Source organism: Urtica dioica, chromosome 4 (assembly GCF_054948205.1).
Source record: "Urtica dioica subsp. dioica isolate 48M chromosome 4, U.dioica_male_clone48M_v1_H2, whole genome shotgun sequence".
NCBI lineage: Eukaryota > Viridiplantae > Streptophyta > Magnoliopsida > Rosales > Urticaceae > Urtica > Urtica dioica.
In genome coordinates this window covers 20,530,919-20,654,701 of record NC_142759.1, presented here as the reverse complement: position 1 = coordinate 20,654,701, position 123,783 = coordinate 20,530,919, and the positions used below count along the sequence as shown (strand labels likewise).

The window sequence follows — 123,783 nt, the reverse complement described above, 5'->3', positions numbered from 1 at the left end:
ACTGAATCGTGGGTTTACTTCTTGACAAAGTTAAATGAATCAATCAGAGAGAGGGAACATCATGTCATTATGTCTGACAGGAAAGCGAGAATCATTAATAATGTGAAAAATATTTTCACGGCGTCAGACCATGCATGGTTATTGCATGTTTCATCTTTTGAAGAACGCAAAGAACCATAACAAAGGTCTACCAAAAGAGGTGGATTAGATGTTCCATGCTGCAGCAAAGGCGTATACGTATGCAGAGTTTGAAGAGTATATGATTATGATTGATGAGGAGGATCCATGAGTCCGATCGTATCTTCAGAACGACATAGGCCACAAAAAGTGGGTTCGTTGTTTCTACACAGAGAAGAGGTACTCAATAATGACATCAAACAATGCTGAGTCGCTGAATGCTGTGAATGTCAAACCGAGAGAGTTCCTAATCGCCAAGCTATTTGATTTTCTCCGGGAGAGAATGACAAAATGGTTTTACGAACGTAGATAAAAAGTGTTGGGAACGTTGACAATCCTTGGCGTTGATGCGAATAAAAAACTTGACGAATACCATTCTAAATCTACTGGAATGGGGGTACGTGATAAGCATTCAATTTTAATTTTTTTTACAATATGTTGTTTTATATATCAAGGTATTCGTGACAATGTTGTATGTACTTCACATGATTTCTTGACTACCTCTTTGGTCACGAAAACTTGTTTCTAAACTATTTTCCGATGTTATTATAATCCGTACACAAAATGGTATTGGGTGTGGAACAGGTGCATTCATCATCAGTGTAGAGTTTGAATTCGTTGATAGAGAGGGGCAAAAGTGGACTGTAAATTTGAGAGAGAAGACATGTAGTTGCTGTGTCTTTCAAACTGATAACTTTATCTGTCCCCATGGCATTGCGGCTTGCGGTTTTTGAAACTTCGTTGTTGAGAAATACATATCAAATTAATATACTACTAAATATTGGAGAAGTTGTTATGCAGGTGTAATTCATCCAATTAGCATCGAGGAATCATGGAATTTTCCAGAGTAAGTCACGAAAAGAATAGTAAATCCACCTCATGACTCCAGGAAGTGCAAACTCGACTGCGACATACTACTTGACTCCTTCATCGTCCAATCCCAGGAAATTTAACAAGCGACATGACCTCAACGACGTTGAATTCAATGAGTATGTGGACATTCATTCATAGGAGGATCGAAATACTCCGATTTTGATAGCTAACTCCATGCTTCCCGAAATATTCTGCGAGAATTCGGAGGAAGTTTTGAAGACAAAGGGAGCTATTGTGGAGTCCCGAAATCTTTGACGGTTGGCCAAAGGGGAGTGGACGGAAAGCCATAAAATGTATTTTTCAAGTTTGATATGAGGTACTCAATATTTACAACGTTTTTAAAGCTAAATTGCAATGTTTAAATGTTTAGAAAATATCACATTCTATAATTTTGAAATGATGAAATGAGACAATAAAAACTATTTCAACAAACAAAAGTTTTTTGTGGCTATAAGTAGTCTTGTTTCGTGACACAGAAGTCACGAAAGCCCCAATATTTGTGACACAAAAGTCCCAATTTTCGTGACACAAAAGTCACGAAAGCTCCAATTTTCGTGACACAGAAGTCACGAAAACGAACCCAATTTCGTGAAACATGCTTTCATTCGCTCTTTTGATTTAATTTGTTTCGCAAAAACTTGCTTACAGACTGTTAAATGAGTGGATTTTAGAATAAAAATCCTAAAATATGCGTTATTAATACAACGTAATATTAAAGAGAAGTTAGACGCACTTAAAAATGACGCACTTGCATCACGGGACAACGACATGGAGTAATATTAACAACGACATGAAGTTAAACCTAAATTGCAATATTTATATGTTTAGACTATTTGACATTCTCTAAATTTTTAAATGATGACGTGAGACAAATAAATGTATTTCAACAAAACTTTACAAGACATTATTTCCTCATGATCTTCTATGTATGTAGAGATTGACTTACCATGTATTTTTTCAATTTTTTTTTTAAATTTTTATAACAACCGTTAGTCCCCTACCAAGTATTTAATAGAATAAACAAGAGATTTTTCAACAAATTCCCTCAAAGTATCTCATTCCGTGACTAAGAAGTAACGAATCAGTCTTGTTTCGTGATAGTAATAGTATTATTTTGTGACATAGAAGTCAAGAAAGTCCCAATTTTTGTGACAAAGAAGTTACAAAAGCCCAAATATTTGGGACATAGAAGTCACGAAATCCCAAATTTTCGTGACACAGAAGTCACGAAAGCCCAAGTTTTCGTGACACAGAAGTCACGAAAACGAACCCAATTTCGTGAAACATGATTTCTTTCGCTCCTTTAATTTCATTTTTTCCACAAAAACTTGCTTCAAGACTGTTAAATAAGTGGCTTTTGAAATAACAACCCTAAAATATGCGTTATCAATACAACTTAATATTAAAGAGAAGTTAGACGCCCTTAAAAAGGACGCACTTGCATCGCAGGACAACGACATGGAGTAATATTTACAACGACATGAAGTTAAACCTAAATTGCAATGTTTATATGTTTATACTATTTCTGTAAATTTTGAAATGATGACGTGAGACAAATAAATGTATTTCAACAAAACTTTACAAGACATTATTTCCTCATGATCTTCTATGTATGTAGAGGTTGAGTTACCATGTATTTTTTCAATTTATTTTATTAATTTTTATAACAACCATTGGTCCCCTACCAAGTATTTAATGGAATAAACAAGAGATTTCTCGATAAATTCCCTCAAAGTTTCCCATTTCGTGATTAAGAAGTAACAAAACAGTGTTGTTTCATGACTGTAACATTATTGTTTCGTGACACAGAAATCACGAAAGCCTCAAATTTCGTGACACACAAGTCACCAAAAGCCCCAATTTTCATGACACAGAAGTCACGAAAGCCTCATTTTTCGTGACACAGAAGTCACAAAAACGAATCCAATTTCGTGAAACTTGTTTTCTTTCGCTCCTGTGATTTCATTTGTTCCGTAAAAACTTGCTTTCAGACTGTTAAATGAGTGGATTTTGGAATAACAACCCTAAAATATACGTTATGAATACAACGTAACATTAAAGAAATGTTAGACGCACTTAAAAATGACGCACTTGCATCACGGGACTACGACATGGAGTAATATTTACAACGACATGAAGGTAAACCTCAATTGCAATGTTTATATATTTATACTATTTCTGTAAATTTTGAAATGATGACGTGAGTAAAATAAATGTATTTCAACAAAACTTTACTAGACATTATTTCCTCATGATCTTCTATGTATGTAGAGGTTGACTTACCATGCATTTTTTCAATTTTTTTTAATTTTTATAATAACCATTGGTCCCATACCAAGTATTCAATGGAATAAACAAGAGACTTCTCAATAAATTCCCTCAAAGTATCCCATTTTGTTTCTAAAAAGTAAAAAAAAAAAAAACAGTCTTGTTTATGACTGTAACTGTATTATTTCGTGACACACGTGACACATAAATCACGAAAGCCCCAAATTTTGCGACACATAAGTCACGAAAGTATCAATTTTCGTGACATAGAAATCACGTAAGCCCCAATTTTCGTGACATAAAAGTCACGAAAGCGAACCCTATTTTGTGACACAAAAGTCACAAAAGTCTCAGTTTTCGTGACACAAAAAAAGTCACGAAAACCCCAATTTTTGTGACACAGAAGTCATGAAAACCATTAAGTCACCTTGTCACGAAAAAATCCATTAAGTCAAGAATCAGTTGAGCCTTGTTACGAAATCCTTTGAATTGTATTCAACATACTCATATCCAAAAGAGTACTGTTTTACATACTTAATTTACTGTTTTACATTCAATTACCTAATACTTATAGCACATATAACATGATTTCATGACAACTTTGTCACACAAATTGCATAAAAGAAAATTTAGAGGCACACTGCAATCACAAAGACATTCCAAAAAATACACTATTTGACCGATTGGGATCACTAACCAATTCTCCCATTTTTAATTTTCATTGTCCGAGTGTACATGGTTTGCAATCTTTAATGCCCCATGCTTATACAACTCGATTGCCATATTCTTTCTATACATTGACATATTTTGTTAGTGCAAAGTAGAAAGCGGAATCCCATGGATCATAAATTCGGCGGCCTTTAAGCAGAACATGCCACAATATCTAATGTTGCAATGATGCATAGTAGTATTCAATATGTACATCATAAAACATGATCATCAAATAAAACAAGAGATCTTACCTATTGATTTGTTGTGGCATGTTCGCAATTACTATTTTAAATTGCTCCGAGTTGCCACTTTCAAGACCTACGGCGCACAACACTATCGGGAGAAAATCAGCCATCATCCTAATTCTATCACGAACATTGCGTGCATACTTGTATTCCATAGAGTAGTATATTGTTAGCGATCTATGAGTAAGTGAAATTACCACTAGTAACCAGTGTGTCGGCACATGGACATGGACATAGATAGTGTTAACGTCCGCCCATAGAGTGTTTGCAAAACCTGTTTATTTTTCAGCCGTTATGTAGTCAAGCACCACTAAATGGCATCAGGTAAGCATCGGTATAAAGTACGAGTTGGTTGTCGTATACGGCTTTCGTAGATTCTCATACTTCCTCTTCTTTCTCAACTAGTAGAAAATGACGTCCATATGCTGCAAAAAAAAAAAAAAAAAAAAAAAAAAAAAAAAAAAAAAAAAAACTTGTTACGGTATCACTCTACCGATCATGGGTATCGAAGCGTACTCTGAGGCATACATCGAATCCAGATACTCATAGGTATCACTCTATCGAAGATTTGATGAAACATTATCCGATACAACCTATTATCCATGAAGTTCTCGCATCACTGTCACGAAACACATTGAGTTTGTGACAATATCATCACAAAACCCATTGAATTTGAGACATTAGTGTCACTAACTTCATTGAGTTTGCGACAATATCGTCACAAAACCCATTTAGTTCGTGACATTCTTGTCTCAAAACCCATTGACTTCGTGGCAGTTTTGTCTCGAAATCACTTGAAACCTGAGCAATGTATGTCACGAAATAACAACCTACATCTTCAAACAATGCACAAAACTAAGGAAACCTAATATGAGCAAGCCTAACAAATCAAATTTTCACAAAATACACAAAATCCACAGAATCCACAATCAAACTCAAACTAACAGTTTCATCAAACACAAAATCAACAATAACATCAAAAGTTTTCATTTTTTGTCACAATTTCAAGAACCATTGTCACAAAAAGCATCTATACATCAAATGATCTTTAAGTAAATATCAAATCTTAATCAGACAACTTTTATTCACTAAAATTCCACATTATCCACAGTAAAAATCAAACTAACAGTTTCATCAAACACAAAATAAATAATAACACTAAAAGTTTTCATTTTTGTCACGAAATCACGAATCTGTCACAAAAAAATCAAGCTAACCAAAATTTAAACAACAAAAATACAGAATATTATTTTAAACTTTAAATACAAATGCAGAGTAAAAATACTTACCTTATGAGGTCTCTCAGATTTTCACGGCGCCAGGGTGAATTTATTGATGTCGAAAACGGACGAGTCAGACGCATCAGGTTCCTTCGTTTTCTGGTGTTTTCCAGAAACTTTCTTTAGCATGCGGAAACCTTCCACTTCTTCATCTCCACAGATTTGAGGTTCTTTGTTGGTCGCCTAACATTCTCGACCAAGAAGGAGGCGTCAGAACCCACGTTGGACTCCGACCCGAGGATGCATGCGTCACAGGCGGAGTTTTTTTTGGATGTTTGAGGATGAGTCCTCTTTCTAGGGTTAGGGTTAGGATTAGGATTTTTGAGGACGTTTGGACCATGGACTAGACTAAGTCATTATCTCCAATCGGCGAAGAAATGAGAGTGAAGAAATGAAACAGAAGATTGGTCGGCTACAGAAAATGGATCGGCGAGAGGAAGGGAAAGAAGAAAATAGACAATTTTTAGTCTGGTTTCTCTCTCTCTCTCTCTCTCTCTCTCTCTCTCTCTCTCTCTCTCTCTCTTTCTTCTATCGAGTGAAATGTGACGACGGTTTTTGAGGAAATGAAAGAGGAAGAAAAAACTGACTCAATGGATCGGCGATATATGAAGGGCAGTTGGACAGTTTTTTAGTTGGTTTCTCTCTCTCTCTCTCTCTCTCTCTCTCTCTCTCTCTCTCTCTCTCTCTCTCTCTCTTCTATTGAGTGAAATGTGACGACGAAAATAATTTCTATATATCTTGCTTACAACTTAAAAAAAATTATTTTCGCGATAAAAACCAACAAAAAGAATATATTTCTATATATTTATTTATATTTATTTTATGTCAACATAGACTAGTGAGTTTTTTTTTATAGATACGAAAGTCACAAAAAAAATGCGATCAACCCCAAATCAAAGACTTGAGCCCATGAAATAGCTCAAGGCCCAAACTCAAAGACTTAATCAAGTCAATCTATTATAAGCTGGAAAAATCGGGACAAACCAGTTCATCACAGTTAATTATTATTGAAATTGAAACTCGCAACTAAAATATATAGACTCTCTCTCTCTCTCTCTCCCCTCAGAATTCTTTGCATTTAAAAAAACCTAGAGACTCATCTAATTCTTGCGCCGCTCCCCTCCTGGGTTGACTCTAAGTTTGCCTTCCGGCGAGCTCGTCGACCAGGGAAGGGGTTTACATTATAGGTTCAAAGGAGTCAAGGTTAAAAGTTTTTCCACTCTGCCTTCGTCGTTGGTAATGACCATAAACTTTTATTATGCCATTCCTTTTGGATCCCTTCTCGATGTGGGCCTCCAACGGCTTCTGTTCTCATTTTGGTATGAAAATCCTTGTCACATCTCTCTATATGTCAAGAGAGCTCATATTCACAGCCTCCCCAAAAGAATCACAGCCATCATTTAATTTGCGGCTACGTGCGGTGCTTTGCGGCTTTGCACTTTTCCATGAAATCACTCATTTGGTTAAAAGGAACAAAGAGCAAAAAATGAATTTTCTATAATCCAGTCATCTTGCAAAATTTGAATCTGAAAATCCAATCACCTCAATGTGATTGAATCCCCTATAAGTGAGCATATGATCTTTCGTTTCTTGCAGATACCTCATTACTTTCTTTGCAGCTTTCCAATGATCTATTCCTAGATTAACTTTCCCAAAATTATGATAGCAAAACTAATGTCTGGCCTGGTACAAGTCTGTGCATACATCAAACTTCCAACAATAGATGCATAAGGAATTTGTTCCACTTCTTTACGTTCCAATTCATTATTTTGGAACGACACTTGAAAAACATTTATCCATCTTAAATCTCTCTAGAACTTTATTAATATATGCTTTCTGAGACAATCTCAACCATCCTGGTGATCTATCACGAGATATCTCTATTCTGATCACATAGGATGCATCACCCATATCTTTCATTTCAAGTTCTTAGAGAGAAACTCATTGGTTTGATGTAATAAACCAAGATCATTAGTAGCAAGCAAGATATTTTCAACATGCAAAACCAAGATAATAAACTTACTCCCACTGATCTTTAGATATATACATCGATCAACGATGTTTTCATTAAATCCAAAAGATGTGATGGTATTGTTAAACTTGAGATACCATTATTGGGAAGCTTGTTTAAGTTTGTATATTGACTTCTTCAATTTACACATCGTGTTCATTTTCATCAGCCACAAAATCTTTAGGTTGATCCGTGAACACTTCTTCATTTGAATTCTCATTCAGGAATGCGGTTTTCACATCCATTTGATGGAGCTGAAAATCATAATGAGCTACTATAGCCATAACAATCCTCAGAAAGTCATTTTTAGAGACAGGTGAAAAGGTCTCCTTGTAGTCAACCATCTTTCTGAGTAAAATCTTAGACGACAAGTCTGGCCTTGTGTCTTTCGATATTGCCATTTGAGTCAAGCTTGATCTTGAAGGTCCACCTGCACCCGACTCTTTTACAACCTTCAGGCAATTCAACAAGGTTCTAAACTTTGTTGTGATCTATTGATTTTAGCTATTCTTTCATGGCGTTTAACCACTTAGTAGAACTCTCACTTTTCATAGCTTGTGAAAACAAAACTATATCATTATCGATTCGTAAGTCGTATTCCGACTCTTGTAAATAAACCATACAATCATCAGAAATAGCAGATCTACGTTCTCTTATAGATATTCTTAATGTGATTTCTTGTGGTTCGTTTATGATAGGTTCATTTGGTACAATATCATTCAATGGTGTTTTATCGTTAATTTGTTGTTTTTGCAAAAGATTATCATGGTCAACCTGAACAAGAACAACAACTTGAGAATAAGGAAGAGGCAAAGGTACTTGCACTTTAACTTCTTGAATTTCCACATTACGTGGTCCCATACTCTTACTAACTTTACCATTTTCAATGAACATAGCATTTCCAATTTCGACAATTCTCGTACTATAGTCAAGACAATAAAATCGATACATTTTAGATTTTTTTGGACAACCAATGAAGAAACCACTTATTGTTCTTGTGTTCAATTTATTTTTCATGTGGATTATAAACTCTTAATTTCGCTGGGCAACCCCAAGCACGAAGGTGCCTTAAACTGGGTTTTCTTTCCGTCCACAGCTCAAAAGGTGAAACGACTTACTAAGAACCCCGTTTAACAAATATACAACGGTTTAAAGCATGCATCCACAATGATTTTGGTAAAGACGAATTTCTTAACATACTCTTAACCATATCCATTAAGATATGATTATGCGTTTCTGCAACATAATTTTGTTACGGTGCTCCCGGTATAGTGTATTTATCACAAATACCACGATTTTCTATTTATCACAAATACCACGATTTTCTATGAGTTTAGTAAAGGAACCATGGCACTGTCCACTTTCATCATATCTTCCATAATATTCACTCTCTATCAAATCGGATTATTTTTACATTTACGTTAATAACATTTCAACTTCATTGATAAACACCACTAGCGTATCTACTGATTGAGATTTTTCATGCAACGATTAGATGTAACCATAACGTGAAAATCATCAATTAAAGTGATGAAATACTTTTCTCCACCAAGTGATGGAACGTCAAAAGGCCCACAAATATCGGTGTGTATAATTTCAAGGTGCTGTGAGCTTCTTGTTGTTATTTTCTTAAGTGTGTGTCTTGTGTGTTTTCTCTTACTACATTCAACACAAACTCCAAAATCGGTAAAACCCAAATCAAATATGATATCATTCTTTACCAATATTTCGATTCTTTCTTTGGATATATGACCCAAGCATTTATGCCACAAGTAAGGCGATGATTCATTAGATAAACCACGTTTAGTACCACCATTATGATGCAAGGTTAAAACAGTCTCAGCGAAAAAGATATCAAGCTTAAGTTTGTACAAACCATCGCAAAGAATACCAGAACCCATGAAAAAAATTTGGTTGAACAAACTGAAACACACTTTCACAGATTTAAAAGAATACCAAGTTGTATCAAGTTTAGACAAGGAAATTAAATTGCGAGAAACGTAAGGACATAAGATATTTGAAAAAAGGTCCAAGTGATGCCTAGTATCTAAAATTAAACGATAAGTTCCAATTACTTCAACTGGAACTTTGACTATGTTTACCATGAAGATGAATTTCTCATTTTGACTTAAGGTTTTGATTGTAAAGAATCTCTACATCGTATTTGAAACATGAGTGGTACAACCAGAATCAATCCACCAAGTAATATAAGAAACTTCAACCAAATTTGATTCGAAACACACTAAAGCACTAGGTTTACTCTTTCTTTCAAACCATGCCTTATATATCAGGCAATCATTCTGATAATGTCCAATCTTTCTACAAAAATGGCACATATCTTTGGTTTGTTTCTTCTTGTGGATTTGGACAGATGATGATTGATTAATCTTTGATAATCCTTGCTTGCCCTTTTCATTATTCTTCTATGGTTTATTTCCAGCTTCTTTATGATCAATGAGATTGGCTAAATTTTTTTTAGGTTTCTTATGTCATGCTTCCTCTTGAATGAGCATACTTTGTGAAGTAGATGAGAGATAGGACAAAGAGAAAACGCAATAAAGCTTACAAGCAAAGCTAATCAATTTAAACCAAATCTGCATAAAACTACTAAAACGTAAAATTTAACATCATATCTCACATAGAGAGCAACAACTACCGAATTAACAACAATATACTATTTGAAGAGGTGGAAATAATTAATAAGAGCTATTTTAATGTAAAATCTTTTAATAAGTTGCATGTGAATAAAAGTAATGATTTGATTAATTTTATAATATTTTATTAAATTTTTTTAATTTTTCCACTTTCACGTTGTGTCAAAGTATTTTTTTTTTTTTTTTTATAAAGGGTGTGCCGTTTTATAAATTAGTCAACCAAATCGGTTGCTATGACATGTTCGATACAAGGCGGACACTCAGAAAGCCAACAAACAGCGTTGGAGTAAGATAGGGAAGAGCTAGCAAGAAGAAAAGCCGGCTTATTACAATCACTATGAATAAAAGTAGGTAAGCTGGCGTTGACCTCGGCAAGGAGAACACGGATATCTGCGACAATAGGTTCTATGCCGAGAGGGGGATCTCTTGCGGTGAGAGCTCGAATCAGGGGTCTGCTGGCGCACTCAGCCACATCGATAGTGAGATTCTGGGATTTGGCGAAGAGAAGGCCTTCTCTCAAAGAGAGTGCGTCCGCAGCGAGAGGGTCAAAGCTTCCCTGTTGATGGCTGCAGAAAGCACCTGAGACGCTGCCCCGATGGTCACGAATGATGCCGCCAAAGCCTGTGACGGAGACACCAACGGTGGTTGCACTGACGTTCAATTTTAGTTTACCGGCTTGCGGCGGCGACCACTTGGGCTTTGGGCGGGGCTGCACCTTTTGAGGACGAGTGGAGCTCGCACGCGCCGTCTGGAACTCGTGGAGCCACGAACTGGCCGCCTCCGGGAGCTTCAAGATCGGTGGAGCACTGCCGTCATGGACCAGGGAATTCCGGGCGTGCCAGATTTTATAGCAGATGACAGCGAATTGATCGCGATCGCTGCTGGATAACTGAGGCCAGATATCCTTCATCAATTCTCCCATGTTCTCCACCGGGTGAGAGAGAACGTAGCCTCCCAGAGTGGTGCTCGACCACATTTTCCGAATGGGTGGGCAGCGAGCGAAGACGTGGGTTGTGTTCTCAAAGGCGCCGCACCGAGCACAGGATCGAGAACCAGGGACTTGTCTTCGGGCTAGCGCGGCTAGAGTAGGAAGAGAGTCAGTCGCAATGCGCCACATGAGTATCTTGACCTTCGGTTGAACTTTCATGCGCCACAGGGTCTTCCAAAAAGAGGGGCTGGAGGAGGTTGACGTTTCCGGAGCCGGAGTGTCGGAGAGGAGACGATAACCGGATTTGACTGAGTACGTACTCGTAGCGTTGTGGCTCCAGATTAGGCGATCTGGCGCGGCTTGAAGACTCAGGGGGATGGAGAGAATGGCGGCTACGTCCGGCGTCCAAAGGAAACGATGCAATTTTTCCACATTCCATGAGCGGGACTCGGCGTTGATGAACTCGGAGACAGGAAGAGGGGCCGCCGGCGACGGGGCACTCGTGATAGGTTTGAAGCTTGTGTTTTGTGGGAGCCACCGGTCGGCGAAGGTGTCAACGCGGCAACCGTCACGGACCTGCCAGTGGAGTCCTTTCTTGAGCACGTCTCTACTCCAAAGGATAGAGCGCCAGAGGTAAGAAGGAGACCTGCCCATCTTAGCAGAAAGGAACTCATCAGTAAGATAATATTTGGCTCGGAGTACCTTGGAGGCGAGCGTGTCGGGTCTGGAGATGAGGCGCCATCCTTGTTTGGCTAGGAGAGCTTTGTTGAAGCGGCTAAGATCTCGAAAGTTAAGCCCCCCCCCTCCGCCTTGGGACGGCACAGCGCATCCCAGGATCTCCAATGGATCTTACTGTTTTCTGGATCACCGCCCCACCAGAACCTAGCCATAGAGGCTTTAATCTCGTCGCAAATGGAGATGGGGAGCTTGAAGACGCTCATAGTATATGTGGGTAGGGCGAGAGCCACGGCCTTGATGAGGGTTTCCCTCCCCGCTTGAGAGAACATCTTGCCTCGCCATTGGGTGAGTCTAGCTCGGACTTTATCGCAGATCCCGCGAAACATGGCTTGTTTCTGTCGACCCACCAGATGAGGGAGGCCAAGGTAAGTGTCCAAGGTCGCCGAGGGAGAGACACCAAGAATCGAGGTGAGTTCGGTTCTGAGCGAAGACGCGACGTTGGGGCTGAATTTCGTTGCCGACTTCTGATAGTTGATGAGCTGCCCGGAGGCCGCCGCATAAGCATCCAAGGCATTTCGTAATGAAGACACATCTCGTTGTCTAGCTCTGCAAAAAAGTAAGGCGTCATCGGCGAAAAAAAGATGGTCAACCCGGGGACCGCTCGTGCCGTACGCGAAGCCTGTGAGTGCACCGGTGATGGAGCTCTTCCGGATCAGAGATGAAAGTCCCTCGGCACAAATCAAAAAGAGGTACGGCGACAAAGGGTAGCCTTGTCTAATTCCCCGAGAAGGGACGACATTTCCGACGACGCTGCCATTAATGTTAAAAGCGTACGTCGGGAAGGAGATGCAGTGATTTACGATACGGCGCCATTTGTCGCTAAAACCCATACGTTGAAGAATCAGGTCGATGAAGCTCCATTCGACTCTATCAAAAGCTTTGCTCATATCAAGTTTAACTCCGATCCATCCCCGTTTTCCTTTCTTCCGCTTGGAAATGGAGTGAAGTAGCTCGAAGGCAACGATAAAGTTGTCGGTGATTAGGCGCCCCGGGACGAAAGCACTTTGGGCCGGCGAGATGAGTGGGTCGAGGAAGTGTTTGAGCCGGTTAGCCAAGGTCTTCGTGACCATCTTGTAGGCAACGCTGCAGAGGCTGATCGGACGGTAATCACTTAATTTCCAAGGATTTTTTATTTTCGGGATTAAAGTAACTACCGTGCGATTAAACATGTCGATCGGTGCATTGTCGTTGAGGATTGAGAGGCAGACCATGGTGATCTCGGGTCCCACTACCTTCCACATACGCTGGAAGAACACGGCTTGCTTGACCTCCTCGGCGGTGAAGGGGGAGTCTAAAGCGGTGAGCTCAGTGGGGCGAAGCTGGGAGATCGGGGTGTCTTCGAAAAGGTGAAGTGATTCTGGTGACAGCGACGAAGACTGGAAGATATCGGAGAAGTAGGTCTCAGTGAGGCGCACAATGTCGGAAGGGTCTTCGGTCCACGTCCCGTCGTACTCTTCTAAGCCGCAGATTGTATTCTTTTTCTTTCGACTCCTAGCCTTGGAGTGGAAGAATTTGGAGTTCGCATCGCCCTCGCGAAGCCAATCGATTCGAGAACGCTGCTTCCAGAAATGCTCCTCGAGACTTTGGAGCCGAGAGATCTCTTTCTCGGAGGCGCGAATCTGCTCAACAACGGAGTGGGGTCTGTCGCCATTTTGGAGAAGGAGTAGCTTAGCCTCTGCTTCTCGGATTTTCTTCGGGAGGTGGCCAAATTTGGCGACGCTCCATTGCCGGAGGGTCTCAGCACAGCGTGAGAGGCATTCTAACAAGGAGTCACCGGTACCCCGGTGAGGCCAGGAATTCCAGTGGAGAGTGATTAGTTCAGCTGCCTCATCGTCCTTAAACCACCATGGCTCGAAGCAGAAAGGACGAGAATGGGAGTGTCTTGGGACAGACTTGGGGTCAGAAGTACCTGAACGACTCGGTGGTCGGAGCCATGGAAGCCGAGATTAGAGATTCGGGAATCCGGGAAGAGATCAGACCATGGCTGATCGGCGACCACCCGATCGAGACGTTCCCGAATATTGGCAGCCCCTGCCTGACCGTTATCCCAAGTCATCTGATCGCCACTCGAGGGAAGGTCACGAAGCTCGCAGTCCTCGAGGCAGTCTGCGAAGTCGACCATTCCCGGTCTTGAGCGAGAAGAGCCACCCACCTTATCGCTGTACTTAAGGATCTCATTGAAGTCACCGAAACAACACCAAGGGAGGCTGGAAAGGTCTCGGAGCCGGCGGAGAAGACTCCAAGAGTGATGACGCTGGTCTCTCACGGGGTGACCGTAGAAGCCGGTCAAGCGCCAAAGGCGGCCAGCGGGGTCAGTGACCGTAGAGTCGATATGGGAGGGAGAAAAGCTATGAACATGAACAGACCAATCTGATTGCCAAAGAAGGAGAAGGCCGCCGCTCAGACCGCGACTGTCGACGCTGAAGCAATTAGGGAAACCCACACGGCCTCCGAAGTCACGAGCACGACGACCAAAGAGCCTGGTTTCCGAGAGGAAAACCAGACCTGGGGAGAGGCGACGGAGGACACCTCTGAGTTTAAGGAATGACTCGGGGCTCCCCAAGCCTCGAGCATTCCATGCCAGGCAACTCATTGGACCCGGCGGGGTTGCGCGGCAGCCTCCGCCGATCCTGGGGTGGAGATGATTGCATCATCCACAGTTCGCCGAACCTTGTCATCTTTGGGTGTTTCGGAAGAGCCAGTAATCTTTCGTTTGGCCACTTTTGCCGTGCGTGGCCCTCCTGGTGAGCTGGAATGCTTCTCTCTGGCTAGCTTCTTCCAGGTGCCTCTTGGGGTTTTGGATTTGACGTTGTGGGTAGAGGAACCTAGGGTGAAAGGGGATGGGGAAATGAGTTCAGGTGAGTCTAAGGTGGGGAATTGGGTAGGGAGATCTGATGGGAAAAGGCTGGAGGGTTGGGCTGGGAGGCGGTGTGGGTCCACCGAGGGGTTGGGTTGGGCTTTTGGTGAGGTGACGGGTGAGGGAGTGATGTGGGCCGAGCCGGGTATGGGGGTGATGTGGGCCGGGTCGGGTAAGGGAGGGATTAAAAGGTGAGGCTGGATTGAAGGGGACTCTGAGGTTTTTGGGGGAATAAAATCTAGCGGGATTTGAGGAGAAGTAAAGCCGAGCGAGATTTGGGGCGAGATAGAGGGGGGGTAGTTTGGCGAGATTTGGGGAGAGTGAGCCGGTTGGAGATTGAGTCGGGGATTTGGTGACGTGGATAGGGATGGTTTCGGGAAAGTCGGAGAAAGAGATGGAGGGGTATTTTGGGAATTAGGGGAGTCCGGCAGGGGGGTTGAGGCGGGGCGGTGTGAGGGAGTGCCAGCAGGGAGTTTCGCTGATTTACCGGCCAGCAGACGCAGGTTCGATCCACACAGGAAAAGACCATAAGGCAGGGGGGATGCAGTGGTGGCATCGGCGCGTCCCGTGGCGGCGTCGGAGTTCGCCGGGCAGTCTCGAAGGGAATGGGTGAGGAGACCGCAGCGGAAACAGAAGAGTGGTAGTTTCTCGTAGCGAAAATCAACCCATCGAGTCTCCCCTGTTTTGCCGAGTTTGATTCTGGTGCCTCGCCGGAGTGGGTTCCGAATGTCAAAGCGAATCCGGACACGAATGTATCGACCGAAACAAAGTCCTCGCTCATTGGTCTCAATCTCCAGGGTCGGGCCGACTTGATTCGCCAGGAAGATGCCTATGGCCCGGGTCATTGCAAAAACTGGGAGGCCGTGAATTTGAATCCAGAGGGACGTGAACCAGAAGTCGTCGGGGCTTTCTTCTGCGGAGGTTGTGTCTTTTAGGAGAAGGAGGGCTTTGTCAAAATGCCAAGGTTCGTTCGCCAACACCCTAGATCTGTCGGAGTCGATCGCGAAATTGAAGAGGAATTTGTCCGGAGCTAATTGGGAAATCTCAAGAGGACCCGACGGATTCCAGAGGGTTTGAAATAGGTCCTTGAAAAAGTTTAGTCGTACCGGCCGAGCCGTGAGAAGTTTCCCCAAGAGACTAAACCGGACTTCTTTCTTACCCTCATCGATCCAGGCATCCTCGAGTCCAATCACCTCGTCTTCGCCGGAGATGGACACACCTTGCAGTTTCCCGATCATATCGTCCATGACGGAGGCTATGGAGGCGCGACTGCGGGAGTGAGAAAACTCTCTTAAGCGTTAGGGCTTAGAGAGAAATTTTTAACTTAACTTGTACTGAGATAAGGCCCTTGTGTCAAAGTATTTCAATAGATTCTAATCAACATTTAATTTTTTTATTTTTCATTATTTAATAATGACTTCCATTTTTATCTTTAAATTTTTAAAATTTCAAACGTAAGATATGCATTTATTTAGCTAATTTCGTTGATGATTATCAATTCGAAAATCGTGAAACGTTGACTAGTGATTTATCTCTATAATTTATGTTATATAATGATACTTTCGATATTTTATGTCCGTTTATTTTAATAAATGACTAAATTAAAAAAATTATTTAACGTTAGTTAGATCTTTAAAATGAAATTTGAAATTAGTTAGCTCGCTGGATCACCCTAATTTTTTTTCCTTCTTTAATAGATACGTACAATTAATTATTATACGACGAGTCGGCATATGTAAATAATAAATTATTACGTGCCCGAATACCCCAAACGTGTCGTATAGACTTCATACGTGTCATTACTACTCTAACGTGTCACCATATCCCTCATTTAAATAAAGAAAGAAAAACAGGAAAAGGAGAAAACTTATATATGATCATAAGAGAGATAGTAGATTAGATTATATATTATCCTGATTACAAATAAAGATAGGTGATGTATAAGATTTGGTGAAAAATGGAACACTTAGCGCAGAGAGCAGTTTTGGGTGCTTTAAAGTTGCGCAATGGAAGATTTCAGTCAAGTGGTATTCGGTTATCCGGGGCTTGCTTTTTCAACACCAATCATGAACCCACGCAGACACAGGTATAGACTTGTATTCCTTATTATATATCTGTGTTTGTATATATTTTTATGCAATAGGGTTTTTATTAGTATGTTGGTTTACTATGTTAAATGAATGATTTTCTTACATATATATTCATTAGATTTTTGTACGTATCATGCCTTTTGCTTTCTTCTTATGTGGTTATCATATGTTTTGACAATATATGTAGTAATTAATGCGTATATATATAATCGAAAATATATTTGATAAATTTGTACTGTTTTTATCACAAGCACTTTAAGCTCTAAATAAGTATTTTTTTTTTTATTACAATTATATATTATTTTAATAAAATCACCAGGGTTTCGGAAGAAAATTCTAATAATAGCGATTAATTTTACTTCAATTTCGGACCATTTTGTCCTTGTAATTGATATATATTTGAGAAATTGCCCCATTTGCCACCAATTTTATAATTTTTTCCCACTTTCCACCAAAAGACTAATTTTTCACAAAATGCCACCGAGATGTTAACAATGTTGATATCTCATAGTTGAAGCGCAAAAATAGATGTCAACATTGTTGACATAGATGGTGGTATTTTTGGAAAAATTAGTCTTTTGGTGGAAAGTGGGAAAAAATTATAAAATTAGTGATAAATGAGACAATTTCTCTATATATTTTTAAATTGGCCTTAATACCTCGTTTATTACTCTCTTTTTTTTAGGCTTTTTGAAATCTCGTCTGGGACTTTATTTATCCGGGTTAATGATATTTATATACGATTGTTATAAATTGATTAAACTTACAGGGAGTTGATAAGGAGACATCCGATGGAGAAGAAGCAATGAAAGTGAAAGGAGTGTATAATGATGATGTGAAATTGGAATCCATGAGCGGTGTCGCCGGATTTGTGGCGGACACGGCGGTCGGAGTGATCACGTTGTGGGACTCGACTCAGAACGCCGCTCGGGAAATCCAAGACACCATCGTCGCGTCGGCTGACGACAACGTCATCGACACTTCAGAGTATCGCCGGAGCATTGAAAGATCTCCCGCCGATAATAATAATGATAATATCTCGGTTGATAAACCCAATAATAATAATAATGATAACATCTCGGTTGATAAACCCAATAATAATCATGGTGTCTGTCCGTGATATTTGATCGGAAACATGCATGCATGCATTGTTGAATTAGGGTTTGTTTATTTCTGTTGTAGCTGTTTGTTTCTTTATTATGTATTTTGTTTTATTACGAGGATGGACTGTATATAATGACTGTATATTATACACAATGATTTAGCCAACGTTTTGGATGATATGACAATTCAACTAAAAAAGTATTGTTTCGATTTATTATTATTATTTTAAACTATATTTTAAATCATTAATTAACATGCATTAATGCATATAACACTGGTGCTAATTATGGTCCATTAAATAAAGTCACATTTATAGTTTTAATAATGTTTTAAATAGTCAACGTTTTTTAAATATTAAGTAAATAGTCCCTTTAAAATATTTAAATATTAAATAAATAGTTACTTTAAAATATTTACAAATATAAATCGTCATTTTTTTATGATTATTCACTCAAAATTTACGAAACGTCGACTATATAGTAATTTCAAACATTGGTTATTTACATAATTTCAATTTTAAAAACTATCTAAGTTGAACCCCACGTACAATTAGTACTCAGGGTCTCCGCCCACCCAATTTTTTTTTTTCTTGCTTAGACGACTCAAAGCTCATACAGTGTCTCATGTTGCATCGCATCTCTTCGTCGCTATTCTCTTTATTTTATTATGCCGGTAATCCTTCTGCGACTTATCCCTTCGACTTCACCTTCGAATGAGATGACACTAACAGTGTTGGTCATCAATTAGATTTGCAATTTCTTTAAAACATTTGTCAAAAAATTGAGTCTTTGGAAAAAAATTTAATCGCATACCATTAATAATCAATGATAATTGTTAATTTCTAAGCTTTTTTGGTTGGGTTGTTTTTTCTTCATCTATCGCATCTATTGATGTAATAACCAATAAAAATTATTAATAAATTTAGACAGAAATAACATTTGAGTTTTTGGATATTTTTAAATGGTGTATAATAATAATTGGTAATAATGTTAAAAAAATTGTTGGTCAATATTTTTTATACTTATATTTTTAAAATTGAAACCGGTCAAATAGTAATTTTTGTTATTAGCCGTTTAATGAATAAAATGCTGTTTTTAAAAAGAAGACTATTTAGTTCCCTAGTTGTGTATACTTTGACGTTCATTATATTCGTTGATGATGCAATATGATCAATTCAATTTTGTAATTTATCTTTCTCAAACAAAAAATTGTAATTTATTTTGTGTTGGAAGAATATCATATATAGTTGGATTGGATGTGACAAATTTCGACGATCAAGCCGCGATTCCTAACTAGACGACAAGCGACAGCATATATATGTCCCCAGTCCCACTATAAGAAAATTTTCTGTTCTGATACTATTGAAATCCAATTCTAATTTGAATTTTAAGGTTAAGGTTTTTAACTTATTTAATTTGTGCGTGAATTTTCCGTCCAATATAACTGATAATAACAATTTTAAACCATATATTGCTACAAAATTACAAAGATGCACATACAAATTATTTTACATGAATTAATTTTTGAAACATTATTTTACATGAATTAATTTTTGAAACATTATTTTACATGAATTAATTTTTGAAACATTGAAAAATTAATTCACGATGAAATAAAATTTAGTAATTTATCATAAATAATCAAATTTGTAGTTTCTAACTAGACGACAATCCTATTTTTTTTCCCAATTCCTATATATCAATGCCCCCCACTATAAAAAGTTTATATATTTCTTCTTTTCCCTACCGTATAAAGTATAGTACATGGCAAAGTAAATAGATAAAGTTCAAGAGAGAAAAAAAAAAAAAAAAAGTAAATAGATAAAGAAAGAAAAAGATAAAAGGTCGATGTGGCCTATTTTGTCGTTGGACTTGAGTTTTGAATATGTGAAAAGAAAAACGCAGTGTGTTTTAGGGAATTGGATTCGAACTCTATCTTGCTCCAAAAAAAATTGACAGATGAAAGTCCGAAAAGATATATAAGAATGTGAGCAAAAAGGAAAAGCTTGAAAAGTAGCTCAAGAAAGAAAGAAAGAGCCAAAAGAGTTTATCACAGCAAGCGCAACCGAAAATGACTTTAATTTAGAGAAATGAAACATCCACAACAGTACTACAAACTGGAGGAAAAAAAAATATGAGCATAAATTTGTGGTCTCACAATCTGCATATATTTTTACATCTCTCTCTCTCTCTCTGAAAATATCCAGGGGCTTATTCTGGGTGGGACCAATTAATACGAAGACTTGAAAAGTAGTCATTCAGGGACCTCCATTTTTTTTTTTCATGCAGCTGTATCTCAATAATTTTTAAAGTATAGGAATTGTTCCCTCAACAAAATAAATAAGAATAGAAAGAGAGATAAGTACTATTGCACTTTTTTCAATTCATTTGACTTATGTCGTATTAAATTCCGAGAATCATATAGAGTTTGAAATTTTAGAAATTTGTGACTTAGTTTAAAGGCGCTGTAATTTAGCCTTTCTGAAAATATTGAAATTTTATTTTAGTCAACATTTAATTAATAAATAAATAAATTTAAATTATTGACTAACTAAAAGAGAAAAATACCCTTAGACCGATTTTACATGAAAAAAATGAATAAAATACATTAAAATTAATCAGATGGCAGTTTATTTCACTTAATTAATAGAAGTTAATTACCAATTAAACCACTTAAAACATGAAAATTTCAATCTAGCCATGATTTATAAAATTTTAAACAAATATCCTAATGACTGACGTGACATATTTTTTATACCTTTATTTAATTAGTTAATTATATTTTATTTTTTGAAATAAAAAACTCCGATTTAAATCACTAATTAATAGATATTTCTTATTTTCTCTCCAGTCTCTCACTTTCCTTTTTTAATCATGTTTTTTTCTCTCTCTCTCTCTCTCTCCTCCAATCGTCGCTGAGAGAGCGTGCTCGTCGGAGGAGATGGGATCAGCAGGAAAAGGCTGAACACGCGGAGGAACTCCCAACGTTGATCACAGTTATTATTAGTATTTGTATTTACACTTTTTATTATGTTATTCATACTGTGTTTATTTTGTCTAAACTTTTGATTAGACTTAATACTATATATTATGTTATGAATAAAACTTTTGATTTCATGTTTTTGAAAATTAAATTAAATGAAAATATGTCAATTTTAATTACAATCAGAAAATATGTTTAAATAAAAAAATAATAAACAACAACAACATCGGAAGCGACAATCAGCTTCTAATGTCGCCTCCAAATAATTCCCGTGAAATGGCGGGAAGCGTTTAAAAGCGATATTCCACTTCTAATGTCATTTTAAAACGCTTCCTGTCATTTCGCGGGAGCCATTTAATTCAGGCGCCGAATTTTTGAAATTAGAAGCGACCTTAGAGGCGACAAGTCGGTTCTAATTTTTAGAAACGACTGGCCTTTAAAAACGGGCTTTTAGAAGTGACTTTGTTGCTTCTAAAGTCGCTTATAAAAGTCAAATAGAAACAGTTTTTTTCGCTTTTAAAAGTGACTTTTATCACTTCTAAAGGTTTTTGTCGCTTTTGATTGCTTATTCAGTCCAAGATTATGATTTTTTTATAATAAAAAATATTTAATTGCGTTTGTTAAGTAACTGCTTCCTTAATTGTGGGATTATAATTAGTTTCCTTTTATTTTAATTTATGAAAATATACAATTAAGGGTACTCATGTAAAAGAATAGCCCAAGTTTGAATTAATTAAAAAGAATAGCCCAAGTGATATTTCAGTTCCAAAATTACCTTCACCCAAAACTCAGTCTCATTTCAACAGCCTCAGGCCTCGATTTCCTCTCCCACCGGAAACCTCTCCGATCTACATCGTCGACTCCATCTTCTCCAGCCCGTCGCCAATCCTCTGTCGCCCTCAGCCGCCGCGCTCGTCGACGCCCAAACCGGTCGCCGAGTCCCCTTCCCGGAGCGTCTTCTTCTTCCTCACCTCAGCAATGGTGGTCGAACAAGACGACGAGCCTTTTCTGAGATTCGTCAACTACGCGAGGTCCACGATATCTCCGGTATTCGAAGACGGAGATTCTGATCCAAGATCTCTGAGCTGGAACTAGATCACCTCTCGTGTCCTCAAATCTTGCGCCGCCTATTCCAGCGGTGTCACCGCCGCGATTCTTCTCTCTGAACTCTCTCTGGTTCGCTCTCTATCTCTCTCTCTGGTTCGCTCTCTAATTCGCAAATCAGTTAATTAATTAACTGATTAAATTCTGTTAGGTTAATTAATTGACTGACTGGTGGAATTAAGAATTAGCTTAGGTTCTGGTTTTTTTTGTGAGTAAAGTTAATTTACTAACTGACTGAATTAGGAATTAGGTTAATTAATTGAATGCTTCGAATAGGAATTGACTTAAGTTCTGATTTTTGTGAATTTTTTGTAAATTTCGAATCCAAACATTCAGTTAATTAATTAACCTAACTCAATTCAGTCTGTTAATTAATTAACTGATTCGCGAAGGGTATAATTGTCTGCTAAGAAAAAATGGGCTATTTCCTTAATTAAATGAAACTTGGGCTATTTCTCTAATAAGAAGTTTAAGATGGGTTAGTTACAGGAAATTTCACCATTTAAATTGAATATGCATATGGTTCACCATGTTCAATAGAATTAACATAGGTAAATTATTAACCTTCTTTATTTTTTTTAAACATAAAAAAGATAGGTAAATGATAAAGTAGTGTTTTTAAAATGCAACACTTTTAAAATAGTGTTATGTTTTAATTTTTTTTTAAAATTTCATTACAACTTATTATTTTTTTCTAATAAATGAAACTATATAAACGTCAAATAATAAGTTAAATAGAACGCACAATAGTAAACAAAATTTGTGAAAATTTTGTAATTATTAAAAGAAATTGATTATAACTTGAAAACTGCTATTTTTGCAATAAAAATAGGGAAGAAAAAAAAAACGCCATTTTCGCGATTAGATTAGAAGAAGAAAAAATACCATATATAATTTTCACACAAAAAAATTATCCATGCACCGTAAATCGATCGTTCATATTTTAATAATCTTACCCATTTGCTTCGGACATATATAAACAGAGAAATATATATATATATATATATATATATATATATATATATATATATATATATATATATATATATATTTCTAGGGAAAGAAACTAAAACATCGGGGACCAAATTCCAACTTATATGCACATGATGTATACTATAGTGAGAGCGATAAATCTATAGAATATGGTTGTCAGCAACAACACAACATATTTTTATGTGATTCTTGCTGAGATCGAATGTTATAATAAAAAATAAAAATAAAAATAAATGGGAATTTAATACACAAAGACGCGGAAGCTAGTGAAAGTCAAAGAAACCTTCATTAAAATTAACGGACCACATGTTATCTCAAGTCCGAAATATTCGACTCAAATTTCTTGATTTTTCTACGAAATTCATGGACCAATGATCATTTCTTATATTCGTAAATTCGGTGCTCTTTTTAATCCATGGTTCATATTAATACATCATTATACTGCAGAGTTAAAAAATAAAAATAAAAAAATAATAAAAATAAAAATAAAAATATGAAGTAATATGTTAAATTGTTAATCGCATTTTTGAATTAGCACTAACCGTCCGTGGTTCGATATAGGGCCGGACCCTATGACCGCACGTTCTTGAGTCTTTACTTCTTTGAGTTTTCAACACTTTAATCTTCCACGTTCTCCGTGTTTTTCACGTGTTCGTGTTCTTCACGTTCATCGTGTTCTTCGGATTTTCGAGTGTCCAAAGCCTTCGAATCTTCGAGTATCCGGGTCTTTGGATCTTCCATGTTCTTCGCCGGTCTTCGAATCATTGCACATTCACCTAAGCACAATAAAATGTGAATCTAGAGGGATGCAGAGGGTTTTTCCTTTGCGTGAGTTTCGATGCTCAACATTAGTCGTGTTGTATTATGTTCTTGGTGAGCGATTTGTACTCGTCTCTATGTTTTCTAGAGATAGAGAGTTGTAGTGTGACTTTTGTATAGATTTGACAAATTGAGAAAAACTTACCTTATGTTGTAAATGGATGGGGTATTTATATGAGCCAAGGGTTTGGTGAAAAGTACTTGGTTGGGAGGTGTAGACGGCCGGGTAGTCTTAGCCGAGTGAAGATGGCTGAGTGGTCTTAGCCGAGTGAAGACGACCAAGTGATCTTCGCCAAGTGAAGATGGCCGTGTGTTATTCTTTTTTGGACGACCGGGTGGTCATCTTCTTTGGTCAACCGGGTTGTCTTCATTTTCTTTGGCCTGCCAAGTGGTGATGTTTATATGGCTTTATCTTGAAGATTTTCAAGAAGTCTAACTTAAAAACATGTTTTGAAAGTCTCTTTTGAGAGCTCGTTTGAGAGACATCTTATGAGTGTTGATTCGGAGTTTGGTGCGTGAGTTTGCTTGTGGGTTTGGGCTTTGTGTATGGGCTTGATGTGTCATTTTTCTCGGGATGTTATTTATAGTTTGAGAAAATAATGACATAAAATAATATATTTGTGATCACCGATCGATCGAGATGGACACACGAGTATATAAAACTTGATAGTTAACATAAATTTTTGGCATATAATGATTTTCTCTAATATAAAGTCCATCTACTAAATAACTTGTAGAAGAAATTTCTGCTCATTAGACTCCCTGAAAACACTTTGATCAAGATTCCATACTGGTAATTATACTTTGATCAATATGGGGTTTTGTTATTGTTGTTCATACATCATTACAAATCTCTTCTCTGTTTTCTTTATTTTCTCTACCAAGTCACTTGTGGTTTTTTTTTTTTGTGAGAATTTTACTTTTTTGAGTCATCGTCGGAAGGTTTTTCTTTTTAAATACAGGTTGATTGGAATTATAAATTTATTTCATATTTAGTTTTTTTTTTTATTGTGAATTAGCATTTGGATAATGATTATAAATAAATTAAAATGAATTTATTTGATAAAATAGGCAATAGCGACTCCTTTTTTTAGTCGTTGTAACCATTTTTTTACCAAAAAAATCAAGACTTGAAAAACAGTCGTCCAAGAAATTTTTGCCACGGCGTGATGTCCGTCGGCCGCGGTGGGACAACTATTTTAGACTGAAACACAAAAAGACCGTCGTCCAAGGTTTTGACGAAATTTTTTGGTGTCATCCAAGCCGTTTTTTGCAGTAATGTCATTATAATGCGCATATTAACACGAAAAATTGAAGATAGGAAAAATGTTACATGCAGAAGAGAGAAATTTTACTATGTAAAGAGATTACACACGTTTGTAAAATGCTAATATTGTAAGTGAAAAAACTCTTATCGGAAATTCAAAAACTCGAACGATTGTATTGGCTCAATCCCTCAAACGTGTCACCAAGTCTTAAAAAATTATATTGTAACATTTTGGGCTTTTTGAGTTGGAAAAAACTCTTTCAGGTCACCAAACAGAATACCACATATATTGACATACCCAAAGTCTTTTTCTTTTTAGTAATAATCATGTACTTTAGATATAAATATTAGCATAGTATATTAGTTTTATTATTATTCTATTTATTGTAAGGTTATTTAGCTCTTTCCTTTCTTTGGTTGTATTAGGATTATATACTCAAAGTTTATATTTCCTCATTATCACGTTATTATTCAGACTCTCATTTTTCTCTTTGAATCCCTAATTCTTCGTGGTATCAGAGCCACCATCTTAACCCATGGATTTGTTGATTGATTGAAGAAGCTAATATACCAACCCATGGATTTATTGGTCAAAAGGGATATCATTGTTTTGATCCGGTTAATCAGAAATTGTATGTCTCTCGTCATGTTGTGTTTTAAAAGCATATTCCTTTCTTCTCTGTTCCCGCTAGTTCTCATCACATGACTCAGTCAGATCTTATCCATATTGATCTTTTTGATATTGAAACAGAAGAGGCTATACCCACTGATACTTTGGTTCCTGAGACACATACACATCAAACCTCCTCCACTACGACCGTTCAGCCATCTCTCGAGATTGTAGATCATCCTCATATGCGTCAATCAACTTGTTCTCGTAATTTCACTAAACTTTCCGACTTTGATTATTCTTTACAGTCTACTTCTTTTGTTTCATTTCTCGTGTCTCTTCACTCTCTGTCTGAGCGTTTATCCTATAGAGAGATTGTTGTTGACCCCGTTTAGGTGATTACTATGGCTGAGAAACTTACTGCTCTACATCATACTCACACTTGGGACTTCATACTGTTCCTATTGAGCTAGCGAGCCATTGGCTCTCGTTGGGTCTATAAGATCAAGACCAAATCTGGCGGGTCCTCGAAGACGATAAACATTCGCACTCTGGTCGACGTGGCTTTTGTTCATCGGTGGAAGATATCTCAGATGATTGTCAAGAATACTTTCTTGTATGGTGATCTTCACAACGAGTTCTACATGACACCCCCTCCGGGTGTTGCGCACCAGCCCAGACATGTGTCCAAGCTACGCAAAGCTCTTTGTCTCAAACAAACCCCCAAGTTTGGTTTGAGAGTTCTCCACCGTGATCACCTCTCTTGGCTTCCCAGTCAGCATGATTCCGCCTTGTTTATATCAAGTGTACAAGTACATGTCTCATCCTTATGTCATGTATATTGATGATATGATTATTACCAATGATGATTATGATTAGATTGAATCATTGAAGTCTGATTTGGCTCGGTGCTTTGCTATGAAAGATCTAGGTTTGTTGCGTAACTTTATGAGTATAAAGGTGGTCTTCTCCTTGAAAGGCTACTTTCTATCTCAGTCAAAGTATATATCGGATCTTTTTCAACATGCTTATCACACTAATAATAGGACGGTTGACACTCATCTTGAAACCTTGCTACTCTCCATCTGGCAGATCTCTTATGCTCAATCCTAGTCTATATTGCAGGGTGGTATGGAGTTTGGTTTATCTCAAATTACTCGTCACGACATTGTGCACGCTGTCCATGTTGTCAGTCAGGTTGTCGCTGCTCCTACCATAGTTCATTGGGCTTCCGTTTTTTGCATTCTCAGATATCTTCGTGGTACTCAGTTTCATAGTCTAATGTTTCCTTCCTTGTCTTCGTTAGAGTTATGCGCCTACTCTGATGCCGATTGGGCTGGTGATCCTACGGATCGTAAGTCCACCACGGTATTCTGTGTCTTTCTTGTGACTCTCTCATCTTGTGGAAGAGCAAGAAACACGATGTCATTTCTCGCTCTTCCACTGAAGCTAAGTATCGTGCTATGGCCTCGACTACATGTGAGATTGTTTGGTTGCACTAGTTACTTGTTGATCTGGGTTAGTCTTCGTCATCCTACTCCGCTATATTATGATAATCAGAGTGCTATTCTGATTGCTCATAACTCGGTCTTTCATGAGCGAACCAAGCATATTGAGATTGATCGCCGTGTCACCCGCCATCACTTATAATCTGGTACGATCTAATTGCCATATAGTCACTCTTCTCTCCAGATTGCCGACTTGTTCACGAAAGCTCACTCCACTTCGCGCTTCCGCTTCTTAGCTGAAAAACTCTCAATGCTTATTATTGTAGTATCGTTAATTTGAGAGGGGATATATTTGTTTATTTTAGTAATTTCGTGTATTTGATTGTATTAAAGTTATATACTCAGACTTTATATTTTCTCATTATCACACTATTATTCAAACTCTCTATTTTCTGTTTAAATCCATAATTCTTCAATATTGACAACAAATTCAGAGAAGGGTGCAAAGGCTACATACATAATATGCAAAAGTAGATAGTTTCAGAGAAGGCATGATATATAATAGGATTCACTAACTCAGTACTTATGTGGAAGAATTTGAGCATATGTTTGACTTTTTGTTATTTGCAATGATGCTGGAAAGCGACAATTTTCCTGTAACTTTTTTTTTTTTTTTTTTTTTTACTTATAATGATCATCTAGTGATTAACTGGTTAATACAGTAGCTCTGTTACGAACTAATAATCCTTATGAAAGAGAAACAAATGGAGATGAAATTATGGATATTCGTTATTAGTATGGGAAGTTTTTTTTTTTTAGAAAATAACACATTTATATCTTGTGTTTCAGTGAAATATCGAGTTTAATATTTGGTTTTCAAAAATGTACGTCGAGATCATACCCTCTCTTTAACTAAAATGACGAAATTATACCCTGAAACGGATCCGGATAACAGTGCCACAAATTTTTTTTATTGAAGAGGTAAAATGGTTAAAATCGACAGTTGATAGTCATCAAAATTACAGATTCGAACAGAGAACACATGATTCAGAGTTGCAATTTGAACACAGAATGAAGTCATCTCTTGAGATATATGAATTTTATTATTTAATTTCAATTTAAGGCTATTTTAATTTCAAAATTGGAAATTTGAAAGTTATGATACTGTTTTAGATTTGATTCTGTTTTTCTTATATAAGAGTTAATATCAATGAAATGGAGATTTGTGACATTATTATCCGTTTCAGGGTATAATTTCGTCATTTTAGTTAAACAGAAGGTATGATATCGACATTTTTTAAAACCAAAGGTTAAAGTCGACATTCCACTAAAACACAGGGTATAAATGTGCTATTTTCCTTTTTTTTTTTTTTTTTTTTTTTTTGCATGTGCATGACTTTTGTGACCATTTGCAAATCATCGTTTTCATTAAAAACGTGTAACTTATATTTAAATATCGCTGATATATCAATATCGATAAAATCTCGGTAAAATATCAATTATACTCATTATCGTTTTTTAAATATCGTTAAAATATCGAAGATATATCGAAAAAATATCGATATATTTTGGTAGTTAAAAAATCTAAAATATCGAAAAAAATCGTTCGGATTTGAATTTTTTTAATAAAAAATTAATTATTTGTTTTTTCTTTCTTTTTTTATTTTTTATTCTCTATTCTTTATTTCTTTTACTTATTTATTTTATGTAGTATTACTATTTCCTTATTTATATTTAATAATACATTTATATATGTATGACAATACCAATTTATTATATGTATATATATGTAAAATAAAGAATTAAATTTTTGAATATATATATATATATATATAATTATCATAATTTTACTTTTTTATAATTTGTTAAAATATATTATAAACTAGATCATTAAATTTATTGTATGCAAATAGAAAATCTATAATATATGAGTTTATATTAAAAATTGGTAGCATTTGCATATTATTTTATTATTTGTAGTATGTATTTTGAGTTTATTTGTTGTCTTGAATATGTAGTATTTGAGAATATTTTATCGTACCAATAAATAAATAAAAATTATTTTATCTTTTGAAATTGGAGATATATATATATATATATATTTAGTTTTTTTTAAAATTATACTTTATTATATAATTTTCGTCGATATATTTGTTAGTAGTCATAATATCATTAAATCTTTCAAGTTTCAACTTACATTATATTGATATTTCTACGTCATTATATATATATATATATATATATATATATATATATATATATATATCATGTGAGGAATTGTGTTGGGTTTCTCGATGGATTAAACGAACCTTCTGCAACCAATTTTAACTTATCCAAAAAAAAAAATGATAAAATAAAAGACAAACGAAATAAGTGTACAATTAGGTCATCATCCAGGCACAAAAGGCCCAAGCTCTTAATAATATATGACGTAATAATAATACTGCTAAATTGGGCACTATTTATTGTTCCTCACCACTCGTGAGTCGGCACGCCTTTAAGTGGTCCATATATGCAGATATAATATCCATACTTTGATGATGAGCGGAGCTATATAAATACCCTAGTGTTACATATGTAGCTTCACAAGTCTCAAGAGGCATACAAAATAACACAATATTACATTTTTATGAATATGGAGGGAAAGATGATCAAGGATCAGATGGCAGAGAGCGTGGACACGGAGGAAGAGGAGTACTTTGGCGGTGGAGAATCGAGCACTGCGGCGATGATGACGAAGAAGAAAGGCGGGAGATCATCATCATCATCGTCATCATCGGGTGCGAGAGGGCCCACGAACGGTGCGGTGGGGTGCCAGGCGGAGAGGTGCGCGGTGGACCTTAGCGAGGCGAAGAGGTACCACCGCCGCCACAAGGTCTGCGAGCTTCACTCCAAGGCCTCTGTCGTTCATGTCTCCGGCCTCCGCCAGCGCTTCTGCCAGCAATGCAGCAGGTAAACCAAAACCACTTTCTATAGCTCTCTACCTAGCTACATCCCATATTTCATTTCAATTTCTTTTTTTTTCTATTTATCTTAGTTTCGAAGAAATTTACATGTAATTTTTCTTTTTCAATACGACTTAAAACAATACTATAATATGGGACTAAAACGGGGATCTCAGTTCCGTACCTAAATGGTATCGCGGGGAAGAAGTCTCGGATTCATTTTTAGATAAACGATGATTTACTATTTTCTGAACAGTACCAATAAAACGGAAAATGGGATCATGTCATACATGATATCTTATCATAGGGTTTCACCTCAATATGATGATATTGATTTTAATCTTGTAAGTTCTTGTTAGCTCTGATCATTTTTTTCTTTTTCATGCCCCTCAAAATAATAGTTCTTTTAACAAATGGGTCATCATTTTGAATTAATTATCGTTCGAATCTTCTTAAACTCTCTGATACTTCGACGTAATTCCATTATAAGAATGATACATGACTTTGATGCTCTCTTTTGGATGTGGGACGTAAAATAATGTTTGTATGAGTTGATTAATGAAATTTACACATATATACTAAACCTCTAGCTAGTTAAATGCGTTTTCATGATAGATAACTTTTTCCCCTCTATTTTTTTTTTTTCTAGAGTCGTAGGAATAAAACCCCACATTGCCCTTTTCAGTGACATCTGATTAATTTGGAGGTTTTAATTTATATATAAATAAAAAAAATAGGTTTCATGAGCTATCGGAGTTTGATGAGACGAAAAGGAGTTGTCGGAGGCGTTTGGCGGGACACAATGAACGGCGTCGGAAGAGCATCGCCGAAGAAGGATCCGCCGCCACGATAGAACCTCTTATTATTACTCATCACGCCCACCTCAATAACTCTACTACTCCTAATACTCAATTTAAGCACTATCAAATCAGATAGAAAATTACATTGTATAACATATAAATAAGGCTCTCTCTCGATAAATAACTATATGCATGCATGCATATCTACTATATATATATATATATATATATATATATATATATATATATATATATATATATATATATATATATCTACTATATATGTGTGCGCGCGTGTTCGGGCGTTTGTGGCTTCCTCTCTTCTGTCATCGTAATGACTTCTCTCAATATATATATCTCTGCATATGAATATAATTACTAAGACTATGTGGTAATGTGGTATGGTATATACATGCCTGAGATCGGTGTTTTGTGTAATCTGAGACTTATGTCGTACGATGCTTTATAATGGAATTTATTTTAAATACGTTTCATTTATATATATATATAAAGCTCACGGGGGGTTAATTTAAAAAAAAAAAAAAAAACTTTGAGAAGACTAATTTATAAATTTTCAAAATAAAAAATATATTTTTTTATAAAAAAAAAAAGATCAAAAGTGTCAAAAAAAAACAAATTGAGAGGGAGCTTGAGTCCCCGGACCTACTGTAGCTCCATAATTGAATTTTTTTTAACCACGAAAATTACCGAATATAACTACCAAAATATCTTTTTCCAAAGGTGAATATCCAAGGAAATACAATCAGCAAGTCACGCAGGGCATTCAAACAAGCAAGAAAAGGACAAAGAAAAGGCTAGACAACCAAAGTATCTTTAATGACCAAGAAAATGCACCTAATTTTTTTTAGTCATGGACGGTTTTTCCAATTTATACAAAATATCCAATTCGATTAATGAGTCATATTTTTCAGTTTTTAGATAAAGTGGGTAAAAAATATTGTTCAGAAAGTAAACGTAGAGATGTTGCAACAGTTGTACTAACGTAGAGATGTAGCAATGACGTCGATTGGTGACTTTTACAAGAAAATGTTACAGAGCAATAAAAATACAAAACCAAACATTTAAAAAAAAAAAAAAAAAAATCTTATACTTCTTCTAAAAGTAAAGACGATATTTTTTACTTCTATGTCCACACTTGTGATTGACGACAACAATACACAAAAAGTAAACGCAACGAAAAGGCTTTTCTTTTTTTTTTTTTTTTTTTTCCTTTTCTATAGAATCTCAAAGATCATCATCATCATCATCATCATCAGCAGAGAAGCCTAACAACGACGACGGAAATATCGTCGGAGCTCTTTCTGCGGAGAGCCTCTTCGGTCAGCATTTTGGCGGCCGAGCGAGCGTCTTTCACTTGCTTTATCACATCCACTGCCTCTTGGTTTGACATTACCTGATATCATTCATCAATCGACCAAACCAATCAATCGATGGAATCAAAATCAACGGTGCATAATTATCGAGGGTATTACCTTCCAAAGCCCGTCGCTCGCTAAGATGATGAACTCGCACTCCTCGTCGATCAACTTCACCGTCACGTCCGGCTCCGAGCTCAAATGCTTCTTCAAGCTCTTGTCACCGAACGCTCTCGCCACCGCCAGCTGTCCATCCACACGTGGCACGTCCCCTGCAAGAGGAAGAATAAGAAGAAAACAGAGTCAATCACCATAGAGTTTTTCTTTTCCCAAAACCAAAATGACCCCATAAACAATTTCGGTCCGTTTTAAACGATTTGGAAAAAATTGAGACCTGGCCGATTAAATACGAAAACAAAGGTTTTACACTGTTTCAAATATCAATTAATTGAGTAACTAACCCACCAAAATTTGTAGATTTGCTATATAACCGTAAATTTTAAGTAAATACTCATTATGCTAAGTGACATTGCTTAGACGTTTTTAGGATTCCGTTTATGCCCTTGGAGTCTGATGATTATTGACAATTATTAACGAATATTTACAACTATTAATGTGTTTGACTTTGTTAATAAAATTTCATTGATTATTTACTTAAAATTTACTAAACGCTGGCTATATGCCAAAATTTGGATTTTCATGACTCTATTTAGAGAGTGTATATTTAGAGAGCCCTTTATTCTCAAAATTAATTGTGTATATTGTGTTATTGATGACCTGAAGTATTAAAAAAAAAATGAAAAAATTTATATACACACTATTGAGAATAAATACCGGGGAAGTTGGAGACAAAGCCGCCGCGATTCTCGATGTGCTCTCTCTCGACGCTGGGCTCGTGATCGACGGACAGCTGTTCAGCCTGTCCCTTGCGGGACATCACGGCCCTCGAATCACCGACGTTCGCGACGATCAGCTTCTGACTGTTTATTAGTATGGCCGTGACCGCGGTGGATCCACCTTTCCCCAAATCCATGGCCTTGTCGAGAATCGTATCGTCCGTCAACCGATACGCTCTCTTCACCGCGCTCTCCGGTTTCGTCCAGAAGTCGGGCTGCCGTGCGGAAAATCACAAAATCAAAACCCGATTCTCGAATTTGTATTATGGATATTCGGATTTTGTTACCTCTTTCAAGATGTTGTCGAAGAGATGGGCCTTCAAGTAGTCGGGGATGACGTGGCTCAGATGGCCGTCGAAGATGGCGAACAAGCCGAGCTCGTTCTCGCCCACTTGCTTGAACTGAGCCGCCACGTAGTCTTCCATGGCGTGATGGGATTTCCCTTTCACCAAGTTGAACCCGTGGGTGATGTTCTTGTGCATTTTGCTCTTCCCTTTCCCCGAATCCGGATCCGACGAAGCAAGCCCTACTTTTTCCTGTGATAGAAAAAGAATGTATACATATTATTCTATTTATATATGTTTATTCAAAGAAGAAAACACTACAAAATTCAGTACCATCAAAACCCAGAGACAATCAGGTTGGACACTCTTTCTCATAGGGGAAGTGTATCCTCTAATTACTGAATTATTTTTTTTTTTGAAAAAATTATATTATCTAGTTTTTTAGGCAATAATCATGTAGAAAATGATAAAATAAAATAAAATAAATAAATCCAAAATCTGGCAGCTAAGAAGCTGTGATGATAAACCAATATTAGAAATGCATAACAAACACAAATACACGGATGAGAATCACAATCACAGTATTGACCTAATTGATAAGACAAAGACGAATATGCATTACAATTGGTAGTTGCATTATAATTCTAAAACGCAATCCAATCCAAACAGCGAGGAAACTAAAAAAAAAATATAACACAGCCATATGCCTATCCATTACTGTTTGCTAATTTTAGTAAACAAAACGTAACAACCTGATTGATCAGTATAAAAAAAAAGGCATGAAACAGTGCTCCGATCAGATCCGTAGTTATAAAGACACAATCTTTCATCAGTTTAGCCAAATGGGCTCTTTAAGATTCCAACAGATATTTACATATTAAAAATTATGAATACATACATATGTTGTACAAGAAAGTAGGGGGGGAAAAAATTCATACCTTCATCTTGAGAAGAATTTCTTTGGCTGTCATGGTGTCTGTATTAATGGATAATTGCAAAGCTTGAAGAATAGAATGATACAAGAAAGAAAGAAAGAAAGAAAGAGTGTGGACAAAAGAGAGAGAGAGAGAGAGGTTTTTTTTGTTCCTCTGAGAGAGAGAGACAAGTGGGAAAAGAAGAGGATGACGAGGACGGTGGATTGGTTGACACGACCGCTGATTATGCCGTGTTTTTCTTCAGTGACTTTTCTCTCTCTTCTTTGTACAAAGGAGCTCTATTAAAATGTCATTTATGTATAGTTTTTCATTATTTAAATAAAAAGGAATATATAAAATAAAGTGGCGTGGTGGTTCTCTTGTAAAATAGAAGTCCGTAGTCTCTCTCTCTCTCGGTCTACCTGAATTGAAATCAATATTTTCCAATTAAAAAATAGCGACCATTTTGACTCGGTCTTATTCGTCACCTATAAGCTTTAAACAACATGTGCTCTCTCTGTCAATGGCAGCTTGAAATAAAATCCACACAAAGAAACAGTTCCATACAAAATCACTTTCATGATCACAACTGTTCTGTCCAAGCAGTTTGTTTCTGTGATAGGTTATAGTTATAATATACACCAAAAATCAACTCACTTGTGAAGGATTCAAATTTCAACCACAAAACACATTTTTCAAAGCCATCCACTCTCTCTCTCTCTCTCTCTCTCTCTCAAAGACGAGCCTTTCACGACTCCAACGTTGGCTCTGATTTAACCACAAACTTTCTAGCTTCTTCATCAGTAACTTCACTGCTCAGTAAAAAAAAAAAAAATTGACACCAGAATTTAAAAAAAAAAAAAAAAAATTTGAAGTCAGTTAAAAGGGTATATTCAAAAGTAACAAAAGCCTACAAGCAAATTCAGAAACCAGAAAATCTCACCTATCTGTAGCCTCGGTTTTGGATATCAAGGTGATTTCTTTGGACGCAAGGAACTCGCAAAAGCTCTCGAGTTTGTGGTTCTTACAGTACTTGGAGATACTGCAAAGAAAATCGTTGAATTGTTTCGGCTCCTACATAGAAACAACCGCGGTGAACCCAACGACTATTTTTTCAATACATTTTCACAACCATTGAAATACATTGAGAAAGCAGACTCGTACTTGCTCGAGGATACAGGCCTTTCGAAGGGCGTTCAAGCACTCGACCGCAGTGGGATAGTGATCGCCGTCGGATGAGTCTTCCACCAAATTGTGAATCTTCTTTTTCATCTCTGCAATGGCTTTGTCAACCCATTCCGGGCTATCTCTTCGCGAGACCATGGCCTCGAAATCCTGGACAGGTGTTTCGTCCCCGACTTTCTCACCCTTGATCGAAGATGCGGATCCGTGAGCATCGGAATCGAAGGGCCGGTTGGCTAAAAGAGCGAAAACCGCTCCCTCGTCCGAACCCGATGGTTTCTCTTGCAGCGACCGCCTCTTCAGCTGAAAGCACACACGTCGGTGATTGTTGCCGAGTAACCGAGTGAGCAATATTTGTGGCGAGTAAAGTGACTGACCTTTGGGTTTTCCTTGAGTACAAAAGAGCGGGGGTATTCATTCAGAACCGACTTGTTTTCAAGCAATTGTGGATAGGGTTCGGTGATCTTCTTAAGAGTTTCGTCTAGTGGAGGAACACTTGCGTCTTGGTCCTTCCATTTCACCTCCAAACAACGATAGAAACGCTGAACACATGATAAGTAACTATCTTTTAAAATTTCTTCTAGAGCCGGCGATGCATTATATTTTACATTTTGGATTTATAAATCACGAACCAAATGCTCGTGTGCTCCGAAGAGTTGATGTTTATCAGAGAATATGTTACGAAAAATGAAAAACTGTTACGTACGTAGTATTAGGAGGAAATACGGGTTATTATTTTATATCTTTTTATTCATTTATGTCATTTGAATTAATTAATTAGGTTTAAGGTTTGAGTAATTAGGTTTTGTAATCTTTGGTCAATTTAAGAGACCCTAAATGAATGAGAAATCAGCCAAGAAATCAATCATGAATAGTTTAGTCTCTCTCAAAAGAGAGGAGATCAAACTCTGTGAGAGAGATTGGAAAATTCCCATCAAGAGATCGAAATCCCCGGTCACAACAGAAGCAATGAGCAGTAACATGATATGGTACCTCGAGAACGGGGTTTGGTGTAAGGTCGGGAAGCAGAGATTCCTCTTTTCCAGGTGGCGCCAGATCAAACATCTCTACGAATTTATCGGCCGCCTCTTGTTGCTGCTCAGTTGGCTGCAACGAAGCCGGAAGATTGCTGAAAGAGGGGAATTGAAACTCTCTTACATCCTCAGCGAAAGGAAGCACGTTGAAGTAAAACGAATCTGCCTGGTCATCGAATCCGATAAATGTAGAAAGCACCAAGTTGTCAATAACAAACAGAAAATCGTGTATGTATATCGAGTCTTCCAATGAAAATGTCAATTACTTGCGATTTCTTACAACGTTTTCTCGGTCAGATATGTTTGGGGTCAAGACCCCAACAACAACGTTTGCCTGTCCTGCTCTCCAAACACACCGCAAAATCGCTACCTTATCTGCCTCTTTCATGGCTCTCGCCAGAGCAGATACGGCGAGACTAGCTTTTGTGTTACCCGGTTCGGGGATGAATATATTGACATCTTTCATGTAGTAGTGGCTTCGATGAATTTCATGAGCAAGCGAGAAGAAAAGAACAGTCATTAATCGAGATGATACCAGAACAAAAACCAGATATAAAATAAATTAAAAAAAAAATCAGAAATGGGTTTACCGCAAAATGTTTTTGGAATCGGTGAATCCCAGAAGCTTCACACCCTTTTCAGGTTTGAACTTGACAGCGTCCCATTCGGCAGAGGAAATAGGAACCACTTGGGGTCCGTAACGATAGCCTCTTATTCTTTGTTCCGGGGGAATAATTTGACGGGGTTCATCAACACTTTTGTATTCATAATCTACCTTGACTTCATGCGTGGCAAATTTATCAGAAGCCGGAGCTCTATCAGAGTACTTCTTTAACGTGGGAATCTTCTCCTCTGAAGTCTTCTTGTACACCCATACCTACACATAAGCAATTGAAACTCGGAAAGTAAAAAGTTTTAGAGTAAAACCACGGGCCACAAACCATCAAAAAATAAAAAATCTCACTTTGATCTTCATTTCAGGGCCAATTTCAAGGTCACCCCTAAAAGTTGTGACCGGATTAATATTCCGAGTCTTAAGAGCACCGAGCAATGAGATCGGACTCTCCACGTGCACGAATTTTGCGCGCGTTCTTTTCGAAAATATATCCAACAGGCGATCATTTTCGTCCATTACATCTTTGCTCGCTTCCCCGCCAAGCCCTCCTCTAACAACAATGCTCTCCATTCTCATCCCGTGAGATGTCATTTGATCGGCGATTATGGTCACTTGGTCTTCTTTGGTTCCTTCATACGGATCTTTGATGGGACACTGAGCGTTTGTAATCAGGCAAAGGCGTTTCTTTCCCTTGTTCGTCTGTCCGTATTTCTTTATCAAAATATCCATCCCAACAATTATAGCATCGAGAACTACCAAACAGTCAAGGATCCAAAAAATATTAGATAATTGATTAAAAATAAATTAGTAATAAATCTATAATAATGGATACAATCGCCATCATGAGTTCCTCTAGGAAGTGGTTGTAGGGTTTCAATGATATCGCCGTCAACAACTCCGATGTTTCGCAATACCATGACGTGTTCATATCCCCCAACTTCCTGTGTCAACTCATTTTTTGTATCTGAAAAATTCCGATATACCCAAGTACACAAGAACTCGTTATTTTGCTCGCTTCTTTCCAATTGAATAACATGATCTTTATTCCTAATTTTAGGAATATATTTTAGGTAACTCAAGATATATGAAAACTATCAACAACACACATTAAAAATTAAAATTAAAATTAAAAATTAAAAAAAAAAAAAAAACTAAATGGCATTCGTACCTTCGGTTCCGAATAAAACCACCCCAACCTCGTCGTACTTGGTAAAAATCAGCTGGCAAAAAAAAAAAAAAAAATCGAAGTGTTAGGGAATCTGATAAAAAGCACAAAACTTTTTTAGGGCAAAATGGAAGATTTAAGGCTTGACTTTTTACCTTCTTCTCAATCAGAGTCGAGCAAACCTTTTCGACCTCTGGAAGAACACTGTACATCGAAGGACCAACGTCGATCAACAAAAGCAGAGATTCCTAATCACCAAAACAAACAAAAATCATATCAAAACCCTAAACCCTAATTCGCTTTATGGAGAACGAAAGCAGACAGAGAACCAACGCAAACCTTGTTACGAGCCATTGGAGAGAGTGGAAGAGAAATGAAAAGGCCAAGCTTGTTGAAGAAGCTGATGTTTTATACTGTTTTATTTCCCGCTCCTGGACTTGAAATGTGATGGACTCTATTTTCTTGAAATTGATCAAATAGCAATGGTAATGACAAATTCAACTAAAAATAACCAAGGAATCAAATGCCGCGGAAATTCCAGGAATTTCGGGTGGAAATTCCATTTCCACGGAAAAACGGCCGACGGAAGACAAATATGTCGTTTCCATGTTTTATGCCGATGGAATTTCCACGAAACGACATTTCGTTTCTGTCGTTTTATGCCGATCGTTGTCGTTTCATTTTACGTATAAAAACCTCATCTTTTCCAGGAAATTCCATGGAAATTCGAGGAAATTCCATGGAAAAGAAAAAAAAAAACAACGCTTGGCCGTCGAAACACCATTTTTTCCTGCGAACCTTGAATTTTTCCGGCGACTGAAATAACCGAATTTCATGTTTTTTTTCTGTTGTTAAGTAAGGTTATGTGTTTAATTCTTGTATATACTAGAAATGAAATCATTTAAGAGTTAAGTGTAGGAATTTATTGATATGTTCATTATATTGAAATTAATTTGTTGACATGTATAAATTAGATTATGAAATGAAGTTATTATGTTTTGAATTGAAAGAAAGTATTGTGAATTCAATTTATTGATATCTTGAAATAAATTTGTTGACATGTAGAAATTAGATTATGAAATGAAGTTATTACGTTTTGAAAGAAAGTATTGTGATATCAATTTATTGATATCTTGAAATAAATTTGTTGACATGTAGAAATTAGTTATGAAATGAAGTTATTACGTTTTGAATTGAAAGAAAGTATTGTGAATTGAATTTATTGATATCTTGATATATGTATGATTTGAAGTGTTTTAAATTTGAACTACTTGTAAAAATATATATATATATATATTTATGTGTTTGTTTCGCCACATTATTTCCGTTCGGTTTTCCGTCGGCACGTCGAATTTCCATGGAAATCGGCATTTGAAAACGGCATTTTACTTGCCCATTTCCACAATTTTTCCGTTCGAAATTCCATCGGCATGACGAATTTCCGTAAATCAGGAGGCTCGAAACGGCAACGAAATCGGCATTTTTTTCCTTGAAAATAACTAATGCGTGATAATTTTTTATGTTTTTTATATTTATTTTAGGCAAACTAATGCGTAACTTCTTCATTTCTACAAATATGTATGTAACTATAGTTTTAGGGTGGTAAAAAAAAAGGATGTTTCTTCATTTTCTTGCATTATTTAAGTGGAGAAAAACACAACATAAAAATTCATATTTTCTACTAAAAAAACCAATTTAAATGATTAAATTTGCGAAATAATCAAAATTTATCTAAAAATAGTGAAATAAATAAAATGTATAATAATCAGGTTTCAGATAAATTTTTTTAAAATAATAAATTACTTATTATAATTAGGCCTGTAACCCGAACCCGTCAACCCGAGGAAACCGGTCGTCCAATCCGTTTCGCTGACCCGGCCAAGCCAATCCGCAAAGACCCGATCAGTTTCGGGGTGCACCAAACCGAACTGTTGATTCTCGTCGGACGGCTTCGGTTCTCATCAATGGAACAGCGGCTCGCACCGACCCAACTCGCAAACAAGAAGCCCTAAACTATTTTGTTTCTCTTTCCGGTTCATCCTCGTTGCTTTGCATACGAAATCTGTCTCGTCCCACTTCTCTGACTTTGGTCGCCAAAATTCCAATCTCGTTTTCTCTTTGTTTTGGTAAGTTAATCATCTATATTTTTTTTCTCAGAGGTTTGATGTTGAAAGATGTCGTTCATGTGTTGCATTCGTTGTAGATATGTCTTCAATAATCTCGGCCGGCCAAACTATATCGACAACTCTCTCTCTGTAAGTAGAAATAATTGAGCTCCATGTGTTCGATGTATTGACTCTGCATAATTTGTGTTGTAGTGTTGCTTTATTTCTACTTAAAGAGACCCTCTTCTACTCAGAATTTCGCTGATAATACGTTCTCTGGAACATTGAATTTTGTATGAATTTTTGAATTCTAAGAGATTATGCTTTTTTTTAGGTTGTTAGTTTGTTTTGACTACATTTAACTTCAGCTCTAAAGGATCCAAGTTTTGCTGCAAACCCATCATCAGAAGCCTTTGTAAGTGACTCCACACTGTAATGATATAGGTACTTTTTTTATATAAAAAAAATTCAATATTTGAGCTTGATCAAGAGCTGTATTGAAAATGCTATTTAAACTTGGTCAAATTGACGTGATTCAAATTCAAGATGTTATTGTGTTGCTATTTGAAATTATAAAGTTCATTTTCTACTAGGCTTTTTGAAATTCTGATTAGTCGCGAAGACAAGATGTCGCACACAATGTGTTGACAATGTGTCCGACAACTTGCTTGAACACAGATTATGGATAAGCAACAAACAATGCAAAAACAAAGTACACACGATATGGTGTTACCCAGTTCAGTGAAACACACCTACGTCTGGGGGCACTCTGCCAATGGAAATGATTTCACTATCTTGTAGTCAATAGTACACGCAAGGTTTATATATGATTACAATCATCAAATCAATAAAACCTAGAGATTATTACCACCAGTGAATACCTAGTCAGGGACTTCCCCTGTATTTGAGCTCCGTCTCAATTCCACCCTTCGAGCAACCACCTGGCTCGGATGACTTTCAGTCTTCAGCTGTTCGTGAACCTTCAATCACGCGAACACAAAACCCAACTCTCACAGACACTCAATCTTTGTGGAATAGTGTTTGAGAGAATACACTGCAATCAACAAAACACAAAGCCTCCCAGTCCGCCGGTCTTGCACGTCTAAGAGCTCTAAGTGTTTTATCAAAAGCGTCAACACTGCTAAAGAGGAGCGCATGGCTTTTATAGCAGCTGCACAAGCCTGGAAGTGAATCTAGGGTTTCCTTACCCAGCCTCATACGAATATCTCATAATCAAGTCACCAGCGAGGCAAATATCTCACAATGAAGACAGCAGCGAGGCAATATCTCATAATCAAGTCACCAGCGAGGCAATCTTTCAAAACTGAAAACTTGCCTGAAATAAAGTCTGCACACATGAGGAAATATGTCACACCAGAAGTAGAAGCATAACGACCGACATCTTTCCAAACAACTTGCACTAAAAAATATAGCCAACATATAACGTAACAACACTTTTCATGTCATTATTTATAGCAATGTTGTAAGGTGTGAAGGTTTTGTGTACGAATGTGAGTATGTGTGTGTATATACATCCTTGAAGTGCTAATGTCTTCTAGCTCATGTCTTGGAATTGCTTTTGTGGCGGCAAATTCATATAATATAGAGAAATGAGAAAGACACAAATATAGAGTAGTCTTCAACTTCAAGTTTGATAACCATTGTCAACAACTTAACATTTTCTCACATAGTATATATGGCTTGGATTGGGAAAATATACTTAAAGGTGCTGATACTGTATATGCTAATGAAAGTGGTCAATTTTTTTCATTCCGATGAACTCATTCATGTTCGCGTGGTGGTATATGTGGATTATGTTTAAAACCAATGCTGAATTCTGTAATTGCTTTTATAAAGTTCCCCAAAAATGAATGAATATGTTTAAGGATTTGGGTTTTTTTCTGGTGAGTTTTCATTGTAAGAAACTAAGTTCTGATTCTTTCCTTATTCTTAATGACGACATTTGATTAGATATCATTCGCAAAATATAAGTGATATCAGTTGGATTTACATATGTACAAGATAGTTTACACCAAAACCACTAATCATTGTTTATTGTTATTTTAAATTTCTTAATACAGGCATTTGATTACAATGGATACTTTTTTTAGAGCCAATTCCAATAAGCGATCACGAGGAAGATGATGAAACTACAAACAACACTCAAGTAGTCAAACTACTTTGGGGAAGAGAAAGCCTAAAAGAAGATCCGAGGTATGGAACCATTTTGTCAAAACTTCAAATGGTTTGAGAGCTATTTATAATTATTGTCAAGAAGACTTTGCTTGTCATGGAAAGAAGCATGGTACGAGCACTTTGAATTCTCATATGGGAAGGTGTAAAAAATTCCCGAGAAGGCAAGAGAAAGAAGATCCAAAGCAAACAGTTTTGATACACAAAAACGAGAGTGGTGACGTGGTTAGTAATTTGACGATCGCTAACTTCACTAAGGAAAAAAGGTAGGAGGGCTTGCGTTGAGTACATAGTTGGTGCCGAGTTACCATTCAAGCACATTGAGAATTGTTTTTTCAAACAATTTTGCTTCACCATTCAGCCTAGACTTGCTCTTATTTCTCGAGTTACAGTGGCTAGATATGTGTATCAAACATATTTGGAAGAAAAAAATAAGAATGAAGACAATCTTGCAAAAGTATAGAGTGTCTCTAACTATAGATACATGGAGGTCTATTCAGAATCTAAACTATATGTGTGTCACCGCTCACTTTATAGATGACAACTGGAAGTTGCATAAGAGGATCATCAATTTTTTCCTTGTTCCCAACCACAAAGGAGATACTATTTGAAGGGAGCTCGAGACATGTATCCGCGAATGGGGAATTACAAAATTAGTTTCAGTCACATTTGATATTGCTTCCTCAAATGATACAGCGTTGACTTACCTGCAAAGAAGACTACAAGACATCCCCGGTTATGTTCTTCTTGATGGTAAGCCTTTGCATATTCGTTGTTGCACTCATATAGTGAATTTGATTGTAACTGAAGGTTTGAAGGGAATCGATGATTCTGTTGAGATGATCAGATATGCAGTGAAGTTTGTTCGGTCTTCTACAACAAGAGCAAAGAAGTTTGATGAATGCGTCGTTGAAGAAAAAATTGACTCTAAGGCTGGTTTGTGCTTAGATGTTCCCACCCGATGGAACTCGACATATCTAATGCTAGAGACAACAATAAAATACCAAAAGGCATTTGATATGATGGTTGTTGACGGAAATTATGAGAACTATTTTAGAGAGAATGAAGATGGGAAACAACGGAAATGGCCTCCAACTGATATCGATTGGGAGAATGTAAAAGAGTACGTTACTTTCTTGAAGACATTCTACGAGGTAACATTGAAGTTCAGTGGGACACACTACACGACGACGAATCTGTTCTTCTGTCACATCTATGAAGTTCAGCAGTTGTTAACAACACTAAAGTCAACACAAACAAGTATTTAAGAAACATGGCTTTCAACATGAAGGCTAAGTTTGATAAGTATTGAGTTGATGCGGAAAAAATTAATGACATGTTGATGATAGATGCCGTTCTTGACCCTTGGTACAAGATGGGACTTGTGAAGGTTTGTATCGAAATGGCAACCGGTGAAATGATGGAGGCTGATATGGTGTGCTTTCGAATTAAAGAGAAGTTGCAAGAATTGTTGAAGTTTTACAATGAGAACCATACATCTACCAAAAAAAATAAGTGTCTCAAACGCAGGCAATTCCTCAAAGCAACAGTTGTACTTCGGTCATCTTGAGTAGACTTATGGAAACTTGTGATTACAATCATGGTGCTAAGAACAAAGTTGATGCATACTTGATGGAATCGCGCGAGCCGCTTGTTTTGTCTGCTAAGTTTGATATACTTTCTTGGTGGAAGTTGAATAGCTCAAAGTATCCAACTTTATCATCCATTGCTCGAGACATCTTAGCAGCTCAAGTTTCAACCGTTGCTTCGAAATCAGCATTCTCTACAGGTGGTAGAGTTCTTGATAAATTCCGAAGTTCTTTGCACACAAGAATGATAGAAGCTTTGATTTGTTTGAGGGATTGGTTGATTGGCGATGATGTGTCACTAATTGTGGAAGAACTGAAAGAAGAAGTAGAAAATCTACAATCTTCAGAATCGATGGTGAAAACAGGTAATTTATAACCTCATCTTATAATTTATAACCACTTATGTTTTATTGTCAATAACATTTTATTCCAATTTTCGTGTGTACTTTTGTAATTGCAGAGATATTAGCAGGGACTCTTAATTTTGAATCAGGAAGGTCGTGCTTTTTTCTGGCTATGGGTCTTATTTTTAAACAAAATATATTTTCATTTATCAAGGTAAAAAGAAAAAAAAAATATATGATATATGATTCATGATCTTGCTAAGAGAATTCGAATTAATTCATTATTAGTTATTTGTTTTGTAGGTCTTCGTCGCCATGAACTTTAGCAAAGAGCAAATGCCAACAGACTAGAGTTCCTTTTTTTTTTTTTTGCATCAAGACTTGAGTTTTTCACGATCAAGAGAATAAAAAATTATTTATTTATTTTAGATTATGACGATTTTCTAGTTTCTCTGATTTTTTTTCTTTTGGATTTTTTTTTTTATAAATTTGCTTAAAATATTTATATTGATTTTTGCTGAATGTTTTACACTTATTTACCTTACTAAATTACAATGAACCCGAACAAGCCGACCCAAACCGCCCCAAACAAACCAATCCAAACCATCCCGATCTTTTTTGGTTCGAGTTGGTTTGGTTCACATACCATAAGCGGTTTGGTTTAGATTTTCAAAATGATAAACCGAATGCATTGGGTTGGGTCCGTCAAAAGTATACAACCGAATAACCCAACTCGATGTACAGGTCTAATTTTAACCATAAAAAAAAAATTTGACAATGCAATTTTAGCTACTCTGCAGAAATTTAAATTTTTGGCTATTTAACTAATCAATTAGTTTCAAGTGAATATTTTGTATAATTTTTTGCATTAAAGCATTTTTCGATTATCAAAGAAGCTTTATTGTTTTTTTTAGGGAAAAAAAAGCCTTGACGTTAAATTTAGCATTATTCTCATATCTGAAGTTTTGATCTGAATATCACTACTAGTTGGACGAAAATATCTTTTTTTGAAACACTGGTTGGACAAAAATATCATTCCCTTTTATCATCTTATAAAAAAATAACAAATAAAAATTAACGATATTGTGGTTAAATTTACAATGACATCATTATAACATAACTATAGTAATAAAAATGTTCAAGAACAAGTTGTGATGTTCTTTTAAGAAAATTACGTAGCTACATTGAAATGGACAGGATTTTACAAATACCCCACTAGAATTCTTTACAAGCTAAATATTTGAACAAAAATATTGAGATTATACTTAATACATAATACAAAAATATTCGTTTTTACTAATATAATCTTCCTTCTGTCGTTGTTGACAAATTTGAAAAAGAAACTGTTAACCGCGTTTTTTATTGACACTTGAAGCCGTCTGTGGTTCGATTTAGGGCCGAATCCTATGACCACACATAGGTTGGGTGTGATGAAATTTTATTTTCTCGCCGTCTTCGTCTCGTTAATGAATCTTCTTTGTGTGTGTCGTACTCGTCATGTTCTTTGGATCTTCGAGACTTTTATTCTTTGAGTCTTCCGCGTTCTTCGTTGAACTCTTGAGTCTTTCAACCCTTTAAAACTCTCTTTGAAGCCTTGTCATCAACACGTGAAGCTTGTCTTCAACTCAAGTTTCGCCTTCAACCTGACTCTTGACTTCAACCCAAGTTTTGCCTAAAACAGGTCTTTTTGCCAACCCACTTTGGCCACTAAACAAGGTTTGGCTTCGACTCATTTTGGCCACCAAATGAGTTATGTACATTCAACTCATTAAGGCCACCATACTTGCTTTGCCTTCAACTCATTTTGTTCACAAAACAAGTTTGCCTTCAACTCATAGCCTTGCCGCCAACCCATTTTGGCCATCAAATGAGCCTTGCGTCCAACTTGATGGTGCCGCCAACCTGATGGCGCTGCCAACATGCCAACTCCATGATGCCGTCGATTTGATGGTGCTGCCAACCTTGAACTGAGCTTGTCGTCAACCTCTCCCACCTAGTGATGCCGTGCCAACCCCATTTTACATGGTCACAAGCCTCCAAGGCTCACACCAAAGTCCCTCATGTTCCTCAAAAGCACTATAAATACACATCTCACTCTCATTCCAAGGTAAGTTCTCTCAACTTGTAAAAACTCTATACAGTTCACACAACAACTCTATCTCTCTCTAGAAAATATAAAGACGAGCATGAATCGTTCACGAAGAACAAAATACAACACGACTAATGTTAAGCGTCAGAGCGCAAAAAAATCATCTACGTCCCTCTAGATTCACGTTTTCTTATACTTTAAGTGAAGGTGGGAAGATCTGGAGACTTGACGAGGATCGCAAAGAAAGTCAAGGCGAAGATTCGGAAGAGGTTTCATGGGTTAAAGGCAAGGCTTCGAAGAGAGTTCCAAATGGTTGAAGACTCAAGGAGGTAAATACTCAAGAACTCGACAAAAAATGCGAAGAACGCGGAAAACCAAAAGACTAAAAGTCCTGAAGACTTGAAGATCCAAAGAACGTGATGATCACGACAAGCACAAAGAATATTCATTAACCAGACGAAGACGATGAGAACAGAGAACTTCACCATACCAACCTACATGTGGTCATAGGGTCCGATCCTGGATCGAACCACAAACGGTTGTAAGTGTCAACCCAAAAATGCGGTTAACAAAAACCGTCTTTTTTAAGTGAAGGGAAAGACTTAAAGTAAGGGCATAATATGAAATTCACGTATAGAACGAAGCATTTTTAAAATAAGAACGATAAATTATATTTTATAAAATATATATATATATATATTGAAAACAAAGGAAACAACTAACTTCCATTATTATTTGTTTGTCATTTCTTCATTATGGTGCAATTCACATAGAGCTGTCAATTGCACCGAAGTCCATGTGGGCCATCCAACCCGGTCCTATTTTTTAGAGATTTTGGGCTGGTCCGACTCTTTTAGAAAAAAAATGTCAGGTCAAATTGAGCCACGTTGAAGGGTCTGGGGTATAGATCTCCAAGCCCGAACCGGCAAGGGCCCTCAAAGAAATTCAACTCAAGCTCGGTGTGGGCTAACCGTGTTTGAAATTACAAAATTTATTTTTATTCAAAATTTATGTTTTTTTTTATCTATAAAAGGTATTTTGACGCATAAATTAAATTTTAATATTAACGATATATTTTCATTAATTTTAATTTTTGTTGTTGGATTAAAAGTGTTTTTTTAACTGTAAACTATTTATTTATTTATTTTTTAAATGATTTTGGTTTTGGACCCGGGTTTAATCTAGGGAAAATGACACAAATATACCCTGTGTTTTAGTGAAATGTGGAGTTTAACCTTTTGTTTTCAAAAATTTCGAGTTCATACCCCCTGTTTAACTAAAATGATGAAATTATACCATCTGTTGAACTAAAATGACGTAATTATACCCTGAAATAGACAATAATACCACAAATCTTCTTTTTATTGAATTTTCATTGACGTTAACTATAATATTTATATATAAACACCAATTATCTTTATTCATTCATGTCATATATGTAATTTATTTAAAAACTAAAAAATAAACAACAGTCTCTTAGTCGTGAAAAACACAAAAAGATGCAAATGGGTAAAAATCGACAATTGGTAGTCATCAAAATCACAAATTCGAACATATAATCAAGGATTTAGAGTTGCAATTCGAACACGGAATGAAATAATTTATTGGGAGATATGAATTTTATTATTTAATTTCAATTTAAGGCTAATTTTATTTCAAAACTGGGAATTTGAAAATTAAGGTATCGATTTCGATTTGATTCGGTTTTTCTTATATAAGAGTTAATATCAATGAAAGGGATATTTGTGATTCTGTTATCCATTTCAGGGTATAATTGCGTCATTTTAGTTAAACAGATGGTATAATTTCTTCATTTTAGTTAAACATAAGGTATGAACTCGACATTTTTGAAAACCAAAGGTTAAACTCGACATTTCACTAAAACACAGGGTATATATGTGTTATTTTTCCTTTAATCTAAGGTCATATTTCTTATTCTTGAAGCTCAATCCGGCTTCCAATATGAGAGTTTGGGTCATACACGAGCCAGAACCTCTCTTAGGCTTTGAAGAAATAGATCGATCCGTTTCTGCATCACCCTTTTGGCACCTCATGTCAATTTAAAAGGACTTCGTTTGAGTTACCTTATTTTAATAAATAATCTCGAAAATACTTCACTTCTTACTACGAAGAATTTCTATTTGTCTTACTAAAACGTAATTGCATTTACATTTTTCTCTTATTTGTTTACTTAATTTAAAAAAAAAATGGTATTTATAAAATGTTTGAAAATTGTCATTCAGAGAATCATAATCTTCAAATGAATTATTGTGAAAGTTTTTCATGCAAATATTTGTGTATATGCTTATAAGCCCAATATAGGGGCCTAAGTTGTGTTATAGGTAATACCCAGCAATTTAATGAAGACTTTCGTGTACACTTTGTTAGTTATAAACAGAGTTCATGCTAAAAGTATATTTTTTTTTTCTTTTTTTTTACAATTTTCAATGCATATGTATCCATGTAAAAAGCCAATATGTAAGGGTTTTTTATATATACGTACTAAATCATGATAGGTTAGTAAAACAATGATAAACATTAATGGTTAATTAAAAACAAAATTCTTAAAACACGATGATGGATAATGCATATAAACTAAAATCTTGATGCAAGAAAAATACAAAGTTAAATCTCAGGAGTTGTCAAATTTAAATGGATCCTAAAATACAATTACCGAATAACAATTACATTCCGAACAAGGTTTTTTTAAAATTAATTTTATATCCATGGATATCATGAGATTTTGACATCTATTGTTCAAAAAAAAAAAAAAATTAACGTATCTATTAATAAATGAAAGAGAGAAAAATGTTAGCCTACAACATTTTGTTTTGTTTTGTCCATGTCAACTCTCTCTCTCTCTCTCTCTCTCTCTCTCTCTCTCTCTCTCTATCTATATACGTCTGAAATGACTTTGTTAGTTATAAATCTCTTAAAAATTGATAATTTATGTAAATTATGTTTTGACTTTCAAATAACACTCTACTACTACCACGTACCATAATCATTATAAAAATTAAGGAACCGATCTTACTTGAAAATATACCGCTTCTTTGTTTTCTCTCAACGCACATGAAAATATTCTATCTTTTTCTAATGTTGGCTTTCATTTCCCCTGGAGAGGTGTGGGACATGATCTTTTTGTGGCTCTAGCTTAAGGGAAAATAGTTTTGTGGTCCTCTTCTTCCTTTTGTTTCATCGGAGTTTTCAACGCGCCTCGACCTTCTCGATTACACTTACCAACGACGCGGCGTAGGATACCTAGTCTCACTCCCATCTCATCTATGTCGTCAGCGCCGGACAATTATTGATGATGTTCGAGTCTTTTGGCTCGATAGTACGAAACATCGATTAGGCGATTCCCCTTCACGAAACTGGTCTTGTCCTTAACATTCAAAATGATCTCTTTTCTTGACTCTATGTCGATGTGGCTGCTTATTTTCTCCGTCTCCTCAAGTATTGTCAACGCTACACAATTCTTGATGATGTTCGAGTCTTTTGGCTCGATATCATGAAACATCGATTGGCCTTATATTTATTCCAATAGCAAATTAGTTTATTTCATTTTCTAACTTGTTATTATGTTTGGATATTGGGTTGTTTCACTTGTGAGTCTTTTATTCATATTTTGGGTTTTTATGTCAAAGTGTTTGTTGACAGTACTGTTGGAAATTAAGTAAATAAAGAGTATTTATTTACATGTGTATGGCTGATATGTGTAACAATTTGAGTGGGGTCCACTCATCTGAATCGAATAATTCCAAGTGATACGGATTCCTCGTAACGAGGGGTATAAAATTGAATATTTGTTTGCCAAAATCGGACCTAGGATGAATGAGAAATTGATGCTCAAAGTGGGCTAAAGAAACACATTTATGTTGTGTTGTGGAAGTGGAATACCAAGAGTCCCACATTGGTTGGGGATGTGTGTAGTTGTAGTGTTTAAATACTATCCTCTTTAATTAGTGGATATCCGAGTGCAAGAGAGGAGAGTGTGTGTGGGTTAACCCTTAACCCCTCACGCACGCACACACATATACACGCGCACCGCCGCCGTCGAGCAGAGCCGGGCTCGGGCTCGGTTTCGGGTTTCGGGAATGTCTCAGATTTGTTTTGAAAGATTACTAATGTGTGGATTTCTTTTGTAGAAATATGACTAACGTGAACGACTCAATGAACATGAATGTTGAGGGGAACGTCAATGAGAATCCCTCCATGGTGAACACCCCGAAGAACTTGATCAACATTGGCCAAATCCCCGTGGCTTTGGGACAAGGCTCGATGGCGGCTACGGCCGGGAACGTACCCGCGCGTCTCGTTCAACCGATGGCGGGTTTGGGCCTAGATGCTCCAAACATGGAAGTTGCTCAAGGGCCTCCCACGATGATGCCGACCGAGAGGCCGGGGAAGTTTGACGGGCTCAACTTCAAACGTTGGCAACAAAAGATGGTCTTCTTCTTGACGACCATAGGACTTGCTCGGTTTTTTACCGAAGATCCTCCGGCCACTCCTCGAGAGGGTGAAGCCGACCCACAAGTGCTTTGGGGCTATGTGGGGTAGAAAGAATCCGACTACCTATGTCGAAACCACGTGTTAAATTGTCTCGCCGACTCTTTATACAACGTGTATAGCTCAAAAGCCTCTTCTAAAGAGCTTTGGGATTCGTTGGATCGAAAGTACAAAACCGATGATGCGGGCTCTAAGAAGTACATTGTGGGTCGCTTTCTCGAGTACAAAATGGTGGACACAAAGACCATTGTGACTCAAGTGCAAGAGCTTCAACTCATTTTCCATGAGATTCAAGCCAAAGGAATGACCATTAGCGAGTCTTTCCAAGTTGCCTCCGTAATAGAGAAATTGCCGCCGGGTTGGAAGGAGTTCAAGAACTACCTCAAGCACAAGCGAAAGGAGATGAGTCTTGAAGACTTGGTTGTTCGCCTCCGAATTGAGGAAGACAATCGTGGCTCCGATAAAAGACTGAGAATCATCTCCGAGCGAGCCAATGTCGTCGAACATGGCGAGAACTCGAAGGGGAAGAAGCACGTCCACAAGCTTGGAGTCAAGGGAGGGACGTTCAAGAAGAAGTACCAACAAAAGATTGTCGGTAAATGCTACAATTGCGACAAAGTTGGTCACTGAGCTGCAGATTGTAGAAAGTCAAAGAAGAAGAAGGAGGCCAATGTTGTGGAGGATGATAATGACCTCATCGTCGCTGTGGTCTCCGAGGTCAACATGATTGACTCGAACCCGAAGGAGTGGTGGCTGGACACTGGAGCAACCCGCCACATCTGCACTGACAAGAACTCTTTCTCCATTCTTGAGTTGCTAGGAGATGGAGAAAAATTGTTCATGGGCAACTCTGACACCTCTGAAGTCAAGGGAGAAGGTGAAGTCTTCTTGAAGATGACCTCTGGGAAGGAGATTAAGCTCACCAAAGTTCTCTACGTGCCCGATATGCGGAAGAATCTTATCTCTGGGACTGTGCTGGATAACCATGGATCTAGAATGGTGTTAGAGTCTCAAAAACTTGTACTTTCTAAAAATGGAATGTATGTGGGCAAGGGCTATGTCAAGAATGGCATGGTCAAAATGAATGTAATGGCCATCAAGGCCAAAGAAATGAATAAAACAACTTCTTCCGCTTATATGATTGAGTCGTCTAATTTATGGCATGGTAGACTAGGTCATATAAATTATGACACGCTAAGGAAATTGATTAATTTTGAGTGTATTCCAAAGTTTAATATTGACTCAAATCATAAATGTGAAATTTGTGTTGAAGCAAAACTAACGAGAACATCCTTTCATAGTGTTGAAAGAAGTAATGAATCCCTCGACTTAATCCATACCGATTTATGTGAATTAAAGTTCATGCCCACAAGAGGTGGTAATAAATATTTTGTGATTTTTATTAACGATTGTACAAAATATTGTTACGTATATTAGCTTAAAAGCAAAGATGAAGCAATTGAAAAATTTGCCATATACAAATTGGAAGTTGAGAATCAACATAATAAGAAGATTAAGAAAGTGCGAAGTGATCGAGGAGGTGAATATGTTGAACCATTTGGTGCCTTTTGTGCACAACATGTAATTATTCACGAAGTCACTCCACCTTATTCTCGTCAATCAAACGGCGTTGCCGAACGTAAGAATTGCACTCTCAAGGAGATGATGAATGCAATGTTGTTAAGTTCTGGGTTACCCCAAGAAATGTGGGGAGAAGCGATCTTGTCTGTAAATTACCTTCTGAACAGGATACCCCAGAAGAAGGAGGATAAGTCTCTGTCTGAGCTATTTATAGGAAAGAGACCTTCCTATAAATACTTGCAAATGTGGGGGTGCTTGGCCAAAGTAATGGCTTTCGCTCTAAAGAAAATGAAGATAGGACCAAAAACTGTAGATTGTATCTTCATTGGGTATTCACACCATAGTAATGCATATAGATTCCTTGTGTATGACTCGGAAAACCCCGATATACACAACGATTTTATTATGAAATCTAAAAATGCTTCGTTCTTTGAACATGTATTTCCTTACAAGTCTAAGGAAGATGAACCAAGGTCATCAAACCAATTTCTTGAGGATATTGAGGAAATAACTCAAGATAATGATGAAGAGTCCGAAGAAGAGATAGAGTCTGAGGGACTTAGACGAAGCAAGCGAGCGAGGGTAGAAAAATCATTTGGTTATGATTTTTTCACCTATATGCTGGAGGCTCCACCTCTAAATTATAAAGAAGTGGTGAACTCCGTTGAGGGTCACTTTAGAAAGAAGCCATAAGAAGTGAAATAGACTCTATCATGCAAAACCACACTTGGGAGTTGGTTAATCTTCCTCCTGGAAGTAAAACGCTTGGATCTAAGTGGATCTTTACGAGAAAGATGAAAGTCGATGGCTCAATTGATAAATATAAGGCACGACTGGTAATCAAAGGGTATAAACAACAAGAGGGTGTTGATTACTTTGATACTTATTCTCCCGTGACGAGAATAACTTCTATTAGATTGATAATTGCAGTTGCCGCATTACACAATCTTGAAATTCATTAAATGGATGTAAAAACTGCCTTTCTTAATGGAGATCTCGAAGAAGAGATCTATATGAATCAACCTGAGGGTTGTATTGCACCTGGACAAGAAAAGAAAGTCTGTAAACTAGTCAAGTCGCTTTATGGCCTTAAACAAGCCCCAAAGCAATGGCATGAGAAATTCGACAACGTTATGATGTCAAATGGATTTAAGATCAACGAGTGTGACAAATGTGTGTACATTAAAACCACTGAACATGGATATGCGATTCTGTGTTTATATGTAGATGACATGTTCATAGTGGGGAGTAATGATCGTATGGTCCAATCCACAAAAGATATATTGAACTCAACGTTCGATATGAAAGATCTGGGAATTGCTGATGTAATTCTGGGGATCAAGATTACCCGAACACCCAATGGGATTGTACTGGGTCAAACACACTATGTTGATAAAATTCTAGACATGTTTGGAAAGGACGATTTTGGAGTCTCGAGAACTCCCATAGACATTAGTCAACACTTGTCTAGAATAAAGGTGAAAGCATCTCTCAAATTGAATATGCGAGGGTGATATGCAGTCTCATGTACTTGATGAGTTGCACGAGACCGGATTTAGCCTACACTGTGAGTAGACTAGCTCGATATACGAGTAATCCAAGTGCTGAACACTAGAAAGTAATCGTAAGGGTAATAAGGTATCTACGATTCACTCGTGATTATGGTCTACACTACACTAGATATCCTGAAGTAATTAAAGGTTTCACTGATGCGAGTTGGATATCTGATATTCAAGATTCGAAAGCCACAAGTGGATATGTATTCACTCTGAGAGGTGCGGCCATATCTTGGAAATCCTCCAAACAAACTGTGATAACGAGATCCACGATGGAATATGAGTTTGCTGCATTGGATAAATGTGGAGAAGAAGCTGAATGGTTAAGGAACTTTGTGGAGGATATTCCTAATTGGACAAAACTTATGTCTGCTATATGTGTATATTGTGATAACCAATCTGCTATTGGTAGGGCACATAATGTGATGTATAATGGTAAGTCTAGACATATCCGTCGACGATATAATACCATTAGACAACTTCTCTCGTCCGGAGTCATTAGTATTGACTATGTTAGGTCCAAAGAGAATATTGCGGATCTGCTAACCAAATGGTTAAATAGGGACCAAGTAGAGAAGACATCTAAAGGAATGGGGCTGAAGCCCATGGCAAATAAAGCCAAGGCAAAGGAAACCCAACCATGATGACTGGAGATCCCAAGATCTTGGTTCAAAGGGACAACCTAATTGTCAAAAGCTATGTGAGGTCACTGTGGGGGAAAACCCCCAGTCCTATTCCTATATTAAACAGTGACACCCGTACGAGGTTAAACTTTGAGTTTTTAATGATTCTATGAGATCGGATATATGAGATTCTGAATGAGCCATGCATAAAAAAATCACCTATGTGAGAGAGAAGTGGGGCCGCTTCGAAAGAGAATTAATTGGGCTTAATTCTTTAGAAACTCTTGCAGAACTAGGCGAATGTTCAGGGCCAAAATGAACATAACTATGAGAACTGAACCTGTGTCAGGGAGATATCAGTGGGGGAAATGTTTATCGTTTATACAAAACGACTAACAGTTCAAAGACAAGATGTCTACTGAGTAGTCAGTAAATATGGCATATCTTTCCGAGGGAAGGTTCAAAGGCTCTGCCTACCTATCCTATACTGGTATTGACCGTAGAATCTATCACCACATCGTGTCGTGTCTTTATAATTGTCGTCTCACAATTTCATTCATGTGGGGGATTGTTGAAAATTAAGTAAATAAAGAGTATTTATTTACATTTGTGGCAACAATTTGAGTGGGGTCCACTCATCGGAATTGAATAATTCCAAGTGATACGGATTCCTCATAACGAGGGGTATAAAATTGAATATTTGTTTGCCAAAATCTGACCTAGGATGAATGAGAAATTAATGCTCAAAGTAGGCTAAAGAAACACATTTATGTTGTGTTGTGGAAGTGGAATACCAAGAGTCCCACATTGGTTGGGGATGAGTGTTGTTGTAGTGTTTAAATACTATCCTCTTTAATTAGTGGATATCCGAGTGCAAGAGAGGAGAGTGTGTGTGGGTTAACCCTTAACCCCTCACGCACGCACACACACATACACGCGCGTCGCCGCTGCCGAGCCGAGCCGGGCTCTGGCTCAGGTTTCGTGTTTTGGGTTTCGGGTTACGGGAATGTCTCGGTCTCGAGCTTTCTTTTTACTACAAATTTCACTTCTGAAAGTTTTAATTCCTCAAATAACTCATGTGTTACGTTTGAGAGTTTTAACCGTGTGCATTATGGCCAACGGTTTGTAGACCGTGTGCTTTAAGGCAATGGTTTTGAGAGCGTTTGTAGCAGCTCTTTATGAGAGTTAATGGAAATAAAAGCCTTTAAGGATGGGCGGTTTTGGCTGGTTCAAATTCGTAACCTCACTCTGCCTTGGCCTATATAAAGGAAGCTAAGCCCTCTCATTCGAACACACCGAAATACACAATCTCCTACTGTTTCCGAGCTTCCTTCTTCCCCAGAAATTCTTCTTTTGTTTTGTCTTGGTGGTAGATTCGCACAGGTCCTAGTTCGTCGAGAGTCAAGCCTATTGGTGCTAAGCTTGCCTCTATAGTACTCGTTGTATCCTGTGAGGCTTTCGCTCACGTATTCCAGCATCCGTGAGAGGGCGATAAAAAACTTCAAGGAAACCGTCCAACGGGTCTCGACTGTTTCTTTCATCTTCTCCGATTCGTTTTTCCGGTTTTAAGGTTTAGCCGGTTTTATTTGTAATTTTTATTTTCGTTTAATTTTTCTTCCATGTAAATTATCTTGTATTTTCCGTCAATATTAATATAATATTGCTAACAAGCACAAGTACAAAAACTACCTTTCTAAAGGTGAAGTTGTACTAATTTTAGTGTGTTTTACCATCTTTCGCTGCAAGAAAGTTAATGCATGATGTGTTATTGTTGGACTATAATTTTGAATTTTTTATAAGTTAGAGTTTGTTATCTCTATTTATATGTATTCTACCCGTTATGTAATTAAAAGTCTCGCATCATCTTAAAAAAATTACAAACCAAGGAAGACTAAGAAATGAAGTGATTGGTGGGCTAATTAAAAGAGAAGCTAAGCCAAAATATTGAGTAGTAAAGCAAGTGCTACGATGGACCCAAGTGACACACGATTCGGAGACCAATTAATATTATAGTACCAGCTTTGTCTCCATATTTTGGGGTAAAACAAAAGATTGTTATCAAAATATTCATATACATATAAACAATACGAGTACATGAAGTTATTAGTTCCCTATAAAGTCATTGCTTTCAGCAACAAAAGAAGAAAAAAAGGCTATGAATTTGCTCACATCATTGCTTGGCTCCAACACCTTAATATGCCACTAGTTGAGTTTGCCTGAATGTCCCACCATTGTCACACACATACATACTATATAATACACACACACGCACACACACACACACACACACATATATATATATATATATATATATATATATATATATATATATATATATATATATATAAAGATACCCTCTGCTTTGTATATGAAGCTAAAGAAGAATTTTTTGGGGGCTGTGTCGTTGAATGCATCACAATAAAACAAGTGGACTAAGAGTCAATAACAGTCCACTGCACTAGGAATAATAAAAAGGGCTAAGAGAGCAAAATGCTAAATATATAAATTTGGTTTGTTTTATTTTGGTTTTGATTTTGATTAGTGGTATAGTGACCAACTATGGATTTATATTTATTAATTATTTGATAGCCGCTCCTGTACAAGAACAACCCCACAGCTACAAATTCATCAACTATTTTATAGTCTCCAATTCACAAAAGCTTTTGGGACTAAAGATTCAACCTTTTCTTTTGTTGTCTTGAGCACCTTCCTATTTTTCCTTTCTTAAAATGTTATATAGTTAGTTGGAATGTAGAATTTGGAATTATTAGGGGCCTTATAAACATACACATATATAGGTGTTTTAATAGTGTCTTTAATTTTTTCTTATTCCATCGACGATTTGGTTTACTTGATAGGCTAAGTCTATTTTCTTACTAGTTAAAATTGATTAGACTGACGCTTAAATGATATCGGCATATTGTTAAAGATATTGTAATTACTAGTTTTGCATAAAATTTAATGTGGAATGTGTATGCGAAAACGACATGTAAGTAAAAACCTACTAATAAATATCGAATTTTAAAGTATCGATAACCCGTGATTTTGAAAAAATTGAAATGTTGAATTAAAAGTTTCGACGAAGTTTTTAAATTCATTGCTATTTTTCTACGGACAACTTTATTATATCCATAATTGAAGTTCTTTTGTTTTATATTTTCAATTCGGTATAAATTCTAAAAAATTGCTAAATTTAAGATTAAACGTCCTTTTTTTAAAAAAATATAACCATTATTGATAATTATATATCTTACAAAACATCTTCAGGTAAGTGTACGTGACTTTTTTTCTTTTTAAATTTTGTGGGGATAAAGTTTGACCAAAGTGTACAACTATAGTACATCATGAATGTTGAAAGCGCAAGCTTAGAAATAGAAGGAACATACCACACTACTCAATATTATTGCAACACCTTAATTAGTATAATGAGTGCTTTAAGAGTGATCAGGTTGAGTTGGCAAACCATTGGGGTGCAATGATTTACACCACCAAAGTCATGTTTTGTCAAATTATAATCCCATTTCCACCCGGATCAAGCTTAAGACAACACCACGTGTCACATACATATCCTTAATATTAATAACTCCAGGCACTTTACATTTTCTATATGTAACAAAATTATGCAACAAATTTTGAAGATGGGTAATTGATTATAAGTGCAATTGCATTATCTTAGTAAACCACTAATCCTAATAATAATTTAGTCACGATATATTTTTTAAGTAATAAAAAGCCATAATTATTAATTACTATAAAAAAAATAAAAAAAAAACATGTAAGCTTGTCACAAGTTGTTTAATATTTTAGCTAAAGATACAATAATAAATTTATGGTTTGCGGCTTGTAACATCATGAGTGATATATTACTATGAAAATCAAATTAATAACAAAAATATTGTGAAGTTTTGTTGTCGTTAATGCTAAAAGTATATCCTAATTTGGACTAGCGATAATATCATATGTTTCACGAGGACATCTCAAAAGGAACTCGAATCCTCTGTCTCATTTCGGTGTCCCTCTAAAAAAATAAGTCATGCCATTATTTTATTTAATTATTTATTTAAAAATAAATTAAAATGATTAAATTGACTTATTTTGATTAGATGGACACAGATTGAGACACCAAAAGAAGATAGAGGATCTGGATTCAAATGGATAATATTATCCATTGTCATTTAATTTGCAAGTTTATCCTGTCACAACTCTATAATATATATATATATATATATATATATATATATATATGTATATATATATATATATTAAAATTGGCCAATAATATACCGTAAAAAAATTTGTTTATAAAAAATATTATTTGCACAACATTGCTAGCTAATATTATCGTAATATACAATATATGAGCTTAAAGTCAAAAGACGATAAATCTCCTACAAAAACAAAGCATAAAATTAAATAGGGGCGTATGATAATTTGGTGTGAATTACCACTAAATCAATATAAGAAAACAAATGTTAATTCATATAAAAGGGGAAGTAATTATAGAAAAGCATTTATCACACACATATATACGTATATATAAACTTCCATTGCTTCTCTTACTTCAAAGCAAGACCAAACTCCAAACTCAATCTCTTTCTCTCTCTCTCCGCAATGCTAACAACAAACTCTGCCATGGAAACCATCCCTCGCCGCCGTCGTAAACCCTCCACCGAGGAAGCCTTCTCATTCCCGAGCACACCCGACGATGACAACGACACGTTCGAATTCGAATCGTGCCTGACACCAGACTCTCCGGCGTCATCCACGGCGGACCACCTGTTCTTCAACGGAAAGCTCCTCCCACACTCCTTCCCGCTCCGCCACCGCTCCTCCTTCTCCTCAACCACCGCCAGCAGCCTCCTCTCCTCCCGCAGCAACAGCACCAACAGCACCAACAGCGGCAGCGCAAGAACCAGCGACGCCTCCGATCGCCGCAGGTCACCCTCGCCGCCCATTCTCCGCCGCCAATTCAGCGGAGTCTCGGCCCAGGTCTACGGCTCCTCGCAGAGGTGGCGCTTCATGCCCGCCGCCGGAGGACCCATCGTCCCGGTGATCCTCAGCCGCGACGGATCGCGCCGGCGGAGCCCTAGGAAGAGCGCCGGCCACGGAGCTGTTGAAAAGAGAACAAAGAAGACGGTGGTGAAGCGGAGGCGGAAATGGAGGATCGGCCGGAGAGTTCTGCGGTGGTTCGTGTCGGCCTGCAAGGAGTGCCACGCCATCCAGCCGCGCCCCAGAAAGTTGTGATCGATGAACAAGAAACAAAGGCTCTTAAACAATCATATATTCTTTGTTTGGTGTTTTCATGAGTTTTTTTTGGATGGGTGTCTTGAAGGAAACGCTAATGATTTGTCGCTGATGTGAAATACATGGTGGGTCTACCTGTAATAGTATATCAGCAGTGAAGCGAGCACTGATATGTATCAGTGCTCTAAAGGAAATGTGATGTATATGACTATGGGCTGTATATGTATTGGAGCATAAGAAAATATGTGTCGTTTGGTTTAGTTTTGTTCTTTTGTAAGTCGTTTAGTTACTTTGTATTAAGTGTCGTTTAGGTCTCTTAGCTATATATAAGCTGTTGTCTTGTACAAGTTTTAATTGAATCGAATAAGAATTTTCTTCACCGTGTATCATTCAAGATCACAGCTTTATCATCTCAAATTCGATTTCTCTCTCAAATCCCTAGAAATCCAATATGGTATCAGAGCAATCTTCCGCGCCATCTGAGTTTACCGATTCCGATTGCATCTTCTTCTCGGTTTCAAGCTCTTCTCTCCGATCGCTTCAATGAAGGAGGAGCTTCATCGTCGGAGCTGCGTCGGACGGTTCAGATTTTCGAATCCGATTCCCTTCCCGTGCTTCCACGGCAGAATCTGGAATCTCATCGACGGAGAGCTCATTCTTTCAATCCAGTGAAGATTCGAGACAACATTCCTTTCTCTCGGTCCAGCGAAGGAACGAGACGGCGTTCAATCTTGAAGTTCAAACGGATCCTTTCAGTAAATGCCATCAAGAAGCTTCTCGGACGAGAGAGAGTTCTTTCTCTGGGCGAATTCCCGTCACCGGCGATCTCGAGAGCAAGGTTGTTGGCTGTCTTCGATAAGATCGTGGCACAGAGTCCATAAATTCTTCAGATTCCTCATCCCGACGTTGTTTCGGCGCTGAAAGATGGAGTCTTGGCGCATTTCTCGTCGATTTCATGGCTCCTCGTCCTATCAAAATTCTTCTCCGGCCAGTCCCGCCGTGTCAATGCTATCCAGAATCTTTCTCCGGCGAATCCCGGCGTATCGAGCCATCAACATCCTTCTCCGGCGAGTCTCTGCCGTGTCAAAGCCCTCCAGATTCACTCCGTCTACCTCGCCTACAAAGCTGCTGCAACCCCTCGCCACCGATGTCCAGACTTTTCCGGTGGTTCAACCGCGGTCTAAAGTTGTGGATCCCAGGAGGTTCAGCGCCGACGTGGTGCAGAGAGTGTGGGAATTCGCGGTGTTCAGTGCCGTGATTATCGGATGAAGTCTCTTCAGAGTTGCTTGGGATTCGGGAGCCAATTTTCAAAGCCAGAGACTGCTCGCTGATTCCGATGATACGTCACAAGTTCCGTTCTTGATTCAGTCCTCCTTCCTCGTCAACGAAGTGGCAGCGATTCGTCTCTGATATCAAGCCAGTTCAGTGAGGTGATTACCGGAGGAAGTCTGCTCAGAGTTGCTTCGCATTCGTGAACAAATTTTGAAGGTCAGAGATCGTCAAGTCTCTCGTGATTTGTTCTTCGCTCGCCGAGTCCAAGTGGGTGATGAACTGATCTGTTCTTCACCAGCGAGTTGATTGTTTCCAAGTTTAGTCCAAGATGAACTTTTCAAGAAAGTTCATCTTGAGGGGGTGTATTGGAGCATAAGAAAATATGTGTCGTTTGGTTTAGTTTTGTTCTTTTGTAAGTCGTTTAGTTACTTTGTATTAAGTGTCGTTTAGGTCTCTCAGCTATATATAAGCTGTTGTCTTGTACAAGTTTTAATTGAATCGAATAAGAATTTTCTTCACTGTGTATCATTTAAGATCACAACTTTATCATCCCAAATAAATTCGATTTCTCTCTCAAATCCCTAGAAATCCAATAATATGAATATGTGTAAACGTTTAAGGTGGTTTGGTGTTTTTGTGACTGAGACTACTAGTACTAGCTAACGTGTAATGATGATTGCTCTGTGTAGTTTGTGACTAATGTGTATTACTTAACTCGAAGTGTATTTGTTTTTCCGATGTCTTCTCTTTTTTTGTTTGTTGGATTTCCGATATCTTCTCTTTTTAGACGTATTTCATAATGCATATTCGTGTCGACACAAAAAAAAAATAATAATAATAATCCGCAATAGCATACTGTAAACGGAAAACAATATAAAATAGCCCAATTAATTGATTAGTCAAATAATATCATTTAGATTTCAGCAAAATAGCTTAAGTTAACGTTGTCAATTTTTTTTAATATTGTGATATAACTATTTCACTAATTTTAGATAAATCTTATCTACGCTGGAATAAAGTGGAGAATATTGATAATAAAGAGTATTTATTATCTTGTGAGCTGCTGATTTTTTAAAAACATTTTAGTGAGGTCCACTCAATGGAATCGGGTAATTATTACATGTTATTATTCTTTGTGGAAAGAGGTTAATATCGATTATAAGTTTGTCAAAATCGGAGCTATAATTAATGAGAAATTGATGCTCAAAGTATGTTTAATGAAACACATTTTATTGTGCAAACACATTAGTTGTGTGTAGCAAATGAAATGCAAGAGTTCCACATAGAGTGTGAATGAACACGTGTGAGCTTATATAACAAATTTGTGCAAGTTTGGATTCCCAATGGTGACCTAATTTTGTAGAGGGGCAAGAGTTTAGGGAAGCATAAGTCCAACACAGTGCGGGTTGCCGCCTTCCGGTCAATCGTGCCGAGTTGGGCTGGGGTTGGGCTTGTTTGTGAAAACTTTTACTTTTTATTGCAAAAATCACTTCCTAAAATTTTAATTTTGCAACTAACTCTTTAATTATTTTGAGAATTAAAACAAAATCTATTATAAATGTGGTAATTATGCTACGGTTTTATCCTTAATAAATGCAAACGGTTTTGTATTGATCCTGATGAATAAAAAATGTGTATATGGCTGTTATGCTAAGTAATGAGATTTAATGGAATTAAAAGCTACAGTTTTGTCTGGTTTCAAATGGTGTAACCACTCAGACAATTGGCCTATAGAAGGTGGCCTTGTTCTCTCATTCGAACACACCCCAAAAACGTATTCTCTATGATATTTCTCTCTTCTCAAAATTGCTTTGTTTTTCTTTGTAGTCGATGGTTGGTTATTTTACAGCTTTAGTTCGTCGGAGAAGTTTTGTTGGTGTAAAACTCTTCTCATATCACTATTGTATCCGGAGAGGTAAATTGGTCATCATTTTTCAACACCCGAGGGAGAGTAATATTACTCTAAGAAAACCTTCAAACGGTCATCAACGTTCTTCATCCTTTCTTATTTGTTTCTTGTACCTTTTTGTTGTTGTTCGGCTGTATATTTATTTTTTGCCACTGTCTTCTGAAAATTATTTTATTTCTTTTATTTTCAGCAAGTTTGTCTAATTTGTCTCGCAAAATAAATATTATTTTTCTATAATATTTCTAACAATCTATTTTACAAATATATTAATTTCAATTGGTTATTTCGATAAAACTGTTGGATCCTTAATCCAGCGTTGAGCTAATATGCTATATAATTATGTATTCTGGACTGTCAATAAAGGTAGCCCATTTAAAAGTTATCTAATATGATTTTTTTAAATCTATTTTCTATATCATATGGATTTCGACATCTATATTATTAAATTCGACTCACCTTCTAAAATTCAACCAAAATCCAAAATTTAACGTATCTATCAGTAAATGAAAAAGAGAGAAATGTTAGCTTACAACATTTTGTTTCATGTTGTCCCTGCAAATTCTCTCTCTCTCTCTCTCTCTCTCTCTCTCTCTCTCTCTCTCTCTCTCTCTCTCTCTCTCTCTCTCTCTCTTTGTTAGTTATAAATCTCTTAAAAATTGATAATTAATGTAACAATTATTTAGCAAAATAGCCAAATCAAACCTTTAACATTGCTAAATAGCCAAGGTTTTGTAAATACTAAGTAAATAGCCAGATATCATTTAAGACACATCTGCATTTACTAAAATGCCCAGGCTTCCCCGCCCATAAGCACACGGTTGACTTAAAAAAAAAATAAAAAAATAAAAGAGGTATAATAACTGCAAACGAGAATCCAGGAATAATAACTGCAATGAATTATCCATTATCTCTCCACCAATATTCAATTTGCCATTATTAAGAAAAAACTCCCACACGACACAGCACAACCCCGAATCCAATCGGAATTGAATTGACCTTTCTATCGCTATCATCACCCCCGACGATCACCGCACAGAGCTCAGCTTCTCTTATCTCCGAATCCCAGATCGGTCGGCGATGGCGATGGAGATGGGCGATCCGGAGGGGATCGACGGAGTCCGGATGACGTGGAACGCGTGGCCGCGGACGTGATCCAACACGCGGCTTGCGTGTCTCCGATCCGATCCCACCCCGAAATCCCGACCCTTCCGTACACCCCGAAATACCGACCCTTCCCACACGCAAGTGGACCTCGCTGCCAAGATCTGGATCTGCCCAGGTATGCATGTGTTGTAATACAAAATCATGTGTCATTAAGTGATTATTATGTTTATTGTAAATCCTTTTGAATGTTTAAATGTTGTTGGAACGAGTTTGATGTATAAATCTTGATGTGTTATATCTATATCTTGATGCGCAGTAAAATGAAATCATGTATCAATGTGTTAGTTTTCCCGATATACCATTGTGAATGCGTTTAGAAAATTGGGTGTTTGGATGTTAGAAGAAAAAATTGGAGTCGACATATTTTGTAGTAAATCTGAGTAAATATTGGATAGTCTAAGTTATTTGGACCTTTTCTTTATTTACACATATTTACTGCTGAGTTTGGATGTTAGAAGAAAATAATAGTAGTCGACATATTTTGCAGTAAATATTGGATAGTCTAAGTTTTTTGGATCAAATATTTATTTACACATATTTATTGTTGAGTTTGGATGTTAGAAGAAAATAATAGTAGTCGACATTTTTTTGCAGTAAATCTGAGTAAATATTACACATATTTACATCTCAAGAAGAACGGCGAACCAGTTGCAGTGAAGCTTGCCATCAATGAGAGACCAAAACGCGTTATAAAGAAACCAGCAATGCTAATGATGTGTATTTTGAGATTTATGTTTGCTAACTCTTTTGGTACTTTGGATTCTTCGTTAATCCAAAGAAACATATATATGAGTAAATTTTGTCATTACTAAGACCTATATTTTTTGATGTTATTGGTTAAACTGAAACATGACTTATGTAAATCTGGGTAAATAACATATCGACGCAAATGTAAATGAACACTCAACCAACATTATTTACATTAGTTTACTGATCCCTACAGAAATCAAGAATGCAATATAAATCTGGACGAAGAATATAAGAAATAATATATAAAAAGAAACAAAAAAATTACAACTGCCACGTCCATTTAGTTCCTAAAATAAAGGGATCATTAATAGACTAAATCATGTTCACACTTATATCAGGAAATACAATTCCAAAAATTTCGGGAATAAATTTCATCCGAAAATTCAAATTAGTAATTCAAAATTCAAATGCTCATGGGCAATTTCGGAAATAAAAAAACCTATTATTGGGCCACGTCATCCGAATGGCTATTTACTTAGTATTTACAAAACATTGGCTATTTAGCAATTTTAAAGGTTTGAGTTGGCTATTTTGCTAAATTACCCTTAATGTAATTTATGTTTTGACTTTCAAATAACTCTCTACTACTACCATGTACCATAATCATTGTAAAAATTAAAGAACCGGTCTTACTTGAAAATCTATCGCTTCCTTGTTCTCTCTCAGCACACATAAAAAATAAGGTTATATAGGTATATAACCACACGGCTTTAGTGATTTTGATTTTAGCCAACATTCTTTTAATTTCTTGTTAATAGCCATAGCAATCTATTTACAGCATGTTAAAACACTTAAATGTCCTCAAATAACTCCCGCGCGCCCATTTTCACCCCAATTATTAAAAAAAATCGTGCATTAATTAGAATTCCGAAAATGAGGCTAAATTGTCGAACCACTAATAACCATTTACACGCTTTAAAAACCCATTTTTTAAACTAAAAAAAAACCAACAGTGATTCAGAGTCAATTCTCGACCCTCTCCGACCCACTCTTGCCCCAGCCCCTCTACTTTCTTCCCCAGCCTGGAGGCTTTTCCGACGACGCCGCGGCCGAGGATGACGATGATTTCAAAACCCTGCGGCCGAGGATAACATTTCCGTCGACCCTTTCCGACCCACTCTTGCCCCAACCCCTCTATTTTGCGCATCTCTTTTTCTTCTTTTTGAGTTTCATGTTTCCATGTGGATTTAATTTTCATTTTGGACTCAGTTTTATGTTTCCATGTGGATCTACCACAAAAGTTGTTGTCCATACCTTATAGCCCAGGTTATGTTAATCGATTGAATGTTGTGTAAATTTGTGTTATTTAGATTTAATCTCGTGTATGTGGAAATGTTATGTATATTTAGTGTTTATGAGTTTTTGAAGGCATGCGTAAATCAAACAATCTGTTAATTTTTGTTGTTGGAGATTGAAAGGGAGTTCTTGACTATATTTTTGTGTTGATGATATTGAGTTTTTGGAATTTTCAATATTTTCTTGATTTTAAGACTTTATTTACGATACTAAAAAAATTGGGGTTTCTGGGTTTTGATTGCATATTCTGTAATATGCAAATATCTGTACCTAAATTTACATTATATTTACAAAAATTTACGTATTGTAAATATCAGTATTCCAGTGGATATTTTACAACCAATTTACAACATAAATGTAAATTAGGACGTATTTTCTTCTTCAAAACCATGAAAAAACGAACAAAAATGAAAGAATCCAAAAAAATGAGCGTCATCCAGTTTGAATTTCGATATCACACAAATACAAGCAACAAAATCGTTAATTTAGTCACAATTAAGGAATAAAATCAACGTAATCTGATTCCCATAACTAATTGCTAATAAATAGGAAATTATCTTTTATTAAAATCACATTTCAGCAATAAATTAAGAATATATTTACAGACTTTATATTAATGTTTTGCCACGAAAATAGAAACTAACTATCAAAAGTCAACCCTTGAAATCTTCAAAATCCACACGTCCAAAAATTCAAAAAAAACACGTTAACTATACTTTCCTAATCGGTTTGATTCAAAATTTAAAAAAAAACTGCCTAAATTATAATTAGCAGCCGAATTAATAAGGTGAAAAGTGTAAAAAAAAATCCAATTAATGAGATGCCACGTTAGCATCTTGGCTATTTACATATTATTAACGAAAGATTGGCTAAAACACAATTGTCAGCGTTTATGTGGCTTACGTAGCCAATTTTTTGTAAAAAATATTCTAGCTTTTTCTAATGGCTTTCGTTTCCTGGAAAGATGTGTGACATGATTTTGGTGGCTCCAGATTAAGGGGAAATAGTGTTGTGATCCTCTTCTTCTCTTTGTTTCATCGGAGTTTTCAACGCTCATCGATTTTCTCTTTTACACTTACCAATGACGCGGCGTAAGATATCTACTCTCACTCCCATCTCATCTATGTCCTCGGCGCCGAACAACATATTTAAATGGTGTACGCTGATTTAAATCTAATATTTTTGTGACAGAGTATTATTTATTTTTGTGATATATACGTCTTCTAGTCTAATATTTATTTATTTATTTTTGTGGCAGAATAATATAGTTATTATTAGGCTGCTCATTATTTTCATCTACATCGTTTCAAACAAGGATTAAAATCCCGCGGAAACCGTCCGAAACTCGTCCGGAAAATGGGTTTAGAGGACTATCCAGCACAGTTCAAGGCAAAACCGTGCGGTTCCTTGAGATAAAAAGATATAATTTGAATATTGATAAATACTCTCTTTTATTATAGAAATTTCATAGTAAGTTGCCACTTAAAACATTTCAATTATAAAATAGCTTTTTTGGCATATGTGGCATTATTTAGTTTTTGTTCATTCACCGTTGTATCCCTAATTATTTTTTATTTTTTTTTCTTTGCGAGATGAGAATGGAAACCGTTCAGATGCAGTACGTATATATAACCGCTCTATATTTATTTTGATTTATTTTGTACCTTTTCTTCATTGTCTCATCATTCTTATTGCTACTAAAAATTACGTCTAGCTTTGTTTACTTTAGTTTATTTTAGTTTATACTTGACATATTTATATGAGATTCATAGCCAACGTATTGAATTTTAATTTAAAATATATTGCAGATTTGTAGCAGATTCGTGGATGTATATGTAAGATATATCCCTTAATATTATAACTTAGTTATTAGAAATTAAATCTTATTTAAATTAGTTAATATGAGAGAGAGTATTTAAAAATTAATTATTCGCTAAAAACATGGGAATTAATTTTTTTATTTATTGATTAATTGTGTTTGTTTTATGGGAGTTTTCGAAAACTAGGAGTAAAAAACGTCCAAATAACTTTTTTGGACGTTTTTTTAAAAGGTCAGCAATAGGACCTCTTCAATTATTTCTATTTATGTAATTACTATTATACCCTTATTTATTTTCTATTTATTTTTTTGTAAAGAATCCCAAAAACTAAACCCTACTCTCATCTCTCCTTCTTTCTTTTCCTTCATTTATTATCGGTTTCATCTCCTCCATTGTCTCTGTCGCATCTCCTCCATTGCACATGTTTCATCTCCTCCATTGTCTCCTTCGCGTCTCCGTCGCATCTCCTCCATTGGCGTCATGTCTCATTGTCGTCCGGGTGTCTGGATCTCAGCCGGCGTCCATCCTATCTCTCTAACTTGACGGCCATCCCTCCTCTCTCTCTTAGTTCGCGCTGTCCGTCGTCTTCCAAGGCCACCCACCTTCGCCGCCGTCTCTCTCTGCCCGTTCCGGCGCAGCAAGCTCCCACATTGACACTATTTTCGCTCTTTATTCCGGTAAGCTCCCTCATACATAGTCATTTCGTTACAGTGTTTGTGACCAACGTTGTCACGAAAGCTTCAACATGACTCCATATTTCGTGACAATATAGTCACAAAATGAAATAATTTCGTGACTGTCACGAAACTAAATTATTTCGTGACACCCATAGTCACGAAAGCTTCAGCATGACTCCATATTTCGTGACAATATAGTCACAAAACGAAATTATTTCGTGACACTATTGTCACGAAACTAAATTATTTCGTGACACTATTGTCACGAAACTAAATTATTTCGTGACACCCATAGTCACGAAAGCTTCAGCATGACTCCATATTTCGTGACAATATTGTCACGAAACTAAATTTTTCGTGACACCCATAGTCACGAAAGCTTCAGCATGACTCCATATTTCGTGACAATATTGTCACGAAACTAAATTATTTCGTGACACCATAGTCACGAAACTAAAGTCTACAATGACAACATAGTCACAAAACATGAAGACATTATATAATATGGATTCAAGAGCTTACTATATATCTGACAACGTTGTATGTACTGAAAAGGATTTCGTGACTACCTTTTTTGGTCACGAAAACTTCTTATCGAAGTATTTCCCATAAATTATTATTATTATAATGCATAACTAAAATGGTATTGGGTGTGGAACAGGTGCATCCATCATCGGTGTACGAGTTTGAAGTCGTTGATAGAGAGGGGCAAAAGTGGGCTGTAAATTTGAGAGAGAAGACATGTAGTTGCCGTGTCTTTCAAACTGACAACTTTATCTGTCCCCACGGCATTGCGGCTTGCGGTTTTCGAAACTTCGCAGTTGAGAAGTACATATCAAATTACTACACCACCGAATATTGGAGAAGTTGTTATGCAGGTGTAATTCATCCAATTGGCAGCGAGGAGTCATGGAATTTTCCAGGGGAAGTCACGCAAAAAATAGTAAATCCACCTCATGTTGCGGCTCGTGCCGCCGGAAGACCGAAAAAGAAAAGAATACCCTCTCAATGGGAAGAGGATGAGGATAGAAGGAATAAATGCAATCAGTGTGGTGGAGTGGACATAATTGAGCCACATGTCGCAATGCAATCCCGACCCACTATAGCCGACCCCGAACATGAGTTAGATTGTTCCTTTTTTTTAGAATTTTTATTTGACTAGTTCTAACAACGCGCGTTGCGCGAGTTAGAAAAATTATGATTGTTGTTAAACAAAAGGTGGAAAATAAAAATAAGGAAAATAAAGTAAGGTGAAGATTTATAATTGTATTAGATTAAAGGGTAATTAAGTTAAATGGCCTCCCAAAAATAAGCAAATTTTTTTAGCCCACCTTTCGTTAATATGTTGTAAATAGCCAGTGTCATTTCTTTACAGCAGACGAAATGACACATATGTCTAACAGTTTCCCGCCCAAGAAATATATTCATTTAATTAAAAAAGAATAAATCAGATTTCGACATTAAGTACTCGTGCGGATTTCGAGGGATATTCATTTAAACCAAATTAAAACCACCACAAGTAACCTAACGAAACACAATCCAAAAGGAAATAAATATGCAGAAACCCTAAGCAGCGATCACTCTCTCCACAACCCACCCTTCCCTCCGAAACCACCACACCACTCCATCAAACCCTCCTCCTTCTCTCTCCGCCTCATCGCCGCCGCCATCCTCGCCAACGACGATGACGAAGACGACGGAGAAGAACAAATCTCCGGCGAAGGAGAGAGTTGCGCGTACTCGCAGCTGATCATGGTCCTGGACGTGATCTGGAACCTCACCTTCGTCCTCGTCTCGTTCTTCGTCCTCGTCTCGACGTTCCACGAGAAGAATGGGCGCCGGCTTGGACCTTCGCGCGGGCCCGCCCGTCGTCCACGCAAAGAGGCAGATCTACCACGAAGAACAACCTCGTCGCCGAAAAAAACTCCGGCGCCTCTCACTTCGTCCTCCTCTCCGCGATCTGCGGCCAAATGTCCCGATCGGAATCATGGACTCCGCGAAGAACAATTTTTTTTTTTGTTGTTGCTCACATTTTGATTTAAGCTTCGGTCTAGGTTTGCTGGGCTTGGGATAAATGTTGGATTACAGTGACAGTGTTGTTGTTGGATTACAGTTACAGTATGTTCGTGTAAATAGAAAACATATTTACAGTATATTCGTGTAAATACAAAGCATATTTACAGTATATTCATTGTAAATACAAAGCATATTTACACTATATTCACTGTAAATACAAAGCATATTTACAGTATATTCGTGTAAATAAACTAAAAAAATTCTAGAAAAATTTTGGGCACGAAAATTCTGAAAATTATGAATATATGGAAGAAAAAATAATATCAATAAATGAATAATATATTTACACATTTTATCCATATAAATTGCCACGAAAATAGATATTAATTACCTAAAGTCAACGCTGAAAACTTCCAAATACATAACAATAAATGGGCTATTAACTTTCAAAATCTGCAGGAAATTTCAAATTTCAAATTTAAAAACTTCCCTATTCGGTTTCATTATTTGATTCGAAATTTGAAAAAAAAAAACTGCCTAATTAAAAAAATATGCGAATTAAATAAGGGCAAAATTGTAAACCTAATTTAATTAATAAGGTGCCATGTAAGCAATATGCTATTTACAGGAAATTAACGAAAGGTTGGCTAAAAAAAATTGCTAGTGTTTAAGATGGTTACGCAGCCAATTATTTGTAAATTAAATTTAGCAAAATTGTTGTCAATGATTTTTTAAAAATAACAAAAAGGTAGGGAAAAAAACTCTTTTATGATTCAAAGTTTTTCAAAATACTGCATATTTTTCTACCTGTCAGATTTCTTAAAAGTATTATGGGAAAAAAATTAGTTAAATAAAAGGTGAAGTTAAATTTTGATAAAATAAATAAAAAAAAGATATAGAGAAATAGAAATTAAAAAAGTTTCTTATATTTATATTAATATAAAATCTACGTATAATATTAGTACGACATAGTTTTTCAAATCAAGGAAAAAATGCCGTTTTCGTTGCCGTTTCAAGCCTCCTGATTTACGGAAAATCGTCATGCCGATGGAAAACCCAACGGAAAAATTGTGGAAAAGGGCAAGTGAAATACCGTTTTCCATGGAAAACCGATGTGCCGACGGAAAACCGAACGGAAATAATGTGGCGAAACAAACACATAAATATATATTTTTAAATGTAGTTCAAATTTAAAACACTTTAAATCATACATATCTAGCATAAATGTTCCATTTGTTCATGAAATAAATATGTTTCACAAACATATAGTTACAATATTAAAAAAAAAATGTATCAATAGAATCCCGATAGACGTCCCGGTTGGATATTCCCCTGGTATGATTGTTAGATGTTTTGAACATGCATGTCGTAGTCAGCTTGATCGTACCTCACAGCTGCACTTATCAGTGGGCATCCCCGGTGCACATGCTATGATGTGCTCGGCATCGAACCGATCTACACGTACACCGTACATACGACGTCCACGTCCTTGCGAATTCACCTGTGGTTGTGGCACTCCTATCGGATTAGGATAACGGTAAGAAGGACAAGTATACGAACCGTCACTCTGTGTGTCTAACGTGGTGAATGACATTGTGTCGAACTGAGACATCAAGTGATCGACGCCGTATTCACTACCAGATGACATGTACGCTCCATATCCTTGTTGGAAGTCACCGCCGTAATCACTACCAGAAGACATGTAATGCGTGGGCGCTCTCTGTGTTCCTCCACCGTAATACGATCCGGTCTCAAAGTCAAAGTAGTCTCCGGGTCTGTTAAACATGTAATATATTACTTTCCATATTCATCATACGTACATTGTTTGTGAACTCCGACATGAATAAATGCGAATACACTAACCTGTCTGATCTTTGACGTCGTGACCCGTGATCAGAATCTTGCGTGGCTTGATAACCTTGCTCCATAGTCCACGGCTCGTAATGTTGGCTACCACCACCACCACCACCGCTACCACCACCAACGTCTTGACTAGCTGGATAACCGCCAAAGTCACCACCGTCTCCACCATCCTCACCGTCGTTAGGACCACGTCCATCCTTTGATGATCCATGCGAAGTATGACCGACGTATTCGCTCAAGACAGTGTCGACATCAACACCTTCCGCCCGGGCCTGTGAGGCGACGTGTGGGTCGGGGTTCCGATCTTTATCGTCGAAGCGAACTGGGTGGATCCATTGTAGGAGTTCATCATCGTCGACATTGTCGCCCATAATCTCCATTGATCTTTGGATCATATCCAACGGATCCTTCCTGTCGACGACGTCGTTTTAGATATCTCGTAATTGCAGCTTCATGTTGTAGCTACAAAAGACGAGTTCCTCAAGTCTCTTATACGCCAGTCGGTTTCGCTGCTTAGTGTGGACAAGTGCAAACGTGCTCCAATTTCGCTCGCACCCCGATGATGGTGCGGTCTGAGAAAGGATTCTCATCGCCAACTTTCTCAACGTGGGGGTTTGAATTCCAAACATCGCCCACCATTCTCCTAACAAAATGAAGAAACTCCGTAAATATGACACTATGATATGAACATCGGGAATAAGAAATAGTTCTTACCGGAAGCCATCTTCTTCCTTCCCGCTACTGTGGATTTATTACCGAACATGCCTTTCGCGTCGCGGAATTTTATAAGTTCGTTCCCGATGTCGTCGCAGTCATCGTTGGGGAATAGCCGCTCAAACACTTATGTAACCGCCGTAAGATGTTCAGGTGCCTTGGTGATCTTCGGATTGTATTGGAATTTTGGATTTAGGTAGTGAGCTGCAAGATAAATAATCATAGATAAAAATTAAAAATTATACAACGATGTTCACAAAGAATAAGTGAAATGAGTAATACCTGCTTGGTGCAACGGATAGTCAAGTTGTCTATTCCATCTCTGAACCGCAATTTTAACCACCCATTGCTTTTTTGGGATGCTTTCCAACTTCTTTTTCATTAAATCGAAGACGTGGTAAAGCAAACCCATCGTCGGAACATCTTCTGTATCAACGAGACACAGAGCATAGTACATAGGCTCGAACACCTTGCACACGCTATCAATATGGAGCCAAAAGTTATTGTCCAATACTTTTGACTCCACAAACTGCCCAGCTGCAGTTTGACGGAAGGAACATCGGTCCCACCAATCCGACGTGAACATCTTTTTCAACCCGAGTCGACTGCTCTTGAGACTCGTTAAGGCCATGTAGTTCCTGGCGAATCTCGTCGGACCGGGACGGATTAGGTCTCCTTGTCCTTCTTCTCGCATCTTCGAGAGGACAACCCCGTGATTGTAGATGAACTTCGTGATTTCTCTACAATTTTTAACAACCTCGACGACAGTTGCTCGTTTACCAACTGCCACAGCTTTATTGATCATGTGTCGAAAATGCGGCGACTTCACTTTGGCGGCTGGTATGTTCTCGTGGATGACGTAGCTGCTAACAGCTTGTCCTAGACGCCTTTTCCATTTAGGATTCGTGATTTCCGGGATCGTAGTTTGTCGTCCACTATCTGGCCGAAAATAAGGTGGTGGTGAAATCCCTGAACCCCCACCAGGGCCGGATCTCCAAGCATCCGGTTGTGTCTCTTGACGGCTTCTTTTAAGAGGTTGCATCATATCACGTTCGTGTTGTTGGTCGGGGTCAAGCTCTACGTGAGTCGGACCGAATCGTCCGGCCACGTGCTCGTCTACGGTTTCTTGAAGGACGCCCTTGTTTTTCTTCTTTTGGACTGTCGCATCTTGTAACGCTAACATCTCCGTGCGTACTTCTGAAGGAACACTCGTACATGCCTTCACGTTTTTCTTCGGATCGTTTCCACTTAAGTGTAACTTCATCCGTGTGATTCCCCCTGGTAACGTGCCCACAATAATTGCACGTGAAGTGATTCGGGTTCGTTGCACCTGGGGTGCAATGCTTACGAACTCCTTCCTCGCTCATCTTCGATATACCTGCATATTGAATTCAACATTTCAATCGAATTTCAACTTGTCAAAAAATTCTTATCAAACTACTTTAATTTCAATATGTCAACAAATTCATAATCTAATTTAAACATGTCAATAAATTATATTCAAAGTTCAAACTAATTTTATTTCAATTCAAACCTTAACAATTTCAATTCATAATCTAATTTAAAGTTTTAAACATGTCAACAAATTTATTTCAACATGTCAATAAATTATATTCTAAGTTCTAACTTATTTCATTTCAATTCAAACCTTAACAATTTCAATTCATAATCTAATTTAAAGTTTTAAACATGTCAACAAATTTATTTTTAAACATGTCAATAAATTATATTCAAAGTTCTAACTTATTTCATTTCAATTCAAACCTTAACAATTTCAATTCATAATCTAATTTAAAGTTTTAAACATGTCAACAAATTTATTTCAACATGTCAACAAATTATATTCAAAGTTCTAACTTTTTCATTTCAATTCAAACCTTAACAATTTCAATTCATAATCTAATTTAAAGTTTTAAACATGTCAACAAATTTATTTTTAAACATGTCAATAAATTATATTCAAAGTTCTAACTTATTTCATTTCAATTCAAAACATAACAATTTCTATTCATAATCTAACTAATTTCATTTCAATATCTCAACAAATTTATTTCAACATCTCAATAAAATTTTCATTTATATGATAAATAAATTTCAATTCTACGTCTAATTAATTGTATTTCCAATTGAACGTTTCCACAACAACAATTTCTATTCAAAATCAAACCACATCAAATGATTCAATTCAACACAAGCATATATGAAAACCAATTCAAACCAAAAGAAAATGTAATTTAAAATTGTAACACATAATCTTACTTAAAAACAGAAATAACAACTTGAAATTCTGTTTTTCAGTCGCCGGAAAATTCAATGGTCGCCGGAAAAAATGGTGTTTCGCCGGAAAAATTCAAGGTCGCCGGAACTTTTCCAAAAAATCTGAAAACAATATATATGATAGATCATCACATTACAAACAACATTCATGAAGACGATTATATGAAAAAAAAAAAAAAAAAAAATCAAATTACTAACTAAATTCATCATTTTCATTTCAGAATCTAGGTTTAAAAAAAAAACGAATTTCCCTCCAAACCTAAGGAATTTCGCCGACCAAATGATGATTTTTGCCTTCCCTGTGTCAAAGCGAAACAAATGTCGCCGTCTAACCTGGAATTTCGTCGGCGAATGACTATCGTCTTCACCGCTGCACTCAGCCAAAAACAGCGTTTTTTTTTCCTTCGACTTTCGCCGAAAGTCCAGGAAAAATTTCAACTTTTATACGAACATTGAAACGACAACACTCAAATTTTACTCACTGAAACGACATGTCGTTTCCTCGATTTTCGAACGACAAAAAATGAGGAAACGACATACTTCGCTGTCGATGGCCGTTTAGTCACCGGAATGGAATTTCCAGGTGACTTTCGCCGATTTCCGACGACATTTAGTTCCTTGTTTCAAATTATATATATATATATATATATATATATATATATAAACATATAATCCAAATGATGTATGTTATTGATATAGTATAATATAGTATTAGTAATTATGATTATAATGGGAAAAAAAAATTAGTTAAATAAAAGTTGAAGTTAAATTTTGATAAAATAAAGAAAAAACGATATAGAGAAATAGAAAGTAAAGGAAAAAAAAATTAGTTAAATAAAATGTGAAGTTAAATTTTGATAAAATAAAATAAAAAAAAGATATAGAGAAATAGAAATTAAAAAAATTTCTTATATTTATATTAATATAAAATCTACGTATAATATTAATACGACATAGTTTTTCAAATAATATATATATATATATATATATAAACATATAATCCAAATGATGTATGTTATTGATATAGTATAATATAGTATTAGTAATTATGATTATAATGGAAAAAAAAATTTAGTTAAAAAAAAGTTGAAGTTAAATTTTGATAAAATAAAGAAAAAAAGATATAGAGAAATAGAAAGTAAAAAAAGTTTCTTATATATTTATATTAATATAAAATCTATGTATAGTTTTTCAAATAATATATATATATATATATATATAAAAACATGTACATAATGTATGTTATTAATATAGTATAATATAGTATTAGTAATTATGATTATAATATACATAAAAAAAATTATACAAAATATATTGATGAGAGAGGGAGGAAGATAAATTATACAAAATATGTTGATGAGGGAGGAAAAAAAAAAATTTAAGGATAAGGGTTGAAAAAAAAAATCAAAAACCAAGGGTTGAAAGAAAAAAATATAAATAAAAATAAAGGACAAGGGCTGGAAAAAAAAAAATTCAAAAGCCAAGGGCCAAAAAAAAAAAACCCCGCCACGTGTCGCCCCCTGGCGGCGCCACGTGGCGGCTCCAGGATGCAAGTTGAAGGAGAGGTGCTCCATATTAACTATGTTATGGATGTACCAATTTGGAGTTGTACTTTACTTTATTTCTTATTTAGTTTGTTATGGATTTTTATATTTCTCATTCGTGACGTTTTAGTCCCATTAAACAATCCGTGTAGAAGTCATGAAATCCCATATTTACGTGACGTAAACGTCACGAAATCTATTTTTTTAGTGACAGAGAAGTCATGAAATCTCAATTCTTTGTGACATAGATGTGACGACCCGACTTTTCGGACCGTCTTACTTATCTTACTTTTTAAAACTTAAAAAAATTTGAGGTAATTTTTTTTTTAAACATAACTTAAAATATAAAGTTTGAAAACTCATAACCTAAAAATAAATTTTCATTTAAAACTTGATGAACGAAAACAACCAAAAAGTCGAAGTTGTATAATCGGAAACTAAAACCCAAAAATACCATTATAAATAAATACCATAAATAAAGTCGCAACCTTTAAAGGAATTGGAAAACATAACTTAAACCATGAAAAATAAAACCTTGGGTTTGGATTATTGAAAAACTGAAAGCAAAGCGGAAGTCTTTTATTTTCGAAAACGGCAACCATAACCCAACTCTCTCTCTATCGCCGCCGCTATTCCACCCTCCTCACTTGTTCATATGTTGTTTACCTACAACACGGACAGATATACATAGATGAGCTAACGCTCAGCGATAATAACTATAACTCACAAAACATAGGCAATAAAATAAAATGCATGAACCGGTTATTAGTACTTTAGATTTAACCGTGACATGAGATACCCTATTAAAAGTCTATCATATTTTAGTTCGGGGGTCCCCCAGAGTAGCCGTACCGATTTCAGTGTACACTTTGGTAACGAACCACGGGGCTGCGACCTCCCATAGAACGCCCCGTCACATACATAAACATATGAGGAACTCTCTATGTGAGCCCGTAGTTCGGCTAGAGAAATTCCTCTAGTTACCTCCGTAGTTCGAGACGGTACGACTCTCTTGCTTACTTAACTTATTAATCGTGTTTATTACGTTAACAGCATGAGCGACATAAGATACAAACATACATGATAACATAGCTAGAAAGATAAGACGTGTTATAGATATTCTAATACTCGGCATAAGATAACATAAACTCTCATATCGTCATATTATATCATACCAAGGACATTCCGAACAAACACATACACAAAAATTCACACCATATATAAATACTTCATATCACATAATACTTAATATATTTTTGAACTAATCCGTGTTGCAGTGAGATTATTCTCACCTGGATATCGGAATTACGATCGAAGACCGTCGAAGGAAAAGAATGCTCTTAATGACTCGGAACCTAAATGGAAAAGGTTGACTATTACTTATCAGGTAAGAAAAGGATTTAATACATGACTTAGTTTCTGGAAATTTTCAGAAACGAGATCCGACGTGAAATTACTAAAATACCCTTGGCTATTAGGGTTTCGGGGAAAACTAAAACTCTGAAAAAACTTTTGTAAAAAATCCAGTACGTATAAAATATAATTTTGAGCACTTTTTGTAAAGGCATCACGGCCAAAATAAATTTTTAACTATTTATTAAAATTAAAATAAGATGCAACAATTTGGCTAAAAAAGAACTTGTAAAAACTAATCTGCGCATCGTTTCCAAAATTCTTATACCGTAAAACTTTTCTATTGAAACTTAAAATAAATTACATATTTAGAAAAACGACACAGTACTAACCATTGCAAAAACTTTCGAATAAAAATAATTAACGGGAAATTCACACTAAGCGTCTGAAAAACGATTTCTAAAATTTGATCAAAACTATAAAACTGGTACGCGCACTGATCGGAATTTAATCAGAAAATATTTTGTGTTTCATAAACAAATTATTCGATTAAACATTAAACATAAGACATCTAGATCTAACATCTCCAAGAACAATTAACGCAAAATAATCAATATCAAAACCGTAGTAAGCGTATTAAAATCGGTTTTCCCTGAATCCGAACCAGAAACCACTTTAAAAAATAGTTTGCTCATAAAAATAGAGAAGAATAATAATATTCTAGTATAATCTAGTGATGAAACACGAAATACCTTAATAGAGAGGATGAAAAAGTGCTTCCTAAGAGTTTTAACTCCAAAAAGATAGATCTAAAAAATGATTGGTGGCTAGGATTTTTATGAAAAGGAAAAGTGAGGGAGAGGAAGAGAAAAAGAGAGGCTGGGAGCGTAACCTTCTTTTGTAACCCTAACTTAAACTATTTATAAGGCTGGATATATATATATATATATATATATATATATATATATTATTTTGCTAAAAGAAAAGTCCAAAGTCGGTAAGCAAGAAAAATATCAAGATCAGAATAAAATATTACTGTCAAAAGCTCTTAATGGATAACTACGTACACAAAATTATCTGATACATAGATATATATATATATATATATATATATATATATATAATTTATAATAATGACCACTCAATATAGTATCTATATAAGTAAATATTCATACACTACTACAAAACTAGGATTCTACAACGCTTAAAAACAGTTGTAGAATGATTCTACAACGCTTATCAAGCGTTGTAGAAGCTTCTACAATGCTTAAAAATCCGTTGTAGAATCCAACAGCTTTCTACAACGCTTAATGATCCGTTGTAGAAACTAAGCTTCTACAACGGATATTTAAGCGTTGTAGAAGCTTCTACAACGGTTTGAATCCATTGTGTAGTTTTTAAATAATTTCAAACACGTCGCCGCGGCAACGTATAATTCTCGCCGCGGCGAGATATTCTACAACGGATCGGTAACCCGTTGTAGAATCATGTCGCCGCGGCGGACATTATACTTCGCCGCGGCGAGTTGTTTGCCGCGGCGAAGTACGTTCCGCGCCGCGGCGACAACATTCTACAACGGATTGTCTACCCGTTGTAGAATCATGTCGCCGCAACGGACATTATACTTAGCCGTGACGACGTAGGTTCTGCGCCGCGGCGAGGGGATTCTACAACGGATACACATCCGTTGTAGAAGCTTTCTGATTTTTTTTTTAAAACCCGCCGCGGCGACGTTTTAGCTTAGCCGCGGCGTGGTGTATATCGCCGCGGCGAAATCAAAACATCGCTGCGGCGAGATTTTGATGTATGAATAATGTGTTCTCGGTATCTTTTTTGCCGCGGCGACTCTTATTTTTCGCCGCGGCAAACGTTATACGCCGCGGCGAAATGTCTAAGTCGCCGCGGCGAAGGCTTCATTTTGAACTTGGAAATCATTTTTTACACGTACTAAAACCCGTTGTAAAAAATAATATATACATCTTCAAAACATTCAAAAGAAATATTTACATCTAAAACCAATCCAAAATTGAATATAAAAACTAACTAATCATCACAATTAATAAATGTTTGTACATAAGTTACCCATTCTTCCCTAACTCTCTCTAAATCCTCTTTTGTATAGTTTTTCTTACTTTCTAATTTTCCTACACCTCCTACGACTATATCGCGCATATAAGAAATAACAAAATACCCGCATTCCGTGTTTCCGGTTTGTCTCGGAGCGTTCCAAGCCTTGATGTACGTTGACTGTCCGTTATTATGGGCGTTTTGGTGTTCGAGCTTGAAATCCACAAAAGCCCTATAACACGGAAATCATAAGAGAAAAAACCTCTACAATGATTTATAATAAAAATAGTTTAAAAAATCAAAATATTACCTTTTTATCAATCGAGTTATATCGATTGGAATTTTATTTCTTAACGGGTCGAAGAACATAGCATTATCTCTCCAAGGGTCGAGGACAACGAGCATCCAATGCGCACCTTTATTGTACGGCATCAAAGCTAGTTCACCAAATTTGCATTTTCGTACCATGTTTCCAACGTCCTTGACTCGTTTTGAACAAATAAGCGTCCTCGTCGTTGTTTTCGATGTACGAACTTAAGCCCGGATTTATAAAACAATAGTCTCGACTCTTCTTCGCCTTTTCTAGCCTCGAGCGTAGATAGCTATGACAAACAAGTATTTGATTGATCAAAACACTAAATATTGAATATTTATATTAAAAACGCATATAAAGAAAACACTTACTCCATATAGACCGTTATGCTCCCCGCGCCAATTTCCAAGTATTGCAAAAAGTCGGAAACATCTTCAAATGACACCGGAATCGGGATAGCCGCGAGACTTGGACTAACATTGACCATAATCACATCCCCTTCCGGTAACATTACTTTGTTGGCATGTTGAGCGAGCAATCAAAACTTTGGATTAATCACCTTGTACGGAATCTTCTTAGCATCATCGATGCTAGGTTCACTCTCAAAACCGAGCTTTGAGAGTTGTTTGACAACCGGACCGCGACTCTCTATTCCCGTGTCCATTTCGATCAATCTCTTCGGCCACGAGACAAATCCTCCTATTGCATCTTCAATGGTTTGAGCTTCTTCGGTGGGAATTGGCAATTTTGCTTTTTTAATCAAAACCCCCAAAACGGTCACACGTACATTTCCTTCCTCCAAAGGTAAAGAGTGAACGACGCTCCCATTTACGTATGCTCGCCCATTTGCAACATGAATCATGCCTCCTTTCACAACATCATCTATGAAAAGAAGACACTCGACTCTTTCATCCGAAGTCGGTGTCACCGGGGTGGTTGGATTCAATGAGCAACTAGCACGAACACTATTGGGTTTTTCCACAACAATAGGATCGATCTTCGGACGATCATCAACAATGATAGGATCGATCTTCGGACGATCATCAACATCGTCGTGTTCTAAGCGAATCAAGAATATTATCAAAAACTTAATACCAAAACATTTATCTTTATTAATAAATAGATTAAAAAAAATTAAACATACCTATAGAGACCGTTTCATTGACGTGTTCTTCAACATTTGCCATCTCTTTATCATCAACAACCTTCGCGTTGAGATTCTCTTCCACACGCTCGACACTAGGCGACTCGACATTAGCATCTCCGACATTAATGCTACCATTTCCACCGAAGGCCTTCATCACCAAAGACTTTAACTCGCTCATTTCCCGACGCATCTTCATTACTTCTTCGTTGGGCGTTACAGGAACAAAGTACTTAAAACGCGACGTGTGTTTGGATTGACCGCAAACTCGCGACGTTCCCAAAGCTTCTTGCAAAACGCTCTTTCCCGATTCCGTCAACCATGTCCCTTGCGATGCTTGTTGTGATAACGTTTTCTACACATAAAATTATTTGAAAATAAAATTACAAGGTTAATTGTTATAACAAAGGTAAAGAACTTACGATTTTTTCTCCCATCAATTTTTCTTTCTCATCCTTGTAGTTATCTACGTCTTTCATTCGCGAGTCAATCCAAAGTTCCACTTTCGTAGGCCATTCCCCCGTTTCGTCATGCTAGTAAGAAGTAATTATATAATAAATTAAAAAATAATTGCAACATTTGGAATAACTAAAAGAAAAAAATGAATCTAACCTTTTCTTGATCAAGCTTTCGATATCCATTTCGGCCCGTTCGAGATTTGTACACACTTTTTCCGATATTTGATTTCCCATGTTCCGATGTTTGTTTGAACATTTCGGTTCGTCTATACTCAACAAATGCTATCCAATCTTCTTCGGTGATACTTGTATAGAATTTCAAAATACAAGCCGGTCTCTTTAAGGCGATTGGTTCGTTGATTATGTCTTTGAGTAGATCGTTGTATATCTCATGACGAAATAACGTTGCCGCTTCTCCGACTCTCATAAGGCAATCGTGTTTTTGTTCGATAGGAATCGTAAATCCTTCTTGCATTTCGTTCCAAATCCGTTCTTTAATTTGGGCGTTGTCTTTACATCTCCAATCACGCATCGAAAGTGGAACGTGTTCTCTTGCTAACACGCCAAAGTAACTCGACAACTCATCACCCTCTTTACCCATTGGTTGCCCTTTATCATCAAATTGTACCGGGATTTTTTTACCAAGTGTTTTAGCCTTATTAACCCGACCCATAAGAGTGTTTCTTCGTTTTCCTTGTTCATCGGAGTTAAGCGCTAGTTGTCTTCTAATTTTTCTTTTACCACTACCGCTAGAAGTAGTAGTAGTGGATGACATGGAATCTAATATACAAAATTCAAAACATAATCTCAATTTCTAACTCAAATCCAATCCGATTCCAACTCAAATACAACTTCAAATCAATATCAAACTCAAATACAACGAATTCAAATCCAATATACTAAAATCCAATACAAATTCTTTCTAACTTCAAATAAATACCAAATTCTAACTAAATAATAACATAAATCAAATTAAATTCAAAACAAGTTGGGAAATAACATACCCGGTGGAGGTGAGGACGTGGCGAGCGAGAGGCGATGTAGAGCGGGGCGGGGCCGAGGTGGAGGCGGGGCAGGGGCGAGGTGAAGGCGGGGCTGGGCGATGTGGAGGCGGGGCAGGGGCGAGGTGGAGGCGAGGCGGGGTCAAGGCGGAGGCTATGAGGAGTGAGGGTGAGGACCGGAGAGAGATGGGCGGGGAAAAGAGAGGGTGAGGGCTGGAGAGAGAGGGGCGGCGAGAAGAGAGGGTGAGGGCCGGAGAGAGAGGGACGGCGAGAAGAGAGAGAGATGGCCGGAGAGAGAAGGACGGCAAGAAAGAGAAGGTGAGAGAGAGGGGCGGGGAGAGAAGAAGAAGAATGGAGAAATGAAAAAGATGGGAAAAAAACGCTTAAGTCTGAAAAATAGGCGGGAGGTTTAAAACAAATGAAAATTTTTGGTTTTAAAAGGCTTCTACAACGCTTATTATAAGCGTTGTAGAACCCTCGCCGCGGCGACGTGTACTTTCCGCCGCGGCGAGTTGTTTCTACAACGCTTATAATAACCGTTGTAGAAGTCTCGCCGCGGCGACGTGCATAGCACGCCGCGGCGAGACAAACCCAGAAAAGTTACGCCGCGGCGAGAAACATTCCTAGCCGCGGCGAGTACAGAATCCTAAAACCTAAACGTCCTCGCCGCGGCGACGTGTAATTCCCGCCGCGGCGAGATGTTTCTACAACGCTTCTAATAACCGTTGTAGAAGGCTCGCCGCGGCGACGTGTATACCACGCCGCGGCGAGTCAAACCCAGAAAAAATACGACGCGGCGAGAAATATTCCTAGCCGCGGCGAGAACAGAATTTCAAATATGCATCCTCTCGGTAAGTTTGGCGCCGCGGCGAAATGTATTTCCCGCCGCGGTGAATATACATAGCCGCGGCGACGTTTGTACATCGCCGCGGCGGGAATTTACTGGTTGGATGTCGCCACGGCGACGTGGATTTTCCGCCGCGGTGAGTTGTTTCTACAACGCTTATGATAACCGTTGTAGAAAGTCCTCGCCGTGGCGAAGTCATATTCGCGCCGCGGCGAAAAACACAAGGCTGATGATATATATTCTCATTTCTCTTTTTTTTCACTTAGAACTCTCATAACCTCTCGAAAAAGATTTTCAGCACCTTTTCGACTCATTCTACTGCGTTCTCATTTACAAGTCTCATCTACACATCCAAATCTAGTAAGTTCTTCTTTAATTTGCTCCAAATGTTGTTCTCTTGATAGTTTACTAATTAGAATGAGTTATTTATTTTTTATATAATTAGGGTTTTCTATGAAGATGAGAAAGTGGATGTGGGAGAATAGATTAAACGAGATATATCGTAAAGGTGTAGATGAATTTTGTGATTTTGCTAGAGAGAACATGTTAGATGTGAAATCTATGCGTTGTCCTTGTATTCAATGTGGAAATCATAGACATTTTTCGATTGATGTCGTTCGGACCCATTTGTTTGTATATGGAATAATGACCTCGTATCAAAGATGGTACTACCATGGTGAAGTTTTTCGTTCTACGGTAAACGAGGATAACAATGATGTTGAAGATGATATTGATGATATGTGCGGAATGATGAACGATTTGGAGGATGATTTTGTTGAGCGACCGGAATTGTTTGAGTCCATGATGAATGATGCGGAGACACCATTATATGAAGGGTGTACAAGCTTTTCGAAGTTGTCGTTTCTAGTTACATTATTTCATTTAAAGGCGTCGGGCGGTTGGACAAACACTAGTTTTACTCTATTGTTGGAAACACTAAAAGAAGCATTTCCGGAAGATAATAAAGTTCCTTTAAGTATGTATGAAGCGAAGAAGACTTTGGGCACATTAGGCATGAAGTACGAGAAATTTCATGCGTGCCCAAATGATTGTGTTTTATATAAACATGAGTATGAAGATCTGAATGAATGTCCGACGTGCAAAGAGTCAAGGTGGAAGAAGGGTAAAATTCCATGTAATGGGGTTAAAGGAGTTCCAGTCAAGGTACGTACATTTTCATTATTTGATTAAGAAATACATGTAGCTCATATTCATTATTAATTATTGATTTTCTTTAAATATATTTCAGTCATTATGGTACATTCCTCCAATGCCGCGCTTCCGTCGAATGTTTAATAGTGTCAAACACGCGAAGAACATGGTTTGGCACTCCGAAAAGCGTATCGATGATGGTATGTTGAGAGATCCTGCTGATGCTTCACAATGGAAATCCTTCGATTTAGAGTATAAGGATTTCAGTGTTAATACTCGAAATTTGCGCCTTGGTCTAGCGTCTGATGGTATGAACCCGTTCAGCATGATGAGCAGTAAATATAGTGTTTGGCCGGTTATACTCGTGAACTACAATCTCCCTCCAAAGCTATGTATGAAGAGAAAGTTCTTGATGTTAACGCTTCTGATTTCAGGACCGAATCAATCAGGAAATGATATCGATGTTTATTTGGCACCGTTGGTCGATGATTTGAAGATGTTATGGGAGAAAGGGATAGAAGTCAAAGACGCTTACCGTGGAGATTCGTCAATGTTAATGTGGACTATTAACGACTTTCCTGCCTATGGAAACTTGTCAGGATACTCTGTGAAATGCTCGATTGGTTGTCCGATTTGCATGAAAGACACATCTTCCATCAGGTTGAAGCATGGTAAGAAGACCGTTTTTCTTGGTCATAGAAGATTTTTACCAAGAGATCACTCATATAGAAGGTTGAAACAAGCATTTGATGGAAATACAGAAGAACGACCGCCTCCTAGAATTTTGAATGGTGAAGATGTCTATGAGATGGTTAAAAACGTCAATGAAGTGCTTGGGAAAAGAAAGCGGAGTGCTAGTACTAAAGAATCCTTCAAAGAGAATCCTTGGAAGAAGAAATCGATTTTCTACGACCTTCCTTATTGGAAGTCACACTACGTTCGGCATTGTCTGGATGTTATGCACATCGAGAAAAATGTGTGTGAATCGTTTATCTGTACGCTTCTTGATGATCCAAATAAATCGAAAGACGGATTAAAATCTCGAATGGATCTCAAAGAGATGAATATAAGAAGCATTTTGCATCCCCAAGAGGGGGGTGGAAAAAAAAAACAAAATTGCCACCGGCAAAGTACACTGTAGATCGAAAGGAGAAGAAGAAGTTGTGTACCTGGTTTGCTTATATTAAAGTCCCCGATGGTCATTCATCAAACTATAAGAGGTTCGTGTCTTTGAAAGATTTGAGACTTATTGGAATGAAGACTCACGACTGTCATGTACTGTTACAACAAATGTTGCCTCTTGTTTTGCGAGGAATCGTGCCAAAAGATGTGAGATTCGCAATATCAAATATATGTGTATTCTTTAACTCAATATGTGAGATTCGCCTAGATTTAATGCAGTCAGAATTGGTGAAAACTCTCTGCTTGCTCGAAAAGTTCTTTCCACCTTCGTTTTTCGACATCATGGTTCATTTAACCGTCCACTTGGTACGTGAAGTGAAATTATGCCGGCCCGTATTTTTACGATGGATGTATCCAATCGAACGTTACATGAAAGTGTTGAAAAGCTACGTGAAGAACTACAATAGGTCCGAACGAAGCATAGTTGAAAATTACATAGCAGAAGAGTCGGTTGAGTTTTGTTCTGAGTATTTAGCTAAAGCAGATGAAATTGGGGTACCCAAAAACACCAATTTTGATTCAAAAGCTCTATCTACAGGTATGTTTTTGACACTTTATTTGTTACTTTAAATTATGAGAGCGTTCTTGTTTAAGTGTGTTTTTATTTATAGGTACCTATTCGAGTGTCAACCGAAAAGAATGGGAGCAAGCCGGTCTCCATGTGCTACACAGCGTTTCTGAGGTCACGCCATTTGTGGATATTCATTTGAATGAGTTGAGAGTGAATAATCCAAAGAAAGGCAGAAATGAAAAATGGTTACAAGAAGAGCACAACCGTTTGTTTCATAACTGGCTTGGAATACGATTATTTAAAGAGGCAGGACATTCATCTACATTGAGTAAACTATCTGGCGGGCCTTCCTCAATGGTTACAAGGTACACTGCTTGGTCTGTTAATGGTTTTACATTTTACACAAGAGAGAGAGAGAGACAATAAGCATCCTGTTCAAAATAGTGGTGTTATATTGTTTGCCGAAGCATTACATGTTTCGTCGGCCAAAGATAAGAATCCAAAACATGCTTTTATGAACTATTATTGATACATTGAAGACATTTGGGAACTTGATTATTGCGGGTTGCGAGTCGCTTTATTCAAGTGCAAATGGGCAGATAATAATCATGTTAAAGTTGATAATGACGGAGTTACATTTGTCGACTTTAGACGGATTGGCTACGAGAATGATTCATTTATTTTAGCTTCGCAAGCAAGTCAAGTGTTTTATGTTTCGGATCCAGCCAATCCAGAGTTATCGTTAGTAGTTCATATGAAAGCGAGAAATGGTAACGATGAAGAAGACGAAGACATGTCTAGCATTCCACCGTTCACATCGGGATTACCTCCTATTGATCAAGAGATGGATGATTTTGATGATGACGATGTTTCTCATCTACTTCGTAAGGATATAGATCCTATTTTTGTTTGATTTAGAACAGTTAACAATGTATTTTCATTTTGGATTTTATGTTATTCTCTTATGGACAACATTTCTATAGTGTTTAAATTTAAAATATCATTTCTAGACTCTTGCCGCGGCGATGTTGTTGTTGCGCCGCGGCGACATAGTATCGCCGCAGCGAGAAAATTATTCCGCCGCGGCGAGGATATGTTTTCAAATATGCATGCTCTCGGTAAGTTTCTCGCCGCGGCGATGTTGACTTTTCGCTGCGGCGAAGACTCTCTACAACGCTTTGAAAAGCGTTGTAGAATCCCTCGCCGCGGCGAAGTTGTAATTTCGCCACGGCGAGAAAATTATGGCGCTGCGGCGAGATGATGTTTTCGAATATGCATGCTCTCAGTAAGTTTCTCGCCGCGGCGATGTTGACTTTTCGCCGCGGCGAAGACTTTCTACAACGCTTTGAAAAGCGTTGTAGAATGCCTCGCCGCGGCGAGGTAGAAAACACGCCGCGGTGTTGATTCTACGCCGCGGCGAGTTTAGTAAATCGCCGCGGCGAGATTAGAATATAATCACCTCAGCCTGCATATTTCACTTTCTTTCCCATTTTAAACCTGGTTTTCAACAGAAAAATTATCATTCAAATAAAAAACCATCACACATTCAGATTTCACAATCTTTAAATATTAATCAAGTCTCAAACACACATTAACTAAAACACGAGTCTTAAACGTAAACATAAACATAACCATAAACATAAACAAACCATGCGAGTCTTAATTTAAATTTAAAATGAAGCTTAAACAAACCAAGCGAGTCTTAAATTTAAAATTTAAAGTTGGTGTTGTTGGTTTACTCGTCATTCGGTGGTGGTGGTGGTGGTGAGTGCGCCGGATATTGAGGAGGTGCCATATGCGGTGGCCACTGTGGTGGTGGGTACGGATAGTCGGAGTATTGAGGATATAGAGGAAATAACAGCTTGTTCTCTTGGTTGATGTCCCACCGAGAGTAGAGATCGTTTAGTTGGTTGATGTGAGAGGCGCCATACTCCGCTTGTTGGTGCATGTACTGTTGCGTGTGTTGGAACCCACCGACGAGATAGTTGGAGCATTGAGCTATGTAGTCGATGGTGGCGGGGTCGACTACCGGAGGTGCTGGTAAGAACAATCGAGGCTCGTTGACTGGTGGTCCCTCTTCCCCTTCTTATCCGACGCGCACTTGTGTCACAAAACTTCTGCATTTCGTGACAATTGTGTCACGAAATATCTGGGTTTCGTGACACCTATGTCATGAAATTTATGAATTTCGTGACAATTGTGTCACGAATTTCAGGGTATCGTGACATAAATGTCACGATACCCAGAAATTCGTGATATAGTTGTCACGATACCCATAAATTCCGTCACATAGGTGTCACGAAACCCAGATATTTCGTGACACAATTGTCACGGAAACCCATAAATTTCGTGACACAATTGTCACGGAAACCCATAAATTTCATGACACAATTGTCACGATACCCAGAAATGTGTGACACAAAACAATTCACAGAACCTACATCTAATATGAGCAAGCCTAGAAAAATCTAATTTTCTTACAAAATACACACATAATCCTCAATAACATAAAAAATGAACACTTGTCAAACTAATAGTTACATCAAACACACAATAAACATGCAAACCCATGAATCAACACAAAATCCACACATAATCAACACAAAATTAACATGCAAACCCAAAAGTTTTCATTTTTGTCACGAAATAAAAAATTAAGCAACCAAAAAACTGAAACCACCAATTGCAAGTAAAAAAAACTCACCTTGTGAGGTCTCTCGGATGTACAAGGGACAGAGGAGTCAGAATTTGAAGGCGACTCAAGAACCACCTTCCTCTTCTTCTTCGGCGGCGCAAGAACCTTCTTCCATTTCTTCGCCAGGGAGTTTTGCGTTGATGGCTCCGGGGCAAAAGCCACGCGCGGACTCCGACGCGGGGATGCATGCGTCACTGGAGGTGGAGTTTCGGCCGATGATTGAGGAAGACTCATATTTTTAGGGTTAGGTTTTGGAACTTTTGGGGGGCGTTTGGTCAGTGAACTATTCTTTTTCTTCATTTCTTGGGCGAAGAATGGACGAGAGTGACGAAATGAGTGAGATTATGGAGTTTGAAAAACAAATCGAGACGTTTTTTGGAGTGTTGGTTAAGGGAAGTTGGACGGTTTTTTTTTCGCTCGTTCTCTCTCTCTCTCTCTCTCTCTCTCTCTCTCTCTCTCTCTTCTGGTTAAACTATCTCGGTCAATGAAGAAATGAAGAGGAAGGTGACGTGGAGGTAAGGGAAGTGAGAAATTGAATTGGGCGGGCTTAATAAGTGAGCCCCTTTTTCAGCCAAAAATCCGGCTTTGGCTTGTGATTTCTTATTTAAATTTTAATGTTCACAGGGGTAAAAGGGTAATTAGAGCAACTTGTTTTATTGATTCGTTTAGTTTTTTTTTTTTAATCAAATGACTAGTAGCTACAAGGGTGACATTAATGTTGTCTTTATTAATTTGTTTATTTTTGTTAGTGGTTAGATTGTAAAATTAACCAAATGTTGGTGTTTTATAGTTGAGAGTCTAACGTGGTGCTGAGTGTAAAGTCTAAAGTCTAGCATTTGGTGTTCTTTAAACTTTCCCTGCCAATTTTTATTCACGTAACTTCAAGCCCAATCCTGTGATTGATTTATCCATACTTTGGTTCCATGGGCTAACTAAGATGATGACAAAGAGAGTGCTTCTCTTGAGATTTCTAACTTAGTATTCCTTGAGCAATATTGATTTTAAGAAATTATCTCAAAAATTCATAAATTACATGCATTCTTGTATTTACACATTGTTCTTTTCTTCTTCTTTTTTTTTTTATCACGAGGCACTAAAAAATCACACTACATATATACATGTACAACACAGCACAAATAACAATCAACATGACGTATTCCAAGGAAGTTGGCCATCGAAGAACATGGCGGTGCCCGATATCCCTCTTTCTATGGGAATTGAAGTGTCCTCGGGCCTTCCTATCTTCATGCTTAGATCGAAGCAAAATGGGTGGCGAAAATGATTATCGATATGAAGATAAAAAGAGTAACTAAATTTTCCATTTAGTCGATTTCAACCTACACCATGGGAACCTTCCTATTCCCATATGTGAATCGATTGAAGGTGTATGTGCGGATTTTTGGTGAGGTCAATGGTCTATGCATCTTGCGCCTAGAAGAATTTGATCAAGCCCTCTTCGAGAGCAGTGATTTGGTGACTGGTGAGAACTCGAGATTTCCTCGTGGCTATCACCACCCTCGTATAGCTCCATTATTGAACGAAAATCTCGAGATTTATATGTATGGTAAAGCCTCACATGACCGATCAATTTCAATTCATGGAGATAAATTGTTCGATAATGGTTAAAAGTTTAACAGGTTGATGACTATTTTGTCAAATTTTGCTCGTAGACGAAGCTTTGAGGAATCTCCTTTTGAAGCTATCTTGGAACATCGCCAACGCAAGGAGCTGCGCGGAACATCACCAACGCATGGAACATTGTCATGCTGTAAAACACCGCTCGTGAACGTTGTCTTTTTTTAGCTTAATTTACACTATAATTTCTTGCTTAAATTCATATAGATATCTAGGAATTGTACATATTATTTGGCTTTTTGGTGGTTTATATCAACTTATCATGCTGCTTAGTTTGAATTAAGGTTCGCATTACCATTACCGTTGCCGTATCGGGACTTCAATTTTGGGGGTGAGTCGCTTACCGCAGGAAAAACCGAGGGGTATTCAGAAAAAAAACAAAAACAAAAACGGTACCGACAGGAAACCCCTTACTGTAGAGGAAAATGACAAAAAATGTAGGAAACCAAGAGGTATTCAGACAAATATTTTGCAAAAATAAACATTTTTAAGGCATCTTTTGGTGCAGTGGGGATTGAACCCACGACCTCCACACATGAGGTGGTGTGGAATTACCACTAGGCTATCCTAGGTACCACTTGGCAAAAATAAACATAGTTTTCATATTTTGCAAAACTCAACATACTTTTCATAGTTCATCATACTTTAACGTCAAACCAAGATAAAATCAACATAAAGTACCATAAAGTTCAAAGCTTCGGGTCGGTTTTTACGGAAAGTCAAACCTTGATTATAACACGTACGACAAAATATAAAACACACTAACTAGTAATTAATTATAAGTGGATTGTCTTGAGTGTCTCGTCACTTGTGAATAGAATCGGTCGACGGCTTTGGCCAATCTCTTGACCCCCGGGTGCGATCTTCTTGGATCAGCGGACCCCAAAAATCTACCGGGACCTTCGTCTGTTTCTTCGTCAGAGTCCCCTAGACTTTTCCGGAAGTCGGCTCGCATCGAATCACACAAACTCTCATGTTGCTTCTTCTTTTGAGAGCGTATGTAGAGTGACTCTTGCATTTCCTCATATACTTCATGAGAAACCTTGTCTCACATCTTCACACTATTTGTCTTGTTAATGTTCGCCAAGTGATTTTTCACACGAGTGATTCCACCACCGCCTACGATGTACCCGCAAAATTTGCATTTTCTTGCATTCGATCATCCTTCGACGGGCTCGCAATACTTATGTGCAAGGTCGGACGCCATACTTCATCATCATATTCATTTTAAATCAACATATTCATCATCATAACCATCAATTCATCATCATCTTCATCTCAAATCAACATATTCATAATCATAATCATCAATTCATCAACATATTGATCACTCAAATCAACATATTCATCATCATAATCATCAATTTATCAACATATTCATCATCGTAATCATCACTTCATCATCACACTCATCTCAAATCAACATATTCATCATCATAATCATCAATTCATCAACATATTCATGGATTAAAACATGAAATTAAGAAGAAGAAAAAATGAAAAAAAATCCCAAAATTCAAGAAATCCGAGTGACTTACCTCGCAGGTACCTTGGAAAGCTGACAACTTGTGATTAGGACGACCGAAATCCGACGGGAAGCACGACGGCAGTGAAGGAAATCGAGAATTTGACCGGGAAATGAGCAGATCTCTTCTCGGAGAAACGAAATCCGTCAGCCAAGGGTTTCGTCAAAACGAGGATCGAGAAGCTAGGTTTTCCTGAAAATGAGACCAAATTGGTCTTTTATAGAACGGAATCTGGTCCAAAGGAATCTGGTCCGGTTCAACCGGGTTCCCCCCGATTCTTAGGAATGAAAACGGTTCTTGTCTCTACCCTCCTAGGATCTTCTCCGGTTCGTTGGTTCCCGATCGTTTCCCCCGAAAAATCAATCCTTGGTTTGAATCACCATCGGATTGTATCAAGCATCTCTCTCTTCTGTGATTGTTTTCATGCTCAGTGAGTTAATTAAACCCATCCTTTCTTCTAAGTAAAAAAAAAAAACATATAAATTAATTCATTTGTGTTTTATAAATCACTATTAAAATATAGATTTTGACTAGGATATTAATTTTTTTTTTAAAAAGAAAGTGATCGGACCTAATTTTCACTTCTCTCTTCAACATAAAACTATTGGACCTACTTGATTATTGAATGGTGACAGTGGTAAATAGATGGGAATATGGGATTGACGAACCAAAAAACAAAAAAACTGATGTAAAGGTAATAAAGCTATAATGCCGACTTGAAACAGATGTCTTGTTGATTATTTGTAATTTTGGTGGGGAATTATAACTCTCCGACTCTATTAAAAAAAACACGCACATATTTACGCTCGAGAAAATGAAGTTGCATTGACGTTGCATTGACTGCATTAAATGCCATTGAATGCCCGGTTTCCTTTGAATTGCATACTTTATTGGAATATATAAGACAAATTTAATAAAAACATGTTTAAAAACATTTTAAATTTAAATTTTTCAAAAGAATTAGAAATTATGCATAGATTCTATCTTACCCCTACAATATATGATATATCCCTGAACTCACAAAATATGCTTTTCGCCATTGCGACCATTTTTAAATAACACAGTACACTATCATATACGGCAAAAATATTAGATATACAGAAATTGAAAAAATTCATCCAAAATCTTGTACTAGGATAGGCTCCTAGTGGTGATTCCACTAGAAGTCGTGGAAGTCGTGGGTTCAATCCCCACTGCAGTAAAACTGCTTTAAAAAAAAAAAAAAAAAAGTCGGAAGTGGATTGTTCCTATAATAAACTTAGTGAGATAAACATGAGAAAACCAACACATTATAAATCCAAAGATACGCAAAACCAACATGAAAAAAAAAAGGAAGTAGCGATGAAAACAGCAAACAAGAAAAAGTGTCTTGAAACTTTATTCCAAGATAGAAACAAAAAAGAAAAGGCAATGATAACGATGACGATCAGTCGAAAAAGGTGTCCATGAGATCGGGATAGAGTCCGGCGGAGTCGGGAGTGCGGTGGTGAGAGGCGGAGGAGGAAGAGGCCATTCTGGCGGGAAGAGTGAAGCTCCTCTTGAACTTGTTGGTCTGATCCGGGCTGTTCAACAGCAGCTTCGTGGCGTCCTCGTTGCGCCCCGTCAGCGCGTTGAAGAACGACAGCCCGTTCGGCCACTTTATGTCGTTCTGTTCCCCGCCCATCTCGTTCCCCCCCGCCCCACTGCTGTTTCCATTGTTGTTGTTGTACATCGCCGGCGGCCGGATCGGGAGGTTTCCGGCGACGGACGACCGGCTCGACGAGAAGAGCTGAGAGAGGTAGAATCCCGATTGGTACCCCAGCGATTCGAACGTGTGTCTCATTCTCAGCACAAAGTGAAGGTCTTCCGGTATCTATATATATATATATATATATATGTACGTATATACGTATCTCATCATTGTCATTATATTATACAAGTGGAAAGAAAAAAAAAAAAAAAAAAAAAGGACTCACAATCTTGCAAGAGCCTAATTGTAGAAGCCCATGGCCTGCCTGGATTACTGCTATAGTCTGTGAGTGTGTGACAAAATACACAATCAAATCGTTATTATTTTATATTTAATAAATATAGCAAACAAGATTGAGTTCATTCTGACCTGAATGCCTGACTCAAACTGATCAGTCCATTCAGGAGGGAGCTGCAATTAATAATACACAGAGAACACATAGCATTGAATTAAGAAGTTGAGTAAGCAAGTGATTAATGAGTAATTAGGGAGAGAATCAGACAGCATCAAAAGAGCTTTGCCAGTAGTTGGAGATGTTGGGTTCGCACTCAGTGGGCTCTTTGAACACCCATTTGTGGCACTTATCAGATGCTACTTTCCCCATCAACCTGTTTCAATTCCATTAATCACTTACTTGTTACTGTAATTATTACAGCTAATTAATGATATTAACAACTAATATAATAATAAAAGGACGTACCAAGTACCCACCCTTCTCCATAATTATAAAGCTGAATGGACATCTTGCTGAAAGACTTTCTCACTCCGTCTTCTCCTCCTTCTATCTCCTCTGACGTCACTCTCCCCCGGCAATACCCATCTTCCCACATCAACATCCTTGCAATCCAAACATTAATCAATTATAACCTCCTCTATTTATCAAATACTCTCATTAATTTAATTATACAAACTGTCAAATATTTTATGTAGCGTCTTAATTGTATTGCTAAAAAATTAGCTATTTTGCGCACCAAAGAAAAAGAAAAAAAAAACTTCATATATTTAATATTAGTATTCATCCTAGTAATAAAACTTAAAATGGCTATTTTCCATATCTATTAGTTATTTTGCACCGTTTTTTAAAAAAAAAAAATTCCTAAGGATAGCAATAATGATAATATAAAATGAATAGAGAGACTTACAAGCTACCATTGTCGTCTCCGACCTTGCACCCATTACCGCCTCTCACTCGTCTGCAACAAAAACACAAACACAACATGTGTTTCTGGTTTAAGGAAACACGAGACAACACAAAGGTAGAGAGAGAGAGAGAGAGAGAGAGAGAGTACGGACGGTCTGGGACGAATGGTCCAGAAGACAGAGTAAGTCCAGTCAGTGTTGAGACAGACGCTTCTGAGGGCTTCGTGAAGAGCCATCATCCCAACCGCTTCTTTGCTTCTATTCTCCCCCGAGCCCACCATCTCTGTTTTCTCTCTCTCTCTCTCTCTCTCTTTGCCTTTCTGTGTGACTTTAAGACAATTAGTATGTAATAGTATGTATGCCCGTACACTAACAAAACTCTCTCTCTCTCTCTCCCCTCCCTTTTGCTCTCTAAACTCTCTCTGATGAACTCACACAAACACACTTCTTATATTTTGCCTTTTCTCTCTCTGTACTCTGCTTTAGGCTCGGAGACATTCACACGGGAGGAGAGAGAGAGCGTGTGTGTTTTCTTCATTTCATTTCAACTCTCCATTTGTCTCATATTTCTATATTTTTTTTTATTTTTTGGGTTGAGTAACTCCAGTTGAGCTCTCTCTTTCTCTCTCTCTCTCTCTCTCTCTATTGTTTTTTCATTTTGTTGTTTTGTTGGTCCCAACTCCCAAGTAATCAGCTTTGGTAATCTTTTGACACACAGACAAATGGGTTAAAAAAAAAAAAAAAAAAAAAAAGTTTCTATGATGTGGTGGTTTTTGGATGTTTCGTTATGCCAATATATACTTTCACCTTTCTTATTTTAACCGCGGTAAAAGAAAAAGAAAGGTATTAATAACAAATTAAAAGTGGGGACAACTTTTTTTCTCCTTAATTATATCCATCTACTCCTGTCTTCTCCTCTATGCCCATGCAATGCAAACAGTGAAGCATGGAATTTTCCGGGTATTTTAGTATTTTACTCAACAAATTTAAGGATCATTACTGTGAGTCTGTGACTAATTGACTTTTTCTTAGTACTTTCGCCAGTTTGGTATAAATAGAATTGCTGTATTCAAATGAATTTCTATCTATACCTTTATCTTTGTTTTTTCAGAATAAATTTTTTACGGTGGATTTTAAAAAGAAAGGGATTGAAATACGGAAGAAACCGGAAGAAAATTAGTCAGTATACTGATTTTTGACACTTTTCAATAATGGTATAAACAAAACCATTAGATACCGAAAAAATCGTCGGTTACCGCAGAAAATTGGATCAATTACCGAAGCGCCGAAAACCACGTCGATTTCTTAAATTTTCTAATTTTTTTTAATGATCGTGGATCGAATTTTGAAAATTTTGAAATTTTGAGTCCATGGTCGTAGGCGTTAAATTATAGAGGGTTGATTGCTCTAATGAGTTTGTTGAGTTGCAAAACGTGGTGTATTATAATAAAGATATTGTGGATTATTTACATGTCTATCCTATGTATGAAAACACTTTTTTTTATATATATATATATAATTATGTGTTTACCGGATAGCCTCGTAAATCCAATATTTTTCAGTTTATCACATCGGCAACGTTAACTTTATCAGTATAGTTTATCATTTTTCTTAGTATATACCCCGATAAACTATTGGTATCTCAAGGCATACTAGCAAAATATGAAATTAGTCACTATGTTGGAGTCAGAGTCTAGAAGTATTGCAAAACTAGTAGTCTTTGACCATAATATTTATGAGCAATTGCCTCAATTACCATTATTTGATAAGTTTTTAACAGTTTCCCACTAAAAGTTTAATTTGACCAAAAATACTACTAAATCACTTGTACAAATACAGTTTTACCCTCAACAATTTATGTCAATTGTTGACATAGATGTTAACAATTGATATCGATTGTTGATATCTATGTCAACAAGTAAAGAACTCAAAACTCAAAGATGTTAACAATATATGTCAATTGTTGATATCATATTGAAGGTAAAATTGTATTTATACAAGTGACTTAAAAGTATTTTTGGCCAAATTAAGTTTTTAGTGTGAAATTGAAAAAAATTTATCAAATGATGGTAGTTGAAGCAATTTCTCGATATTTATTTGTGGATTTAGAGTAGTAGACAAACTTGTTTAACACGGAATACCAGAATTATGTAGATCCATTTATATTTATTTATTACATATATTTTTAGGAAAATACTATGAAAAAACTATACTAGAAAATATTTTAACAAAGTAATGACTGCGTAATAATCATTGAATGAGCTAATCTCAGTGGTTTATAAACCTCGGTTCTAAGCACAAGAAATCCCAACTTGAAATTTGGTTCTAGTTTCACTTCAAAGTAGAACAATGTAGTCATGGAATAGTGGCAAATGAAATTTTTGTTATGTCGAAACACTAGTGTATTTGTGTCCATAATATGCATTTAGGTCCGTCCGTGCGAAATTTGATAAAATACTAACGATTTATACTTTTCGTCAATGCGTAAGCCTGTCATTTATTTGGGTATTATTTATCGTCTAATTTGTTGGCAATATTTATTTTAGTGTTATCCCCTAAGTTACATTTTTTTTTTGCCGGATATCCTCTAACTCAATTATCTAAATCATATGAAGTCTAAATAAGTATAAATAATAATACTTTCTGAGTGTGTATAGTTTCAAACAAATATATATATATATATATATATATATATGTATATATATGTATATGTATATATATATGTATATGTATATTAATTCATCGGAGAAAGAGAAGCATCTTTTACACTATGGACCATGAAATCCCAAATAAGGCATTCTTGATCATTTTCAATGGATATAAAACAGTGTCAGATTTAAACGACTCGTCGTAATTCGTAAGTAATATATATGCACTTTTTTAGGGATCAATTATTGTAGTAAATGAACAAATTGTTTTTTTTTTCTGGTTTTTTTTTTTTTACGTGGCATCATCAGTTCTGTAATTGTTTGAGTATATATTTTAAGTAGCTTCTGAAATTTACTTTCTCATCAAAAAAATTTGTTTACAAACTTTAATTGTGAACTTACTAGTATTGAACCCTGTATGGTACAACTTACAAGACTACCTCTTTTGAAGCAAAATAAAATAAAATAGAATAAAATACAAGACTGCAAGGTGAAGCTTACAATTATGAGCTAAACGGTGATAAAATAATTACTACGTACGATATGAGGGGTTAACACCTTCTATGTCACAATTAAGATTTATTATTTTCATACATTGTCTCCACACAAAATATGTATATAATAAACTAAAATAAAAGGCAAGAAAACATCTGGTTAAGAGTGTTCTCTGATAATGCAAGCATCGAGACTATAATCTAATATCATGTCATGTGAGACACATTAATAAATAATGTTTTAAAATTAAGATATTTATGATGATTTTACTAAAACAATATAACAATAAATTAATGTAGTAAAATAATTTCTTTGATAATTTTGTTGCAAAATATAACAACATTTTTATTTTAGTAAATTAGATACCTAAATGGCACTAGAGATTCCACGGAGAAAACTCATCATGAAAAATTTTCACGATGGTCTTTTCAGTCGTGGAACTCTACATTGTGGTAAAGTTTCTATAACAGAAACATTTTTATCATAAAAATTATTTTTACGATGATCTATTTTGTCATGTAAACACAAAACTAATTTGCACCTCAGTTCATCGTGAAATGTTGAATTCCACGTGGGAGCAAAGTTTATGCGACCTCTGTCATGGAAAATCAACGTGAAATGGTATTCTCATCATTATACATGTCTTTATCTTATCATTATATTCGCATCTAAGTAATTTTGTTGTGAATCAAAGACGTGATAGTATCGATATATTAATCTTGATGCATACTTATACTAGGCTAATTAGAACTCAATTTTGTCATTTCCTATGGGCCCTTGGTTAGTTTGATATTTAAAAAAATCTTGGGGATCTCATTTTTTCAATAATACACAAAAAAAAAAAAAAAAAAAAAAAAAAAAAACACTAAAAGAGATAAACAACACAATTGGGAAGGAACGGAATCTTTTCCGGTCAAAAGTTTATACTTGATACTGAGGGTTAGATTTGAACTCTATTCTAATGGAGAATATGATATCATTTTTATGTCAGTTTTCTAAATTTTAAATTTAAAAGACTGCCATAATCATAATTAAATAATTGTACGGACATAATATTCCTTTTGTAATTTCAGGGACAATTATTACATTATTATTTGTTTTTATCAAAATTATTTATTTTTAGATTCTTTTTGTATCTGTTTATTTATTTTTAGATGACGCTATTGCTTCATATCTAACTCACCAAAATTTAACATTTTTCATCCAGTTAAAAAAAAAAAAAAAAAAAAAAAAAAAAAAAGAGGTAGATCATTCCAAGATATAAAAGGAAATTAAATATTACTAGCTCAATAAGTTATTTGAGTATTTTAAAGATGAAAATATATTTTAGCAATAAATAGGAAAATCTCTTACAAGGAGTGAGTAAAATACGGTTCTTAGTAATCCCACCATCAGGAGGGTAATTACGTCATTCAATGGAGGGAAAAAAAAAAAAAGGGTGTGTGTGTGTGTGTGATTAAATCATTAAAATAATCTCATACAATATTAATATTAAGGGAACTAATCAAAGAGTGTGTCACGTGCGCACGTGGCAGGGGCAGAAGAGTCCGTGCGTCGTCGCATCAATCGAAATCGTTCCTCCGCATTGACCGGCTGCACCCCACGACCATATCTCCATATGGGACCCACTTATATACTTATTTTTCTTGAATATGTTATTTAACATATAAAAATTATAAATAAAAAAATGACACATATATATTTTTAATTTAGTGGAATGTTGGGTTTAATATTTGGTTTTGAATTAATGATATTTTTGACCCCTCGTCTTTGACCTCTTTAACACCTTGGTCCTTGATTAAAAAAACCTGCAATCTTAGCCCATTATGATAGTCATTTTTTCACTTTCAGCCATTCTGTTAAAAAAACCGTCAAAACAGATGAAAAATGAATCATGTGTTTTTTAAATGAGGACAAAATCGTAATTTAATAATAAATTAAAAAACAAATCATATTACAATTAAAATTAATAAAATAAAAAATAATAATTAAAAAAAATAAAAATATCTTTCTTCTTCTTCCCCCTCTCTCGCGTTGCGGAGAAATTTGTTGCAGAGAAATTAATGATCGAAAAATAATAATTATAACCACATTAATTTGTTGCAGAGAAATTAATGATCGAAATGGACTTCTTGTTGGTAAGAGTTAAAGTGAAACCACATTTTAGATCTGCACAGATTCATAAAGAAGTACCACGCCACCGCGAACGCCGTCAGCGACGCGCCGATCACGACCACTTTTCCGGTGACCACCGCCATGATGTATGCCAGAAACACCGCCGGAGGAAGACACACGGCGACCACCCCCGTCGTCCCCAACGGAACCCTAAACGGCCTCTTCATTCCCGCCATCTTCCAGCGGAGCCGTACGAAGGAAGCGAGCTCCAACACCATGCCCATGCTGTACACGAAGTTCGCCGACGATATGATGTCGCCGAAGCCCATCAGCGCCACCGGAATCGGCACCAGCACCAGTATCCCCACCTACGGCGTCCCGAACCTCCTCGACCGCCGCGCGAACGCCTTTGGCAGAATTCCCAGCTCAGCCATTCCCAGTACCTTGTAAACAAAACTCAAAAGATTTTTTAGTTCAACTAGATTCACTTCTTTAACACAATATTTGCTAGATTGACTCTTTTTTTTTTTTTTTCTTTTCTGATCAGACTTTAAAAATTGATATTTTTTTTTGTTTATATTTATAAAATTAATCAGTGAAATAATACAATTAATTGTCAATAAAGTTTTCCAATTATTTATTTATTTATCTATTAACAATAATTATGAAGTATAATAGTTAAGGGTATTCTGATAATTTCCTTTTTTTTTGTTTTGCGCGTGAGAATTTTCAATCAATTTTAACAACAATGTTAACAGAATGACTGAAAGTGAAAAAAATGACTATCATAATGGACCAAGACTGCAAGTTTTTTTAATCAGTGAGCAAGGTGTTAAAGAGGTCAAAAACGAGGGGCCAAAAATGTCATTAATTCTTTGATTTTTAATAATGTCGAATTTGTATAATTTGTTTAATTAAAATGATAAAATTATATCTTAAAATAGATAACAGCGTCACAACTCTTTTTCGTATTGACTTTTCATTGATGTTTATTATAATATTTATATATAATCCGGATTTTATCATTATTCATCCGTCCTTACATATAATTTATTTAAAAGCGAAAAAAAACCGAATAACAATCACTGAATCATGTAGAATACAGAAAAAGAAAAAGAGGTAAAAATTGATAGTCGATAGTCATCAAAATCACTTATTCGTACGTCAAACCACGGACACAGGGTTACAATTCGAATACGGAGGAAAGCCATTTGTTGGGAGGTATGAGTTTTATTAGTCTATTTCGATTTAAGACTATTTTTTACTTCAAATTGAAAATTTGGGGTTGGGACACTGGTTTGAGGTTTGCTCGTTTTTTTTATATCAGAGTTAACGTTAATGAAAAGTAAATAAAAAGCAATTTATGACATTATTATCTATTTTAGTGCATAATTTTATCATTTTAATTAAACAGATTATATAAACTCGATATTTTTGAAAATCAAAGGTTAAATTCGACATTTCACTAAAACACGATATATATATATATATATATATATATATATATGTCATTTTCCCTTATTGAATATCATAGATAAAATCTCCAAGGAAATATATTAAAGGGGAATCATATTATTTTCGAGCTAAAAAAATTCAAAAATTGATGATGATTTAAAAAAAAAAAAAAAGCAAGAATAATTTTATTACATATAGAAAAAAAAAAAATAAGACTCAAGTTCAAGACAATCAAGAATCCAACACCTAAGAATAAATTTAAAGATTCACAAGTTAAGTGCTTGTTTGTGACTATATTTCTCTCGTGAAGAACATGGCAACTATCACATTCAAGCTCAAGTGACAGCCTATAGATATAAATTATCGAGTGGATGATGATATGTGGCTTATCTCCATTACTTAAGGTAGGACGGACTTGCTTTCACCGAAGTCCGGTTTTATTTTGTGAATTGGAATTGTATAAACAATACTCATACATGTATTAAACAACAAAATTAGTATTATTTAGTCGTGTTCTAAAAATGGATATATTACTTTCATATGGCCTTAAAATGACAAAATATATATATATATATGACTCGTTATGGAACGTTTCGTGTATAATCATCATATGTTTTTGGGTAATGTAAAAAAAAATCTTTTTTTTTTTTTTTGTTTTTTTTTTTTGCATATAGACAATGTTATTTATACGTATGAGATAGTTGGTTCGTCCATGCTTCTAAGAGCATCTCCAATGCAAGCAACTAAAATTGTTTTACATGTACTAAAAATAATATTTAATAATTGAGTTGGGTCTCACTCAAATAAAAATAATGATTGATTTAATATTTTATTAATTTTTATGAGAAAAATGAAAAGCATCGGTGCCAAAAGTGACTACAATGACATAATCATTACTATACACATAAACATAAAAAATGATGTGACAATTACACATAAACAACAAAGCAACTTTGGTTGCTTGCATTTGAGATGTTCTAACCAATCTTTAATATTTTTTCAATTTAAAGAAAAATAAAAATTGACGCAAAACATTTTGTTTCACAACTTACACCGTTTAGTGAAATAATTTTTTTTTTCGGAAACGTCGATGAAATTTATAAATTATAAAATTTCTTGAAAATAAATTCATTGAAAATAAATATCACCATTGAAGAATAATATTTTCATTTAAAACCATATTTTTTCTTACAAAAATCAAGACATAAATTTATTTATCAGATAATTGGCTGCGTAGCCATCTAAAACACTAGCAATTTGGTTTTAGCCAACCTTTCGTTAATTTGTAAATAGCCATATTGCTTACGTGGCAGCTTATTAATTGAATTTAGTTTACACTTTTGCCCTTATTTAATTCGGCAGATTTTTTTAATTAGGCAGTTTTTTTTTTAATTTCGAATCAAATATTGAAACCGAATAGGGAAGTTTTCAAATTTGAAATTTGAATTTTCCAGCAGATTTTGAAAGTTTCCAGCGCATTTATTGTTATGTATTTTGAAGTTTTCAGCGTTGACTTTAGTTAATTAGTTTCTATTTTCGTGGCAATTCATTTTGGATAAAATCTGTAAATATATTCTTCATTTATTGATATTATTTTGTCTTCCATATATTCATAATTTTAGAACGTTCAAAATATTTTCAGAATTTTTTTCAGTTTATTTACACGAATATACTGTAAATATGTTTTGTATTTACAATGAATATACTGTAAATATGCTTTGTATTTACACGGATATACTGTAAATATGCTTTATATTTACACGAATATACTGTAAATATGTTTTGTATTTACACGAATATACTGTAAATATGCTTGTATTTACACGAATATACACCATCCGAACAAAAACGAATCATCCTATTCTGTACAACCAAATAACCATTGAAACTCATCTTCCCGTCACGCAAATCACTGACCCATCTTCCTTCTTTTCTGTAAACAAACAATTAATTGCTTCTAAAAAATATTAATATTAACCGCTTCTCAAACAAATCGAACTAAATCCGCCTTCCTCAACACCAACACACGACGCCCCAGACTTTGCCAAATAACCAGAGCCTGCGATTGAAATTCAGCCTTCAATTTTAACCAACAAAAATCAATTCAACAGCTTCAATTCATCCAAACCCGTCAGACCAAACAGGGAGCACGAGAGAAAAAAAAATCAACGACAAAGCTTAACCAAACAAGAACGATACAATCAGCCATTAGTCCCACCCTACACATTTCACCTTCTAAATACCATGACGAACTCAATTTCATCAAAATTACAAACACATCAACATAGATCTAGCCCTTTTTATTTCCATAACGTACCTCGAGCAAAACAGAGCATCTCCGACCACCGATCGGAGGAATTTCATGAGGGCTTTTGTTACCCATGTCATGAACTTCATTTTTATACCGACGGTGAAGACCACCTCCCTCCGGTGATCGGAAAACTCAACATTGGGGCGGAGGTCTTTTCCGGCAATCTCCCACGACAATGAACCGAAATTTTTAGAAAGCATGATGGGTGTTTTCTTGAACCTCTCTTCGACACGAGTTCATAGTACTTGGAATCACCCAAATCGGAGCTCAAACGATAGAGATATGATCAATTGAAGTTTTGAGGAAAAAAAAAAATGAAATGAAATTTTGGAGAGAAAGAGAGAGAAAGAGAGTGACGGGAAGAGGAAGAAGAAGCCTTTTAAATTTAACAAAAAGCCCGGTCAAAGTATGACCAAGAAAAGAGAAAAAAAATTAATTAATGATCTTAATGATGCTCCTCGATAACCGCGAGCAGTTATTATCCGAATATTTTGTTTTAAATATTTTTATTTTCAGCATGTTAATGGGCGGGAACAGTTGAGGTTATTTTGGTATTTTGATGTTGTGTAAATAAATGGGTCTGGCTATTAACCCGAAATTGACCAAATGATGGTCAAATCCAAAACCGTCTAAACTGGGAGACTATTTAGCTATATAACCATTTATTTATTATTTCTATTTAATCGATATGTTTGTAATTTAATAAAAGTATACCGATATTTTTGGAAATTATATGTACACACATATATATAAGGACTCAGCTTCACTGTAAATTACGGTTATAGAGTGTATAATCATCTATTAATTTCAATATAAGTAAGCATTATTTTATTAATTAATTGAGTAATAAAGCCATCAAAATTTGAAAATTTGCTAAATAGCAAACTTTTTATAAATTTTAAATAAATATTCATTATACTAAGCGACACTGTTCGAACGTTTATAACATTTCATTTATGTCTTTGAAATCTGATGATTATTTATAATTATTAACGAATATTTATAATTATTAGTGTATTTTTGACTTTATTAATAAAATTTCGTTGTTATTTATCTAAAATTCATTAAATTATATGACAAAATTTAAGTTTTCATAGTACTAAAGAACCCTTATTTTATTTATTTTTTGAGACTCAATCCTGTAACTTGCTTTATCCTAGATCAAATCATCAATTTGGTTAAACTAATAAACTTAAAAAAAAACATTAAATACATGTTTATCGTTGAGCCAACTTTAAATACAACTTTTCTTGTCGTGTTCAAAGACTAAACAATTTAGCCGCCCAACTTTTTTCAAAGATCGATTTGAGATGATGTTTCTTGTCCATAAATTTTATTTACCTATTATTATATCGACTCGTTATCAGCTTTGTCTCTTTAGTTTGAAAACTAACAATAAATCTATAGTAAATTAAAGACAATCATCAATAAATCACTTTTCGGATAGTATTGCCAATTATCGTACAAAAGTTTTCAAATTATTGTTCTATATATGTAACATTCATTTTTCTTTGATTTTCATAATTATTATCGTCTACATTATATATACATCATGAACATTTGTAACATGATTTTTTTTATATAAGAGGAAATTTTATCAGTTGTCAAATGGACTTGAAATTTAAAACAAAACGCAACACTAAATAGTAAAAGGAATAGATTTACGGATCAATATTCACGACATTGTCAGAGTCAAACCTCTATCTCTAACCTTCAATAAGTCAACGATATAGCTTTTTCACTAGGTTTTAGGTTTATCTACGTTAATCTACTTTAGCAAGACAGTTACGTAAGCACATAATAATTTACTACCTAGATGTCGTGTTAGCAACCGTTACTAATTAATTCTTAATAGTGTATATACAGGGAGGGCTGATTAGGGAAGGTTAATTTGTAACAAAAAAATTCAGGGGGGCTGATTTGTAAATTCTGAAGATAAAAAAATGTAAAAATAAAATTAAAAATGAGTAAAAAGTGCAAAAAAAGAATTTTTGAGGGGGGCTATAACCCCCCTCTCACTCTTACTCTTACTCTTATGTGGTTTCGTGTCTATATATATATGTATTAAAGCTAAAAAGCATATGTAAATCATTTGATTAGTAATAATAGGTAATGACATACAAAATGTGTTTGAGTACACGTAAAACATGATATAAAATTAATATAAAAACTTTTAGTTCGATATATATGCATTAACTCTATCAGATATTCTCTAACTCTTAAGCTATATACAATGTATATGTACCTTAAAAAGTTATATTAAGTCTAAAAATTACATGCATGAATCGACACAAATAGGTTTTACACACGTGGCCTACATACGAAATGTTAATACCGAAAAATGGATCAACACTTGAACCGGCCGCGATTTGATCTAGAGCCGGATTTTTTTTATATGATCGCGCGGTAGTCGAATGTGAGAGATATCTCAAAACTTGACGTCTCCACCGTGCCGAAAAGAGGTTTCCCGTGGCTCCTCACATGAAAAGAAAGAAAACGTGAGATAGAGGGGCGGAAAAGGATTTCTTCCGGCGTCCGATGCTCAACATTAGTCCAAGTGCTATGTGAAGTGGGAGAACCTTTGTTCTCCCTTATGAATTCTAGAGAGAGAAGGTCTGAGGTGAGAGAGATGCAGAGTTTTGTTAAGTTGAGAGAAACTTACATCAAAATGATGAGATTGGAGTATTTACTATCTTGTGAGCTGCTGACTTTTAGTAAATATTTGAGTGTGGTCCACTCATCGGAATTGAGTAATTCTTGCGTATTGTTATTCCGTGAGAAAAATGGTATATTATTGATTATAAGTTTTCCAAAACGGAGCTATAATGAACAAGAAATTGATGTTGAAAGTATGCTTAGAGAAGCACATTAATTGTTTGTAAACACAAGACCAAGTAGAAAAAGACTTTAGTCAATAAGAATGGAATTAAAGCCCATGAAATAAAATTTTGGCAAGGAAAACATAACCATGATGACTGGAGATCCCAAGAACTTGGTTCAAGGGGACAACCTAACTGCTGAGACGAAGTGATGTCAGTGTGGGGGAAAACTCCGGTCATATTCTTATGATAAAACGGTGACACCCGCACGAGGCTAATTATTATGCAATCAATGATTCTATGATATCTGATCTTCGAGATTCCGAATGAGTAATGCGGGATTACTTTTTGGCTAAAAGAATCACCTATTTGAGAGAGAAGTAGGGTCACTTCGAAAGAAAATTAATTGGGCTTAGTTCTTTAGAAACTATTGCAGAACCATGCGCATGTTCGGGTCCGAAATGAACATAATCATGAGAACTAAGCCCGTGGCAAAAAATATCAACAAGATTTATGTTTATCATTTATATACAAATGACTAACAGTTCAAAGACATCGCATCTACTGAGTAGTCAGTAAACATGACATATTTTCTTAGTTCAAGGACTTTGTCTACCTATCCTATATTGGTATTGACTGTAGAACTTATCACCATATTGAGTCATGTCGTGTCTTTTTTTGTCGTCATCCAATTTGATTCATATAGGGATTGTCATGATAAAGTGGAGGTTTTGGATAATAAAGAGTATTTATTATCATGTGAGCTGCTGACTTTTGGTAAATATTTAAGTGAGGTCCACTCATCGAAATTGGGTAATTCTTGCGTACTATTATTCATTGTGAAAATAGGTATAATATCGATGATAAGTTTTCAAAAAATGAAGCAATAATGAATGAAAAACTTGATGCACAAAGTAGGTTTAAAGAAGCACATTAATTGTTTGTAAACACATTGCAATGCGAAAAAAGTGAAATGCAAAAGTCCAACATGGAATGGAAATGAATAAATGTGTGCTGCTTATATATCAAATTTGTGCAAAATGGTTTGGGTTCCTAAGGGTGACCTAACTTTGAAGGGGCAAGGGTTTAGGGTGTTGAAATTGATCTAGGGTCAAGAAAAGATTTAACGCTTCGAGCAAGCGGCAGAATTTAAAAATTTTCTTTAAAACAAGTAAAACGTTTTTACTAACCTAGACAAAGAGCAAGTACATATAAATTAAAACTATTAATTAGCATTATATGTTTACTAACCTTTGAGAAGTTTGAACGTTGAGAAGCCTTAGGAAAGTTGAAACGTTCGTCTCCCCTCGCAGCAATATCCATGAACCAATATGATTGGGTTCATCTCGTTTTAACTTTATAAGAGTCAATTAGGATACGATCAACACAAATCAAACCATGTTTGCTATGCTTGTTTATTTAATTGCTTTGCCATGCTTGTATGCTATAACTCTTGTATCGTATGTTTATGGTTGTCATGGGCTTTCATTCATTAAAATTGTCTAATTGGATTAGGATAGTTAATTAATGAATGAGTTGAACGGATCGGAGAGCTTTGTCACCAAGCCGATAAGAGGCTAAGCTGAGAGGTACTTAAGAAGACCTAGTGTCTCACCTTCTCTACTGGGAGCTTTTCCGTGAAGGAATACTATTAGGATAATCAAGACTAGAATGTCACAAATTTCCTAATGACTAAGCTATATCGAAACTTATTGTTTTTAAGGGTAGCTTAGAATCACTCGAGCTTTTAATATGATTTAGTAAACACGAGTGTATAACATAGATTAAAGTTAATGCTAGGAAATTAAAATACTAAAAGTATATAGAGTCTTAGGCCTCCAACATTGACACAACACCGTGAGGATGAAAGATCCCCTCGTGACCGACGGTTTTCTAAACATGGTGGTCAGTTCCATTCGGAAGGGCTTTTCTGATTCCAATACCAAGGTTGTGTCTCTGACGATCGGTGGGAGGGTTGATCTCTGCGTGTACTAGTTACGCTAGTGCGTATGGGCTAGATTTCTTTCACTGAAATTTTGGGTCGACTCATGCATGAACTAACCGGTGGTTGCTCATGTGGCCAACGATTCCTATTAAAATGATAGTTAGTGAGCATAGTTATGAAGGTACATGTACTGTGATTGTTCACTAATCTGAGATGGTTCTCATTTTCACTAGGTGCACTCCGTTACGTCACCAGAGTGAAACGGACTGTGACTATTAGTCGAATTACCTTGGAATATAAAAAACTGGGTCTTTTGAATCTTTAGTATTTTTCCCCGTGCTTATGCATTATCTTTTTTATTTCCTAAATTTATATGATGAATGTTTTTTCTTTTCATTAGTAATTTATGTACTTGTATTTTATTAATTTCAGCATGACTTCGAATTTCGATCTCTTGAAGTATATTATGGATAACAAAATGAAGTCTGGTGAATGCGCAGTTCTCTATATGAGAAACATGTCGGATTGGATGAATCTAGCTGCCTTTCGGGGCACAAAGATTGATGAGGCTACTCGGGTTGAAATCATTATGAATTCACTCGCCGAGGAATACGCCGACTTTGTCCTTTACTTTCGTGGTTTTGGCCCGGATTATAAGATAACAAAGTTTCAAAACGAACTTCTTTCTTGGGGTGATGGTTTGGTAGAGTATGCTTACCATCAGGTGCAACCGAGTTTGGCACCACAGCCTCGTCCACCTTCACCAGAAGATTTACCATTAGAGAATGTTCTCGTAATGGAAAGGCCATCACTTATAGTGATTCTTGATGATGATGACATCAGCCCTGAGTCGTGTGAAGGTAATGTACCGTTCACTCACTTACATGTATTAGAAGCATTATATGCTGGAGATTCTCTCTCGTCTTGGATAATTGATTCGGGGACAACTAATCATGTTTGTACAACCTTACAGGTGTTTGACTCGTGGGAGGAACTGAGGGGAGACGAACTACAACTTAGAGTGGGGAACAGAGAGTCCGTCACGGCTAAAGCTTTAGGAATAGTTCCACTCCGATTTGGAAATAAATATTTGATATTAGATTCAGTTTATTTTATTCCTGGGTTCTGTAGAAACCTAATTTCAGTTTCTGAATTACTTAAACAAAAATTTTCTTTATCTGTGAATGAGAAAACTATGAGTGTTTCTTTGGATGGAAGATTAATATGTGATGCCTTATTATATAATGATTTATATGTATTAACTCTTGAAAATAAATGTTCATTTAATGCTAAAATGTTCAAAGTAGCTAAACCCACATCTAATAAGAAAATTAAACTGTCTAGTGATGAACAAACCTATTTATGGCACTTAAGACTTGGTCATATAAATATAAAAAGGCTAGAGAGGCTTTCAAGGCTTGGGCCGTTGAAACACCTTCAAGTGGGAACTCTGCCTGTTTGTGAATCCTGTATTGAAGGAAAAAGGATTAAGAGCCACCGAACCTCTGCAACTTGTTCACTCTGACGTCTGTGGACCAATGAGTGAAGCTGCGAGAGGCGGTTATGAATACTTCGTCACTTTTACTGACGACTATTCTAGATATGGTTTCATTTACCTAATGCAACGAAAATCTGAAACTTTTAGTAAGTTCAAAGAATTTCGTGCTTGTGTTGAAAACCAATTGGGTAAGACTATTAAGACCTTTCGATCGGATCGGGGAGGCGAGTTCTTAGACACTGAGTTCACCGATTACTTGCTTGAGCATGGGATTGAGTCGCAATTATCGACTCTTGGTAACCCTCAACAAAATGGGGTTGCTGAAAGGAGAAATAGAACTTTATTAGACATGGTAATATCCATGATTAGCTACTCTTCACTTTCAACATCTTTTTGGGGTTATGCATTAAAGACTGCCATGTATATCTTAAATCAAGTTCCTTCAAAATCTGTATCTGAAACACCCAAAGTACTATGGAATGGAGCACCTGAAGGTTTGCGTCACTTCCGTATTTGGGGTTGTCCCACTCATGTCTTGAAAAAGAAATCGAGCAAGCTGGAACCAAGAACAAACGTTTGTTTCTTTATTGGTTATCCAGAAGGGACAAAGGGAGGTATATTTTATGATCCTATTGATAGGAAAACATTCGTTTCCATGCATGCTACTTTTCTTGAAGATGATTATGTTAAAAGTCATAAACCTCGAAGTATAATTATACTCGAGGAAACTGTTAGACCAACCCCGAAGACTAACGTCCAAGGGAATCCATCTCCACCTACAATTGTTGTGAGAGTGGGAGATGAAGAAGAAAACACAAACGTTAGTCCAAGTGCTACACTGCCTCGTCATAGTGGGAGGGTCTCTAGAGAGCCCGACCGATATCTTGGTTTTGAAGCAAACGTCGTTGCCTTGTATGCGAACGACGACAACCCCGTGTCATTTAATGACGCCATGGTCGACTTGGACAAGGAAAAATGGCTAGAAGCCATGAATCTAGAGATAGAGTCTATGCACTCGAACTCAGTCTGGACTCTTGTAGATGCACCCGAACAAATTAGACCGATTGGGTACAAGTGGATCTATAAGAGGAAGAAATGAGGTGATGGACAAGTCGAAACCTTTAAGGCTAGACTTGTGGCTAAGGGCTTTACCCAAAGAGAAGGAATCGACTACGACGAAACCTTCTCTCCTGTAGCCATGTTTAAATCCATCAGAATTCTTCTGGCCATTGCCGCTCATTACGATTATGAGATTTGCCAAATGGACGTAAAGACGGCATTCTTGAATGGCTATCTGGAAGAAGAAATCTATATGGCTCAACCAGACGGATTCATAGAAAAGGGTCAAGAGCACAAGGTTTGCAAATTATTGAAGTCCATTTATGGACTCAAGCAAGCGTCTAGATCCTGGAACCAAAGGTTTGATAAGGTGATCAAGACCTATGGTTTCGAACAAAACCTTTCTGAGCCTTGTGTTTACAAGTACTCGAAGAAAGTAGTTGTTTTCTTAGTCCTTTATGTAGACGATATCCTCCTTATAGGAAGCGATATTAAAGTAATGTCTGACATAAATGAGTGGCTGGCAAAGCAATTCCAAATGAAGGATTTGGGGAATGCTGCCTTTGTTCTAGGAATCCAAATCATTCGTGATAGGAAGAACAAACTACTAGCTCTGTCTCAAGGTACTTATATAGATAAGGTACTTTCTGGCTTCTCGATGCAAAATGCCCATGGGGTGTTGTTCCCAATTCGTTCAGGAAAGTTCCTATCGAAAGAGCAGTGTCCTAAGACACCACAAGAAGTGGAGGATATGAGTCGAGTTCCATATGCCTCAGCAGTTGGGAGTCTGATGTATGCCATGTTATGTACTAGACTCGACATATGCTATGCAGTGGGAGTTGTTAGTAGATACCAGTCAAACCCTGGTCAAGAGCATTGGGTGGCTGTTAAGCATATCCTAAAATATCTTAAGAGAACTAGAGACATGATGCTTGTATACACAAGTAATGACTTAGTGATACAAGGATACACTGATTCTGATTTTCAGGCAGACCGTGACATGCTGAAGTCAACGTCTGGATCAGTTTTCACTCTCAATGGAGGAGCGATTGTCTGGAGAAGCGTTAAGAAATCTAGTATCGCAGACTCTACTATGGAAGCTGAATATATTGCAGCTTCCGAGGCAACCAAAGAGGCTGTTTGGTTTAAGAATTTCTTAGCCGAACTGGAGGTAGTTCCTAACATGAACAAGCCTGTGCAACTCCACTGTGATAACACTGGAGCCATCGCAAACTCGAAGGAACCTCGCAGCCATAAGAGAGGAAAGCATATAGAACGAAAATACCACCTTATAAGAGAAATAGTTCGAAGAGGAGACGTGGCAGTCATGAAGAACTCGACGTTGGACAACATTGCGGATCCAATGACAAAGGGACTATCTGAACATGTGTTCATGAAACACGTGGGAGGAATGGGCCTTAGATACCTGCCATATCTTCTCTAGGTCAAAGTGGGAGATTGTTAGGAATTCTTGCCCACGAGAAGATACTTATGTAAATTCTCGTTGAAATTATTAATAAAATAAAGTTTGACATTTATTATCTATTTGAATTGAAAGCGTTATTTCTTATTTAATGAGATTTATTAAACATTCATTATTCCATAGCTCCGTACCTAACTGAGTCACGTGCTGGACACCTGAGTTTGGACGGTGTGCTAAATCATGGTCGATGACTGATATACGCCTGGAAAACTATATCTAAAGTCATTTATGTGTAACACATGGGTGAAGACTGATCACTATGTGGGAGCATTCTACACTTGTGGTAAGTGTACGACCTGGACAGGTCTTGGTGTAGATGTGTCGTTTACCGACACACTAACCGAGGCGACTATGATGGTCACAGTGAGACTTGATCTAAATCCTGAAGTGATCATGGACACTGGGTTATGTTACTGAGCTCTTTGACTCATTCGCTAAAAGGCTATTCATGCTAATCACAACTTATGTCTTGAGAGTTTTCTCAGAGCATAATTCGAGTGGGAAATGATTTACAGCTACGGAATCCAGCCTTCCTGAAAGAAGGTTGATGTTCTCTCACCTAAGGGTTGATTCCAGAACCGATAGATTGCGCTCACTTTCGAAGTAAGTAACGTTCGAAAGAATCTTTCGCTAGGGAAGCAACAATGCTTAGGGCTGATGATATGTATCAAGGGAAGTATAACGGAATAAATTGACTTCTCTCGATACGGGTTGAACCTGGAGGATCTTGATCACGAACTGACTATATCAGTGGACACTCGTCACGATGAGTAAATATGATTCTAGTATAAAGGAGAGTTCAGTCTTGGCTTACAAGGTGGAGTATTTGACCAAGATTAAACGAATCGATGGAAAAAGAGAAAGGACTATTTCGTCTTTTTCATCGGATTTGTTAAGCTTCTATTACTAGGTCCATACTATCCGATTCGGCTCTGATAAAAGGCGGATAAGAACTTTCGTATAATAATGTTTATCATTATTAATCTCACTTGCTGTAATTGTGATTGACAACATTAATTCTGGAAAATGGGCATTCGCAGAATTAAATAAATATTTATGGTAGAATAGTTTATTTATTGTTTGATCAAGTAAATAAAAAATTATTAATTATTTGTTTATTGTTGGACCAAGTAAATAAATGATTAATTGAGTTTTAAGCAATTGGGCCTGAACACATGGAAAAATCGAATTGGGAATTTTGGCATAGGATTTGCGCAAATCCCCTTGGCCGTGTGCCATCAAATCCGATTTTTTCAATATTGGTATTTACCAATATTTTCTCTTTAGTTGTTTAAATAAAGGAGAGAGAATAATATATGATATTGTCCTATATTTTCTCCTTATTTAAAGGAAAGTATTTAGGAGAATATATGAGAATATATTTAAAGGGAAATAATATATTCTCCTTTATTCTCTCACTAAATAATATATTCTCTATTTAAATAGAGAATAATATTCCATAGATATTGATATGATGGATGGGAGAAAAAGTAGGATTCACTTGTTGAGATCCAATGACCTAGATTTAATCCACTAGTGTGAACACAATAAAATGAAATAAAATATTCTGGAAGATTCCATGAATATCTCCTTTTACTACTATAAATAGGGGTTCATGAGAAGGCAAAAATATGCAATTATTTTGTGAAAATTTTGTGCATCACTAGCCTCCCTTGGCCGTGCATCTGCCTCTCCCTCCCCTCGGAAATTCGTTTCCATTCTTAGTAAAATAAGAGAGAGATCTCGGAACACCTAGTTTCGTGATCTAGTGAGATAAAGACTGTGCCCACTCATCTTTCTTATTCGTCTCGGAGATTACGTTTTGGAAGACTAAGGTGTCATCCTCGAGTCCTTCATCAAGACGACGCAAGGAGTACACGATTGGATTATGAGCATTTTGTAGCTGAACCGAAAATCAATGTAAGTACTCGTTTACTCTTATATCGGTTGCTTGACTTATATGCTCTCGTATAATTTTAATTAAAGTAAATCTAGATCTTATCATATAATCATTGATTTAATTAGCTCATGATTAGCGTAATTAATTACTTTTCCGCATTAATATGGTTATATGGGGGAATCAATCCCCGACACCCGCGAGCTAGTGATGACCTGTTCCGCGTCGACATGTGTAACTCCATAATCAACGACTACGCTCACCAATCCACCGATTCACTATAGGTATGCCTTCTAAACTCAATGGATTTTTCTAATGACTTGTTGAAATGTGAAGCTTTAGATGAGGCAAAATACATGGATAGTTTTGAGCCTAACCGAAAGAAGTACTTTGAGAGTTTGGGGGAGAGACCACCACGAGTCCTTCCGTCAATCCAGAAGGCACCTGAGCTCGAGCTCAAGGAGTTGCCATCACATCTCCGATACTCTTACTTAGGAGATGAGTCTACACTCCCAGTGATCATTTCCGCCCACTTGAGCAAGACGGAGGAAAAGAAACTTTTGGAGGTGTTGCGAAGTCACAAGACCGCTTTAGGATGGACTTTGTCCGACATCAAGGGCATTAGTTCATCCTATTGCACGCACCGAATCCACATGGAAGACGGTCATCGCCCCTCGGTCGAGCATCAACGGCGACTCAACCCGGTGATGAAAGAAGGGGTGATGAAGGAAATTTTAAAGTGGCTTGACGCCGGAGTCATCTACGCCATCTCCGATAGCCCTTGGGTGAGTCCGGTTCAATGTGTGCCAAAGAAAGGAGGAATAACGGTGGTGAAGAACTCCAACAATGAACTCATTCCGACTCGGACAGTGACCGGTCACCGCATTTGCATGGATTATCGAAAGCTCAACAATGCAATCCGAAAGGACCACTTCCCGTTGCCTTTCATCGACCAAATGCTCGACCGCCTCGCCGGCCACAACTACTATTGCTTCCTTGACGGCTACTCCGGGTACAATCAAATCGCCATCGACCCTGAAGATCAAGAGAAGACCACTTTCACGTGTCCCTATGGCACGTTTGCTTTCCGGAGAATGCCATTTGGACTATGCAATGCACCGGCGACTTTCCAACGGTGCATGATGGCTATCTTCTCCGACATGGTGGAGCGTACCATCGAGGTATTCATGGACGATTTCTCGGTGTTTGATTCCGACTTTGACCAATGCCTTGAACATTTGTCCATGGTGCTTGCGAGGTGCGTTAAGACAAACCTCGTGCTAAATTGGGAGAAGTGTCACTTTATGGTGAAATAAGGCATTGTGTTGGGTCATCGAATCTCGACGCAAGGATTGGAGGTGGACCGAGCCAAGATAGAGACTATTTCTAAGTTACCTCCTCCAATATCGGTGAAGGGAGTTCGAAGCTTTCTCGGCCATGCGGGTTTCTATAGGCGCTTCATCAAAGATTTTTCAAAGATCACTAAGCCTCTTTGTGGCTTACTCGAGAAGGACGTGAAGTTTGTCTTCACTTTGGAGTGTTTAGAAGCTTTCAACACTCTCAAGAAGATGTTATGCACGACCCCGATCATCACCGCCCCGGATTGGGACTTGCCTTTTGAGTTGATGTGTGACACGAGTGACTTCGCGGTTGGAGCGGTTCTCGGTCAAAGGAAAGACAAGGTCTTCCACACCATCTACTACGCAAGCCAAACCTTCAACGAAGCTCAAATCAACTACACCACAACCGAGAAGGAGCTTTTAGCCGTGGTGTTTGCCTTCGACAAGTTCCGGGCGTACGTCATCGGAAACAAGGTGGTAGTCTACACCGATCACGCCGCGATACAATATTTAATGACGAAGAAAGATGCCAAACCTCGGCTTATTCGGTGGGTCCTCTTGCTTCAAGAATTTGATGTGGAGATCAAGGACAAGAAAGGAACGGAGAACTTGGTAGCCGACCATCTCTCTCATCTCGAGACCTTTGAGCACGTCCACGATCGTGCCAAGCCCATTGACGACTTATTCCCCGATGAGAAACTCATGGCGGTTCAAGGAGCCGCACTACCATGGTATGCCGATTATGTCAACTATTTAGTCGGCGAGGTGATTCCGGAAGACCTCAAGTCGTACCAAAAGAAGAAGTTTCTCTTGGATGTACGAAGATACTATTGGGAAAAGCCGATTCTCTATCGGCAATGTGCGGATCAAATCATTCGTCGGTGTGTTCCGGAAGATTAGATGGACTCGGTGATGAGGCATTGCCACAAGTTGGAATGTGGAGGGCACTTCGGCCCAATACGCACCGCGGCCAAGATTCTCCAAAGCGGCTTTTATTGGCCGTCGATATTCAAGGATTGCCGAGAGTTCATCATGTCATGCGATCGATGTCAACGGACGGGAAACATCTCCAACCGAAACGAGATGCCATTGACAAATGTTCAAGAGATCGAACCGTTTGATGTGTGGGGAATCGACTTCATGGGCCAGTTCCCATCGTCTTACAAGAACAAGTATATCCTCCTCGCGAAGGATTATGTGACGAAGTGGGTTGAAGCCAAGGCGACTCCGATGAGTGACGGTAAAGCGGTCCTAAACTTTCTCAAGAAGAACATTTTCTCTTGTTTCGGTACTCCTCGAGCCATCATAAGCGACGGCGGATCTCACTTTTGTAACCGTCAATTCGAAACACTTCTCGCTAAGTATAGTGTGACTCATCGGAAGGCATTGGCTTATCATCCTCAAGCCAATGGCCAAGCGGAAGTTTCAAATTGAGAAATTAAGCAAATTCTCGAGAAGACGATTGGAAGTTCCTTGAAGGATTGGTCCAACAAGCTCCACGATGCTCTTTGGGCCTACCGAACCACGTTCAAGACGCCCTTAGGTATGTCCCCATATCGACTTGTTTACGGGAAAGCTTGTCACTTACTCGTGAAACTTGAGCACAAGGCGTTATGGGCAATGAAAAAGCTCAATTTTGACTACTAAGCGGCGGGGCAACAAAGACTTCTTCATCTCAACGCCCTTGACGAGCTAAGGACCGACGCGTACGAGAACGCTAAAATCTACAAAGAGAAGACTAAAGAATGGAATGACAAGCATCTCGTGCGAAAGGAGTTTGTATTGGGCCAAAAAGTTCACTTCTTCAAGTCTCGATGGTCCGGCCCGTTCGAAGTCATTCAAGTATTCCCATACGGCTTGGTGGAACTCAAGACTGCCAACGGATCGACCTTCAAAGTGAATGGACAACGAGTGAAGCCATACTACAGCGGAGTATTCGAGAGTGAGCGGTTAGTCACTCTCCTTGCCCCGGAACAATGAACAACAAATCAGTACCCCGTAGAGCTCTAGACGCTAAATTAAGCGCTTGTGGGAGGCAACCCACGATTCTTTCGTTGTCTTCATTTTCTTTAGTTTTTAATATTAAAAAAATGTTGTTCATGACAGGGCGCGCCGCGCCATCACCTTGGAGCGCCGCGCACTTGAAACCTTTTGTTACAAAAAAAGATACCGAGAGCCAACGCGTTGAGGCGAGCTATTCGGCGCGGCTCGCCTTCTCATTTGTGAACATTCGGGCGGCGTGCCGACACGTTTTAATAGCCCGAAGTTGGCTCAAAACACACATTTTTCAAATTTTCTCATACTCTCTCCCTCTCCCTCCGAACCTTACACATATTTGCTGAAAATTTCTCATTTCAAACACGAAATCTCTTCAAAATCTCGCATACAACATCATCATTTGTGCATTTTCGGATTTCATCTTTGTTTTTTACTCTTTTGGCATATTTTCACCCGAATTTCAACTTTGGAGGTAAGTGTGATTTCAAATTTTTATAAGTTTAACGCACATTTTGAGCTTGGATATTGGTTGAATAATGTGTGTAGGATGTTTGTAGATGTGTTTGGGTAATCAAAATTCTAGTATAGTGTGATTTTCATAGTAAAGTCTCATGCACTCTAGGTGTTCGTAAAAATTCCCGAGAGAGAGTTTGTTGACATTTTTTGTGTTTATGTCCCGTTCGTATAGTAAGTGTCTTCATGTAAGTTTGTGGTGTGGTGCATGAGTTTTGGTTTGAAAATTTTGGGTGTTTGGTCGATTTTTAATGTTTCCATATCGTGACTCTTTCCCGAACGCCGTGGTCCTTTGTATTTTCAGGAATGGCACCAAACAAGCGAGCGAGAGCGGCGTCAGCCCGTGGTACTCCGTTGTCGAGGCTCATCGAAGGAGCCGAAGCAAAATGGTCAAAAATTGTAGAAAAGAACTTCATCTCGGACACTACTACAAATATGGTTTTCAGATGCGCATGACTATCAGGTGCGACTAGTCGCACCTAATAATCGCATCTAAATGACTTTCTGGTGCGACTAGTCGCACTTGATTGTCAACCCGAAGTGTAAAAAATTTCGCTAAAATTGTTTTTGCTTTTGAGTATCAGGTGCGACTAGTCGCACCCGATAGTCAAAAAAACTATCCGGTGCGACAAAGTCGCACCTGATAGTTTCAAAAATTTAAAGCGGGCCAATTCTCCCCCTCATTTTTTCATTCAGGATTGACGTGGCATTCTGGGTTATTTTTTTTAGATATTATCAGGTGCGACTAGTCACACCTGATAATGTATCGGGTGCGACGAGTCGCATCGAATAGATCTTTCGGGTGCGACAATGTCGCACCTGAAAGTTAGGTTTTCTATAAAACAAAATCGTCTGCACTTCGCCTTCCTCATTTCATCACTCCGCCAATTTAAAAAAAAAAAACCTCTCTCTCTCTCTCTCTCTCTCTGCAACTGCGCCGCTTCTCTCTCTCTCTCTGCCACCTCCGCCGCGCTCCGCCCTTTCCACCACCTCCGCCGCTTTTCTCTCTCTGCCTCATCTGCCTCCCCAGGAAAAGAGGAAAAAAAAGAGAGCTTCGATCGGCCAGCAGCTCCTCCGCCAAGCCGCGCGCGCGCCACCACGTCTCTCCTTCATCTTCTCTTCTCCTTCTTGCTTGCGCTCGGCCAGCAGCTCCTCCACCAAGCCGCGCGCGCCCCCAGCCACGCTCCGCCGCTAGTGGGACCTCCGCCGCCGCCGCCAGCAGCCCCTCCGAACCTCGCCTGGCGCTCAGCCCCTTGGCCTCGAGCCCCTCCGACCACAGCTCTGGCGCTGCCCCTCCGAACCTCTACCGAGCCTTGTTCCCGTTCACTCTCCGGCTCTCTCTCTGCCTCACTCTCACTCTCTCCGTCAGGTCATCGTTAGCTCTTCCGGCCGAGCTTCCGACCGCCGCTCAGCCTCGACAGCCTCGGCGTCTCTGCCCCGATAGCCCTGCTGCCCCGATGTGTGCTCAGCCTCGACGTCGCTGCAATCTTGGTAAGCTATCTCTCACCGCCTCTCTATCTCTCTCTCTCTTATTTTCCCTTTGACTGAACCGAGAACCGAGAGTAGGGCTGCTGTTGTCCCGAGCTGTCGTCGACGAGTCTGTTAACATCCCATGTCCTCGACGAGTCCCTGCCTCGTCCCCTGTCCTCGACGAGTCTCTCTCCCCGCTGCACCGAACCGTCGCTGCCTCGATCCCTCCTCCGCCGTTTCACCGAGCCGTCCCCTGTTGTCCCGAGCTGTCCAAGTAAGTCTAGCTTTAAAAAAAAAAAAATTGTTTGTTATATAAGCTGGCTGTTAGTTTAGTTAATTAGGCTAGTTGATATAAAATGTTAGTTAGTTAATTAGTATGTAAATGTTAGTTAATTAAATAGATATGTTAGTAACTAATTATTTAGAGTGTTAAATGTTAGTATGTAAATGTAAATGTTAGTTAATATAATTGTAGTTAATCATTGTAAATTTTAATTACATAGTTAGTAATATGTTTAGGTTCTTTAATTTAATTTTGATTAGTATGGTAATTGTAATTGTAAGGAAATTGTAATTAATTACAATACCATGTTAATATTTAGTAATGTGTTTAGGTTAGTGTTTAGTTTAAATTTGTTTTGTTTGAATTAGTTTTGATTTATTGTAATTTATCAATTAGGAATTGTAATTATTCGAATAATTACATGAATAGGTTGTTTAGTTTAAAATTATTTAATGAAATTAAAATTGTAATTGTAACATGCTACTTTGAAATTGATTAGTAATTGTAATTGATAATGTTACATGTTTAATAATTTGATTAGTTTAGGTTTAAACTAAGTTTTATTTGTGTTTTGTTACATGTTTTGATGTTTTGTGACATGTTTAGTATAAAATGAAGTTTAGGTTAAAATTAAATTAATGAATTTGTGATTAGTTTTAGTTTTTTAACATGAAATGAAATTGTAAGTTTAAATAAGAAAAATAGTTTGTGAAATGTTTTGATAGTTTGTGATATTTTGTTTATTTGGCTTTTTCATTTATAAAATGTTGTGACCGAACCACGGAGTTCGGTTTAGGGCTGAGCTAATTTGTAGGATAGTTCTGGATGGTTTGTATATGTTTTTAAATTATTTTGCAGGTTTTTGGTTTGTCAATATAATAGGGGAAACTCTGCCGAAATTTCGATAGAGTTTTGAATCAATTAGTCTGAAAACTCCCAAGTTATTCAATCCGACTTCAAAATAACATACAATTATTCATAATCTCTCTTTCATTTTGTTCTCCGTCGTCCTTTATCAATAACTCTTCACAACTTTCATTTTTCGCTCTCATTCAGCGAAATGTCCAATCCAAGTAGAGATTGGATCACGGAGAATAATCGGGTGATATTGCAGTACAAAACCGGTGTTAACGAGTTTATTCGCGCTGCAAGAAGATTCCCTAACGAAAATGGCAAATATCGGTGTCCTTGCAAACCTTGCAACAATGTGAGATGGCACGACATCGGGGTTGTCAGGAATCATTTGGTGAATAAGGGGTTTACCCCAGGCTACACAAAATGGTATCATCACGGCGAGCTCGAGTGTGTCGTCTTTCCTCATGAAGAAGATTTCATCGGAGGAACAGATCAGATAGGAATAGGAGGATTGCACGGTGCTGTGGAGGATATCAGGGATCACGAGGATTTCGACGATGCTACGGAGCCGACCCAGAGCGAGGTGCGTGCAGAGGAGCAAGTGGAAGACCTCTTCGCCGAGTTGGAAGCGGAATTGTACCCTGGATGCAAAGAGTTTTCTTCTTTGTCCTTCTTGGTTTCGTAAATGCATCTCAAAGTCACGAACCATTGGACGAACAAGTCATTCACAGAACTCTTGCAGCTCTTGAAGAAGTCTCATCCAGCTGGTAATCGAATTCCGGAGAAGCATTACGAGGCAAAGGCGAAGCTAAAGGGTTTTGGCATGGGATACTGTTCTCGGACAACGTCGAGATTCGTATGTCGGGATAGGTCCCTCGATCCCTCGATCCTCGTATCTCTTGGCTCAGGCTCAGGACGACAGCTCGTCATCAGGTTCTTCATCGAGGCGCGTTCCAGATCCAGTGGTTAGAGAGCTACAAGCAGCGTTGGCCGCACAACAGGTCGCAATGGAAGAGATGAGATGTGAGCAACGAGCTCAGATGGAGGCGTTTCAGCGACAGTTCTTTGCCTACACACAGCAGCATCAGTCTCTCATGCAGACATCCCCCGCGATGATGCACCTTGGGACGACGCCGCCATCAGCTTCAATGCCGAATGTTCAGACGCCGCCATCCGCTTCAATGTCGAATGCTCAGACGCCGCCACCAACTTCAATGCCGAATGCTCAGACGTCAGATTCGGTAGAATTTTAGCGACATCGTTCGAGCGGCAGCGCACCAGGACGCCAAGGCGCACGAGGAAGATCTGGCGGAAGAGGAGGCCGTGCATTCAATAATTGG

At 37.0% G+C, this 123,783-nt stretch overlaps 7 protein-coding genes and 1 pseudogene across 7 annotated transcripts; 3 read left to right on the top strand and 5 right to left on the bottom strand.

The window, feature by feature from the left end:
• The first annotated feature begins 16,624 nt into the window (after positions 1-16,624).
• LOC149401135 (uncharacterized) lies at positions 16,625-18,181 on the top strand. Its single transcript, XM_089613416.1, has 2 exons — positions 16,625-16,828; positions 17,602-18,181. The coding sequence occupies exons 1-2, from the start codon at positions 16,700-16,702 to the stop codon at positions 17,950-17,952; spliced, it is 480 nt and encodes a 159-aa protein (XP_089469542.1). The 5' UTR covers positions 16,625-16,699; the 3' UTR covers positions 17,953-18,181.
• An 11,544-nt stretch (positions 18,182-29,725) lies between these two features.
• On the top strand, positions 29,726-31,122 carry LOC149401134 (squamosa promoter-binding-like protein 4). Its single transcript, XM_089613772.1, has 2 exons — positions 29,726-30,111; positions 30,842-31,122. Exons 1-2 carry the CDS (start codon positions 29,789-29,791, stop codon positions 31,038-31,040), a joined length of 522 nt encoding a protein of 173 aa, XP_089469898.1. The 5' UTR covers positions 29,726-29,788; the 3' UTR covers positions 31,041-31,122.
• A 764-nt stretch (positions 31,123-31,886) lies between these two features.
• LOC149401133 (Protein phosphatase 2C family protein) lies at positions 31,887-34,684 on the bottom strand. The gene is made up of 5 exons (XM_089613771.1): positions 34,399-34,684; positions 33,464-33,712; positions 33,115-33,391; positions 32,398-32,552; positions 31,887-32,318 (listed from the first exon to the last, which is right to left on the bottom strand). The coding sequence occupies exons 1-5, from the start codon at positions 34,429-34,431 to the stop codon at positions 32,178-32,180; spliced, it is 855 nt and encodes a 284-aa protein (XP_089469897.1). The 5' UTR covers positions 34,432-34,684; the 3' UTR covers positions 31,887-32,177.
• Positions 34,398-38,867, bottom strand: KU80 (Ku80 family protein). The gene is made up of 12 exons (XM_089613770.1): positions 38,711-38,867; positions 38,527-38,619; positions 38,375-38,426; positions 38,039-38,170; positions 37,555-37,958; positions 37,181-37,467; positions 36,871-37,066; positions 36,550-36,756; positions 35,934-36,098; positions 35,539-35,859; positions 35,318-35,448; positions 34,398-35,186 (listed from the first exon to the last, which is right to left on the bottom strand). The coding sequence occupies exons 1-12, from the start codon at positions 38,723-38,725 to the stop codon at positions 35,123-35,125; spliced, it is 2,067 nt and encodes a 688-aa protein (XP_089469896.1). The 5' UTR covers positions 38,726-38,867; the 3' UTR covers positions 34,398-35,122.
• Positions 38,868-59,538: 20,671 nt separating this feature from the next.
• Positions 59,539-60,514, top strand: LOC149401131 (uncharacterized). Its single transcript, XM_089612928.1, has one exon. It carries the CDS (start codon positions 59,572-59,574, stop codon positions 60,202-60,204), a length of 633 nt encoding a protein of 210 aa, XP_089469054.1. The 5' UTR covers positions 59,539-59,571; the 3' UTR covers positions 60,205-60,514.
• A 12,885-nt stretch (positions 60,515-73,399) lies between these two features.
• Positions 73,400-74,949, bottom strand: LOC149401130 (uncharacterized). The gene is made up of 3 exons (XM_089610602.1): positions 73,968-74,949; positions 73,686-73,811; positions 73,400-73,614 (listed from the first exon to the last, which is right to left on the bottom strand). The coding sequence occupies exons 1-3, from the start codon at positions 74,947-74,949 to the stop codon at positions 73,400-73,402; spliced, it is 1,323 nt and encodes a 440-aa protein (XP_089466728.1).
• A 19,670-nt stretch (positions 74,950-94,619) lies between these two features.
• On the bottom strand, positions 94,620-96,954 carry LOC149401129 (Serine/threonine-protein kinase WNK (With No Lysine)-like protein). The gene is made up of 7 exons (XM_089613840.1): positions 96,413-96,954; positions 96,262-96,312; positions 95,831-95,956; positions 95,622-95,727; positions 95,489-95,530; positions 95,346-95,402; positions 94,620-95,242 (listed from the first exon to the last, which is right to left on the bottom strand). Exons 1-7 carry the CDS (start codon positions 96,538-96,540, stop codon positions 94,817-94,819), a joined length of 936 nt encoding a protein of 311 aa, XP_089469966.1. The 5' UTR covers positions 96,541-96,954; the 3' UTR covers positions 94,620-94,816.
• Positions 96,955-101,513: 4,559 nt separating this feature from the next.
• On the bottom strand, positions 101,514-101,846 carry LOC149401128 (putative polyamine transporter At3g13620 pseudogene; annotated as a pseudogene).
• Positions 101,847-123,783: the final 21,937 nt, after the last annotated feature.

Excerpts from the sequence above, each read along its gene's own strand:
- LOC149401135 (XM_089613416.1), top strand. The coding sequence starts at position 16,700 with ATGGAACACTTAGCGCAGAGAGCAGTTTTGGGTGCTTTAAAGTTGCGC. Across the intron at positions 16,829-17,601 it reads ATGAACCCACGCAGACACAG|GGAGTTGATAAGGAGACATC; the intron begins GTATAGACTTGT and ends TTAAACTTACAG.
- LOC149401134 (XM_089613772.1), top strand. The coding sequence starts at position 29,789 with ATGAATATGGAGGGAAAGATGATCAAGGATCAGATGGCAGAGAGCGTG. Across the intron at positions 30,112-30,841 it reads TTCTGCCAGCAATGCAGCAG|GTTTCATGAGCTATCGGAGT; the intron begins GTAAACCAAAAC and ends TAAAAAAAATAG.
- KU80 (XM_089613770.1), bottom strand. Across the intron at positions 38,427-38,526 it reads CGACTCTGATTGAGAAGAAG|CTGATTTTTACCAAGTACGA; the intron begins GTAAAAAGTCAA and ends TTTTTTTGCCAG. Across the intron at positions 37,067-37,180 it reads GATTCCAAAAACATTTTGCG|CCACTACTACATGAAAGATG; the intron begins GTAAACCCATTT and ends AATTCATCGAAG.
- LOC149401131 (XM_089612928.1), top strand. The coding sequence starts at position 59,572 with ATGCTAACAACAAACTCTGCCATGGAAACCATCCCTCGCCGCCGTCGT.
- LOC149401133 (XM_089613771.1), bottom strand. The coding sequence starts at position 34,431 with ATGACAGCCAAAGAAATTCTTCTCAAGATGAAG. Across the intron at positions 33,713-34,398 it reads AAATTCTTCTCAAGATGAAG|GAAAAAGTAGGGCTTGCTTC; the intron begins GTATGAATTTTT and ends TTTCTATCACAG. Across the intron at positions 32,553-33,114 it reads CTTTGTCTCCAACTTCCCCG|GGGACGTGCCACGTGTGGAT; the intron begins GTATTTATTCTC and ends TTCCTCTTGCAG.
- LOC149401130 (XM_089610602.1), bottom strand. The coding sequence starts at position 74,949 with ATGAAGTTACACTTAAGTGGAAACGATCCGAAGAAAAACGTGAAGGCA. Across the intron at positions 73,812-73,967 it reads CTATCCGTTGCACCAAGCAG|TGTTTGAGCGGCTATTCCCC; the intron begins GTATTACTCATT and ends CGGTTACATAAG. Across the intron at positions 73,615-73,685 it reads AAGGAAGAAGATGGCTTCCG|GAGAATGGTGGGCGATGTTT; the intron begins GTAAGAACTATT and ends TCATTTTGTTAG.
- LOC149401129 (XM_089613840.1), bottom strand. The coding sequence starts at position 96,540 with ATGGTGGGCTCGGGGGAGAATAGAAGCAAAGAAGCGGTTGGGATGATG. Across the intron at positions 96,313-96,412 it reads TGGACCATTCGTCCCAGACC|ACGAGTGAGAGGCGGTAATG; the intron begins GTCCGTACTCTC and ends TTTTTGTTGCAG. Across the intron at positions 95,403-95,488 it reads AGTTTGAGTCAGGCATTCAG|ACTATAGCAGTAATCCAGGC; the intron begins GTCAGAATGAAC and ends ACACACTCACAG.